The sequence below is a fragment of the Callorhinchus milii genome, unplaced genomic scaffold (genome assembly GCF_018977255.1).
Source record: "Callorhinchus milii isolate IMCB2004 unplaced genomic scaffold, IMCB_Cmil_1.0 Scaffold23, whole genome shotgun sequence".
Classification (NCBI taxonomy): Eukaryota; Metazoa; Chordata; class Chondrichthyes; order Chimaeriformes; family Callorhinchidae; genus Callorhinchus; species Callorhinchus milii.
This window is the reverse complement of record NW_024704764.1, coordinates 10,330,784-10,474,499: the sequence shown is the minus strand read 5'-3', so window position 1 is coordinate 10,474,499 and position 143,716 is coordinate 10,330,784. Positions and strand designations below refer to the sequence as shown.

General features: G+C 42.3%; 7 protein-coding genes and 1 long non-coding RNA gene across 16 annotated transcripts in view; 4 read left to right on the top strand and 4 right to left on the bottom strand.

Annotated features, from left to right (window-relative positions):
* LOC121850648 overlaps window positions 1-5,105 on the top strand; it is a 5,176-nt gene extending 71 nt beyond the window's left edge. Inside the window, exons 2-4 of the long non-coding RNA XR_006085692.1 lie at window positions 1,089-1,178; window positions 2,184-2,286; window positions 4,657-5,105. This is a non-coding gene — a long non-coding RNA (uncharacterized LOC121850648). The remainder of the gene's footprint in view (window positions 1-1,088; window positions 1,179-2,183; window positions 2,287-4,656) is intronic.
* Window positions 3,460-13,082, bottom strand: limd2 (LIM domain containing 2). 2 transcript variants are annotated; one of them, XM_007907333.2, is made up of 4 exons: window positions 13,007-13,082; window positions 5,560-5,649; window positions 4,630-4,766; window positions 3,460-3,843 (listed from the first exon to the last, which is right to left on the bottom strand). In XM_007907333.2, the coding sequence occupies exons 2-4, from the start codon at window positions 5,560-5,562 to the stop codon at window positions 3,690-3,692; spliced, it is 294 nt and encodes a 97-aa protein (XP_007905524.1). In that variant the 5' UTR covers window positions 5,563-5,649; window positions 13,007-13,082; the 3' UTR covers window positions 3,460-3,689. The 2 variants fall into 2 exon arrangements, with proteins under 2 accessions (XP_007905524.1, XP_007905523.1); XM_007907332.2 differs by lacking the exon at window positions 13,007-13,082 and adding an exon at window positions 6,879-6,904.
* A 4,556-nt stretch (window positions 13,083-17,638) lies between these two features.
* ccdc103 (coiled-coil domain containing 103) lies at window positions 17,639-20,530 on the top strand. 2 transcript variants are annotated; one of them, XM_007907339.2, is made up of 4 exons: window positions 17,639-17,817; window positions 18,163-18,295; window positions 19,010-19,086; window positions 19,202-19,338. In XM_007907339.2, exons 1-4 carry the CDS (start codon window positions 17,675-17,677, stop codon window positions 19,278-19,280), a joined length of 432 nt encoding a protein of 143 aa, XP_007905530.1. In that variant the 5' UTR covers window positions 17,639-17,674; the 3' UTR covers window positions 19,281-19,338. The 2 variants fall into 2 exon arrangements, with proteins under 2 accessions (XP_007905530.1, XP_007905529.1); XM_007907338.2 differs by having other exon boundaries at window positions 19,010-20,530.
* A 26,584-nt stretch (window positions 20,531-47,114) lies between these two features.
* On the bottom strand, window positions 47,115-70,541 carry ace (angiotensin I converting enzyme (peptidyl-dipeptidase A) 1). The gene is made up of 25 exons (XM_007907340.2): window positions 70,300-70,541; window positions 67,501-67,668; window positions 65,188-65,287; window positions 64,238-64,381; window positions 63,294-63,485; window positions 62,964-63,061; window positions 62,376-62,548; window positions 61,863-62,086; window positions 61,049-61,193; window positions 60,860-60,958; window positions 60,614-60,736; window positions 60,095-60,306; window positions 59,632-59,768; window positions 59,190-59,348; window positions 58,537-58,624; window positions 55,520-55,663; window positions 54,665-54,856; window positions 53,466-53,563; window positions 52,687-52,856; window positions 52,013-52,236; window positions 51,135-51,279; window positions 50,593-50,691; window positions 49,944-50,066; window positions 49,238-49,419; window positions 47,115-48,460 (listed from the first exon to the last, which is right to left on the bottom strand). The coding sequence occupies exons 1-25, from the start codon at window positions 70,519-70,521 to the stop codon at window positions 48,234-48,236; spliced, it is 3,888 nt and encodes a 1,295-aa protein (XP_007905531.1). The 5' UTR covers window positions 70,522-70,541; the 3' UTR covers window positions 47,115-48,233.
* Window positions 70,542-79,189: 8,648 nt separating this feature from the next.
* LOC103187714 (transmembrane ascorbate-dependent reductase CYB561) lies at window positions 79,190-84,208 on the top strand. Of its 2 annotated transcripts, none has more exons than XM_007907342.2 (6): window positions 79,190-79,400; window positions 81,091-81,319; window positions 82,164-82,262; window positions 82,925-83,028; window positions 83,163-83,320; window positions 83,457-84,208. In XM_007907342.2, the coding sequence occupies exons 2-6, from the start codon at window positions 81,112-81,114 to the stop codon at window positions 83,650-83,652; spliced, it is 765 nt and encodes a 254-aa protein (XP_007905533.1). In that variant the 5' UTR covers window positions 79,190-79,400; window positions 81,091-81,111; the 3' UTR covers window positions 83,653-84,208. The 2 variants fall into 2 exon arrangements, with proteins under 2 accessions (XP_007905533.1, XP_007905534.1); XM_007907343.1 differs by lacking the exon at window positions 79,190-79,400 and adding an exon at window positions 79,633-79,692.
* An 805-nt stretch (window positions 84,209-85,013) lies between these two features.
* Window positions 85,014-89,621, top strand: LOC103187717 (proline-rich protein 29). The gene is made up of 6 exons (XM_007907349.2): window positions 85,014-85,165; window positions 86,163-86,259; window positions 87,586-87,704; window positions 88,378-88,568; window positions 89,250-89,320; window positions 89,538-89,621. Exons 1-6 carry the CDS (start codon window positions 85,076-85,078, stop codon window positions 89,555-89,557), a joined length of 588 nt encoding a protein of 195 aa, XP_007905540.1. The 5' UTR covers window positions 85,014-85,075; the 3' UTR covers window positions 89,558-89,621.
* Window positions 89,622-90,207: 586 nt separating this feature from the next.
* grnb (granulin b) lies at window positions 90,208-105,494 on the bottom strand. Of its 6 annotated transcripts, none has more exons than XM_042343164.1 (19): window positions 105,420-105,494; window positions 104,175-104,278; window positions 102,605-102,748; window positions 101,834-101,971; window positions 101,393-101,477; window positions 100,617-100,726; window positions 100,132-100,279; window positions 99,684-99,781; window positions 98,747-98,980; window positions 97,902-98,135; window positions 97,368-97,607; window positions 96,524-96,757; window positions 95,990-96,229; window positions 95,145-95,378; window positions 94,611-94,850; window positions 93,783-94,016; window positions 92,715-92,939; window positions 92,176-92,409; window positions 90,208-91,862 (listed from the first exon to the last, which is right to left on the bottom strand). In XM_042343164.1, the coding sequence occupies exons 3-19, from the start codon at window positions 102,743-102,745 to the stop codon at window positions 91,725-91,727; spliced, it is 3,207 nt and encodes a 1,068-aa protein (XP_042199098.1). In that variant the 5' UTR covers window positions 102,746-102,748; window positions 104,175-104,278; window positions 105,420-105,494; the 3' UTR covers window positions 90,208-91,724. The 6 variants fall into 6 exon arrangements, with proteins under 6 accessions (XP_042199098.1, XP_042199100.1, XP_042199102.1 ...); XM_042343166.1 differs by lacking the exon at window positions 105,420-105,494 and adding an exon at window positions 104,807-104,966; XM_042343168.1 differs by lacking the exon at window positions 92,176-92,409.
* Window positions 105,495-111,122: 5,628 nt separating this feature from the next.
* LOC103187718 (sodium channel protein type 4 subunit alpha) lies at window positions 111,123-141,779 on the bottom strand. The gene is made up of 27 exons (XM_007907351.2): window positions 141,512-141,779; window positions 137,211-137,515; window positions 136,282-136,400; window positions 135,850-135,939; window positions 135,453-135,581; window positions 133,792-133,883; window positions 132,668-132,922; window positions 132,456-132,519; window positions 131,738-131,879; window positions 131,290-131,490; window positions 130,747-131,004; window positions 130,047-130,173; window positions 128,968-129,206; window positions 127,987-128,160; window positions 126,984-127,340; window positions 124,621-125,040; window positions 123,799-123,840; window positions 122,373-122,496; window positions 121,624-121,778; window positions 120,839-121,012; window positions 120,289-120,411; window positions 119,315-119,593; window positions 118,284-118,337; window positions 116,664-116,801; window positions 116,097-116,201; window positions 115,243-115,513; window positions 111,123-114,524 (listed from the first exon to the last, which is right to left on the bottom strand). Exons 2-27 carry the CDS (start codon window positions 137,469-137,471, stop codon window positions 113,326-113,328), a joined length of 5,592 nt encoding a protein of 1,863 aa, XP_007905542.1. The 5' UTR covers window positions 137,472-137,515; window positions 141,512-141,779; the 3' UTR covers window positions 111,123-113,325.
* Between the last annotated feature and the right edge of the window lie 1,937 nt (window positions 141,780-143,716).

Here is a 143,716-nt window from a genome sequence, read left to right as displayed (position 1 = left end):
GAGGGCCTGAGGGGCCTTTACAATGTTTCTCGGTGACAAAAACTGATACCAAATGCAAGAATTATTATTATCACAAACAGCAGCGTCTGAGGGTCTTTATAGACATTGCATTCGGGGGTCAGGGGTCAGATCCTTGTGGTTTATAATCCAGACATCATGGATTTCTACATCTGGACATGTTTGGCTCCATCATTGCCGTACATTGCGTATAACCTTTTCTTGTGATTCTTCATTGTGTTTCAGAAATGTTTGACGTTGGGGTATGTGGAAGCCATAAATTAATAAATGTAATAGCAGAAACAGACCAATCGGTCCATCAAATCCGCGCTGACTCTCTTTTCCACATCGGACAGCATAATCCTACTCACCGCTCAGTTTCCACACATTTTAATATTTAAATCTCTGCTTCACCCACAGATCCATCTGCTTTCTGAGCTCCCATTTAATTTCACAGGAAATCAAAAGAAAAGGAGATTTCTCTCTGCACCATGAAAAAGCAGAGTTTGCAGAAACGTTACACAATACATATTTTAATTAAATCAAAACTTGGTAACATCTGTAAAGCAGAAATGTAATCATAGATTGAAATGCTGCACTTTTAACAATTGTACTGTAAGAAATACAAACAGTAAAAAAGGTACAAACACACATTATTAGACCTGGGAACACATTCAGAACTAGTAATACAATAACCTAATGGTGTTGGCCTTCTGCAGGAACAGTAGGTGGATAAGTGAGATAATGAATTATTTCACAGCACATTTACTTCTCAAATTCTACCCTGGGATGCTATTCTGTGAAGCATTATAATGTGCAATATAAACGATCTCACACTCAAATGTGCTTAGCACACCATGTCAACACTTTGCATTCCACACTTACAATGGGATTTCCTAATAAGCAAGTTTATGTATATGTTTTGGTTCTGCAAGAGTGTAAATTAAACTCTGAAATGTGCAATGGACAGTATAGTTTCCCTAGTCAACCTTTTTTTTCAACTTCTGTTTCCCTGGCCATGAGTAAAGCAACTATTTAACTGATCTGGAATGGCCTGAAAATTATTTTTCTTTTCTGATCATTTCTTTCAGGACTCATTCATGTGAACAGTCGTGCAGGGCACGATCCTCCAGTAGATCAAATAAGGGACTATTTTTCACGTGAATCTGGAATCAGGGCTGGTAAGGCAGAAGGCTCATAACAATGTTCCATTCTGTTCACACGTGTGCTGTAGCAGAAGTGCCAAATAGTAAATAGGAGCAGGACACAATGACTCATGAAATTCGCAAATACATTCATACTGGTTACAAAAAAGTAAATAGTTCACCATGAAATTCACTGCAATGCGAGAGTGTGGATGTTTAGGATTCAGCGCCTTGGGACATCCTCCCGACTTGAAAGGCATTATAAAAATGTAATTTTGTATTGTATAATTTATACAAATGGCAATACATTCACAATGACCATTCTATTTCTAGCAGTGCTATAATAGACAGCTTTGTAATAGAGATGAGTTATTTACTGTATGCAATAGTTTATTTGTGAGAATAATAGTTACTTCAACATTTTATAGCCAATATATATTCTGTTGCAAACTGCTAATCTGGGAGTTGTACGCCACCTGCATAGGCTCAAATTTCTTGGTAAGGGAAGAACCGTTTGGCACCAAAGATTAAGTAACACAAACAGATTAAACACCAACAACTTGCATTTATATACCAGACTTCACGCTGTATGGCGTCTCGGCATAACGTAAACATAATGTATCCAGTCCTAGAGTACTTAAAATATTTCATTTTGTAAAGATATTAATCTACCACTAAATTTCAGGATCACTAGTCCTGAAATGTGATCTTCCATGTGCAGATTACCATCACTGTACTGTACCATTTTAAAATACCAGTTACCAGTCTGGAGTACCCTTGTCTATGAAAGTATTAAATAACATCAATTTGAAATATCACATTTGTAAAGAAAATATGAGTAATTCATTCAATTGTGTGTGTATGTGTGACCTTTGGATCGCATTTGATTTCTAAGATAAAACTATTTCGAGTTCACTCTGGTATATTTTACTTTATATAATCTTTGCAGTATTTTTCTTAAATTAGTTTCTTACTAAAGAGTAGTATTGTTCCTAATGGGAATCTGTTTATATGTTCAGACTTGGTCTCCTTTCTCCACAGACAAAACTTACACTCACACCCCTCTGGGAGAAAAAAGATCCAGCTTGACGCTTTTTAATCTTAACTGCATGTCCCCTAGTTTGAGCAGGTGTTTTCCTAACAGGTAAGTAAAGTACAAGATGAAGATGCCTGAACTACTTTCCTTAACCTTGTTTATAGAACAATTTCCGCACACAAGTTGGGGTGGGGGGGGGGGGGCAGGGGAGATGAAAAGGCTTCACACTGTAATACGTCCAGCAAGAGATATCTATCAGTTACAGTTACCAATTCAGACCTGTCTCAAGTTTGTTAATGGTTCAGTTTCCGATCAGCAGGATGGAGGGAAAGCGTTTGCTACTATAGTGTAATTTCATATTTCATATTTTATTTTTAAAATGAAAAAAGAAATGTAATTTCACAAAATATTAGAATTGTGAGGTACCGATTCTTAAAATAAAACAACAACCATTTGTTCTGTGAATATGTGCCATATATAAAATGCATAGATACACGTATATTCAAACTACCTAGTACCAAAATATTCTTTTTAATATTCCAACTGTTGGTGAGGCATCATTTCAATTTTTAAAAAATGTTTCTGTTGCTGGTTCAAGGATACGAGGTGCTCACAAAATTCAGCAAGGTTATTATTGGTAACAACAAACACAAGTAAAATCTTGAAGATTGCAGAACACTCAATCAAGCTTTTAAAAAATCCACAAATAATTGCATGAAATGAAAAAGAAAATTAAACAAATTCAAATACTGTATTTTAAATACTCAACCAATAATCGAACAAGATTGGGTATTGTTTATAATGGGGGCCAGAGCTCAGTGCTCTGTATAGGGTGCGGGGGTTAAGTGCTCTCTTTCACAGGGCATAAGCAACAGAAGATTAATTAATTGAGTTCAATTCAATGAAAGTGTCTCCTAATTGGGAGAGTTTCAGGCTCATCCTGCTCCAGATATTGCCATATCATAGGAACAGTAGCTGTTCCTTCAAGGCTCTTCAAGCCTATTTCACCATTCTATAACAACATGGCTGATCAACTCCATTTACCTACCTTTTCTCCGTATTGCTTGGTAACTTTACCGAAAAAAAATCTATCAAATATGCCAGACTCTGGGGATGTCTGTTCAGTAGTGGTGATGCATTGCTGCACCACAACTTCTGTCATATACTCTCAGTCTTTTATGTTTATTCAATAATAAAACGTGTTTAGCCATGCAATCGAATCTCATGGTTAATGAATCTCAATATGCGTTTACACAATGTGGCCACTAGGCGGGGCGGGGGTGGGGGGGGGGGGGGGGGGCGGTCACAGTGGGCACAGAGCTGGGGAAGCCACAGTTGATTGGTGTTCTGGTGCTCTTACAATTACCATTAAGCCCTTAACCTATATTTTAGTAAAAAGTGATCAACAGATGAGAAGAGTTACAGATGTTGTGCTGCTGAGTTGAAAGCGAGACCAGACCCGGTTGTGATGGTCCAAGTTACTCAGCTGCTGCTGTGCCAGTGCCGGCACCTCATTGGGAGCTGCTCTTTGTCTCCTTCTGTTGCCACAGCTCTTTGTGCTGTTTGCGGCCGAAGCCCTCGTCATAGTTCCCTTTGCTTTTAAACAGCTGTTGAAAGTGTGGCTTACAGTAGAACTCTCCGTGCAGAGCTGCGTAGCTTCCCAGGCTGAAGAGAGTGAGAAATTGTTAGAAACTTCACAATACAACTAGTGTCAACCTCAGTTGCAAGCAATCTTGCCTCCGAGTCATTTTATGGATTCAAGCCCCACTTCAAGACTTTAAAATTAGTCTTGGCTGACAACACTCCATTGTCAGAGGTGCTGTCCTTCACATGACACATTATACTGAGATCCAGTCTGCTGGTTCAGGTGGATGTTAAAGATCCCACTGAATTACTCGAAAAGAAAAGGAAGTTTCTCCTGGAGTTCAGGCCAATAATCCCCCATATAACATTGGTCATTCATTACTTGGCTGTTTGTGAGATACAGTAAAACTCACATAAGCCCTATCTATATAAATCATATAATTGCCTAAGTTGTACATGCACTCATCCCATTCAATTTCCTATCAAAACCTTAGATTTCTTTGCACTAGTCATATATTCTAAAACACATCATCTAACTCGTAACATATCTGAATTCTGAGACTTGTTGAAGCTCTACTTCAGCTAATTTCAACGTAAGGTTTTTTTGAATTGGAGCAAGGTATAAGACATATCTTCCAATTACTGGTAAAGGCAGATCCCATTTCAAATTCTTTATCAAGAATCCACTGGGAAATGCCTGCAGAATTTACCCCTTTATTTCTAAGCAACCTTTTCAGTAACTATTCCCATTCTGACAATATAAGCCACAAAGTTTTCAAGATGGGGGCCACAGGCCTATCATCAAGAACATTCAAATCTAATTATTTTTCATGCACAATTTGTTGAGAGTTTGGTTTTGCAGTTTACCTTAATTTAGCATTGCAATGTTTACAGCAAAAACAGGAGGTGTGGAAAATCAGCTTATCAGCCACGAGCCGCTCCATTGGATACACAGTCTTATTGCAGGAGGCACACGACTCTTTCATCTGCGGTGGGAGAAACGACTGGTTGAAAGGAGAGAAACCAAAGTTAGTTAATCTACTTGATGAAAAATAAATTTATCCCTGAGTAAGTGGTGGATGGAGGGTAAAAGCAGCAGGGCTGAGCAAAAAAGATGTGAGAAGCATTAAGGAGGAGAACGCATAAGGAACTGGACAGAAGGCTCTAATGAAACAGGCTGAGAAATCTCAGATGATTGTGAAATTTTTAAGAGGCAAATCCCAGAATATAGGACGTCCAGGCTTACAAAAATGGCTAGAGAAGAGCCATCAAACTACAATTAAGCCTCATGTTGATTATAGTAAAATTAAAATACTTAATAATCTTTGCATTTGGTACAGTGCTTCTATCATGTCAAAATGTCTCAAAGTAACATAATTTTCTTCAAAATGTGGCGTCTGTTAGACTACGGGGTAATCTTCAAAGAATACATCTTGTAACGCAGGATGGACACTCAGAAACTCACTAGAACACGACAGACTATCAGACAACCATTGCAACACTGGATAGATACACTGGGATAATGTTTTGAAATCAAAAAGCTGTAAAATAATTTGCCACATGCAGCTAACAGCAGGGCCCTAATTATATTTGGGAAAACATTGGTGCAGCGGGCCTGAGTTAGATGTGGAACAGGTCTGAGCAGAACAGAGCAGCAAGACACAAGTGGAGGTTGGAGCAAGTGTCGAGGCATTTGAAAGTTAGTTTTTAAACTCAATCTGCTGGAGAGCCAGTAGAGTCTGCTACAGCACAGGACAGATACAGGTAGACGTTCACTGTAACACAGGAAATATATACCATGATTTTGCTACTGTCCTGAAATACAGTTGAGGTAAGAGTTGAAGTGTTGTGAAAAATTCAGTTTTCCTGATAAAGTCGTTTCTGCATCTGTAAGAAATATTAAAATACAAAACGGAACTGATTATATAAAAACAAAAGTAAAATTCTAAATAACTTTGTAGACAGTGGAATAGCTGGTTCTGGGGCCAACAACAGCTGTGAACATTGTACAATTAATTGTCAGCTATTCCAGGATCTCATTTTTTCTTTCATTCTAACTCTGGCCATCTCTAAGCACTCAGTGAGCTTTGCATCTCTGTTTGGTCCCATTGATTGCAGATTGATACGAATGAGCTGGTCTCTTCCTGAACAAGTGTTATTGTTGTAATTTATTTTCGAGCTATAGTATACCACAGCAAAGTAATGCAACTTTTCACCCTCCAACTCTCTAGTTGTTTTTTCTCATCACAGCCTGAGCAGGGATCAGTTTGTCAGCTTTTCATTCTTATTGCAAGATCAGCTCAGTTGCTAATAGGCTGTCCAGACTGTAGAAAAACAGAAACTTTCATGTGGCTTCAGTTACACAGTTTACAGCAGTAATTCCTTCCTTCTTTTGGATTCTGAACTGATGAAATGACTATAGGGAACATCCCTTTTCTGTGTTAATTTTGCAGTAACTCATAAACAGGAGCAGAGATCAAACTTGGAATTAATCAGCACCGACAAGTGATGTACAACCTAACATTTATCGTCTTAAAGTCTGATCTCTTCTCAATGACAAGTAATGATGTTTCTTTCATTCTAACTCTGGCCATCTCTAAGCACTCAGTGAGCCTTGCATCTCTGTTTCTAAGTCATAAAAAAAAACCCGAAGCACTGTTTCAAGGGTTAGGGGTCTCTATGAGACGATGAGAATGTGCATCGATTGCTTCTATGTTTATTCCTCAAGAACATTAGGAGAAAGTTGGGTTTTGAGCTCCCATCAAGACTTTTGTCTTGGCTGACCCTCTATTAGTGGTACAATCCTTCAAATGAGCTATTAAACTGAGGTTCCATCTTCCCATCAGGAGGACATTCCATGACAAATAGATGGAAGTTTCTCTCAGTGATCTGGCCAGTAATTTCCCATTTTGCCAGTAATTCCCCAGATAAAATGATTTTTGACTTCATGGCTGTTATTGGGACACTGCTGTGTACACAGTAGCTGCTACATTCTAAATTGTAAATTGCTACATACATACATACACACACACACACATACATACAGACACACACACACACACAACCACACACATACAGACACACACACACACACACACACATACGTACATACATACCCGGTTGTTAGTCGATTGGTGGATCGCTTTTCCGGATGTAATTATTCCTTAAAAAAAAATAACAGTTTGGTCACTCAATCTACGGCTGTTTGTGGGACGCTGCTGTGTGCTATTGACTGCCGCATTTCGCCCACAAAATATATAGTCAATTCGCTTTACAATATATCCTGTGAAGCGCTTTGAGACGTCTTGAAGACATGATAAGGCATTATATCAAATGCAAGGATTATTATTATTACATTCACTATCCTCTGCAATAAGTCCTGTGAAGCTCTTTGAGATGTTTTGATGATATAAAGGCGCTACATCAAATGCTAGAATTAGAACTGAAAAAAGTGCCAGTAAGGCATGGCAGTACACAGTTGTGGACAGTGACTACATTATATTTGCTTCAAAAATGGCTAAATACATGCTTCTTTACAACAACAAAAGCATAAAATTAAAAACAGAAATGAAATGCAACAATGAGAGAACAGCTGCAAAGAACCAAATAAGGTAATAAAACAGTCACAAAAACAACTTTGCATCAAGCATGAATTTCTCACTCATATCCGGATCTGTTTTTCATTTTGTGACAACCTTTTATCAGATATTAGACCAACTTCCTTTTTGCCATCACGCAATACTGTGGCCAGCAACTGTTTTCAGGTTTTATGCCTTTTGTTCACAATTCATATTAATAATAATCCTCTACATTACACATTGTGGCCACTGTGCCCATCTAGTACTCACCCAACACTAAAAGGCTTGTAACTTTTTACAGCTTATTTCTATAACTGGTTACTACTACAGGATAAATTTTAAAAAACAGTCTTTACAAAAAAGTATTTGACAAATTGTTTTAAGTTGCTTATAAATAGACAATGCAATGGTGCAATGCACCCCTTCCTCTCCGCTCTTTCAATTTGAAAGGTCTTAATGCTAACTGGCCACACCCTTTGGTCCACCATTAGTGACTGAGCTTCTAGCCACCATATTCTTTCCTCAGGAAGTCTTTGCCTAAAGGATTATTTTTACTAACGCTCTTGAAAAACCTTGTTAAAAGCATATCTTCAACCACATTATTTAATGTGAAAAATATTACATAAATGCAAGTGTACATTCATTCTGTGCAGTGTATTGGAATATATGGCAAAGTGATAATCTGAGACACCTACTTGCCCTCTGCCCTGAAGGATGTGCACCTCTGCACTGTGGAACCTCTCTCTCTGCAATCCATCTCTGCAGATTAACTGCAACTCAAAGCTGTTCATTCAAACCGAAGGCAACTATGTTACTCGAGGGTTTGTAATGTTTGTACTTTAACTGCTGCAGTAATTGTACAGTAATTTTCCATAGACAGTGTGATTTAACCAAGTTTACATGGGTATGTTATTTATAAGAAAACAAACTCCCGAAGGATCTCCATTCTCCTTTGAGGCTGGTGGAATAATCTGTACACTCCAGTGAGATTCTCTCAAAGAATAAAACCGTAGCCTGCACCATTACCTGCGGCTGAATTGCAGGATGATAAATCTTTAGCATATTATTATCTCCCAATACAGTAGACTGTGTGCATACTACCAACAGTGCTAACCTGAACCAGAATAATTGAGATCAAAAAGTTTGGAGAAGAAATCCCCCTTATTTAATATATATCGTGAATACCTTAATGAAATATTATAGTGTGTGTGTGTATATATGTTCAGAAAATTGATCCTCATTGTGTTTTTTTTAGAACAAGCAAAGAGCAAGATTCAATGTTGAAGGGAGAATGAATCTCTCTTGGTGTCCTGTCCAGCAATCCCCCAAGTAATTCATTTCATGTCTGTTTGTGGGATAATATTGTGTTCAAAGTGGCTGCTGCATTCGCTACATTTTATACAGTCACTACATATTACATGTAATCCTGTGAAGCACTTTGAGATAATAAGGCGCAATACCAAATGTAAGGAATATCATGATTATTATGACAATATCGAACAGAATCTAACTGAAAAACTCTGCTTAGGTGTCAACCGATAATATCAGTTCACAAAGAATCGCCTTAATATTCTCAAATGCAAAGTCTGGGCTGCGTTTTACAAAGCTTCCTGTTGCTTCAAGTGCTGTTCATTATCGTAAACAGTTGTCGACAGAAGAAAGCAGGAAACCACAAAGCCCCACGCACGATGGCACTTCCTGTGACAGGGAAGCTCAGTGGTTCCGTACAGATATCAGGGCCCAACCAGTTATCTTGCTGCAAGATAGAAAATAGAGTTTTGGAGGAACAGTAGGAGAGAGAATGGAGTGTGTTGATGGCAATGAATTCAGGACATTGTACAAAGTGACTTTTGACTGACTGCAGACCACATTACACTTTGCTTACCATCATACAGACCACATTTTTTGTGGTTTTAATAGTCATAAGGCCTTGTGTACATATCACACCAATTACAGTAAACTCCTGTAACTGCATTTTTGTTGCTTTAAACAACCAGTCAAATTTTCTGACCAAACTTATTTCAATGCAAGAAGTTCCCATGAGAGATCAGTGTGAAGATTGTCAGGGAGACTGGTCACTTTTTAGAAAATGGGTATGTGTTGGAACATCAGGCAAGAACAGAAACAGGCAATGTCGCAAGCCCTGCTAAACCTCTTGTAATATATATCATCTAGAAAGTATATATCCTTTCTTTTTTCTTTTTCCAAAAATATATAACTTCACATTATTCAACACTAACCTGCATTTGCCACCTATCTCCCAACTCTTCCACATCCTCCCACAGTTTGTCACACTCAGTAATAAGTATAAGCAGCAAATGCTCCCCCCTTTGAATTTTGAAACCATGAATATAAATGGAAAACATTTCTAAGAGGTCACAGAACAGATCATTGGGGAATTCTACTAACAACCAGCAAATGTAAGAAACGTCTAGCAATCCTTACTCTTTGACCTCTCGTATTGCCATCCTTCCAATGTACCATTAATGAAAGTAATTTCATTTTCTTAAAGTCTCTTATGTGACATCAAATTCCTTCTGAAAGTATATTTTATATACACACAAGAATATCTATATTCCCTAAAGCATAACCACCAACTTACCTGCTAACTCTTCTAGATCAACCCTGCCTTTCTAAGTGCAGTATTCACAAGTATAAGTGTGCATATCTACATACAGATTATCATGTTTCTGGAAATTGGTACAGTGGGGTATCCAAAATCATTGGGAAAAATAAAATATTCATTTTATTTAAAGAACACACTACCCATGGTTCCCAGTGGGAATGCAAATATAAATATAGTGAGCAATGGAAAAAATCCCCCAATTTGGAAGTTACACTGTCTTTACTGTTTATTTTATATTCTACAACATGTCTTGGTCTCATACATTCTCCATTTGTGTCTATGACTCTTACTTTTCCAAGCCAAAGATTCAAACTCTGATCCCGATGTTGGAAGTCAAGCTTTCAACTGCAGTTCAATGACAAGTAAATTTATTCTGCAGAGACACAACACATGCAAATGAGGCACGTGCAGACACCACACATTTATATAGTGAAATAGTACTAAATTCAGGCAAGAGTTGAAATTGCTCCATTGAACAACAATCCAATTTCCTTTTGTATTCCCTTGAAGCTTTATTTTAGAAACCCTGAGTGTTTTTTAGTTGACAAAAACTTTAGTTGACAGTCCCTTTCTGAAACTATTATAGTTCCTGTTTTACCTTTTGTGCTGGTAGTTTGTTCCATATGTTTATCACCTTATTACCAAAATCAATGTCTCCAGCCACCTCCTTTTATTTTTGTTCTTATTTTGAACATATGATCCCTTGTTCTTAAGCATTCTACATGGAAGAGAAACTGATCTAAACTCTGCATAATTGTAAAATACAGTTTTACATCAATTCCTCACAGTGTTTGTTAAGTGAAAAGTCTCAGGATGGTCAATCTTTCTATGTGGGAGAAGAGGCAGGGGAGGGGAGGGGGAAAGAGGGGAAGGGAAGGTATGGGAGGCGAGGGTAGGGGACGGCAGGGAGGGGAGTGGAGGAGGGGGGGGGAGTAGAGGGGGGAGGGGAGACGAGGGGAGTGTGGAGGTGATAAACACGACTGGTGCAAAGAAATCTAAGTGGTTTTAATAGGAAACTGAATGGAACTTGGGTGGATGTATGATTTAGGCGATTATACGATAGGATTTACTGTATATCCAGTATTCAATTAACCTATCTATATTCCTAGATTAGGCATGAAAATGATTTGGGATTTCTAAATTCTATTCAATAAACCATTCAATTATTCGATATTCAATAAACTGGATTTCACCACCGGATTTCACTGTACCAAATCATTTGTATAAATGTACAAACAACAATGGCTCCAATACCAATATTTGTTAGTTGTATATCACGTGGAACTGTGCCAAATATCTTTCTGAAATAAAAATACTGTTTATAAAATCCACCAACTCACCCATAACCAGCAGCTCTGTAACTTCCTCAAAGAAATCCAATAATGTTTTATGCACAGCCTCCCACATACAATGCCACACCACCCATCTCTCATTAGCTTGTGTCCTTCAAGGTAAACTCTTATACTATACTATTATACTATTTCTAATCATTATTTCAAATCATTGCCGACACTCATTATGGCTTATAGCTCTGTGGTTTGATGGTTAAATAATTTCTTATTTGTAATTTTCCAAACCTCTGGGATTCGCCTGACAAGTGAACTATGAAAAATATCCATGAGATGCCTGGCCATGACCTGAGCCAATGGCTTAAGATTCAAGTGATGGTTATTGCCTGAGGTAGGAACCTTGAACATTCTGCACAACACATAGCCTTGGGATCAGGAATGTTTACGGCACAACTCAATTATTTCTGCCATGTTTGCTTCTTTAGACTAAAAACACACAATCCCGACATCTGACAGCATTGAGACCTTTCAAGACGTGATTGTCGCGTTATGAAACGCGAGGATTCCGATTGTGGTTATTTGATGGTTTGTATTTGAGCAGTTTGTCTAATCCCAGACATCCCGCTCTCTCCCGGTCCCCAGGGGCTGACCCGGTCCCCAGGGGCTGACCCGGTCCCCAGGGGCTGACCCGGTCCCCAGGGGCTGACCCGGTCCCCAGGGGCTGACCCGGTCCCCAGGGGCTGAGGGCTGACCCGGTCCCCAGGGGCTGATGGCTGACCCGGTCCACAGGGGCTGAGGGCTGACCCGGTCCCCAGGGGCTGAGGGCTGACCCGGTCCCCAGGGGCTGAGGGCTGACCCGGTCCCCAGGGGCTGAGGGCTGACCCGGTCCCCAGGGGCTGAGGGCTGACCCGGTCCCCAGGGGCTGAGGGCTGACCCGGTCCCCAGGGGCTGAGGGCTGACCCGGTCCCCAGGGGCTGAGGGCTGACCGGTCCCCAGGGGCTGAGGGCTGACCGGTCCCTAGGGGTTGACTCGCCCCGCACTTCACTCCTAACACTCCTAACACGATTGAAGGCAACTGTGCGACTCTCCCCTCAATTCCTCACAGAGACATTGACTGGGGCTCACAGGCCACAGGGAAGGTACAGCATCGCCTTGGGTCTGTCTCATCATTAATCCGCTGCCAGGAGCCGCTCAGCCAGTGTTCAGGTGGAACTGCTTCCCTGTGTCTCCCCCCCGAGCAGCATTACACGCACATTACAGCGACACACGGGATGTATTAAAGGCTCTCAGACCAGACCAGGGTCAGTGATCACATTGCAATGGAGCTGACAGTCGTTCTGACTGTGAGACAATCTCCATCATTGCCATCTCTGCTCTGCTCACAGCCTCCGATCAGCAGCCGCTGATCAGCAGCTTCACAGCAGCGCAACTCGGATCGTTTTTATTTAAACAAAAGTTTAAGAAAAATCTCCTCGGAGCCGAGGCACATGTGAGTGTGAAAAGCCACTTTGCTGTAAACAATAGCCACACTGAGCCGCTCCTTTGTGAGGCGCCTCGACTCACTGCTCCGTCTGCTCCGAGTTGGCTTTGTGCTCACTGTTAGGATCCCACCTCCTGTTCCCTCGCACCGAATCTCTTCTAAACTGCTCGGGGGGTTTTTTTTTTGTCGCTTTAAATAACGTGTAAAATCTGTTCGTCACGAGAAAGTTTTGTCTTTCAAACAAACAGCAAAAAATCAGACCCTCACTCACCGAGACCTCCTCCCAGTGCCGCCGCCGAAGTCTCTGCTGTTTCCTTTCTCTTGTCACTCGCAGCAGAAACGGGGACGTGGCCGCGGATTGGCTCAGCATTGGCTGCCCCTGACCTGAATCCTCTTATCTCTTTGCTCTTCCAGTCTGTGGGGCTCCACACTCAATGCTCAATCCTCCCGACAACCGTTCGGATTATTTAGTACCGTATTTATTTCAATATAACAATACGCAAATCCCTTTCCTTTGACTGTTAAAAAAAGAACATCATCAACTCTTTCCACTCAAAACGGTTCTTCACTCAATGCCAAGTGAAGCCAAGCGGAGGGTGGGGGTGATGGATAGGGTCACCGAGCCTGGCGCAGGAGAGGACATGAGCTGCACAGTTCTGAATGATCTGCATCTTGTGAAGGGAAGAGTTGGGAAGGCCAACAAACAGGGAGTTAGTGTAGTCAAGCCTGGATGTGTTAATGTGTGGATGAAGGACTCAGCTGGTGAGGGTAGAGGTAGTAATGAACACAGTGGGCTGGATGTCTCCCTTCTGTGCCGTAAATTTCTCTGGATTTTGCTTTTCATGTTATACAGACATCTCCCCGCCCCCCCCCCCCCACACACACACTGCATTACATGAAATATGACTCTACCCCTCTTTAAACAGACACACCTTTCTAAATAATTAACACTAAATTTATATCTTAGTCTGAACTGATTTTACTGTAGATAAGAAATAATTCCAGTGTTGGAATAATTTATTATCTCCAGTTCTTATATGCGTGCTGTCAAATCAAATCAGAGTGTGTACAGTAATCTCCACACAGTTCTTTATAGGAGCTATGTAGACACAAAACTTATATAATCAAGTCTTTTATTTGCTACTACAGTTAACAGTACTGTTGCTATGCCAACCTGTCCCACACATGCTTAAAAATTGTGCGTCATCCCATCATGATGTTTAATGTTGTGTGGAATAGTTGACTGTTTCCAAGACCAATACATCACTTTACCAGTTGGACAGCAAGTTTGCAGAGCTAACAAGTGAGACTCAACTCTTGGCATCTATGTCCTTGTATCTGACATGTCTGATTTGTCACATTTTGTAATGGACTGAATCCTCCTTAAGTGAGTTTGATCCTCTCAAACCAACAAAAGTTGGTAAACACATTGCATCAAAAGAAGAATACATTTATCTGAAACTCTTGATGTGAAACATTCCACAGATGGAAGAGGAACAATGTCTTGTGAACTCTTATAAAATTGAGCAAAGTCACTTCCTTATTCTGAGTAATATAAAGAAGGTATTTCAAAAAATATTTTCTCTGCAATCCACCGTTCTTGTGCAATCTCACTAACATAGATTGAAACATTTTCTGGCCAACATAAAAATACTCACAATTTAGCGCAAAGTGACATTAAATTAGCAATTTCACTCAGTAAGAGGCCAGGTTGGCTGGTAAGGGAAGTAAAAGTGTAAGTACTCTTCTACAGCTGAACTTTTGACAAATTGGGATAATTTTCTGCTTCCTGGTAAACTTCACACTCAACAGACTGAATTTTTATGCGATATAATGTTATAACCTCACACTGCAAAATATTGGTGAATCTATCAATAGGTGAAGAATGATCTAATTGTTGGGGCAACGTTGGAGCCCAGCAAAGATGAACTGTAACAACAAATAATGACAACCAACTGTTTTCTCTTCCTCATTTACTGCAAATGTATTTCTTGAAGAAGTCCAATTACCCAATCAGTGTATTCCAACTGACAAACAACCAAGAGGAAACATCTGAGCAAAACACAATAATGTCCAATTCAGAACTAAATAAATCTATTTATTCTATAACACATAAGCTTTTGTGTTATATTTTACACAATTCAAAAAAAAATCCTGGTAAAAGCTGTGTTCCACTTGTGTTCCGCTAGAGCGACATCAACTAGTGAAATATCATGTGACCCCATGCCAACAAACACCAGGCATCGATCCTCCCTTCATAGAACATCTTTGGGACATTACTCACCCTGAGGAAATGTAACTCAAAATTCCCTCTAGCAAACTACGCAAGCACATTCAATGTGTGTCTCATGTAATCAGACAACTTGGAGTTTATGATACTGTGTTGGGTGCAGCAATGACACTGTGTGCAATCAATCACCCCTTGTGTTGTTGGAAAAATCAGCAGTGTTGCTATCTGGCTTCATCTGCATGTTGCTCCATCTTGGCATATATGTAATTTGGCCAAATATATTTAGTCACATACTGGGAGTCATGGCATTCGGTGCAAGTGTCTGCAATGGACTCATCATCTGCTGCTTTGACATTTTCACATGATTGTCTTAATTTGTTCTCCATTGAAGCTGGAAAGCTACCAGTTGTAAAGAAGTTAAACATAGTAAACATTCATAGCCAGAGTTGTATAAATAATGAATCTTGGCCCTGATCCTGTTTGAAGAATTTTGTGGTTACCTCTCATAGCCTTCTATGGTTCCCATTTCAGCCACTCTGTACTAGAGCCTTTCTCTTCGCTTTCAGCTGCTCTCTGCCAGAATTACTCTTTGCTGTTGACTATCCTATATTAGAGTTTCTCTTCATTTTCAGACTCTCTGGGCCAGAGTTTCTCCCAGCTGTTGCCCCCGTTCCAGAACTATTTTTATTGTTGCAATATTTCTAGAAGTGCTAGTAGTTGTTTGTCTGGTTCTAGAATAATCCTCAGATACCTCGTATGCTCTGGAATTACTCTTTGTTGTCATCCTCCCTGTTCCAGGATTACCATTTGTTGATTGTTTCCCTGCTCCAGAAATATTCTTTGTTGTTGGGCTCTTTGCTCTAGAATCACCCCCAGAGCCCTGCCTTCTTGTTCTAGAATTGACTGTAGTTTACTTTTCCTGCTCTCGAACCACTCTTTGCCGTTAGCCTCTTTGTGCTATTCATTGTTGGCCTTTTTTGGCTAGAATTTCTCCTTGCTGGAGAAATTATGTTGGAGGATCTCCTCATGGCTGCTCTTCCTGTAGTAGAATTTTTCCCCACTGCTGATCTCTCAGTGCTGGAGTGTTTCTTCACTGTTGGACTTGCTGTGCTGGACTTTCTCCTTATTGTAGACTTCTCTCTTCTGTCTTTCAGTGCAGATACACTAGTGTGTCTTCTCTCCCTCAGGTTCTCAACATCAGAATTTCTCCTTGCTGGGTCTCTCTCTTTACTCTTCATGTTTTCCAGAGTTCTGCTCCTCCCTCTGTTTCTTTTTGTGGGAGCAACTCTCCTTCCTCTGTCTGGCTTGACCAGTGAATCTCTCCTGTGTGATGATTTTGTGCCTGTCCGTTTCAAAGAATCTCTTCTTTCTTTCTTCATCTCAGAATGTGTTTTCTTTCCCCCTTTCCTTTCATTTAGCTCAGTCACAGAGTCATTTTCTGTTTGTGGGGTACCTTTTATTTCACTCATACCTTTTCCACTAGTGCTAGCTTCAGCTTTCTCTACACGATATTTATCGACATGATTCTTGCAATCTATACAAAGCTGGCAGGACAATATTCTGTTTATAAGGTCGAGCAATTCCTGGAAAATGCATTGAATAGCAGCAGGGCACCTGTCAAATGTGGGAATCCCTGTATGGATATGGAATTGTTATAGTCACACTGAAGTATCAATGATAGTGACATCATACTGCAAGATATTAAGAAATAATTTGCAGATCATTTCTGGAAAATAGTATATATAGTTAATGTTTACTTTTTTTTAATAAAAGCTCAGTTTACTCTATGTTCTGCACAGCAGTTACAACAATTTCTACTAGTACTACTATTAACAACAACATTACTTATTCTGTACTTTGTTTAGTCATTTTCCTCTCTTTTTATAGCTTTCCCTTAGTTAATTTACTTTCATAATCTGTATTTTCCTTAGTCTTTCCATCTGCATTTTCTGGAGCCGCTTTCCTTTATGAGATCCCTTCCCTTACTCTGCATTTGTTTTCAGTAGTTTTGTGTGCAATTTCCTTGGACTCCTTATTTTAACATTGACTCTTTAACATTGATTTGTATTTGTGTGATTCTTATGCACAAATTTGGCACAAATAACATCCAATTTATCAGTACTAAGCATTGAATAGCATTGAGGCATCTCTGTGTGAATATGGAATTGTTATAGTAATGCTTCAGTATCAATAATTATTAATCATTGCTGCAAGTCATTGAGAAATAATTTACTGTTGATTTGGGGGAAATAGTAGGAAGAAAACATTGCAAAATTATTTTACTATCATAAACAGGGCTTCAAATAATATTTGGTGGATTTACTAATTCCTGCAATTGTAGCGACAGTACAAATGTTCTGTGACTGTATCTGTGCGGCTACGTTACTGTTTATCACGAATGCCTTCCCAGGTCCATGTCCTCTCACTGACGGCTCTGTGGTTCCCCAATGGCTCAGTGTCTGTCCTCCCAATGGGACACGACCCCCCCCCGCGCTGCGCCTCTCGGGCTCCCCCTCCTGGTTGGATTGGGGTGCGCGGTGCAGGCGGGAGCGCATGCGCACAGCTCCTTACCCATGGTTGGCGCCGTCCCCAATGCCGCATATGACGCCATGACGTACGTTTACTTTACGTCACGCTGAGTCTGTTGTCACGGCAACAACGCGCCACCAACCGCCTCCCCGCCCGCGCCCGCGGTGACCGTGACCGGGGATGGCGGGGCGCGAGGCCCCGGGGCCCGAGGCCCTGGAGCGGGAGCTGCGCGCGGCCGTGGCTTTGGATCACAAACACAAACGGGAAAATGAGGCGAAATTCCGCGCCATTGAACAGCGAGTGGGATCTTACCAGGAATTCCGGTAACTCCCCCCCGCGCATCCCCTCTGCCTGGTCCGGGAGCTCTGTCTGGTCCGGGATCTCTCCTGGTCCGGGAGCTCTGTCTGGTCCGGGAGCTCTGTCTGGTCCGGGAGCTCTGTCTGGTCCGGGAGCTCTGTCTGGTCCGGGAGCTCTGTCTGGTCCGGGAGCTCTGTCTGGTCCGGGAGCTCTGTCTGGTCCGGGATCTCTCCTGGTCCGGGATCTCTCCTGGTCCGGGAGCTCTGTCTGGTCCGGGAGCTCTCCTGGTCCGGGATCTCTCCGGAAGTGACTTAATAACTTGAAGACCCAAAGGGCAGACATTTATATAGTCTTTTCCATCTGTTTGATAGTGATATCGTGTTGGCGTCGCACCTGAAGCCTTTGAACAGAAGGGACAAATTTGGAGAAAGAAAGAATGGAGTTTGGAATGTTTGTGCTAAGACATCGAACAAAAGTGACCATATTCCCATAGAAATATCTAAGGTGAGCAAACCTGCTTTTTGACAACTTTCAATGTGTATAAATAAATTGTGCCCTTGTGGGCAAACCAGTGTCACTCACATTGCTGAGACACATTCAGCCATTCACATCCTCAGTGTGACGTAAATCTTAATCTTAATGTGGAAGTTGGCTTTCTGTATCTGTATTTGTGGAGTCCTGTAGCTCAGTGGTTAGAGCACTCGCTTTGCAAGTGAGAGACCTGAGTTCAATTCCAGGCAGAGGGCGAAACCTCGGGCAAGTTTCCTTACTCCACACAGAGCCTAATAATAATCCTCCAAAACCAAAAACAATAATAAATTGGTCATTTTCAATCTACGACACTTTGTGGGACGTTGCTGTGCGCAATTGGCTGCCGCGTTCGCCCACAAATATACAGTCAATTCACTTTACAGTGTGTTCTGTGAAGCGCTTTGGGACGTCCTCCCGACGTGAAAAGCGCTATATCAAATGCAACGATTATTATTATTATCTGTTAAAATAATTGGGTTCCAAGTTTCGGCTGAATTTAAGAATTTTCCATAAATCTTAAATCTTACAGTAAAATGGTTTTACAAGCTAAGAATAGATGGACTCAGGATCATGCCTCTCAATCTTTTTTGAAAAGAAGTTCAAATTTATAAGATGCTCCTTATAACTTTACGCACATATCAATTTAACAATCTACCCCCACTTTAACTGTCTATTCCCAAACCATAGGACTCAACTTCCCAGCTTAAGACTGCAGGTGATTTTAACCGTGATTGGAGGAGATACTACAAGACTGGACCAGAAAAGTATGGATGTCTTTTGAACCTCGGTGGTGAACGTTTGGGGCAAATCTTCTGTACAGAAATTGGATTTGGATTTCTTGGGGAGTTTCTCGTCATCCTTTCTGATCATTTCCAACAGAAAGACCAGCTGGCAATTTACCAGATCCTGCAGAATTTCTCTGAAACCAAACGTTTTAGCCTCAACGTGGAATTTCTGAGCAGTGCAGAGAGAGAGAAATGTATGAAGTTATTTCAATATTTCCAAGAGGAAGATGATTCAGACCTGGGCAGTGTGACAGAGTTGGAGTCTGTTCCGGATCAAGGAGAGAAACCAAAACATCAACAAGCTGTAAAGAAGCCAAACAAACAACATGTAGTGAATGCCATAAATGTAGCTAACCTACAAGAGCTAAGACAAGCATACAAGATATGTTAGTCTAAAAAACAGCCTTTCAATCTGAGAATAAATAACCCAACAGATATAATTTTGTATGTTTGTTAGGCACCTTAGTTGTCTTAGTGAAATGTGTTTGTGGTTAATTACAAGTTGTTTGGGGTTGAGAGTGCTGTCTTGCATTTCTACAGTTAACTTTCTGTCAATTGAAATTATTTATACTGCAGAATGTCATTCGCATGCCAGTTATCACATGTCCCCTTAATCACAATGAAGCTTTGAATAGGTAAAGTTGGACTGCAATGTCTGAAAAGTTTCAACAAGTTTCAAAGGATGCTTGGCTCCATACCAACCACGAGGGCTTTGACTTGCAGAGTTAAGAGGAGCTGAGTGGGAATAATCCATCCCCCAATCTCCTCCTGCAAGTCCTGTTGATGGTTGGGTCTGACATCAGCAGTGACCCTCCTGGCTTAGAGTCTAGGCTACAACATTCTTTTACCATCAAGCACATCACCTTGGAACCAGCTTGTCCCAGAGGATGGTTAAAATTTGGTTATTTGATATCTGCTAAGCAGTGGGGACATCAATAGTGCTGAGCATCCAATAAGTTACTCAGTAAACTGGCCTAACTGAAGATTGAATGGAGTATGAAAGTCTAAAGCCTTTGAAAATGCCTTCACAGAAAATAGTCGCTAGGAATCGTGCAAGAATTTTTCTCCATTTGTGGCAATGGATCACATTGCAAATTGGCTTCTCAGTCTGAGTGAGTGTGGGTGCAAAAGATGTTTTCTGCTGCTCAGAGTATAGTGATTTCAGGCTCCCAGCTCATCAACTGGGTAACACTAACCCTATCTTTTATACCGTAGGATTCAGTCTTTTTACAAATAAAATATACTATTAATTCCTATATATGGAGTGTTTAATTACAACGGATACTGAGAGATTTCTTTCTGCAATCCTAACATTTACAAATGTGGGAAAAACTGGTCAACCCTGAGTGTAGGCTTTACGTAATGATATGGCTCACTGCTAAGTTTCTCTTTGCCAGAATTAAATAAATAAATATTCCTTGCATTTGATATAGTGCCTTTCATGTTGTCAAGGTGTCTCAAAGTGCTTCACAGGATAATAATAATCCTTGCATTTGATATAGGGCTTTTCGCAGCTTCTAGATATCTCAAAGCGCTTCACAGAAATACTGTAAAGTGAATTGACTATATTTTGTGGGCGAAACCCGGCAGCCGATTGTGCACAAACAATCGTGGATTGAGTGACCAAATTATTGTGTTTTTTTTCCTTGAGGGATTATTATCAGGAATGTGGAGTAAGGAAACTTGCCCAAGGTTTTGCCCTGCCGAGAATCGAACCCAGGTCTCACTTGCGAGGCGAGTGCTGTCACCACTGAGCTACAAGACTACAGGATATACTGTAAAGTGTAAAGATTGGGTATTTTGTGGGTGAACCTTGGCAGCCAATTTGTGTACAAACAATGTCCTAGAAACAGCCATGGAGTAAGTAACCAATTTTATTTGGATTGTTGGCCAGAACCCCCGGGAGAAACTCTCTTCTCTTTTCAAATAGTGTCATGGGATCTTTAACGTCTGCCTGAACAGGCAGATGGGACCTTGGTTTACTTGCAATCCGAAGGACAGCATCTCTGACAATGTAACATTCCCCAGCACTGCAATAGAGGGTCACCTTAAACTATGTGATTCTCGACATGGGGCTTGAACCCACAACTTTTGCCACAGAGGCAAGAGTGCTACCTACCATTGCGCCAGGCTGACACACAATTCTGCAATCCCTCCATGTTCCTGCTGGTGGAGGCAGTGACATGTGATTTGGAGAGTTAGTGGAACCATAGCTGCTTGAAGATCATTTTTTTCCTCTTCAGGTTTTCTCCTGTAGCTTGCTATGGCTCACTGCTGTGGCTCACACATAAATAAAGCCCATTCGGGCAGAACGCCAGTGAGCAATAAGCAACAGTGTAGCTCACCAAGAAGCTTGGAGCGAGGTCCTAGTGAGGGCTCAAACCTGTACTTGTTGGTTGTCAAACATTCCACGAGTGACAATCCTTCTTGGGGTGGGAGAGGGAAGATAAGCGGTTCCAAAGGTGATCCGTTTCTCAGAATCAGACCAACCCTCTGTGGTGGTCTTGTTGACCAGTTCCCAAGTCAAGTGGGTCTGCAGAACTCCAGGGCACTGCTAATGACAGCACAGCTTAGTTATTTTTGTTGTTCCATGTGATTTGTAATTTTCTGTATTCTCAAAAAAAGGAACAACGATCAAATATCATACATAGGCATTTGGATAAATTTGGAAGGAAAATAAACATGATAAATATAAACAACATGATACAGGAGAGGGATTTGGTAGTACTGTTGAATTGATTGCTGAACCCGTCATTATAGTTTGCCACATAGTAAAGTGAGCAAACTAAGTCCTGTGTTATTACAGCAAAAGTCTCAGGGAATGATACTTACTGAATTTATACACAGCAGTGATGGGACGCAGAGTTCAGTTTTCCTGTGTACATTCTGGTTGGCATATTACAGAGCATTGAAAAGAATACAGTGAAGGGCGACTACAACAACAACAACAAGATTACATTTGTATAGCGCCTTTCACGTCGGGAGGACGTTCCAAAGCGCTGGACAGAGTACAGCATTTCAGACCCGAGCTGGGGTTGGGGGGGTAAGGGAGGGGAGGGAAAAGGGGGGTGGCTGATGGCATGGTCGAACATAACATAACATAACATGTAGGAGCAGGAGCAGGCCATTCGGCCCTTCGAGCCTGCCCTCCATTCATTCATGGCTGATTTTCTAATCTAACTCCAGCTAATAACCTGACCCTGCCTTATCCCCATATCCCTTAATCCCTTTTGCAATAAGAAATCTATCTATCTCAGTCTTGAATATGAGCGTCAACAGCCCTTTGGGGTAGTGAGTTCCACACATTCACTGCCCTTTGAGTGAAGAAGTTCTTCCTCAACTCAATGCGAAAGGGCTGCCTCTGATTTTAAGGTTGTGACCCCTGGTTTTAGTTTCTCCAACCAGGGGAAATAATCTCCCACTATCTACTCTATCGTGCCCTTTGATGATCTTATAAGTTTCTATAAGATCCCCTCTAATTCTTCTATATTCTAGAGAATATAGGCCCAAATTCGTCAGCCTATCCTCGTAACTCAACCCCTTCATCCCTGGCACTAACCTAGTAAATCTACATTGCACCCCCTCCAAGGCAAGTACATCCTTCCTTAAATGAGGAGACCAAAACTGGACACAGTATTCCAGGTGTGGTCTCACCAGGGACTTATACAGTTGCAGCAAGACTTCCCTACTCTTATACTCTAATCCTTTCATAATGAATGCTAACATACCGTTCGCCTTCCTAATTGCTGCTGCACCTGCAGACTAACTTTCTGTGATTCGTGTACAAGGACACCCAAGTCACTCTGGACCCTAACACATTCCAATCTCTCCCCTTCTAAAAAATAACCCGCTCTACTGTTTTTGCTACCGAGGCGGATGACTTCGCACTTCCCTACATTATACTTCATCTGCCACCTACCTGCCCAATCACCTAACCTATCTATGTCTCACTGCATTTTTTTAATGTCGACCTCTGTGTTGGCACTTCCTCCTAGTTTTGTGTCATCCACGAATTTAGATATATTAACTTCAATGTCTTCATCTAGATCGTTGATGTAGATGGTAAATAGCTGAGGCCCAAGGACTGATCCTTGTGGCACTCCACTAGTCACATCCCGCCAATCCGAAAAGGACCTGTTTATCCCTACTCTTTGTTTCCTACCCATTAACCATTCCCCAATCCACGTTAATATGTTCCCCCCAATTCCATGGGCCCTTATCTTTTGGACTAACCTTTTATGCGGCACCTTATCGAATGCCTTCTGGAAGTCCAAATAGACCACATCCACTGATTCACCCTTATTTAGCTTACTAGAAATATCCTCAAAAAACTCTGAGATTTGTCAAACATGACTTCCCTTTTGTAAAGCCATGTTGACTTGGCCTAATTATATTGTGCCCTAAATACTGCACTACCACATCCTTAATCAATGATTCTAAAATGTTTCCTATCACTGATGTGAGACTAATTGGCCAATAGTTCCCCATTTTTTCCTTTCCACCTTTTTTAAATAGTGGTGTGACATTTGCGATCTTCCAATCCATGGGGACTGTTCCACGGAATTTTGGAAGATCAGACACAAGGCCTCAACTATCTCATAAGCTCCTCTTTTAAAACCCTGGGATGCAAGCCATCCGGACCACGGGATTTGTCACTTTTTAGTGCTAACAGTTTCCCTAGCACCAATTTTCCACTAATGAAAATTTCCCTAAGTTGCTCCCTTTCCTTATCCCTTTGGTGCATCTCTATTGTTGGCAGATTTGTTGTGTCTTCTAGGGTGAAGACAGATGCAAAGTACACAGTTAGGGACTCTGCCATGTCCTTGTCCCCCATTACACGCCTAATAATAATCCCTCCAAAACCAAAAAAAATAATACATTGGTCATTTTCAATCTACGACTGTTTGTGGGACATTGCTGTGCGCAATTGGCTGCTGCATTCGCCCACAAATATACAGTCAATTCACTTTACAGTGTGTTCTGTGAAGCGCTTTGGGATTTCCTCCTGACATGAAACGCTCTATATCAAATGCAAGGATTATTATTATTATTATTTCTCTTATTCCGCAAGGGAATATGCGACCGCTGAGAATTTTGTACTACATCCTTAAATATTTGCCACTGTTGGTCTACAATTTTACCTCTTAATCTTATTCTCGAGTCTATTTTACCTAAATGTTTCCTCATACCTTCAAAATTAGTTCTATTTAAGTTCAGAATACTTGCTTCGGATTTAACTATATCCCTCTCTAACTTAATGCAGAATTCAATCATATTGTGATCACTCTGCCCTAGAGGATTCTTAATACCTACACTGCCAACTAGCCCCGTTTCGTTACACAAAACAAGGTCTAGGATGGCCTGTGCCCTAGTTGGTTCCTCTGCATGCTGCGCCAGAAAGTTAACTCTCATATACTCAATGAACTCGAAGAGGAGGGTCTTGAGGCGGGAGTTGAAGGAGGCTAAGGAGGAGGCGAGGCGGAATGACTGGGGGATGGATTGGGGGCAGAGTGGCTGAAGGCTCTCCTGCCCATGGTGGGGCGGGTGGGTTGGGGACATGGAGCAGGCCAGAGCCAGCTGAGCAGATGGAACCGATGAGTTGGTAGGGGGTTAGGAGGTCGTAGAGGTAGGGTGGGGTGAGGACATGGAGGGCTTTGTATGTGAGGACCAGGATCTTGAACTGGATCCCATGAAGGATAGGGAGCCAGTGGAGTTGGGCGAGAGTGGTGGAGATTGGGTCACGGAGTTTGGTGTGGGAGAGGACATGGGCTGCAGAGTTCTGGATCATGTGCAGCCTGTGGAGGGAGGAGTTGGGAAGGCCGACAAGCAGAGCGTTTGCAGAGTTGAGCCTGGAGGTGATGAAGGTGTGAACAAGAGTTTCAGTGGCCTGAGGGGTGAGGTAGTGGCGGAGTTGGGCGATGTTATGGAGGTGAGGGAAGGCAGAGCGGGTCATGGCTTGAATGTGGGGAAGAAAAGATAGTTGAAGGTCGAACAAAACACCCAGGTTCCTGACTGACTACGGTGGAATCCTGTAGCTCAGTGGTTAGAGCACTCGCTTTGCAAGTGAGAGACCTGAGTTCAATTCCAGGCAGAGGGCGAAATCTCGGGCAAGTTTCCTTACTCCACACAGAGCCTAATAATAATCCCTCCAAAACCAAAAACAATAATAAATTGGTCATTTTCAATCTACGACACTTTGTGGGATGTTGCTGTGCGCAATTGGCTGCCGCGTTCGCCCACAACTATACAGTCAATTCACTTTACAGTGTGTTCTATGAAGCGCTTTGGGACATCCTTCCGACGTGAAAAGCGCTATATCAATTACAAGGATTATTACTATTATTATAAATTAGGCCTTTGACTAACAAGGTGAGGCTGCAGAAGCTGGGAATGTAGACGGTACAACATATTCTGGAATGTTCTCTGTACACCGGGTTCTGGAATCTGATGACAATCCTTCTGGAATTTACCAGCTGTCGACAGCTTTGCTTTACAATCGTACAGCACAGAGGCTCTTATTCCTCTGAATTTCTCCCTTAATGTTAATTACAAAGGTTAACCTGTCTTTTCTGTCCTTTATTTGGACACCCCTGATCTATGGCAGTGAATATATAATCGAACAAAAAGAAGATATCTTTAAGACCGAGGGCTGCCCTGCTTTCTTGATGTTTCAGAATGCTGCATACCTGGCAGGCATGACCTTTGAACTGCCATGTTCCTGCAAACCTGAGGATGTGGCATCTGTTGTCTGGTATTATCAGAAGAAGCTCGGCCGTAGTCAGACAAAGGTCCTGACTGATTTCAACGGCACAAAGATCTTGGATTCCTCACAGCTGCATTCTGGCTTAGGCATTGATGCTCGATTTAGTATCCTGATGTTCAGTTTATTGGTTTTCAGGTCACAGCCACAGGATTCTGGGCACTATATCTGCGGCTCTCAAAATGGAGATTATTTTTATGCGTACGATGTTGATGTACAAGGTTTTCAAAATGTGCACTTGACCTTTGAAGAGAAGCAAGAGAAGCCGCAGCCAGACGTGGAAACCAAAACATACAAGATTTTTACCTCTTTTTGGGATTGGACAGTGTGTGATCGTTGTGGCGTGAGAGGAGAGCAGAAACGTGTAGGTCTGTGTCACTTCCAGAGCCGTTACCTATACTTTAGATACAAAAAGGTCGGGTCTGATATTGTCTCCTGTGGCTCTGCTTCTGTCCCTCGAAGATACCGATACCTCCTGAGGAAAAGGAAGCCAGAGATCATGATCAGGAGCTGTTTTGTCCAGTGTCGGTCTGTAAAACCGCCAAAGGAAGAAGAGAAGTTCACCTACAATGTATTTGGTTTTTCGAATTCCAAAATATCTGGTGCTCGTAATGTCCCCGTGCAAACTTACATACAACCAATAGGTTATCCCTTAACCTTCACGTGTCCAGAGGCCAGACCCGAGCAAGCTGTAGCTTGGGATAAAGAAAATAATCCCCTATACAGGAAGGACTATATGGTTGGGTTAAACAACAGCCGCAGGATATATATTGACCATGGCAACCATCTTGTTTTTACGTTTGTGCAGCTGAATGATAGAGGGACCTATTATTGCTGGAGGCAGGGCCAGTTAGTCGTAGGATTTAGGCTGACAATTGGACTCCAGCCCAAGAGAAGTCGAAGTTTCTATGACCCGGAATCTATCTTTGCCCTGCAGACTATCTTGAGCAGTTACATTATACTGGCAGCAATATTTGTTTTTCTGCAAATTGTAAAGTGTGCTACTTATTATTTCACTTGCAATTGTTAAAATATTAAAAGACAATTTTATTCATGCAATTTATAGTTCTGCAGATGTAATTACTGTTACAATATCTCCAAATTGTCTCAACCCCATAACCCCAATAATCAGAGCTATACCAACATTCCCTCCTGGAAATACCTCACACTTTTATTTGGTAGTGAACACTAGTTGGTGATGTGGACAGTTCCTTTGGTACCAGTGAGAAAGTGCAGAATACAGATACGACTGAATTCTGAACTTTGGGGAAAAAGCAGAATGGGACAGACAGATAGCTCTGTCAGAGATTCACACAGGTTTGGTGAGTTTGCTATAAAAATCTAATCTGAAAGAATTATAATCAACATAATGTTGCCTTGTGTTGACCATGTCTTTCCTCTAGTAACAATCTTCAATACTGCAAAACTTGATCTTCCAGCATGAATTAAATAGTTTCTGATCTTCCATCTATGCTCCCTGTGGTAAATAGAATAAACTTTGAAGTGTATTTCCTAACTCCGAACCAATTTTCTAACCATGACATAATATTGCCTTTAACTGCATGTGCCTTAATTTAAGCTAATAATCTTTTATAAACATTGTAAGAATGGTTAATATCCAAAGAGATGATTTGACATGCACCTGTTACCCATGCCCATGTATGTTTCATGTGAACTATCATTGATGCAAGCCATCTAATTGCTTTCCATTTGTTTAACTGGAAATATAACTCATATTATTTGAAATTCTTAAAGCGAGATGTACCTCTATGCTCCATTAGTGACAGTGGAGAGTGAGGGAGTTAGAAATTCCTGAGTAACAGCCAATAATTATGGGTGAGGTCAGGTTTGTTTCCTGCATGACGTTGAAATCTGGACCTGAAAAATCATTTCTAACTTTTCTGCTGAAAGGAGCACTTGGTACTTGGTGCTAATCTGTGACTATCTGTTTTTTGTGAGTATCTTTGCTGTTTTGTATAGAGTATTTTACTGCAATAACAAACTATATTTTACTATTCAACTCATTGTTAATGGAATCACTGGAAACCGATAACTTTCATATACTGAAAAATAACCTGTCAGTTGGTAATAATTGACATTATTGTATGATGTGGGTGGGAACAACCTATAATTAGGTGGTTTGCACTTGGTGTATTGGATGTAGGGCCATTCAGTTAATATACAAAATTTACCATTTATAAACAGTTGTACAATTACCTGACACCAGACTGATTCTTTTTCTCCAGTCACAGGAAAATTGTCACTGGATTCAGTAGAAGTGGATCTTCACAGGTAGGACTAGGAAACAATGTGTTGCTTTAAAATGAAAACTAACGAGTTCTTAGTTTTACCAAACTAATGTTGTGCAGACAGAAACTCCCGAGTATCTTGTGTCTCTCTTGAAGGATGAGTGGTCTCAGCAAGACCATTTAAAAAAATCTAACTGTTTAAAAAATTATAGTAATACTACACTTTCCTTTTTTGGAACAAGCATCAAGAGAATAATAAGCTGAAAAATCTGTTGCCAACTCCGAGGTTTCAATGATTTTTGCCACTTAAGCTGTGTGTGATTTTTCATTTGATTTACATCAGATCCACTTCAACACAATAGTTCTATTGCTGGGATCCATTGTATAGTCCCTTACTTTACACTACACATAGTATTACCTCACATCTACGTGTATTGAACCCAAACCTGCAATACATCTATTGAGTGCTACCTGTATACTGCATGGACCATATATTACCTGGATGCTTGCGTTTCGGATGAAACATATTTTATATTTTAACGGGAATTTATTAAATGTTTAACTGCATCCAAGCTAGGATGAGGGCGACATAAACTTGTTAATAACCTGCTCTCCCTGACTAGACTGAATTTGTTTCCAGGATGTAATCACTAGCAATCAAATGTATATGAAAAGTGAGGCAGAGGAAATGAAGATTAAGCTTGTGCCAGAATACTGGATTGGATTTAGATGAGAACTTCATAAAGTTGAAGTAAAAGCCACAGTTAGTAAAATGTCACCGCCCTTCAACAATGAAAGACAATTCGCAACTTTAAAATAGTTTGTTTTAAGAAGTATTGAAGGTATTGGCTCCACCTGGACCAGAATAACTAGCTTCTGCTTATGAAGCTATTAGGAAATATCCTTGCACTGTTTTACTGTGACTTTCTGTGCCCGTTCTGGCACCATGGCAATGATCATAACATTGCACCTAGACACTCTCTGTAGCCACAATACCAATGTTAATGTATTTTGGAGTTGAACTAAGTAACCTGGCCATAACTCTTGGTTATAAATCCTAGGGAGGTCGGTCTAGATCTTCAGAACATTTGCTTCCGTTGATCCTATCCAGCTGCTTCACTTAGAAGAGAATTTGAAATTCCATGTCACTATATGTAATTACTGGTAATGTGAGAGCTTCTATATACTGTGTGACCTCTTCTCCCTGAGGCTGAAACATGGCACCAGCATTACAAGCCATCAGAGTGGTATGGGAGAGGGATTAGGATGGCTGAAGGTTCATACGGAATATAAACACTGATAAAGATTGGCCAAATGTCCTGTTTCCATGCTGACACATACCATTTAATTCTATAGTAAACTCAGACGTTTCTTTTAAATGAGATGATGAATTTTTTTGCTGTCGATTTTTGGTGTCATTAAGAAACAATATAGAAGACAATAGTTATGGCTTTTGACTGCTCCTCTTTCCTTTCTTCCCATTTTGTCCCATTGCTCCAGAAATGACCGTATCCGACTATGAAACATTGGATGATTCGTCTCAACAAGACGTCGTCACAGAACCAGGTATTATTGTGTCTGCTTCCTTGACACAAGGTGCAGTCAATAGTTTATCATGTAACATTGCATGCAAAAATGGCTACTGCTCCTGGGATTGTCATTGTGTGGTTTTGTGTGTATTTAGGTGCTCTGGACGCTAATCTGTGTGAGGTTCACTGCATAATTGCAAGTTGTTTTTGATGTGATTATGAGCTGAAACAGGTGACCAGGAGGCTGAGATACAATGCTGGACGAGTTTAAAATAAATAACAATTTGATGCTATAATGGGGAGCAAGTATGGTACAAAGAAAGAGGATACAGTTCAAAATCCTGGTCCTCACATTCAAAGCCCTCCATGGCCTTGCTCCTCCTATCTCTGCGACCTGCTAACCCCTTATCAACCTGTCCACTCCCTCTGCTCAGCAGGCTCTGGCCTGCTCCATGTCCCCCACCCAGCCTGGCCCACCATCAGTCAGGCCTTCAGCCTCTCTGCCCCCATCCTATGGAACTCCATCCCACATTCCCTTCACCTTACTCCCTCCCTTGCCTCCTTCAAGGCACGCCTGAAGACCCTCCTCTTTGACCATGCCTTTGGCCACCTTCCTACTCGCTCTGCCTCCACTCTCCCTGATCCCAATCCTCCCCAGCTCGGGTCCAAAACACTGACTTCCAGCCCCTTGGTCGTCCTCCCAACGTGAAAGACACTGTACAAATGTAATTTTTTTGTTGTTGTAATCTGAAAGCATGAGATCAAGTGGACAGAAGGGCCTTCTATCTCTGAACCTTGATTCTGATTTTGTACCTGCTCCACTCCAGTGTATCTATGTACGTGATTTCATTGAATGGTGCTCTTAAAATCTATTTTACTGCAACAGTTAGACTGTGGATAGTGCAATTTGTAGATAACAGGGTAGTAATAAGATTATCTCTATGAGTCAAGGCTGCACCTGTGCCTGATGGCTGATTAGAGAACAATAATGCAATAGAAATCACAAGGTAAGTGACTCCATAATGGGAATAGCAACATGTGTAACAGAGGCAAGCTGGACTGCTGTCTTTGTGATCTGAGTTCATATAATATGATCTTTTTCACTCAATTGCAAATTAAACAACTAGACCAGCATTTGTCTCCATTAAAGTGTGCAGGATCTGTTCTGTTATCTATTTTTTCCAGGTCCAGACACAACTATTAACATATTTTGGACAGAAAGCTAGAGAATCACCAGTCCATGATGCTTGTTCATCATGTAGCAATGCCACAAGCCCTTGAGCAAAGAAATCAGCCATAGGTAGAACTCCGAGGAGAAATTATAGCGTGTGCCGTTTGTGTACAGTAATATCACACAGCCACAAAGAGAATGAGAAACTCTTCTTTTTCAATTATATCATGGGATATTTAACTTTCACCTGAACAGGTAGACAGGACATGGTTTAATGTCTTATCCGAAGGACAAGCACCTGTAACAATGCAGCACATCCCAGGGATTCCACTGGAATGTCAGCCTCGACTCTGAACTCAAAATCCTGAAGTGGGACTTGAACCCATAGCCTCTGACTGATAGGCAAGAGTGAGCCAGGCTGACACCTGTAATTGCACGTACATATTCCATCTTATTGCCTTCCCTGGGATATGGTGGAGTCCTGTAGCTCAGTGGTTAGAGCACTCGCTTGGCAAGTGAGAGACCTAAGTTCAATTCCAGGCAGAGGGCGAAACCTTGGGCAAGTTTCCTTACTCCACACAGAGCCTAATAATAATAATAATAATCCTTGCATTTGATATAGCGCTTTTCACGTCGGGAGGACGTCCCAAAGCGCTTCACAGAATAGACTGTAAAGTGAATTGACTGTATATTTGTGGGCGAACGCGGCAGCCAATTGCGCAGAGCAATGTCCCACAAACAGTCGTAGATTGAAAATGACCAATTTATTATTGTTTTTGTTTTTTTGGAGGGATTATTATTAGGCTCTGTGTGGAGTAAGGAAACTTGCCCAAGGTTTCGCCCTCTGCCTGGAATTGAACTCAGGTCTCTCACTTGCAAAGCGAGTGCTCTAACCACTGAGCTACAGGACTCCACAATAATAATAATAATAATAATAATAATCCCTCCAAAAACCAAAAACAATAATAAAAAATGGTAATTTTCAATCTATGACTGTTTGTGGGACATTGCTGTGTGCAATTGGCTGCCGCGTTCGCCCACAAATATACAGTCAATTCACTTTACAGTGTGTTCTGTGAAGCGCTTTGGGACGTCCTCCCGACGTGAAAAGCGCTATATCAAATGCAAGGATTATTATTATTATTATTATTCAGTTATTTGGCTCGCGAGCCTAGGCTGCTTCATCTCCATTTGTTGCTATTTTGTGGCTTGTATTATTTTGCTTAATACCTACTTCCCTGTCAACCCAGCTTCTGATTGGCTTTGCTGTCTGGCACCTTATATTTTCTACGTTGATTGCTGTGTTCCATTCAAGGGCTATAAAATTGTTTTACCCGATTACCGGATAAACAAACCTAGAATAGATCAGGAACTTTAAATGTTAAATGGTGGAGCTGCACAATGTGGAGTCACGCCACCCATCAGATGTGCTCACTAACACACTTATCAGTTCTCTATTCGTGTTTCAGATCCGAAGCCAGAATCTGTCAAAGTGAGTGGCCAAGCATGGGGCCGGTTGCTGGTAAGTTTCTAGGTTTCCTATGTACACTTATAGTATTATTGGCTCTCATCCAAGACCTGAATGAGAGACAACTTTCTACAGTTGAACGTCAGCAAGACCGAGGCTCTCCTGATTGGCTCATGCCTGCGCCTCCGCTCCTCAGGCATTGGCAGCATCAACATCCAAGGATGCACACGCTACCTCACCAAGCCAGTCAGGAACCTAGGTGTCTTGTTCGACCCTCAACTGTCCTTTCTCCCCCACATCTATTAACATTACCCACTCTGCCTTCTCCCACCTCCGCAACATTGCCCGACTCCGCCACTGCCTCACCCCTCAGCCAGCTAAAATCTTCTTTAAAACCAGGCTCGACTATGCCAATGTCCTGCTTGTTGGCCTTCCGAACTCTTCCCTCCACAAGCTACAGATCATCCAGAACTCTGCAGCTCGTGAACTCTCCCGCACCAGTCTCTATGACCCCATCAAACCCACCCTCGCCCGGCTCCACTGGCTCCCCATCCCTCAGAGGATCGAGTTCAAAATTCTCGTCCTCACCTTCAAGGCACTCCATGGCCTTGCCTCCTCCTACCTTTCCGACCTGCTATCCCCTCATCAACCTGTCCTCTCCTACTGCTCAGCAGGCTCTGGCTTGCTCTATGTTCCCCGCCCGGCCCACCCCACATCAACAATTGGACCTGCAGCCTCTCTACCCCCACCCTCTGGAACTCCATCTCACTTTCTGTTTACCTCGCTGCCTCTCTTGCCTCCTTTAAGGCATGCCTCAAGACCCTTCTCTTTGACTGTGCCTTTGGCCACCCTCCTACTTTCTCTGCCCTCCACCCTCCCTGATCCCAACTCCCCCCAACTCGGGTCCTAATCCCTGACTGTCTAGCGCCTTGGAATATCCTTCTGACGTGAAAGGAACTTTACAAATGTAATTTTGTATTGTATTATTATTATTACGCTTGTCCAGTGTGTTGGATGTAACTTATTCTGTTATTGCTAAAGTTACCAAGATTTTCACTAGGTCTAAACACAGAAATATAGAAATCTACAATGCAGAAGGAGGTCATTCAGCCTATCAAGCCTGCACCAGCTCATAGAGCAAGATTATTGCTTCAATCCCACTGCCCCACATTATCCCCATACACATTCAAGCAACAACAACAATATTCAACAACAAAATTACATTTGTATAGCGTCTTTCATGTCGAGAGGACATCCCAAAGCACAGAAACTCCTCCCTTTCATATACCTATCTACAATCCAAAGTACTTTTAATGAATAGATAAATTATTTTAGCTTTTAATGTAGTTTAGACACCACTATGTCTGTTCTATCTATAGTCTATTCACAACACTATATTGCTTTGTATTTATTCTTAATTGAAAGGGCCCTACACCCCTATTCAACCCCTAGAGTACTCAAACAGAGCTGCTACTGTCTCTATAACCTTCAATTCTCTTTCTTAAACATATGCTAGAGGCTGTTTTACAATATTCAGAAAATCATGATTTCACTAAATCATTGCATTGTGCAATTGTTACACATGTGAAGGGAATACATCCCTCAAAGCTGTATATAGTGCAAACATAAAAGAAGCAGAGGGTAGGTGAGAAGAAATGTTTTCACGCAGCAAGTTGTTCGAATCTGGAACGCATTGCCTGAAAGCGTGGTCGAGGCCGATTCGATAACAACTTTTAAAAACGTGGTGGACGGGTATTTGAGGAGGACGGGTTTGCAGGGTTATGGGGAAAGGGCTGGGGAGTGGGATTGACATTAATTGCTTATTCAAAGAGCTGCACAGACTCGATGGGCCGAATGGCCACTTTTTGTGCTGTACGATTCTATGATTCTGTGATATAATGTATATAATGCAAATATGTGCTGGTGAGATATGATAATCTGACTGTCTGTGAGACTCACTCATTAATATCTATCTGTGTTGAAGTCTGACTGTATTATACCTGACTGTGTAGGTGTCTGACTCCAGTATAACATCCAACTGGAGTATGGCATGTTGATCATTGCTGTAACACTAAAACCTAAGTTGTGTGTCTTCACTGTTCTCATTTGATTCTGTTTTGAGTTGACAGTCTAATGGTTGTGGCAAGGCCTTATTTAAAGATACATCTCTACTGTTTGTACCTCTGGTTTAGACTTTATCGCTGCATTATTTTCTGTTTCAGAAACTCTTCCATCTGCCACTTCCTGCCATCCTCATTGTAATAACAGAGTTCTTTGAAAAATGGACTTACTTTGGAATCAGAGGTAAATATTAAAGATACAGATGGGGGGCGGGGGGTTGAAGTGACAGGTAAACATCAATCCAAACTAAAATGTATGTTTGTTAATTAATAAAGTACAGTATAAGAAAAAATTTGTGGAAATTTAGAATTACTGATTAAAATAGCAATGCAGCACAACATAATAGTAGTGTGGAAACATGGCTGCAGTCAGATCAGGATTGGCAAAAGGAGTGGAACATTTCAAATTATAATTAAATTAATTTTAAGAATTATTTTGGGTCACCCAAGTGTTGGACACATCAGTGTTGGTGAAACCCATCACCATTATTAAGAGTATCTAAATCACACTAACAGTTCCATATATCTATGCCACTGCACATTGAAATTTCCCGTGTCTGAAATGGAATATGCACTCTATCCCTGGAGAGATCCTAAACCTAACCCTGCTTACCTAATTTGAAAAAGTATTAGGAACAGGTTGGCAAGAGCCAAGACTTGGGGATGTCAGAGTTTGCTTTGGGGGTGCTGCTGGTCTTCAACCAGTTAAAACTGCTTAGTATAGCCATAAAGAGCACCGAGCAAACTTCCCGCTGCTTGTCCTGCTAAGACCATTCCAACTGTTAGAGGTTTGGCTTGTAGAGTAAGCAGGAACTTATCAACCTAAAGGGCAATGGTGAGACTTTCTATAGGCACACAAGTATTAAACAGGTAGGATAGTGAGAAGGGCAGCTATGAGATGAAAGGATGTTTGTAGTGGAGGGTGAGGGAATAATAGAGATACTATACTAAGTTATTTTGCCACAGTTTCTACAGAGGAAGTAGATACAGGGAATGTATAATCACTCGAGGTGAGTGTACAGCAGTTAGTGGATGCCATTATTCAAAGAGGAATAGTACCAAACAAATGACTACATTTAGGAGAGATAATTACCAGATCTTGGTTGTTTACATCTAGTAATTCTGAGGGACCTATTTCTGCAGGATTTTTCTCATGTGTGCAACCTAAATGTAATTTAAATAGAAATTAAGTTTACTGCGAGTCAAACAATGCTATAGAGAAAACTACAGTATAAAATATTTATTTTCCTTAGGCTCACACACTGACTGAGTCCTGCATTTCACATTTCTGCGATAGACCTAACTACAGACAGTTAAACTCTACAGGCTGGTGACTCCAGTCCAGGACTAGCAATCTTTAATTCCATGTGTTCACTCATTAATATCTCTGCTTGTTACAGCGATCCTTGTTCTCTACTTCACTAACGTCCTCGACCTCTCTCAGAGCAGAGCCACATCTCTCTACCATGTCTTTATCTTACTTTCTACACCCATCACCATCCTGGGTGCTGTGCTGTCTGACTTCTGCTGTGGCCGATACAGGTATTAACAGATAACTATGTGATGATTCACTCCAGCTGTTCATCCACCTGTTGAGGGTGCTTCACCACTGCTGTTAAAGTCAGTATAATAATAATAATCCTTGCATTTGATACAGCACCTTATCACATCTTTGAGACATCTCAAAAGCGCTTCACAGAATATACTGTAAAGTGAATAAACTGTATATTTTGTGGGCGAAACACAGCAATTGCTTATGTGTAACACTAATGTGTAAAGTTAACATGTACCATGATTATGAAATTTAAAAGTCTAGCACTATTGTCTATTGTTAACATGTAAATGTATTGTATAATATTTTAATAATCCTATAATAATCATTGAATTTATTAGTACCTTTCAAGGCTGATGCCCTCTAATGCTGAGACTTCACAAATGATCTAGATCCTGAGCTCAGGTTTGGCCACTGCAGACCTACTAATTTGGATAAAAATATATGGAAGAACAATAATATTGAAGCAATTGTGAGCAGTGGAAAAGGATTGGCATCGGAACAGCAGGGGCATTAAGGAGATAACCAAAGTATATAAAATGTTTAATGGAATAGTTAAAGTGAAAGTGAGTTATATAATTATAATATAATAATGCTTGCATTTGATAAAAACTCCTATCAGTAACAGGAAAAACAGTAACATGGACATCAATGGAAAGTGACTGCATTCCTTTTTTTTCCAATGTTTAATTACAGGACCATACTCATCATGTCTGTAATCTATCTGATTGGTGCCATTGTTCTTTCACTGAGTGCCATTCCTGGTCACAGGGGTTGGGAGGCGTGAGTACAGACCAATTCATTTGTGGGTCTGGTGATGGTAGACTGGACTGAAAAGCAACTCCTGCAGAAAATCCATTGCTTTAAGTTCCAATTGAGGTTTCCTCTGGCAAGCTGTATCTCAACCATCCATAGGGTAAAGGGAATCTATTCACATTGGGATGAGGCACATCACCAAGCTTGTGTTGGTGGCTCCCCGATTCAGGACAATACAGCTGCCGCATCTCCCTAAGCAGCGAGGGGTTTATAGCTGGGCAATGAGAAGGATGTGGTTGGGAAGAATGAAGGACAAATGGTCTATCCCTATGGTTTTATGTCAAACATTCAAAAGCATGAAGTGGGATTCTGAAGGAACAGGTAGACTGATAGCTTACTTCAAGTTACTGTCTCCCCATTCAACTGTTTTCAGTCATTGAAAATAGCAGCTGGAGCAGGGATGCCCTGAACTTGCAGATATTCCAGTGGAAAAGCGGTTGACCTCACAGTTTTCCTCATGTCCGAGATCAGGACTTGTTATCTGGGGAAATTTAGGCATGAATCTCTGTTTCTGCTACATTAGCCAGTGTCTGAACTACAACTGAAGTAACTCTCTCTATTCTTGTACCAGTGCGGATTCCTACATTGGATTGTTCCTAATTTCTGTGGGATCTGGTGGGATCCGATCCAGTATGTCACCTTTCGGTGCTGATCAAATTGATGAGAAGGGGGTGAGCATAGATTTCATAATTCCGCTGTGTGAAAATGTTAGTGAACAGCAGTGGTGGCCAACCTTTTTGGCCAGCAAAATAAATGTTTCTTAATTGAATATTTCTTGATTTGTCGCACAAATCTATGCTATTTTATTATTTCTATGATTTTTTAATTTTGTTTTGTCACCCACCACTGGTGTAGAGGGAGTTTTATTCTATAATAACGTTGAACTTAAAGCATTTTACAGAGTTTTTTTGTAAATCATAATAACTGTATTTGGAGGTAAATGCAGCAGTCAATTTGTGCACAGCAAAATCCCACACAACAATGAAGTGAATGACCAATTTTTATCTGGAGGATCGGTGGCAGAGCACCAGGAGACATTTCCTTTTCAAATTGCGCAATGGGATTCTTAACATTCACCTGAAGGCAGACAGTGCTTGATTTAATGCCTCATCCAAAGAACCGTCCAGCGCCTTGGGATGTCCTCCCGACATGAAAGGCGCTATACAAATGTAATCTTGTTGTTGTTGTTGTGGCCATACCGCTGACAATGCTGTACTCCCCACCACTACACTGGGGGCTGAGACTATGAGCTCAAAGTCGTGATGTGGGGCATGAACCCACAAACTTCTGATCCTCAAGAAAGAACGCTATCAACTAAATTCTGAATCTAAGCCCTACAACAAGTAACCTAAGAGTGTTGGATGGAACAAAGCAGAGGGAGCTCTATTCTGTATGTAAACCAGGCTGGATACTGAGGCTGCCGGAGGTAGACTGATAACTTACTTCAAGTTACTGTCATTTCTTATCTGAATAGATAATTCTCCTTATTTGAATAACATAAAAGTGTTGATAGTAACTCTGAAAGATGGAAGTGTAAGGATCAGTAGCAGTGAGAAAGCAACAGAACAGACTATGTGTTGTTTATTAATGAAAGTCTATTTGTGTCTCACAGGATAAACGATTCCGTGTGTACTTCGTCTTTTTCTATTTTGCCATGAACTTGGCAGCTTTAATTGCTGGCATCATTACTCCGATTCTTAGAGGTAAGAAGCTGAATATTCTGAAAGTGCTGGGAGCATGAATGACATTGTATAATCTCATCTGCTGTGTATACAAATGTAATCTTGTTGTTGTTGTATGTGTATGTGACTTCTTAGTACAAAGACGCAATAGGACACTGTATCAAATCCAAGGATTATTATTGTTAATACGCTGTGTGTACACGGCCTCTTATGCTGGGTGGACACATCTGGAAAGTGGTTGTTTTTTAAGATGACGCTGAGTAAGTAAACTCCTTGTTTTCTCTATGCACAGAGGATATTCAGTGTTTTGGGTCAGGCTGCTACTCCCTGGCATTTGGAATCCCTTCAGCCATGCTTTTACTGGGATTAGGTAAATTTCACTTGTATTCAACAAAGTTGTTCAGTTAATTATTTTATTATTATGTTTCTATGAGTTTTAATTCTGCCTGTCTTTCTCTGGTCACTGTTATATTGCAGATGCCTGTTTCTATGACCTGAGATAATCTGTTATATTTTTTAGTGATCTTCGTATTGGGAACTTCCAGATACAAAATCTACCCCCCCACTGGGAGCCTTTTCAGCAAAGTGTTTCTTGCAACAGGAGTAAGTGTTCGACCACTAGGAGAAGCTGAGAGTAATATACAGCTTTTGGATGTCAAAGGTTTTACATCGACTTAAACAAATTCAATCATTTCTAATTTTTTTCTAAAAGTATTTCTGACTGTTCCTTCATGGACTTCACCCATCATTAGATAATGGATTTAACAGGTTTGATCTCAGACATAATATAGGGACCATATAACTTGTTGTTGCACTCTATGACACTGAATGGTGATGCTAATCTCCTGTTTATATTGCACAGAGTGCAATCAAAAACAAGGCCAAGTGGTGTTTGAGTAAAGAGAAGGAAGGAACTAAACAGCACTGGCTTGACTGGGCTGACCAGCAATACCAGGTGAGTACAGATCAACATTCTTTCTGAGACACCACAACGTTTCCTTCATAAAATATTAGTTCCAAACTAAACCTGCGATATGACGATACCCGATTCTCCGAGTTTGAGGCTTACTGTTTGGACATTACGCATCGCACTTTTGTACTATAACTGTGAGTGCCACCTCTGTTGTAGGCCACTGAACCTCAACTCTGCTGCACCTGCAGAGCTATAATATGGTAGAGGAGAAAGGGACAGAATAGAAGAAGCTGGATAGATGCTCCCCGCTAGCACTAATGTTACTTTGCTTTTTTTTTGCTTCCTCTGTTGCAGCATGAGATTATTGGTGAGATCAAGCAGTTGTACAGGGTCCTGGCTTTGTATCCCCTGCTGCCCATGTATTGGGCACTGTACGAGCAGCAAGGATCTCGGTGGACTCTCCAGGCCCAGGCGATGGACAGAAATGTGGGGATAATGAGAATAAAACCAGACCAGATGCAGGTACCAGCCCGACTTCCCATCAGTACAGATAAAATACTAAATATGACGCTAATTTGGTTTAATATTTGTGGATTTTTAGTTTTTTTCTATGTCGTATTCCGTATCACTTTATATGTGGTGGCGTTCCCTACAATCTGATGGAGTGATGGCTGGAACTCTCCACAAACTAATGGTTCTGTTGGTACCGACTGAGTGGAGGCTAGGTACCAACCTGCATAAATAGGTGTTGGACTAAGTCCCTAACCTTTGCTCCTTTTCTTCTGGCCCTTTAATCACCTTGCACACAGACACCACTGAGAGACAGCTCAGATAGTCGTCTTAATTTATTTTCTTTAATGATATTATTCCGAACTGTTGCAGAGCCTGAACTTCATGCTTGTGCTGTTGTTGCTGCCTCTCTTTGAAGGAGTCATTTATCCTTTCTTTGAGAAAAAGAAACTACTGATTGGGTAAGAACTGTGTTGGGGTACTGCTGGAGTCTAACCACCAAAAAATGATAACTTGCCTTTGAGAGCACTACCTTGCAAGCTGTCTTGCTGCTGTCTACTGTCCAGTGCCTTGGGACATCCTCCCGACGTGAAAGGCGCTATACAAATGTAATCTTGTTGTTGTTGTTCAGCTAGGCCCACCGTTTCCGTTGGGGCTTTAGCTTGCAGAGTTAATGGGAGCTGGGTGAGAAGAGTCCCTGCCTCCAGTAATTGGTCTGCCTTTCCAAGTCCTGCCAATGAGCCAGCCTGGAGTATTGCGGATCCACTTGGCTCAGGAACTGGACTTGAGACCATCACAGAAGGTTGGCTCAATTCCGACATTCCAATGCCAAATACATCACATTGAAGCCAGTTCAGCTCTAAGGAGACCCCGTTTACCTCTCAAAGGATAGTCATTAAAGGGTACATAATCTTGGCGTATTGTGTGCGTGGGTTTGATTTCCTGTTCTTCTTCCTAGGCCAATTCCTCGGATGGCTATCGGGATGGTAGGATTAGTCATTTCATTCATAGTCGCTGGGATTGTTCAGATTCAGATTCAGGTGCAAAACTCCTTCAATGTTTATATTCATTTTTCATTTTGCTTGTCTCCAAACTGAAAGTGATTAATTGTGTTTGCACCTGATCTATAGCTGAGGAGTGGACGCTGCCTAAGAGCATGATTTTGGTGTTCTATAAAAATGTTCCATTAAGAGAAAATGATTCACATTCAAAATGATTCACAGAATAGAGCAGTGGCTCCCTCTCTCCTTTGTTAGCAGGAACAGGGGACAGCAAACACTCTGCCAACGCACTAAGACCTTGTAATTAACTGTATTATAAAATCATCTAATTGTTGCTGGGTTTCTGATGTTGGCATCTCTTCTCAGCAGCGACAGATGCCACAGCTGTCCAGTGACATGACAGAACTCACTGTATTTAATGGTGTTTCCTGCCAACTTATGGTCATCAGCCCCAAAAGGAACATTTTAATCAATCCAGAGACAGTAAGTACCAAGCTTGAGCAGGTGGAACTCGGGTGAGATTGGAGGGGATGGAGTAGAGAGGGTGGGATTGGAGGGGAGTGGGTGGGGTTAGGATGAGATGGAGGGGAGAGGGTGGCATTAGGAGGGTGGATGGAGGGGAAAGGGTGCGATTAGATGTGGCTGGAGAGGGCAAATGGGTTTCAGGCAAGGTCAGTGGGGAGGAGGGACAGAAACAAAGTGAAAATTCCATTTCCAGATCAATCACCCTCGTTGACATAAAAAGTCCAAAGATGCCCTAAGTCTCACATGTCCTAAGTAACTCTTTGATTCAAGTTTTCCTCCAGACCTTTTGTTGATCGGGTGCCCTTCACAATAGAAGTGATTCCAATGAACTGTTCAGTGTTGTTACCTTTGAACCTTACCATTGATACAACAACCACAGGATCCTATCAGACTCTCTTTGTGGTCCAAGATTTCAAAACAAAACAGCTTGCTGTCAAACAGGTGAGGAGATACTGTTCTCCCCCGGCTCTGCGTCCTGCTCCATCCACCACTGTTAAATGCTCTGCGACACTACCCTGCATGAGAGCGCTATATGAATGCAAGTTGTTGTTTACATTGCATCCAAGACAGCAACAACCAGTTTAACATGACCATACGTGTAACCTCACTCAGGGCTGGTGATTCTCGTCAGCTTGCCCAAATACTTGCCGTGAGTCAAGCTCCCAATGTGGGATGTGAACCCAGGAGTCAATAGGTCCTGTGGCCTATGTCCCCCATTGGGACATTGACTCAGTGTCTATAACTGCACTTTACCGTAAATTCTGCAAAATGTGTTGTGTTTTAATAACATTATACTGAGCTACATCAAATGTAAGGATTATTATTTTTATTATTGTTCTAAAATTAGCTCTAAACCCAAAAGATCTTGGGTGAAAGATTGAAAGATTTATTAGTTCATGTTAATTCCCAGGGCAATATCTGGGAATTCATAAATATACTGTATTTTATCAGTAGAAAACAGACAGACTGTCTCTTTTACATGTGCTTTACATCTGAGAGATCAAAGAGAATTTATGGGCATTTACCTTTTAATCTTAACAAAAATGAAAAAAACAGGCTGGCAAAATGCGAATTGAAACTGAGGATTTATAATTGTAATGTGATATTTTATTTCAGATTTCTGACAACATAGTCTCATTGTTGGATAATACAGCCCTTGTAAGGTATGTTCTTCTGTTATAAACTATAAACTTTATTGAACCTAAGTGTTGCCCTGAATATTTTGTTTTTGAAAGTGGAAAATTGTGCTCAGTGGTTAGAGCACTCGCTTTGCAAGCGAGAGACCTGAGTTCAATTCCTGGCAGGGCAAAACCTTGGGCAAGTTTCCTTACTCCACACACCTAATAATAACCCCTCCAAAACCAAAAACAATAATAAATTGGTCATTTTCAATCCACGACTGTTTGTGGGACATTGCTGTGCGCAATTGGCTGCCGTTCGCCCACAAATATACAGTCAATTCACTTTATAGTGTGTTCTGTGAAGCGCTTTGGAACGTCCTCCCGACGTAAAAAGCGCTATATCAAATGCAAGGATTATTATTATTATAATGTCAAAACATTTGCATTTGACTGTGTTACTCACAAGATTTCAGCTCACCTTCCTTAGAGTTGTCTCAGCTCTGGAGCAGCTCCACCCCAACTGGAGTGTGGAGCTGGAGCAGCAGCTGTTTCTCCTCTGCATCCCAATCAAGATGGGTGCCTGTCTGTCTATGAACCTAGATTCCAGGTAATGCCTTCAGCAGCTGTTGTTCCAAGCCTCAGATTTCTCATTAGCTATTCTACAAACAAGTGCCTTCAACATGGTGACAGGACCTTTACAAGAGAGATTGTGATGTGTTAGTAATCTTGATGCTCTCGAAGTCCAATTCCCAGTATCAGGCTTACTCAACACCTACTGCTTAATCTAGGTCCTCATTTTACGGGCTTTGGCAAATAGATATGCCTGCCAAAGAGCCGACTTACCCTCCAGGGTGCTCAGTAACAGCTCAGTGTTAGCCACAGTCTTCCTCCCTGCTTGGAGGCAATAGGTGGAAAGCCTAAGGGAAATTAATGAAAACAATATAGGTGACTTTTCCGAGCTTTATGACATACTATGATTTCATATAAAGCCACAATCTGACCCAAAAACACTTCTTACAAAAATGGAATCCAGGCTACAAGGGAGCACACATACATGAGAATACTCGCATTCACAGAAGCACTTAAATACAATATACCAGAAAACATTCTTAATCTCTGAGAATCAGAAATAGAAAGTGCAGTTTCAACAGTCGAGAATGGTGGACCTGTCAGTATGAGTAGTTCACTGACTTGACTTCCCCGAGCTCTCTATGGACATCTGAGAGTGAGAGCTGAGTAACATCACACCTAAGGCAGCAAGATCACACCAGACTCCTTCCTGAAGCATTGCTCTGATTACCCTGGTGAGAATTGTGAGATAGCAATAGCTAAATGCAGAATGTATTTGAAATACTGCTGATGCGTTCACTTTCTGCAGCATCTTCCCTGCCCTGCAGGACGCAACTCTAAACAGCACCTTCATCCTGCAACTAAGAACGGAGTCTGAAGCTGTTCAGCCCTTACTTCTAAAGCCCTTGACCCCATCGACCTACACACCATTGGTAACTGGCAGGTGAGGGCATGTTGCATAGACCTGATATGTGAGAAAAAAACCTTAATAAATGACAGCTGTCATGAATTGAGAACTTGGATCAGGAATGGTCTAGCAAGGCCCCCGCAGAGCATTGACTTGATTCCAGTATTCTATCATCCCTGCATATCTTCCCCCACCGAAGACTCTTTCCCTCTTAAATATTACCTCTTTAGCTGTATATCACACTTGTTCATTTTGTTAACTAATGGAAAGATTGTTATATGAAAACAAGAATTGATAACCTTGTACAGATTATATATTTATACTTCCCTTTCTTCTGTTAGATCTCATAAATTTATATTTCTATGTGTTGAGCTTCTTTTTATTAATATCATTTGGAGTTCCAAACTATTTTTTCCTACGAGCTAGAATTATGAAAGCAGCTTCATTGTTACCTTTGGTGTTTGGTCGCTTCTTTCTCTTAGATACTCAGTGGAACTGTCAGGAGCTGGACTTGGTTCGTTCAATGTTACAGGAGAGATTGATCTGAAGGATGGTGGGGTTTATACAATTATATTCTATCAAGCTGACCATACAGGGAATGTAAGTCTTCCAAAAGAATACATAGTGCAGTCCTTAGGGTATTGCTTGCTAATATTTTCCACTGGACTCACGAAAAGTCTCTAGTACTGCTGGGATATTGATCAGCCATTGTTTGCTGGTGTCAAATAATTATACAAAGTGGCCGAGAATCTGAGTTTGTGTTGCTAAGCCACAAAGACTCAAAGGGTCATACGTAGGTTGTGGAGTCCTGTAGCATATTGGTTAGAGCACTCGCCTAGCAAGTGAGAGGCCATGCGTTTAATTCCCGGACCAGAGTGAAACCTTAGACAAGTAAAAACCTGGTTGTTAGTCAATTGGCAGATCGCTTTCCAGAGGTAATAATCCTTTTTTTAAAATTCATGACTATTTGTAGGACATAGCTGTGCACAATTACTGCCCTGTTTTGCCCACAAAATATACAGTCAATTCACTTTACTGTGAAGTGCTTTGCAACGTCTCAACTTGATAAGGCACTATATCAAATTCTACGATTATTATAAACTCTGATTAGCCAGTCTGTCCTAAGTGACAGCAGCTTGTCCTCTTGAAACGAATCAGTGAAGACTGATTTTTGTTGAGAACCTTAAAATGTCTTTAAGGATCGAAATATAGTTTCTCAAATATTTTTACATTTTGTTTTGCAGGTTTCGATGCATATAAACACTGATGTCCATCCAAGGACAGTTTCAGTCCTTTGGCAGATTCCACAGTACTTGCTAATCTCAATGTCTGAGATCCTGTTTGCAGTACCCGGCCTGCATTTGGCCTACACACAGGTAATGTCTTGAATGGGTGCATTTCATTGTATAGACATTACAAGACTTTGGGAAGCCTCAGTTAGCTGGGGTAGTTGGGGGGGTACAGAATGCTCATTACTAAGCATCTACAAATGATCTCTCACCACTTTGTGGTGTCTTGCATTGGGGTGTGGCCAATACGTGCAGTGTTTATTGAATAAGAATATTCTCAATGATGATCAAGACAATTTTCTATCAGTTTGTTACGGTTCATTGATTATTATTTATTATTACAGGCTCCCTCTTCTATGAGATCTGTTGTGATGGCAGCCTGGATACTCACTAATGGATTAGGCAATCTCATTGTAGTTCTTGTGGCTGAGTTAACACCAATAAATAATCAGGTATGTAATCTAGACCAGTCTGCCCCTGTGCTACAAGCATTCTGAGATGAGGCAGAGCTGAGATTTGATTCAGAGTAAAGCTCCTTCCTTCTATTCTGTCACAATATTCTCCTATCCTGTGATGCGTGTTTTTCCACAGCAAGTGAGTTTGACATTTCATGTAGAGAAATGTCAGCTCTGTTTTGCTGCATTTTGCAGGGCAGAACTATATGGTGGTAGGACTGTGATTAGTTGTGTGGTGCTGAAGGGAGCAGGGTTGTATCAGTCATTTGAACAGAAGAAAGCCATTCAGCTCATTGAGCCAGTTCTGCTATTTATTAGAATTTGGCAGATCTTTTCTCGATATCCTTTAATCTTGTAATTTATCCTTTGACCTCTTTCCTTCCCATCTATGTAATCTATCTAGCATCACAGTGTGAGGTACCCAGTGTTGAAGGCATTGTCTGTGAGCCTGGCCCACAGTATAAGGAGTATTTGTGCATGTTCAGGTAGCTTTGTGTTGAGGGCTGACATTCTGTTCCAATTGCTTCATTATTTGATCTTTCCCCCATTTCTGGTGACAGGCAGTAGAGTTTTTTCTGTTTGCTGCACTTTTGGGACTATTTACATTCATCTTCAGTGCAACTGGAACATTTTATAAATACCAGCCCGTAGATGCTGCTCCTCTCACCAGCAACAGGAAAGAAAGTGAAGCTGATGGACTGAAATCAGGGATGAAAATGTCTCCGTCCTACACAAGTGAAGACCAGATAAACCAACGAGTAGATCAATAACCTCAGCAGACCGTCCATCTCCTGATTCCCCCCAACTAATTATTATTATTATTACACTATTTATGTGGACAATAAAAAAATCATCTAAACTTCTTAATGTCTTATTCTCTTCAGCTGAGAAACCACTTTCATCAGAAGCAAATGATGTGTCGTTTCTCTGCTGAAGAGGAGCTGCCACAGACACCACCATCACATTCCATCCCCCCACCTGCCCCATCACCATCACACCCCACTCCCCCATCACCATCACCCCACTCACCCCCCACCCATCCCATCACCATCACCCCACCCAACCCCCATCCCATCACCATCACCCCAGCCACCCCCCAGCCATCCCATCACCATCACTTCAACCACCCCACCACCCGCCCCATCGCCCACCACAACAACCTGCACCATCACCATCACCACCAGCATCACTAGTGGTTCCGGCTTCAGGAATATTGTGCAGTTCTCCGCAGAATTTCACAACTACACACACCTGATGCTCTGTCAGTAATTTTATCCCAATCAAAACCTGATGAAAGAGAAACAATGATATTCACATTTTAGCCACATCACATGACAAACTGGTGAATAAAGTCTCCAGACACAGAGCATCTATATGTTGTGCATGCATTTTATTCCACCTTCATAGCCATATGCTCATTTAACAGATTGATCTCTTGAACATTTCCTATGTGAATCGTCAGATAACATGGAGTGTGTCTATAACAAGATATGCAGTGGTTCTGCAGCAAACTCTTGTGTTTTTCTTTATCAAGGATGTGGAATGGATATTGTATAAACATATGACCAAAACAATGTGATCTGATCTAGATTTCTGTAGTTTGAAGTAGCATTCTGTTCAGAACTATTTTTAATTTGGTGTGATGATTACTGAAATAACATATTTAAAATTTTCTCATAAAAATACAATAAGATTCTAGAAAACAAATGCAGAGGCTTAGCAGAGATCATCTTACAGTCTGGCAAGTGCTTTAAAGCACTGAAGGTTTACCTGTTTTATGCAAAAGAATAGTTTCCTATTTGTTTTTTGAGGTACAGTGAATGTGATCTGTAAGAGCTTGGGAGACAATTGTTTCCAGATATGATAGCAGCAGCAGCAGGAAATGCGCCATTAAAGTTCTTTAGGAACCAGGAATTCTACACTTTTACATTTTCTGTGCCAAAGTAGTGTCACCAATGCACTGATGGCAACACATCATCGTCAGTGCAGACCGAGGAATGTAGTGTCCATTTATGAGGTAACCACACTTGCTGAGATGTATCTCTCACACTGTAGCTGACAAGTTAACTAAAGGATCCCAGTGGCTCAGAAACCATTGCGTCCATGGAGTATTTGTTCATCTCAGTCTGCACCTATCCCTTTATCTTCCATACCTGTACTCAAGCAGATATTTTCCAGTTTTTTGGAAAGGACTTAATCAATGCACATAAACACACAGACCATAAGCATTATTCTATACAGCAACTTATTCTCATGGAGTCTCAGTAACATAATGATCACATGTTCATATTTAACAATTGCATTATGTCTTTAAGACAAGCTGTTTGTAAAAGTTTTCAATATTCTATACCAGATACATTTTATGAAATTTTTGTAATAAAGCATATATCCACCCAAATTACTAATTAAACATTTTAAATCATATGTACAACATAGATGGTGCTGTTATTTTTGCATAGTCAATGAGTTTGAACCTGATATTAAAATGTTATTTTAGTTCGAGTTCAGATGTTGACTTTTTTGGGCTTCTTTTGTTTGAAAGAAATTTCATTACCACAAACAAAACTAAAAAGACTAGGGCAATACCGACTGAAAGCAGAATCCACTGTCCTGCTTTTGCCTGCTGGGGATCCAATGTTAATCCCAGAAAATCCACCTTATCTTTCGCCTCTTCTGGTGTTGAAGTTGGAATTGGCAGATTGTCTGAGCCTAGAGCTGGAAAGAAATGTGTAAAAGTCAATCTTCTAATGACAAGGAAAATGAGAATGGAAAATACTAAGCGACTCATCAAGTCCTCTTTCCTCTACAAGCCATACAAAGCTGCGTAAACCTGGCCATCATACTATCACCCCATGCACTCATCTCCTTGGGAATAATGCACAGCACTAAAAGAATAATCAAGGTGGAGATTCTAAGAGATGATGGTGCCAAACGTGTAAACAGAGAGTGCAAGTATTTTGTTTCAGTTTTCACACAAGATGTGAATATTTGGGATGGATACCTCTTATATCTTCCAATAGATACCTTCAGGTTCCTTCTTGAGCCATGCAAAGATCAGTTATTTTTATTTGTTGATAAATTACTAAAGTATAATAGAAGATGACATTTTTATGAATATGGAAAAATATGAGCTAATCAGGTTTAGTCAGCACCAATCAACTTGCTGAGTTAGCAACACTCTCATCCCTGGGTCAGAAGGTTGTGGGTTCAAGCCAACAGTCCTTCAGGTAAATTAATTTGTTGTGGCTGTTTGTTGGCCCTTGTCGTGTGAAAAATGAACTATATATAATAATCCTTGCAATGGACAGAAAATGACTTTCCTGCTTTTTTTTACATTTATTAATACAATCCACAAATCCTGGGATTTTTTTTATATATCCCGGGATTTTGGGAGCACCATTATCATACGGCATCCCGGGATCGGGATTTCCGGGATTGCAACACCTAGTTATAACCACGTTGCCCAGTAACAGCTTGAACACTTTTGCAAACCTGGAGTCCAATTGTATTCAGGCCATCCCAGGGTCTCTCCATTCTTGATGTTCTTCTCAATAAGCCAGTCTGTCAGTGGCTTGAAGTACTTCAGTAGAGGCTCAGCAGACATATCTGGCTTCCCTGTTATTAACTTCATGGCTTCAGACCAGGGCTTGCTGCTACCAAGCTTCATGACATCCCTGAGAAAAAAATAAAAATAATCTTTGCGTTTGATAATAATACTTTTTGTGTACGCATACGCAGTGTGGATTGAATTCAGATTTTTTTTCATACTTTACATAAGTCATATTAAATGTTATGGCTACCATTGATCTGACTCATGTAGGTATTGCTGTGTTCACTGAAAGGTAAGGGAGTTGCCTGGCTCCAGAAGAAATGCAGAGAGTAGAACAGAAAGGGTGTGACCTATAAAGAATGAATGCCTGGATGTTTGTCGGATGTTGTTTGATAATAATTACTTGAGAAACACTTGATGTTTTGATGTGACAAGGTATTAAAAGATACATGTTCTTCTACATACCAAGGCATTATTGATTGAAGATGATCTCAAATACTGTTTATATTTGCACCTATTTTTAATTGAGAATGAATGGTCAAATTGAAGATTTGTATTGTAATGCCCTGGACACTAAATCTAGATATTTCTCTTGAAGGTATTGGGTTAAGGTCTTCCTAAATATGAAGGACTGAAACTTGTACTCACGCAATTAATTTTCCAGCTTCCTTGGACTTATAGATGTCACACTTAAACAGGGAACCTGTTTGGTTTGCTACTTCACAAAGGCGTTCATGGAACTGGAACTGGATGATGAAGCTCACAAAATACCTTAGAAAGAATAAGACACAGAATCAAGGCCCAATAATACTGACCCAAAATCACATCATATGATCTTTCAAATATCCCAAATCAGTGGGAGAATGTGGTCTCTCTTAAGCCAAATTTACTGAGGTGCTTGTCTGAAAATGTTGGCAACCACAACAACATAAAATGATATGCCACAGAAACGAGTTGTTTGGCTCAACTCTTCCTTACTGGTGTTTATATTATCCTACGATTTATAGTGATCATAAAGGAGTTTGATTTTGATCTGGAGTTTGGGAAACACCAGTGCTACCACTATTACTGGACCAGGCCATATGCTTCACTTTGTCTGTAAACATTTTGTAAAATTTGAGCCAACATCTATTTTGTTTGCAATATGCTTTAGATGAAATATTATTTACATTTTAACAGAGAAACATATTAGCAGTCATTGTTGGGTTAAAGTATAACTCTCAAAATAAGTATATTTCCAGAATGCACTGGTTCACATGCAAACAAAGCAGACTAAAAATATGCGCAAAACACATACCTGACATAGGGAACGTTTGAAGGAATATGGAATTTTGCCCCGGGATCGAAATCTTGCTCTGAACGAGGAACAGGAGGACACAATCCCTGATAATTTAACCTGTGGAAGGGAAGCGTACAGGGTTAGCAAACTTTGCAAACTGTCTTCTGTCTCCTTTCTGCATTAATCTGCCATATGCATGACATTTCAATGTGTAGTATTGTATTAAACTCTACGAGGCATTGGGAACATAGAGACAGCATTGCCATTACCTTGTGGCAAGTGTGATACTTCCCTCTCTTACATGCATAGAAGCACACACACTATATAACTTACATATGCTGATTGTATAAGTCAGTAAATAATGTTGAAGGATAGAAACTCATCAGCAGAATTAACTTATTTCCCTCATGTTTTTGCCCTTGACAAGTGCCATACGATAGTACAGGTGCCTCCTTCTATAACTTCTGATAGCCCATACTATGCATTTAGCTATATTCAACATTATTTACTAGTGATCAGCTCATCTCCTCGCTGGGATTACTTCAGTCCCTGCCTCTTACCTGAGGTTCCACCACTCTCGGTTGTAGTCATTTTCACTAATCTGTCCATCAAAAACCTTCCATCGCCACTTATCCATCAGATATCCAAATGGAATGAAAGCAATTTTTTCCAGAGCAATGCTCAACAGGTAGTTGATATCCATTTCTAAATATGAGAAATGTTCAGATTAATTATTGGAATCTAGTTGGTAGAAATTGCGATAATCCTAAATATATCCCATTTTTAAAATTATTGCCAGCAATCACAACAATTGAGGAAAAGTACAGAAAATGCACAGAGCTGGTGACAAGCCTTGCTTAGGCTGGATTCATTGATCTCAAAGAAAGCAAGTTACATAATTCACTCACAAACTCAACTCACATCTCCAGCTCGGGTGCCCATACACCATTGTTAAGAGCTTTGGGACATCCTCACCACATAAAAGACAATATATAAATGTAAATTGTATTCTATTTATTCTGCCAATATACCATCTGCCACAATGTAAATATATATTTCAGGTTTACACATCTATAGGTGGCAATTACCAACATAAGATTTTGCTACGCGAAAGAAAACTAAAGTCCATCTAGTTCACCTTCCACCATCCTGGCAGTCGCTTGACATGTCGTGTCCCAAACTATACACTATCCTGAGATATTATTTTCTAGCAGAAATCTATCTCATTTGTTCTTGAAACGAATGACATTTTCTGCTTCCACTGTCTCCCTAGATTACTACTCTCTCACGGAAGTAGTGTTTCCGCAGATTTGTTCTGAATTTACTCCCCTTCAGTTGCAGGCCTTGTTCATAACAACAACTACAACAAAATTACATTTGTACAGCACCTTTCATGTCGGGAGGACATGTTTGTATCCAAAGAAATCCTTGCACTTACCGATATTGTCCTCTACTTCACTGAGTAGGCCGATGGTGTGCAGATGTTTTGGAGTGGAAACGGAAAGAGCCATAACATCGCCAATTGCCTCGTGGAATCCTGGGTTTGCTCCATCTCGGAATGAGACCGGCTGATCTTTGTACTGAAGGAAGTACTGAACGTGGCCCATTTCATGGTGGACAGTGACCAGATCTTCCATGTTGACCACAGTACATTGCTTAATCCTGAGATTGGTTATAAATAGTTAAACAGTCTGCAAATCTGTTTTATCTCAGTCTGAATCCTATACATGTGTTTTGAATGGACGATTTACAATGGAATGGATTCAGACCAGCCTCACATGCGCTCTTTATGCTTATCTAAAAATTACTTTCTGAAGTGTATTTAATAGATGATATTTTTAACTGTGATTGAGATTAGTTAAATTGGCATATTTCTGTTATACTAATGAGGACACGGGTTATCAGATTAATCTACAGCAGACAAACAGACATTAATCTGACAGCTGTGCAGGTGTTGACATGTTGTGGTATCATGTGGTGGCAATAAATGTCCAGAATGTGATCATGTTACAAAACAGCTTTCCAAGATCAGATGTAAAAATTGAACAATGCAAATCTGACGAGTTTGACCAGCTTTTTCTGTAGGTAAACAAGACAACTCCAAACCCTTACCTAAAATCTTTCCTGTTATAAAAGTCCCAGGCAGAAGCATGACAGACAACCTCCCTGCCTTCAGGTTTCATCAACATCGACTTATCCCAGAATTCCTTCGGCATTTGGATAAGCCCGAGAGATGTAAAAAACTTATCTGATTCTTCAAACATCTTTTTGGGAGTCCAACCCTGAGTGAAATAGCAAGTTAGGATATTAGTACTGACGTACTAGAGTAACCTACAATCTACTGTTTCCCTTTCCAGAGACCACCATATCTGTGTGTGTATTTGTGTCTGTTGATAAACACTTCAAATATTGCTTTAGTAATAATAATACTTACATTTGGCCAGACTGACACAAAGTCTCCCTGTCTCACACCAACTGACCCAGGCTGACATACAGTTTTCCAGTACATCCACCAGGAGGCATGTGGACGAAGGGCTGAGTGTTGTCGTTAGGGACTGACGATATGCAGGAAGGCTTTGCTGCATTGTCATTTTACCCTCTGCTCCCCTTCCCCCACCATGAGTTTCTCCACTCACAACTGCCATGTATTTACATTAGAAATGACATATCCACCAGGCTTTCTGATAAGACTCTCATGGCTTTCAATTTCCAATTTCCTTTTTCTGCTTCTATCTCTCCATTGCTGATTACTGGCTGATACTACAACTACCTCCTGTTTCTCCCTTGAAGCTAAATCTTTTCAATATTTGAAAATGTAAATTATTGTAATGTTACTTTAATTCCTTGCACTCGCCTTTCTGCTGCTGAATTATCTTCCCAAAAAGACTAACCTGAGCAATCATTGCTGGAGTAGCATCGACATGAGAGACGTTAGGATAAGGTGTTAACAGATCATAGATATTATTCCACGACTGGGCCCACATGTTTCCTGTCAATGTAGAAGGTGAAATTTACTGTAGTTGCTGGAGACCAGACGAAAAAACGAAAATCTCAGCACTAAGATAATGAAAGCTGTCACACCATCAGCTGATGGAAAGGCACTAAGTAGTTTACGAAGCATTTCCAGGTTAGATACATCACTGGGATGGATAGAATAAAGCTTTTTTTATATTGTCACATAGAACACTCCCAGGTCAAGTTTCATAGTTGTGTATATTCCTAAACCTGATTTACTTATGTATTTGATTCAGTCTCTACACCTTGTTCTGAGTCTCATTTGGATCATCAATTGTAGTGTTTTATTAATTTTGTCCAGGACAAGGTACTGAACCCAATTTAGATTATGATGTTCAGTGAGACTCGGGAACAGAGGGAGTCAGAGGCAAAACAAACCAAGTTTTAATCTTTATTACTTCTATATACATTTCTTAAGCGTGCATGCACATTAACTGTTAGCTTCTTTGCAAAACTTCTTAAATATACAACATATTACGACCTGTCTCTTCTCTTCCTGGGACAGTGGTGGGATGGCGGGCCACAGTTTAACTGATTAGCACCAAAGGAGGGACAGTGGGTTGGGCCTGATCATCTGGCACTCAGTTGCCTTTTTCTTGCTTACTTTTTCTATCTGTACTGTTTGCTGCCAGAATGTCCTTGGGTTTATAACTCAATACTTCAGTCGATAATCTTTAACACACACAAAAAGGCTGAGCATAAGCTATTCTATTCTTAGTATCGAAAGTTACTGTTTTGCTGCCTGGTATGACTTCAAGGTTTCATTATTGTCACATGGTTTTGACTCCGCACTTCATTAGACCAAAATTTATTTTACACACAACACTAAATTCAACAATAGCATTTGCAATTCTCATAACAACTGAAAGTCTCATCCTCACCTTTGTTACTCTCCACTTGATATCACAAATGCATTCCTCTCTAGTCTCTCCAGTTCTTCCTGTAATGAGGTGCCCAAGATTGCACATCATGCTCCCAAGTGCAGCCTCATCAGTGTCCTGTGCGACCTTAACAGTACTTTGCTTATACACTGTATACCTCAAGGTATGAGGTATAGCTAGGAGCTGAAACATACCTAATAAGTGAGCTGGTATTGGGCCCTTAAGGTTGATGTATTTATCTCCGTACTTCTGATACAATCCACGTCGGACATAAGCATGCAGATTCAAGTATAGAGGCTGGAGCTGGTTGTAAATCCTCTCCAAATCTGCCTCAAATGTTTCAGAATCATACAGCGACCTCCAGAAAGCTCCAGCATCTGCGTGATCTGTACCAAGAGAAATAGTCCAGTTAGTGACTTTAGGTGGAGAACCATCTTTCTTGCATTAGAAGTTAAGGGACACCGTGGATCTGCCGTATTAACTAAAAATGGAACCTGGAGAATCAGTTTGATAATTCCAATGGATATAAATAATCCAATGACATTATTCAGAGATTGTTCTCCTGTTTCGTGCTAATATTTTTTCCATTGTTTATATTCAACAAAAACATATTAAATTTTGTTATTAATCTCCGTGCTGTGTATGGGATGCCTCGGCATAAGATAGCTGCCACATTGGCCTATGCAGCAGTCACTACATTTCAAAGTAACTCATTTTATATACTGCTTTGAAATATTTGAAGAATGATAAAGCACTGGATCAAATGCAAGTACTGATGTAACACAATTCAGAACTTTTTGATTTTACTGCCTTGCTGATGTCAGGCATTATTTTTTGATCTGCACCAATTAGAAATACAGTATATAGCTCCAGAGGCGTGTTTACTCACAGTTGGAAACAAAAACAAGCCATCAATGCATCCATGGTCACTTTGCTAATTAATGCAGAGGAGAAGCCATAGACTGAGGGACAGCAGTGGGCTCTTGTAGGGGCCATGGATGTTGGAATCATGGAGAAAGAGACATATCGACCTACACACATGTACCTACTATTTAATCGTGCCGCCTTGTTGCTGAGTTCCACGTATCTCTTGAAGTTGTTCCTCATTTTCTTCCCAGAAACATTTCTCCACCCATTCCAGGCAAACAGCAGTTCACTGTAGTTAGATGAGGATGCCATTATTTCCGTCAGATCTGTGATTGATTGACAGTTCAGAAAATGACTCAAAACAGCAATCTGTGATTACCAGAATGTCTTCTTCCCTTGGGCTCAAAACTTCATTGATTTGTTATAATTTTTTCTCAATTGGTAGCATTATAGCGAATGTACACTGCATGTTTTGAATTGCTTTATAGCTTTTCCACATTGAAAGACCAAAACTGTGGAAAATACTAGAACTGTATCCTATCTAAGACTTGAAAAGTTCAACATTATCTCCTTTTAGTATTCTGTACTTCTACATATAAAACCTAAGAATTCATTTGCCATTTTTATGGCTTTATCTATCTGTGTTGCTACATTTAAAGACTATATCTGAAAGCAAAGGTACTATGTTCTTTGATTTCATTTAAAATCTTTTTAAGGCACCTTTCCTTTCTCTAACCTTACTTCTAAAAATGTGCTACTTCATTCATAGACTTCTATATTGAACTGCATAAGTCACCTAACTACCAATCCTATCTGCTTGCCTATCTTTGACCTGAGGTGAACGTGTACTTACACAAGGTAATATGCTTTCTGCAAGAGTTTGTGACTGCAGTCGATGATGGCTTAGATTACATTGTACCAAGAGAGGGATGAACTCAGTAATTTTGTTGAGAAATGGATGGTTTTAGGCACACTGTGCAGAAAGAAGGATGGCTCCAGCAACACTGTAACTAGAGGAATGATCTGAGGAATGGTCTTCAACAACAACAACTTGGATTTATATAGAGCCCTCCACGCCGGACGGCGTCTCAGAGCACTTTACAGTAACGGATCCCGGGGCCGAGCGAGGGGGGGAAGGTGACCAAAGGCGCGGTCGAAAAGAAAGGTCTTCAGCAGAGACCTGAAAATGGGAAGAGAGGGAGCGAGATGAAGGGAGTGATGAATGCAGTTCCAGAGCCTCGGGACATAGTGACTGAAGGCACGGCCGCCGAGGGTGGAGTGGAGGACTCGGGGGACGAGGACAAGGCCAGACCCGGAGGAATGAAGGCAATGGTACTGTTTTGAGGAGAGAGGAGGTCAGAGAGGTCGGGGGGTGCAGAGGAGTGGAGGGATTTGAATACAAGGGTGAGGATCTTGAAATCGATCTTCTCTGGGATAGGCAATCAGTGCAGTCTGGCCAGGACTGGGGAGATCGAGGAGTGGAGTTTCGTGCGGGTGAGAATGCGGGCGGCAGAGTTCTGAATGAGTTGGATTTTATGGATGGTAGTGGATGGGAGACCGGCGAGGAGGGCATTGGAGTAGTCCAGCCGAGAGGTCACAAAGGCATGAACCAGGCTTTCAGCAGCTTTTGGGGAGAGGTATTGGTGGAGACGGGCGATGCGTTGGAGGTGGAAGAAAGCGGTGCTGGTGAGGGACCAGATATGTGGAAGGAAGGATAATTGGGGGTCGAACCTGGGGGTTGAGTACGGGTTCAGAGAGTTTTAGGGGGAAGTCGGATACGTGGAGGAGGTGAGAGCTGTGAGATTTTAGATGTTGACGAGAGCCAAAGAGTATGGCTTCCGTCTTGTCAATGTTCAGCTGAAGGAAATTTGCGCTCATCCAGTCCCTGAGGTCTGACAGGCAGCTGACAGAACATCAGGGGACTGGGGGTCGCAAAGAGAGGTGGAAAAATAGAGATGGGTGCCGTCTGCATACATGTGGAAGTGTACCCCATGTCTGCGGATGACATCCCCAAGAGGGAGCATGTAGATCAGAAAGAGGAGGGGGCCAAGGATGGAACCTTGGGGTACCCGCAGGTGACCGGGTGAGAGCAGGAGGAGAAGCCGTTTGTGCAGATGTACTGCTGGCAGTTTGTGCGGTAGGATTCAAACCAGGCGAGTGTGGTCCCATTGAGGTGGATGACGGAGGAAAGGCGGTGGAGGAGGAAGGCGTGATCGACTGTGTTGAACCGGCGGAGAGGTCCAGGAGGACAAGGAGGCAGAGGGAGCCCTGGTCACAGATAGAGAGGATGTTGGTTGTGACTTTCACAAGCGCAGTCTCTGCACTGTGGGCGGAAACCGGACTGGAGGGGCTCGAAGAGGGAGTGGGAGGAGAGGTGTGCGCAGAGTTGGTTTGCAACAACACGTTCTAGAACTTTTGAGAGGAAGGGCAGGTTAGAAAAAGGGCGGTAATGGCTGGGGTTTGAGGGATCTAGAGAGGGTTTTTTCAGGAGGGGGGTGATCACAGCAGTTTTGAGGGAGGCAGGACTGCTCCGGAGGAGAGGGACTGGTTGATGACGTCAGCCAGTAGTGGGCAGCGGAGGGGGAGCTGGGTGACCAGTAAGTTGGTGGGGAGGGGGTCGAGGCAGCAGATGGTGGGTTTCATGGAGGTGATGGTGGGTGAGGGAGGAGGGAAGGATGGGGAGGAAGGAATGTAGAATGGGGGTGGTGGTAGGAGCAGATGATGAGGAAGGTGAGGGGGACGGAGAGGGCGTGGTGGTGGGTGACAAAGGGTAGGGGTAGGTGGATGAGGCTGCCTGGCGAATGTTAAGTATTTTAGATGAAAAGAAGTCCATGACCTCCTAGCACTTGGCATTTGATACGAAGATTGAGGAGGCCTGAGGGGGGGCACGGAGGAGGTAGTGGGTGGTGGAAAAAAGGATTTTAGAGATGAGTTTAGCCTCCAAGATGATGTTGGAGTAGAAGCTGTTTTTGCGTGTGTCAAAGAACGACGATAGCTGTGGAGATGCTCGAGCCACAGTTGGCGGTGAACTGTCAGGCCAGTTTTCCGCCATCTGCGCTCGAGCAGATGGGTTTGGGTTTTTTGACGGCGGAGAAGGTTGTTGTACCAGGGGTATCAGGTGGGTTTGGAGATGGTCCTCGATTTTAAGGGCACTGATGACAAAGAGACAGATGGTTATCAGATGCTGTGCTGTGCTTACCAGGGTCCAGAGGGTGACATGTCCCATTGGCTCGACACACTTTGGCAACACTGTAGGTGGTTTCCATGTCAGATAGAATATTGTTATACTGGAAATGGAAAGCAAATCTGTTAAAAAAATTTAAACCTAACTTCAGATTGTACTTAATACCACTAAAACAGTGTCACACACAAAGCTATTTCAACTGTAATGATTATTATTATAATCATAATCTTCACAGAGTTTAGTTATAACAGGCACCGCTGGGGCAGGGGAAGGTAATTGTTTGAAAAGAGAAGAGAATTTCTCCCAGCGGCCAATAATCCCCATATAAAATTGGTCATTCTCCATGGCTGTTTGTGGGACATTGCTGTGTGCAAAATTGGCTGCCACGTTCGCCCATACAAAACAGTCACTCCACTTTATAGTATAACCCATGAAGTGCTTTGGAACATCGTGACGTGAAAGGCGCTATACCAAACGCAAGGAATTTTATTATTATTAATTGTTCTAATTCTTATTTCCTGCTCTTTTTCCCTCTACACTTTTATATTGTACTTCTTCAAATGATTATCTATTTGAATGTTAAGGCCTGTGTGATATCCTCTGATCTCCCAGAGTAGCGTCTGACCTCCCACTTCCTCGGTGTACAGTGTGATGGACGAGCCTATTACCTCTATCAATTCTGGTTCTGGAAGAGCTGCCTGCTGAATGTCGCTCAGCTTGTTCAGGATCCGTTTAGTTGCTTCATTCTGGAAATTTGTGGAGTCAAACTGGCGAGCTTGCAGGCCGTACTCCACTGAGTGATTAGCCATTTTCAGATTTTTGTCCATCTTACAACAGAACAGTTTGATTAGAGACCCTGCATAGGGTGAGCGGCAACATGCAGTCACACTGCCAAGCCTCTTTCACGCAAATTGCTTACGAGAATCTTATACACAATGTGTGTGTGTGTGTGTATATTAGTTGGGGCTTCTTTCACACTTTTGGGAATGAATCTCAATGTGTGTGTGGGGGAGGGGATCCCACATATAAACACACTGCTAGAGAGAATCTCTCTTCTGCACACACTCGCGGGGGTATTAGTAAAGAATTGTACACATGTTACGTACATACCATGACCTGTTTGTTGTGCTCAGTGATGTTGGTGTTGTAGGCCCACGATGCCACTGTATAATCGTTCCACACCTTCTCCGCCGTCATGTTGTATTTCTTTATAAAATCTTCTGCCTCAGTTTCATCCGTGTTCTTCTCTGGAAGAAAATACCACTACACGACAATGCGGGACAATAGCCATTTATCTCCTGTTGCTCAGATCCTTTACAATGAATTAGTACAGCTTTTGACTGTGAATCCAACTGCTAGTAATTATTTTGGATTGGCTGCTCATAACAAGTTGGCAGTTTAGTTTGGTTGGTGATACTTTTGCCCCTGGGTCAGAAGTTTGTGGGTTCAAACACAATGTCAGGTATTGTAAGTGCAACCTGGGACTTTTCTGGAAATGAGGGGTATCGTCCCCTGTTTTTCATTACAATTCCAATACCAGAACCCCCCCCTTCCCCATTTATTTGGAACTTACCAATGCCATTTGGATACCCATCAGGGACTTGTGGGCGCCAATCGAAATCAGGCCACCCAAGCACGTCATTATTTAACACATTCTGTTTTTCAAGCCATGTAGTGACTGGCTGAAAATATTCAAGTAGAGCAGAGGCATCCATCTTCCCATCACCTGTCACTTCCTTAAGAATCTCCTCCCAAGATCTGGAAGAGCCAGCCCTCAGTGCTTGTCTGAAAAAAAGCCAGTGTTGAGATCTTAAATTGCGGAGACTGTACAGTACATATAGGACCCTTGAGACTGCTTTATCCATGTCTTCTATTAGTATTCTGAGACAGTACCTGGGTTCTCCAAGCAGAACCCATTTCTGAGCACAAATCTGCCCTCATAGTAATCAGAAAACCATAAAATTTACAGCACAGAAGGAGACCATTTGGCTCATTGAGTCTGCACTGGCAATAATATTCAGTGACAGAATGCTTGGGTTATCATGTGATGCACTGCATCCCTTCGGTGCCTGTTACTAGAGCCAGACCCTACCTGAGCTTCTCACCAGCGACCGTGGATTTATAGATATCACATGTATGTAGAGCTCCAGTATGGTTTGAAGCATTGCACAGAGCTTTATGAAACTGGAATTGCAGAATACAACTCACAAAATATCTGAAAAAGAAAGGACAGAAATTTGAGAGTTTACGAAAGAGATTCTGGAAATAACTAGCTCTGTACAAGAGACATCTGAGTGTTCAACTATTCTCAATTCCTCTGAAGGTCTTTTTCTTCTACCTGATGTAAGGTGTGTTTCCTGGGACGTGATACTTGGCACCAGCATCAAAATGTGTTTCATTCCTAGAAATTGGTGGGCATATTCCTTGGTATTTTGTCCTAAAAAATAATCAACAATGATACATTAGAACATACCCTATCACATCTGGCTACCATTACACAATTTCTGCTATCCTGTTTTAGCTTTACCTCAGGTACCACCATTCGTAGTTGTAATGCAATGGAGAGATGCGTCCACTGAACACTCCCCACCTCCACTGGTCTATCAAATAGCCAAAGGGAAGGAAGGCAATTTTTTCTAGAGCCATCTTCAGAAGATAATTGATTTCAGCCTCTGTCAGAAAACACATTGATTTTTTTGATACAAACGAAAGCTGAGAGTTTCCCTTCTAACATCTGTGTTTCTAATATCATTACCGCTGAAAATGATAATTAAAGACTTTCAAAACTCTGATACCACCCTCAAAGATCTCTAATAAATTATCAGAAGCATTGTTCGCAATTTGTGTCCACAACCCTCACACAGCTTAAGTATATCTAAGATTCCAAGCCCATGTGAGACAGTGAGTTAACAGACTAGGCTGATATTACAATATAGTGCTTGGGAAGCAGCAATTTAACATTTTAAACCAAAGTACTGTTGGCTGCTCAAGTGTAGCATGACTGGAGGCTTGAAAGTCCAGCCTCTCAGTTGGTTACAACAACAAGAAATTACATTTGTAAAGCGCCTTTCATGTCTGGAGGACATCCCAAGTCGCTGGACAGTCAGGGATTTAGCTTCAGGACAATGCTAGGAGGTGTTTTGTTGCCAGAGGTGCCGTCCTTTGGATGAGACTCGGATATTAAAGACCCCACAACATTATTCAAAAAGCGGTGTTGCTGGTTAACACTCCTGCAGAAGAATTGCAGAATAACTTGTACTGGGGTAGTACTGCAGCATTTCATACAACATTTCGAAAACAGCCCAAAATGTAATTTAAATGTGTTTGTTTCAAGATCTTACCGTGTCCGTCTGAGACTGTTTGCAGCAGCCCAATCTTCTCCAGGTGCTTTGGTGTTGACACTGAGAGTGACATTACATCCCCAATTGCTTCATGGAAACCTGGATTGGCTCCAGCTCTAAATGTGACGGGCTGGTCTTTGTACTGCAGATAGTACTGGATGTGACCCATCTCGTGATGAACGGTGAAGAGTTGCTCCATTGTGACTGTTGTACATTGTTTGATTCTGAAAAGAGAATAAAACAGTTGAGCAACTCATTTTATTAGTTTCTCAGCTTAACCTTCGTGTCTCACAACCCACTCTGTGGTCGGTCCCAGCAGAAACCAGTGAATGCTAACAAATATTTGTGACCAATGGTCTGGATTTCTGAGTACAGTAGCATTACACAATGTCACAGCAATCTAAGTTTGTTTGAGGCCTGCCCTATAGTAATGCCCTTGAAGGACCTCTTACATTGCACACTATAAAAACTGTGGAATTAGGTTGTTCTTCAAATTGAGGCAAGTGCACTGACCTGAAAGCCTTGCGGTTCAGAAAATCCCAGGCTGAAGCGTGGCACACCACCTCGCGGCCATCATTTGGCTTTTCCAGCATTGATTCATCCCAGAACTCCTTGGGCATCTCAGTAAGATTCAATGATTTGAAGAAATCCTCAGCAACTCTGAACATACGGGTGGCGTTCCAATTCTGCAAGTAATTTCGGGCGAATTTAGATATACATATACAGCTGGGCATAATGATTATTAGAGAGAAAAAGCCTCTCCAGTAACCTGGCTAACAACTGACAAACCGTGTACAGACCAGTTTATAACCAAGTAAGAATTGAGGCCACTTTAACAGACAGGTAACCTGGAAGATACTATCTTATCAAATTATATATTTTAAAAGTCAAGCAGATGTGGTCATGATTGATCATCTCAACAGAAGGGTGACTAGTCCAATGGCTCTGCACTGGTGAGGCAACCTAGACTACTTCACTCACATCTGTCTCACTCACTGGTGAAAATGCTGCCAACAGTGCAAACTGCCTCCTGAATAACACTGCTATTGGCTGTGCAGGAGCATCGCTTGTGTATGAAACCAACCAAGACAAACCACTTACTTGCTGAACCATTGCATCAGTAACATCAATGTTGTCTTTGTCTGGGAATGGGATCATCATTTCATAGATATTATTCCACTGCTGTGCCCACATATTACCTGAATATGGGACAGATCAGTTTGCAGTTTATTGACAACAGTAAGAAGATAACACACTTCTAAACACAATCCACTACAGATCAATAAATTAATTGGAACTCCAGGTTATAAACTAATTATATTTAACTGGCAGACACTGCTCATATCTGTAGCCTATGTACCAACTAATGTTCATTATTTCACCTGAAAAGGATCAGTCTTCAGATTACAGTAATATATTGTCAATCTTTACCCAGGAGATGTGCAGGAATAGGTCCTCTCAGATTGATATATTTGGCTCCATATCTTTGATATAACTTTCTTCTCACATAAGCATGGAGGTTGAGGTAGAGAGGTTTCAACTGGTGGTAGATGAATTCAAGATCTTCCTCAAATGTTGGCGATTCATACCATGATCTCCAGTACTCTCCAGTATCCTCAAACCCTGTCAACAAATAAGATTTACTATGTAATAATAATAATCCTTGCATTTGATATAGCGCTTTTCACGTCTTCTCGACGTCCCAAAGCGCTTCACGGAATATACTGTAAAGTAAATTGACTGTATATTTGTGGGCGAATGCAGCAGCCAATTGCGCACAGCAATGTCCCACAAACAGTCATAGATTGAAAATGACCAATTTATTATTGTTTTTTTTGGAGGGATTATTATGTACTATTTGGTTGAAATATTTTGGTAAATCTGTAAACTCTTGACACAAAGTAATTTGAAGAACCATAAATATAGAATTTGGCAAGTAGCCAAATGTGTCCCGTGCAGATTCTGTTAAAGCTGTTTTGGTGGCAATACTGAGGGCAGACCCTGAATCTGTAATCTGTTATGAAAAGATAGTTCCACCCGATAGATTGGACAGGGAGCTGACAAATTGCTTCAGGCCTGATTCTCTCATACAATACAAAATTACATTTGTATAGCTCCTTTCACGTCGGGAGAACATCCCAAGGTGCTGCCCATTATGAAATATTTCAGATTGCGTAGAAGGAAGTGATAAGTCTTGGAACTATATTAGCTGAAAAAGATTGCTCTTTACAGTAAATGTTTACTTTACAGTAATTGATCCTATTGCTCTACAACTTTCAAGGTTCATTTTCGACATCGGCCAAATTCTAGGCACGAATCAGACTAGGTTGTTCACCTCCTCCCTTTATGCATTTTGATATTGATAACGTCCTTACCATCCAAACGAGTGGCTTCATTGCTCATGTCAACAAACTCTGTGTACTTCTCTCTCTGAGGTATTCCTGCGGAGTTGTGCCAGCCTTCCCAGGCATACAGCAGCTTCTGGTAGCTTTTGGATTTTGCCAAAAGTTGCACGAGATCTGAAACCATAAAGAGGCCATCAGGTGTCTGCTCAAGGCCATTCCTTGTACTTATTCAGTTTGTGGTTGTGTGCTGTGGTGGGTTCAGTCAGGCTTAGATGAGAGAGAAGGGAATGGAGGGGCATGGGCAGAGTTTAGAAATGGTGGGGGTATTAGGATGAATGGAGGTGCATCTGGAGTATAAATTGAATTGCAGCACAGACTAGTTTTGGTTCTGTAGGTCCTATGTATGTGTAGTGATAACATGTGTTTCTATATGCAATGTAATGGAGTCATGTTGTGGCAAGTTCAGTGTGGAGTAGGGTGCTGTCGTAGCTTAGAGTCAGCTTCTTGCTAACAAACACAACAACAACAACTTGTATTTATATACGCAAGGTAACGTCCCAGAGCCATGTCAACAATCATCAATACTAAAGCATCTAGATTGAAACCTCCACACAATTTGGGGATTTGTCGTTTGCTGATTACTAAAATTAGAGATAATTTTCTATGTTTTTATAATGGATACTTTAGTAATCAGTGTAACATAGGGTGGAGAACGGGGGGGATGTGGGGTGATCGAAAGCATGATCAAAGAGAAGGGTCTTGAGACGGGTCTTGAAGGAGGCGAGGGAGTGGGCGAGGAGGAGGGACTGCGGGATGGAATTCCAGAGGGTGGGTCAGAATGGCAGAAGACCTGCCTACCAATGGTGGGGCGAGCGAAGTGGGGGACATGAAGCAGACCGGAGCCCGCTGAGCGGAGGGAGCGAGCAGGATGGTAGGGGGTTAGGAGTAAACATGTATTAGCATATTTAACAGCAACATACCCGGTTCAAGCGACCAGCACTTAGTGATATTCTCTTGGCTTGGGGGACACACCTTCGCTGTGGAATAGATATTATCCATTTCAGTCAGGATGGTGTTGTACTGAAATGGACAATAGGTTAGTGGCGTTCTTCACATATCTGATAGGAAGATTCTGTCAGTAACTTTGGATTCCTCTATCAAAGGGATGTCATCCATTAACTAGTTTGTCAATTCTCTTCTCAATTCTATTTTATAACAATATCTCAGTCAGACAACCTTTTATGCAAGGATTATTATTATTTTAAAATTCTCAGCTCTAAGGAGTATAACTGAAATCTATCCGAACTCTGATACAGAACAAGCCCTTATTGGCAGGAAGCTAACTATGAGAACCAGGCTTTATGGCAGCACAAATTGTGGATGTCATATGAGGAACCAGGACACGGCTGTCGTAGGTGTGTGCAGTGGAGAGGCCATGCTGTAGGCTGTAGGCATAGCACTGTACTGCTGTCTTAAGATGGATAGTGCTATAGGTGGGGACGTACCATAGGAGGAATAATAATAATAATCCTTGAATTTGATGTAGCCCCTTTCACATCACTGAGATATATCTCAGAGCTTCACAATGTAAAGAGGTGCTACTGTATGATGGAGCCAGACCGACACCAGTAGGAGCAGGAGGGACTGTGTGGTCGGAGGGACTTTGCAATAAGACTCATGTTAGAAATGTAATTTCTGTCAACCCTATTCTAATAAACCTGTTGCAAATAATAGTTTTAAACTGAACTCGCTTTCACTTTCATAGAATCATAGAATCGTACAGCACAAAAAGAGGCCATTCGACCCATCGAGTTTGTGCCGACTCTTTGAAAAGAGCAATATAATGTCAATCCCACTCCCCAGTCCTTTCCCCATAACCCGCAAACTCATCCTCCTCAAATACCCATCCATCGTGTTTTTGAAAGTTGTTATCAAATCAGCCTCGACCACTCTTTCACAATGCATTCCAGATTCGAACAACTCACTGCATGAAAAACTTTCTTCTCACCTCCCCTCTGCTTCTTTTAGATACTATTTTGAATCTGTGGCTTCGAGTCACCGACACACCCACCAGTGGAAACAGTTTTTCCCTTTCTAACTATCAAATCCCCTCAAGATTTTGAAGACCTCTATCAGGTCTCCTCGAAACCTTCTCTGCTCCAATGAGAATAATCCCGGCCTCTCCAGCCTTTCCTCATCATCACGGTCCCTCATTCCTGGTACCATTCTTGTAAATCTCCTCTGCACCCTTTCCAATGCCTTAACATCCTTCCTATAGTGTGGTGCCCAGAACTGGGCACAGTATTCTAACTGAGGCCTAACCAGTGTTTTATATAGGTCAATCATAACCTCCTGACTCTTATACTCTATGGCCCTATTATAAAGCCCAGTATCCCATATGCCCTTTTTACAGCCTTATCTACCTGTCCTGACACCTTCAAGGATTCATGTACCTGAACCCCCAGGTCTCTCTGTTCTTTCACCCCCCTTAAGATTGTATTACCGCCTATATTGCCTCCCCTCATTCTTTCTACCAAAATCCATTACCTTGCATTTCTCCACATTGAAACTCATCTGCTATGTGTCGCCCATTTTACCATCTGTCTATGTCTTCCTGCAATTGGCTCCTATCCTTCTCACTGTTTACCCCCTCCCTAACTTTGTGTCGTCCGCCAACTTGGAAATGGTGCTTACTGTACCCAAGTTCAGATCATTTATGTATATTAAGAAGAGCAGTGGTCCTATTACCGATCCCTGGGGGACACCACTGTACACTTCCCTCCAGTCAGAAAAGCAGCCATTCACCACAACTCTCTGCTTTCTGTCTCCCGAACCGTTCTGGATCCACTGCCACTGTCCCTTTTATACCATGGGCTTCTATCTTTCTTACAAGTCTTTCATGTGGCACTTTGTCAAATGCCTTTTGAAAGTCCATATAAACAACATCAACTGCACTACCTTTATGCACCCTCTACGTTACCGAAAAATTCTATTTAATTTAATTGGAACATTTCCCATCCTTTGTTGCCATCTGTTCCTTCCTAGTTCTATTTCCCTGAAATTTTGCTTCAAACGTAAATACAATGTAATAACTGATGATTAAGCTCCCAGTATCCTTATCTATTTACTGTGCCAGTCTGGTGCAGTAGTACGGCTCTCGCCTCTGAATCAGAAAGTTTTGGATTCAAGCCCCACGTTGGGTCTTGGAATCAGAGACCAAGATGACACTCCAATGCAGTGCTGAGGAAGTGTTGAAACCAGGAGCAGTTTGCAGTGCTGGTAAAAGGATGTACCTTCTCTCTCTTTTGTGGGTCAAGATTTGCAGGGCCTAGGATTCGAATCTCTCTCAGTATTTTCTTCAGCTCTGTATCATTGAAGTTCTTACTTATGTCGTCAAACAATTCCTTGGCTTTCTTGGCCCAGGCTTCCGTAAACTCTTGCTCAACTAGCGAGGCATTGATCTAGGAGTAAGAAAACAAAAGATGAGTCTCTGCTGACGATTGGCTTTGTCTACTTCACTCTACTCAATCATCAACTCCAATCTAATTTGCTATATTACAATTACATATCTGAAAACATTCATCTGCTGTAGTTAGACAAAGGAACGTACTGTGTGATGAATGAAATGTTGAGTACTCAAAGGCCTATGTGTGTTTTTTCAATATAATATATCCAGGATGTACAGTTCGCTGTGATATGTACATGGTGATTTGATCGCAGGCATCTGATGTTCATCAATTCAACCATGTTGTCTGCTTGTTCAAATCTGACCCGAAGCTGCCTTAACCAGGAGAGGGTGCATTTAAAAGTGTTACTGCTCTCGTCAAGAATCATAGAGGTTTCTTAATAGTTTCAACCGTTGATTCACTCACTGTTTAATTAAGTGCATGAATGCTGACTGGAGCCATTTGAAAGGAATGAGCATTCGCATACAAATCAGCTCAACCTTCATGGACCTGCCCTTGCCTGGTTCAAATCCTAGCTTTCCCACCATCTCCACTTTGTCTCAACTAATGGCTTTTCCTCCAGCCCCTGCACCGCCATGTGTGGCGTCCCTCAGGGCTCTGTCCTTGTTCCCCTCCTTTTCAACATTTACATGCTCCCTCTTGGTGACACGATCCATAGACATGGGATCAATTTCCACATGTATGTAGATGATACACAGCTCTACCTCACCATTTCCAATCTCGATTCCAGGACCACTTTGAGGACAGACTGCCTGTCAGACATCAAGTCCTGGATGAGAACAAACTTCCTCCAGTTGAATGTCAACAAGACCGAGGCCCTCCTGCTTGTCTCCTATGTGTGCCTCCATACCTCGGGCACTGACAGCATCACCCTTCATGGATGCACTCTACACCTCACGGAGACAATACAGAACCTCGGGGTCCTGTTTGACCTTCAACTATCCTTCATTCCCTACATCCGTGCCATGACCCGCTCCACCTTTCCCTACCTCCACAATATTGCCCGGTTCTGCTACTGTTTCTCATTCCAGGCTGCCAAGATTCAAATCAATGCATTCATCACATCTAGGCTTGACTATACAAACTCTCTGCTTGTCGGCCTCCCCAACTTCTCCCTCCACAGACTGCAGATCATCCAGAACTCTGCAGCTTGTGTCATCTCTCGCACCAGGCTCTGCAACCCTATCACTCCCAACCTCACCCGCCTCTACTCAGGATACAATTCAAGATCCTGGTCAAGATCCAAAGCCCTCCTCTGTGAACTCCTACCCCCCCCAACCTGTCCGCTCCCTCTGCTAAGCAGGCTCTGGCCTGCTTCATGTCCCCACCTTACCTGCCCCACCATTGGTGGGTGGGCCTTCAGCCATCCCACAGTCCCTCCGCCTCGTGCCCTCTCTTGACTCCTTCAAGACCCAGCTCAAGACCGTGCCTTCAGTCATCCTTCTAACCTTACCCTCCCCACCCTCCAACCCTGCTGATCCCAACCACCAGCTCAGGTGTTGATCCCTGACTGTGATGTGAAAGGTGCTGTGTAAATACAATTTGTTGCAGTTGATCAGATGTCATAGCAGCTTCTCATCTCAACAGTTTATGTTTGTAATATCCCTCGTCTCCGGGTTTTTAACAAATGGTGTCGAGACAAAGAGAGAGTTTACAATTAGCTTCATGTAAGTGATATATACACTCTAGCTAAATTTGCAGCAGAATCTAGGAAGTTATATTTGTAGCTAGCATTTCTGAACAACCAACTGAATAGCCTGTGCTGTGGATAAGGCAATGACAGAGCCAGGAGCTGAGAATACATCTCCATCTCACTTGTCCTGAGCTGCAGAGGACGCAAAGCATCTCACACAAAACCTTACACAAAAGTACCAGCTTGCAGAGAGCTCTGAATTATATTAATAATATCATATATAACAATGCTTGTACTTGATATAGCACCTTATTACGTCATCGAGGTGTAAGTGGTTTGATTGTACATTTTGTGGATCTTGCCAGAGAAGTCCTTCTGAACAGATTAATCAGTTGTGTGGCTCAATAGCAGTTCAGGACAGAGCTGAGACGTGGTACAGGTGTTTCAAATACCGACCGGCACCTGATCTTAAATCGGTCAGAGTGATGACATGTCTCAGCAGTGGCTTTTGTTCATACTATAATGGTGCTTCACCCTAATAACATTCGCAGATAAACCTGGTCCTGAGCTTTGAAAGTTAATACTCGAGTGACTGGTAATGAAGTAGTTAAATGAATTGTGCACCAGTAACATTGTGCATGAGCCAAACCAAGGGAGTGCTGTCCTGGCTTCCATTGTGCCAGTGAACTGCATGAAGCAGTCTAGATATTGTTCGAAAGCACTGAGTGTTCAGCTTCACTGTTCGCAACTTAACATTTATGTGTAACATCTTAAGTAGATTTCCATCTCTTTGCTTGAGTCTGTTTGTACATATTTGATTCGGCCATTGTAAGGTAATGAGTTACAGCAGTGACCTGACCAATATGACCCTGTGTGTAAATATGCTGGCGTGTTTCAGGAGCACCTGTGTGCTACTGACTAACACTGCTGTCAGATTGCCTGAGTGTGGATCCGCAACCTCAACGTGCAAATACAAAAGAGAAAGCAGGTACCTGTTTCTGCTGGTTATATTTGGTCAGATTGGTGTTGTAATTCCAGCTGGCTGAAACACTCTTGAAATAAATGCTCTCTGCTGTTGTGTTGTAATCAGCCACAAATAACAAAGCACCCGCTTCATCCTTGGTGTAGTTGCCAGGTTTGTATTTGTCCTCCAGGGCACATGCGTTCCCTACAATAAGCAGCAGTGGCAGAAACCAAGGCATTTTGACTTGCATGTTCTGATGTCAGCTCTCTTCTCTGTGTGCGCTCCAGCACCAGCCTCTTTAAATACACTTCTACCTAGACCCAGCCCACATTTACAAGCCTTTCCAGCAGGGCTCTGTTGATAACACATAATCTTCTCGTGCTGACTGCCGATAGGACTGTGCTGAATAATGAAAACTATGCTCGCTGCAAGCTTTATTACATCCCAACATAAAAGCAGTTCCTTTTGCCATCATCTGTGCCATGGAAGCCCATCCCTTTATATTGTCAGGCATTGTTTGCCTGATTCCTCCTTTGCTCCAGGAGAAGTAGCTAAGTCTCACTCTCAGCTCAAACATCACTGCCTCTGGATGTTAGTGCAGTAGTTGTTGGGATTGAATTCTCTCATACTCGCTTGCATCTTGGGGCAAAGTCTCTGAAGCTCTCCCTTTGAACTACCTCCGGCTGTTTGTTACACACCACCAGCGAGCAGCTTATTGTACTCACTAAATAATAACAACAATAATAAAATTACGTGGGTATAGCGCTTTTCACGTCGGGAGGACATCCCAAGGCGCTGGACAGTCAGAGTTTTGGATCCGAGCTGGGGGTCGGGATTGGGGAGGGTGGAGGGCAGGGTGGGAGAGTGGAGGGGCAGGTGGGGGGTGAAGCGGGGTGATCGAAAGCACAGTTGAAGAGGAGGGTCTTGAGATGGGTCTTGAAGGAGGCAAGGGAGTGGGTGAGGCAGAGAGACTGTGGGATAGAGTTCCAAAGGATGGGGGCAGAAGGCCTGCCCGCCAATGGTGGGGCGGGGGAGACTGGGGATGTGAAGAGCTGATAAGGCACTATATTAACTGCAAGGATTATTATTAAGACACAGGATGGGAGGAGGAATTTACCAGCTATTTACTTTGTATGGAACCCGTCCTGTTCCTGACCTGGGAGCACCAGAGTCTGCCGCATGGTGTTTGTTTTGCCATTTTCAAACAATATCTTATTTCTTATGACATTTCACCCAATTTTTCCCCTAAAACAGAATACAAATGGAAACAAAGTAAAAGAAAGGATTTATAAAAGTATCAATGGAAAAATAAAGGAAACAATTTTTGGAATAAAATGAGGAAGTCACATAAAAAAATAGCTCAAGACATACTGAGATATGAATAGAGGATAAAATACAAGCAGATGGAACTAAGAGACAATGAAAGAAAATAAGGATGAAAAGGAGAAAACACACAGGATCCCGACCCCCCAGTTCGGGTCCAAATCCCTGACTGTCCAGCGCATTGGGTTGTCCTCACAATGTAACGATGCTATAAAAAAATTATTTTGTATTACTGGCTCAGCTGTGAAGCTTGGAATAACCTAAAGAGACTGAAGTCCCCGGAAACTGTTGGCAGAGTTGCCAAGGGAGTGATTAGTTTTCGTGATTGACTCACATGAGGTTCCTTTAAGTGATAAAACTATCAACCTTATCGGTTGTTAGCATGATGCTTTCAATAAATTGCTTTCTTATGTCAGCAAAACTCAGCAGTTGCTTGTAAACCTAATTTTAGAAAAGGTTTGGGTTTCAGAATCAATTCAAGGGATTGAAGACGAGAATGAACAGTAGGTAGCAAACATATTAAATAACTACTTCTTAGAACCTCTCTTTTTACACAGGAGAATCTTAAAAACCTGGCCTCCAAATTGCAGCAAACAATGAGCTTCAGGATTTTAACATAAAGTGAGGCTGCAATTCTGGATAGGCTCAAGGGACGTAAGCCCAACAAATCCACTGGTACAGATTAACTTCCCCAATATATTCAGGGAACCAAGACAACAACAAATTACACTTGTAATAGCGCCCTTCACGTCGGAAAGATAGGGGATGTGGGCAGCACTGACAGACATTATGAGGGAATCAATCAGGACTTGGGAGGTTTCAACAAACTGGAAGCAAAGCAGATGTTCCCTTATTCAAGGTAATGTGATGGAATGTAGTCTGCCCTCAATAATTGGAAAAATAATGGAGCCAATCGTGAGAAAAGAAGTAGAAGTGGGAGATTGCCAAGAAGGGTGACTGGTTTGGATGTTGTGGTTGTGTCAGTTCCAGTGCCAAGCTTCAGGATGTCTGACATGTCACACAAGCAAAAGCAAGTGTTATTATTGGAAAGAAACCTGTTAGAAAATAACCTGCTTAAATATGGCAAAACACAACAGACAGCTAAGGGCCATGTGACCCTTTGTCAAGGAAGTTTAAACACAAGAGCAAAGTGCAGTGAAATCAATTCGCTTTATCAGTAATTGAACTTGCATTAATTTCAGTTGCTCTAAAATTTATACCATTTATTTCAAGGAAAAATAAGAAACATAACCTAATGCAGCACATTGAATGGGACATTTTCCAGTGTTGTTTACTGCAAATTTTCTCCCAGAATATGTGAACAACTGGGTATCTCATAGGGGAAGAATAAGGATATTTAGAAGGTACAGATTTCTCTCATTCACTGGTGTAGTGAGGAAAAATTACACAATAATTCTCCTTTGCGCCAAAATCAAATATATTTGTAAAATATCTTTTTCAGAGGATCTTGGAAATAACACCCCACTTTCCCACCTTCACAAAATGTACCACGTTGTGAAGATACATGCAGCTCAGAGCTGTCAGGAGGCTTAAATAATACATCGCCAGGGTATGATACGAATTATGTTGGTGATTCCAAAGCCGAACTAAGTGGACTGAATGCCTAAAATATATCTAGGATTGGATGCCTGTATCAATGTCTGATATTGCTATTGCTTCATGGATGTTTCTAAAGTTGTTTTCATGCTTTAGGCAATACATTAATCAGATACTTTTCATGAAGTTCAAGGTTTCCAGTTAAATATCAGTTACACAACCTGAACAGTCAGCACATTAACTGGGAAATCAAATGTTAATGAAACTACACCATAAAGACCGACAGATAGATTTTATTGCTGCATTTGTTCACTCTCTGGTGGTGTCTGCATCCTCAGTATATTCCAGAGCTACAGATAATTAAACTCCTCATAAGCAATTCTCAATACTATAATGGAATATGCTGTCAGACACAACTGACTGATGATTTTGTGCTACATCTTTATCATGTTGGTAATTTGTTGGATGTTGAGTTCAAAGAACAATGAAGTAGAGACTGTGTGAACTCAATTCTTTGAGGTTTCATGGGATTTACTTTGATACCCACCTCCAGGGATTTTACATTGTCAGTAAACTAATCTTTCCAATTGATACAATACTTTATCATATAGAAGAATTGCAAAGAGTTTTCTGTAAAGTGTAGAGACTGTGTATTTTCAGCCTTAACACAGCAGTCAATTTGCACATAACAATTTCCCACAAACACCCACAAAGTGAATAACCTTTTTTTTAATCTGGAGGATGTTTGGTCAGGATATCAGGAGAAATTTCCTTTTCTTTTTGGATAGTGTGGTGTCCACCTGAACAGGCAGATGGGACCTTGGTTTAACATCTCATCTGAAGGATAGCACCACTGACAATGTTGTTTGCCCTGCTTTGGAGTGCCAGCTGACACTGAGGTCAATTTCTTGATGTGGAGCTTGAAACTCCAACCTGTTGACTCAGTGGTGAGTATCAGTCAGGCTTTAATTGCTTGTTGGAGGAAAATATAATTTTGATTTGGTCAGTTGGGTAATTGAGACATGCAGAAACCCAATTTAACTAACATGCCATTGAAGCACTGTCTGGCAAGCTTTCTCACAGCTTGTCCAGGTAAGGCCATCCCCTCTGCCCCAGGAGAGTAATACAACACAATTTACATTCATGTAGCGCCTTTCATGTCAGGACTATGTTTCAAACACTAATGGGATCCAAACCTGGGTGTGATTTAATACTAGATGTGTCCACCTCTGTGAAAACTGAGATAAAATATTTATTTAGTATCTCTGTCATTCCTTGCTCACCTGGTGGTTGTGAATATGTTTTGGGATGAAAGACCTGATATAAATGTAAATTTTATTCCCTCAAGTAACTTTCCATTCCCTTTCAAAAGTTTCCCTAATCAGTGCCCGAACATCCTTCATCCGCTTCATCTGCAAGAAGGAACTCTGGCCCTACACGGACATTTTGCCACATCTCTAATCGATAACCTAACTGATAGATAGATACCAGTTGTAAATTGTTTAGGGTGTGTTGTAATACAGAGCAGAAACCAAATGTTCAGCACATTCCAATGAATCTGACTTGTGGAACCTGAATCGGTTCCACTGATCTCCTACTCCATGGGATTATCCCCTAATGCTATCTTTGCTTTGGACTTGATCATATGATCTGCACTTCAGTCCAGGTTGATAGTGGAGAATGACACAGAATGAAAGAATGAATATCAGAATCACCAACAATCTTAGGATAATGAGGATGATGAGCAATAATCGCCTGGGAGAAAATAAATGTGAATATAGTTCAGACAACTCAGTTATATGGATGTCTATACATTTGCACGTGTGTATGTGTATGCATTGTGCATGTTCATGTCCACTCAATGTGTGATTGCTATAAGTCCAAATTCCAATGTGAATTGCATTGGAGAACTGCAGGAGCACATTGAGTCTCTCAATGATCCCTTATTGTTGACCTTAGAATCACACCGAAAGGGTTCAAAGTCCTGTAGCTCAGTGGTTAGAGCACACGCCTTGCAAGCGAGACACCTGGGTTCAATTCCAGGCAGGGCAAAACCTTGGGCAAGTTTCCTTACGCCACACGCCTAATAATAATCCCTCCAAAACAAAACAATAATAAATTGGTCATTTTCAATCCACGACTGTTTGTGGGGACGCTGCTGTGCGCAATTGGCTGTCGCGTTTTACCCACAAATATATGGTCAATTCGCTTTACAATCTATTCTGTGAAGCGCTTTGAGACGTCGAGAGTACATGAAAAGCGCTATATCAAATGCAAGGATTATTATTACAAAGATCTTTTTTAATTCATAAAATTGTACACAAAATAAAACAGAGTTCAATCCCCTGAAAGACAACAGCGTAATCTTTAACTTGGATGGGCTCTGTTAGCTCTGGCTCAGCACATTATTTGTTTCACAAACTATGGATCTACAGCACCACTGCTCAGGTCAGAACATCATGTTCACAAATTAACACAATTAAGTTGGCAGGAACAGAAAGATCTAAGATTTCAATTACTTTGAGAAAATCTTTGAGTTGGTCATTTTATGAACATGAACGTGCTCAGACTTTGACTTTTGGCTATTTACTACAATCGTTACAATCATGTATTTATGCTCACAGCTAAATATTTATTTCACATTCATACAAGATGATAGGGGAGTCCTGTAGCTCAGTGGTTAGAGCACTCGCTTTGCAAGCGAGAGACCTGAGTTCAATTCCAGGCAGAGGGCGAAACCTTGGGCAAGTTTCCTTACTCCACACAGAGCCTAATAATAATCCCTCCAAAAAAAACAAAGCAATAATAAAATTGGTCCTTTTCAATCTACGACTGTTTGTGGGACATTGCTGTGCGCAATTGGCTGCCGCTTTTCGCCCACAAATATACAGTCAATTCACTTTACAGTATGTTCTGTGAAGCGCTTTGGGACGTCCTCCCGACGTGAAAAGCGCTATATCAAATGCAAGGATTATTAGTATTATTATATTAGCAGGTGCTCAGTGTATTGTGAATAAATGGCTTCTAGATTCCAAATTGTCACTGCGTGCTCCAGGAGATCTTGTGTCAGGAACAGGAAGTATATACGTCTTCTCTTGTTCTTTCTTGAAGACACTGATTCATGTTTGTGCTGTTCTTAGGCATCTCTGGTACTTTCCTTTCCCAACCTAAGGAAATCACTCCCCCACCTCCCACTGAATGTCTCCTTGCGAGTAACACTGTCACATAGGAGAGTCTAAGAGTATGTTGGTGGTGGAGCCATGGAGCAAATTAATGGAAAAGTCTAGTTATAGGATCTGGGAGCAAGCTGCTGATTTGAGGCAGCATGATATAGTTATCAAGACTTGTTTTGTTGAACTGATAGAATCTGAATGTTGTTCAGCAGAAAAACTGAGTTTGACATGTATCACTGGGGCTGCTGCAAATCTCAAGGTTCTTGTTGCCCTCTTGTGGTAGATAAAATGCTGCCATAGCTTCCTCGCTCTGAGGGTGTGGTGAGTGTTTGGTTGCAATGGAGATAGTTCACAAGAGGTTTTAATGAAGCAACCCCTTTAGCCCATCTGATTTCCCTTCCTTACAGAACACCCACCCTATTGACTTCACAGCATCAAGGGCCCTGGTCTCAACTAGCCTTCCTGGTAACCTGTTCCAGTCTTTATTTGCCCTCTGGGTAAAGAAATATTTTCTGATATCGGTCTTAAAATTGCAGTTTGCCACCCTTGATCTGTGTCCTCTTATTCTGCTATGTTGGTGCATTTCAAAGTATTGTTCTGGGTTTACTTTTCATCAACCTATTTTGGCATTACAGCAGAACCCTATTCTGTCCTTAATCAATTGTCCACTCAGATACGTAAGTACATATTCTTTCCAGCAGTAAAAATTAGATAGTAATCGTTGGTAACCAAATCCTATTCAGTTTTCACCCTCCTCACCCCATGGCACTTTTAAAAAAAGAAAAGAGGTTTCTTCTGGTATCTGGCCAACAATTCCCTAAATAAAATGTTACACAATTCATGGCTTATGAAACATTGTTGGATGCAAAGTGACTGGTTTGTTTGCATATACAGAGTCATTACTTTTCATAGTAAAATCCTGTGAAACGTCAATTCATCTTGATGATGTGATAAGGCACTATAACAAATATCTTCCCTAATCCATATGGCCTGTAAGATCCAACAGTGTAGTTACTGAGCCATACAGATCAGTGCTATCTAACCCAATAAAGAGTTGCAGAGCACGAAGCTTTAAAGAGAATGTTTATGTTACAGAGATCTGGGGTCAACAAACAGAAATCTTTAAAGGTGGGAAGGCAGGTGGATAAAGTTGTGAAGATAAGTAGGTTTTATAAACACAGGCATAGAATAAAAACCTAAGGGGTGAAGATTGACCTCTGTATAACATTGTTCACCCACATTAAGGATGGCAGGGCCGAGGCTGCAGAGGACATTTACCAGGGGATACTTTTTCAATCCCATTTAAAATTGTAAACACCTCTATGAGGTCGTCTTCTCCCAAGACTGAAGAGTCCTAGCTCGTCTCTGGTTACAGCAACCTGACAACCCAGAAATAGCCCATTTTTTTACAGTTGGCTTATATTGAGGCCACCAAGATATTAATAATAATCCTTGCATTTGATATTATGGACTAATAGGGTTGCCTTGTAGTTTCTTGTTCCATCATCTGTGCTGGTAGTTTGTTCCACATACTATCATTCTTTCACTAAAATAAATTGTCTAGCACATCCCATTCTTCTTCAAATCTAGCGTTATCACCAGCAAACAGGCACATGCTGCATATCCTCAGAACTAGGGAATGGTGAAGGTGCAAAGGTCAACACCACAGTGTCATTTGGCCCAATTGATCTGCTTCTATGTGGGTGCCAGGTTTGAATATTAGTTATTACTATGTTATATTATGGTGCTTTCATCGTGTATGTTATGTGATGATGGATTCAAACACATTTCAGTTAAACGTAGCACAGGCAGGTGGGGTATCTTTTCAATTGGTCAGCCGGGTGTCTGACACATGAGGAAACCCATCACCATACTTAAAAGTATCCAAACCAGACAGAATTCTACATATGTATGTCACTTACACATGGAAATTTCTGTATCTAGAAACGAATACACATTCTCCAACAACAACTTACATTTATATCATGCCCTTCATGTGGGGTAATGTGCTGGAGAGCTTGGCAAGTTTCAAGAAATTGTATTCTATTCTAGCTATGGCACTGGCTGTCAAGCTTCACTCTGCTTCTCCCAATGAGGACCATTTGTTAGTGCTTCAGTTTGCAGAGGAGTGGGCAGAATTCCTGTCCCCAGTGACTGGTCTGTCCCTTCAAGTCTTGATGAGCCAGGCTGGCTGGTCTGTCATAAGCAGTGCCGTGAGGTACTGTAGACCTGTCTGCCTCAGCATTTGGATGGCCAAGATTACCACAACGGGATGACTTGATTCTGATTTTCTGTTACTGAATAATAATAATAATAATCCTTGCATTTAAAAAACGGCTTTTCTCGTCTTCAAGATGTCTCAAAGCCTTCACAGAATATACTGTAAAGTGAATTGACTGTATATTTTGTAGCTAAAAATGCAGCAGCCAATTGCACACAGCAGTATCCCACAAACAGTCGTGGATTGAGTGACCAAATTATTATTGGTTTTTTTTGAGGGATTATTCTCAGACGTGTGGAGTAAGGAAACTTGCCCAAGGTTTTGCCCTGCCAGGAATTGAACCCAGGTCTCTCGCTTGCGAGGCAAGTGCTCTAGTCACTGAGCTACAGGACTTCACTGTCCTGTATTGAATACATCAATACATCACACAGTTTCTCCTTGGAGCTAAGATGACTGAGTTAGTTACTGCACCCGTTCTCAGAACCGGTGAAGGTGAATAATTTGCCTCTGAATTGCAAATGTGACTCAGGAGTGGCCGCATCTGACTCCCTTTTATTTGCAAAGCATCAAAACCAAATAGCATTAGCAGTCAGCTACTTGCATCACCATAGTAACAAGATAAACCCGGTGGCTGTGTCTGGTCGGCTCATTTGGTTCCTTATACGTCAGTCAGAACAAGTTAACAGCTGTTCTTCCTGTTTGGAAAAGGTGCGAGTATTTTGGTCACAAAGCCATTCACAGTCAGACTAAGTTCCTGGCCCTCACAGCAGCAGGAATTCATGGGCAGATTTGGTGACAAAGGAAAGGTGCGCACCTGTAGGAGCAGGCCTTTGTGAAATCTGATCTCTAAATTAGGTAAGTCTTTTTTGAAGTGTTAGCACTGTCCTTTGTTATAATTTGAAAACAGATTTGTATGTTGCTGTCAGATTCGTGCTTTCCTCAGAATTGGATTCTTGCTTGTGTGAGTGGGAGGCGTAAGACAACAAGTTTTTCTTTAAAGCTGAACTAAATATGTTTGAGGAGGTGTTTATCGGTGTGGCCCTGTCAGGCAGACACTCCGTCAGTGGTTGTCACACACTAGGAATGTTTAACAAGGCCTTTCTGGAACAGATGATCTGGAGGCATAAAGGAACCTGGCTGTGGTGTTGTATGTATTGTCTTTTATCTCTAATATTTTATTATGTTGCTGAAATTCAAATCTTTACAGAATACCTGCACTTCCACCTTCTCATGCTAGAGAATATCTATATTATATAAGACTGACATTTACAAAATTTCATAATAGATTCAATATGACCACATTTACCCCAATAACATAATGCCTTCAGATCGTACCTGAAAATCTTGTTTTTACTGTGTCCATTGTCAGTTCCACACTCTCTCCGTCTCAGCGTCAAGCTCCTCCACTGTTAAGCACTCCGAGACATCACCCTGCCTGAATGGCTCTATGTAATTGCAAGTTGCTGTATATATTTGATAAAACAATCAGGCTCAGTTTAATACTCCAGCATACTTTATAACATGTTATTTCCCCATGAATGTCATATATGCTTGGCTGAGTTACAAGTGGTTTATTTACTGCATAACCTTTTCCTGTTGCCTGTTCTGTATAATGTTAGCAAACACTCTGTCAGTGCCTGCCTTGCAGGGATACTCTGCTTATTGTGAGTGTAGTGAAACTGAACAAAACCAGAACAGCAGATATCGGATATGTCTCGGGGAGTTGTAGATCAGTGGGATGTTGCGCAGTTCAGTGCATCACTTCCCAAAGATGCACTGCAGGGCCTGAGTTTCTTATTTCTACATTTTAATATTACTTACAAAATACAATTTGATCATTACAGTAAATCTTGTTATATTGCGTTTTGAAACATCCTCCTGACAAAGGCATACAGCAATGATAAGGATTATTCTTATATTCAAAACAGCAAATTTGGGTTCAAGCCCTGCATTGGAACATTAAACTCCCAGTGAGGGCTGAATGGGAGTAGAGATCCAGTGGGGAGTCAGCACCAGTACAGACAATGGGGAAAGAGGAGGGCAATATAATTAATAGATGGCTCCTTTGGTGGTGCTAGCATCAGCACAGGCATGATGGGGATGTGTAATTAGGATTAGAGTGGATACCAGCAGATTACTAGAATTCCCACTTAACCAATGAGGAAACAGTGGAGAGCTCTATTGGAGTATTAGTGCTGTATATGCTTGATGGGCTGAGTGGCCTTTTTGTGTGCTGAAATTGCCATGTGAAGCAGCCCATGATTTCCAAAAAGTAGAGAAAACATTAGCTTTTAGTAAAAAAAAGGCTTGAAATTCTATATGGTTTTGGCTTAAAACTATTGCCTTTCAAAACCTTCAATGTTGCTTTAATTTTAAAAGGATCATGGTCTTAAGACTAAGACTATGGGAACTTTCAGGCCTTTGATGCCAAGAGCAAATGGTTTTATAGAAGATTCTGGTCAAGTGTGAGTGAAGAAGTAAAATACTAAGCAACTCTCGGTCCACACTGGGCTCACTGCAAATTCCTGATCTGTAATGTTTGCAGGAACGGTGATCCCAGCTCACAATGGAGAACGGCCTAATGGATCAACCCAGTCGTGCCCAGCTGCCGTGGTTTATTGCCCTCTCCCAGGTCATTGGCCTGTCTGTCGTCGTCATCACTGGTGTGTGGATGGGTCACTATCGGGGGGGCTTTGCCTGGGATGGAAGTTCTCTGGAGTTTAATGTGCATCCACTCTGCATGGTGATTGGAATAGTCTTTCTCTATGGAGATGGTGAGTAGTGACTTTGTTCAGGCTGCGTGGTCATGTGACCTGTTTTGTGTTTACATCAATAATTCCTATAGACCGTTCTCTCCTAACACGACCCAAGTTTATTTCTCTCACCATGTTCCCAATCACATTCTTTAAAAGATGAACGTGTGGCTGACAAATCTATATAAATGGATTAAAGTCAATTTGTTAGTAAAACAGTCTTGTTTTATCTACAAACTGAATCCATTGGCTGATATCTGCTATAAGGTAAGGTACCGCTGGCGAGATGACAGATGGTTTGATGAAACGGATGGCATGTCTGAGACCGGAGGCTCATGACTGGATCAGACACAGGAAGGAAATAATTCATTGGCACAGATCTGCCCCAGGGCTGGTCCTGTGCAATGAGATTTACAGAGCAATTGTGGATACGATGTCCTGGATATATATGCGTCTCAGTCAGTCAGGAAATCCAGATGCTGAGATCGCTGATTGCGATTTGTGGCCTCAGGCTTTACCAGGCGATATTGTTCTGTGATTGAATTTTAAACTGAGCATTGCAAGAGATAATTCAGCAAATTGCATTTCTCATTTATACCCTGAGAACAGAATATTAGCTTAGATTTCATCAGGAAACCGTTCACCGTGACACCGCTTTCTGCCAAAAGGGATGGAAATCTGCCTTCCTCAGAACTAAAAAGCTCAATATTACATCTTTTCATCCGAGATTTGCTCTTAGAACATCCAAATCTGTTCTGGGAAATGGCCCTGGAGCAGATGGCTGTCACCAGCACCAACGATGTTATTGTGGAACAGAGTGATCAATGCTCCTGCCACAAATGAGCTGTTTTTATTTCTTTTTCAGCTATTATGGTCTTCAGAATCTTCCAGAATGAGAGTAAAGCTGCCGTAAAGATTCTGCATGGAATCATTCAACTAATTGGACTAATAGCAACAATAATAGGTAAGGTTGTTCCTGGTGGGGGGAGAGTGACTGATCTCTGTGTACACATGCTGTGTAATTGTTTCGCTGTGCAAAGGTAACAAGAAACGATAAAGAAGGTCATCAGTCCATTTGATCTAATTCTTTCAGCAAACCCACCTCCCATTCCAGCATTGAGCTGAAGGGACCCCAGCAACATCTCTCAAAAACTGGCCTTGCCTTCATTTCTCACTCTGCACTTTATAAACCCATCTTGTTATTATTGTCACTCTCCGGCTTTTCAAATCCCATAATTGACATTATGGCCTCACATTTGCACATGCTCGCATGTACACAGAACCAGGCAGACATAAGTGCAAGCAAGTAACTCCTTGCTTCTTGGTGTTACCGAGCCATTGGTACCATCTAGTGAGATCTGAAAGTATTCCTGTTTACTATAAGAATTACATCATATAAAGGCAGTTGTGCTTCTTGCAGGGGACAGGACAAGACTCATTGCATGTAATAGCACTCCCGACTCTCAGCTCCTAACTCTCATAGTCTGTCTTATGTTGCTTTGTAATGTAATCACAGAGAATGTCCTGGCTCTTACAGCGCACATGACAGAGAGGAAACTTCTGATGGCAGAGCAAAGGCAAGGAGTGGGATGATGATAACTGGGTGTTTCTGGCTTCTCTACCCAGGCTTGGTTGCAGTGTTTGAATTCCACATGGAACAAAAGAACCCAGACATGTACAGTCTTCACTCCTGGTGTGGACTCATCACTGTAATCCTTTTCGGTTTACAGGTTAGTGCCCTCAGCCCTTGCTTACTGCCCCAAACCCCCTACTACCTTGTCCACCATCCCACGAGATTTCCCACCAACCTTAATCTCCCTGTTTGATGCTCTGCTGGTAACTCAGTTTCCTTGGTTGTTTCCAGTGGCTGATGGGATTAGTCTTCTTCCTATTCCCCGGTGCCAGCAATTGGCTACGAGCCAAATACAAGCCACTCCACGTGTTCTTCGGGCTGACTCTCTTCCTTCTTGCCATCGCAACCGCATTGCTGGGAATCACTGAGAAACTGCTCTTCTCCATCAGGTGAGGAATTGAGGTTGTTCTGAGGGATGGGGCTGAGGGTTTATCAATCTGAGATGAGGGGGATGGTGATCTCTTTCCTGTACTAGGGTTGGGGCTTCGAACTGTGATGATGCTGACTTGTTCCTATGCTTTGCAGCGACGGCTACTCGAAGCAGGTGCCTGAGGGTATCCTCGCTAACGTGCTTGGGTTGCTGCTGGTGGGATTTGGACTCACGGTTGGTTATGTAGTGACCCGGAGTGAATGGAAACGCCCACCCAATCCCGAAGATGAGCCCCTCTCCATGCATTTCAAGACCCTGACAGAATGCGATAGCCCCGACTCTCAACAATGAAACACAAGCCAGAGGCCATCTGCATGCGTCAAGTGAACATCAATAATTTAGCAGATTCAGTATGTATGTAGGGAAGTATGTAGGGAGTGTCTGGGGAACATTGAGGTCATGTTCAGCAACACAGTTATCAGACTTGTTAAGGCTTGCCTTCTCCCTCATGCTATCATATGCAAGTGATAAGTAGGAAGTTCCCAGCCACTCGCTGTTTTATGCATTTGTGTCACGGCTGCCAGATTTACGCATGTTCACTTGACTCTGATCAGTTTAATTTAAGACGTCATAGAAATAAATGTTCATTGTTTTTACTGCTACGCCAAACCTGACTGCTTAGCGACGGGGCTGAGTTGGTTTATTGGCCAGTGTCTTACTCCAGCTTCATTCTTTCTCAGATAATTAACAGGGGCAGAAATGATTTAAGTCACCAGGTGATCACTAATTACTTGACCTACGGTGGCTGTTAAGTTACTTGGGAAAGATCAGAGCTGGGAATCTCCTTACCACACCTGTGTCTTTGTTTAGTGACACATTATGTTATTTAATAAATGTTGCAGCAAAATACAGTGTATTCTGTTTCATTCAACTGCCTGCCACAGAAGCAGAATATTTATATAAAAATCAGAAGACAGATTTAATATCAAATTAGAATTAGTTGTTTGAATGATAGCAGCTGTTGAGGAGGGGGACAGAGGAGGGAAGGAGGGAGATTGAGGGGTTTGCAGGTGAGGTGAGACTCCAAGCATCAATGTCAGAACTTAAAATTGCTACATTGAACAGTTTTTTTTCTTCTGAATAATTTGCAGTAAATTCGCTGAGACCCGGTGGGTTTATTAGCTGCCCAACTGGGTTTGGGACTTTGGTACTTGGTTCTGGAGTGGGAGTTGTCTAATGTAAATGTGCCTTGTTGCAGCTCTAGTTCCAATTTAAGCCGGGTTTCTTCGGAGCTGAACTGGTTCCAAGGCGAAATGCCTGGCAACAGATTGCCGGAATCGAGCCAGCCCTGGGTGGTGGTCTCTAGTCCGGTTCCTGAGCCAGGTGTGTCTGTAGTATTCCAGGGCACTGCATGACAGCCCAGCTTGGTTCATCTACAGATACTGTTAAGCAGGGTGATGGGTTTCCGCATGTGTCAGACACCTGGCTGGCCAAAAAAAAGTCCTCCTGTGTTTCTTGTGGGAGTTTGATCTTCACTTTCAGGACATTGATCAGTGTTTTCCAATCTGGTTTTACTTATGTGTTAACAAGGGAATTAACTTGTCTCTATAGCAATACTAAAGGCAGGATCAGTGGCTGATTATTTACTGTCTGACATCCACTCCTATCAGCAATGCCAGTGTGTATCACTGGTGCCTATAGCAACTCATTGTTTGCCTGAATTTAATTTACCAAGAGCTGCATTAGTACATAATCTGGTCTGTCCGCACACAGCATGTACTTTGGAGGGGCTGGTAGGAATGGCGTTTATTCTACTCAGTTATGGAACCCTGAGGCTCCAAGAGTGGAAATTATTCAACAACAGGTAAGCAATTTGTATATGTGCACATACCCACAGCTTGGACGGTTGATGAAGTACGAAAGAATGTGAAAAATGGGAAGATACTGGTTCTCACCTTTAAATCCCTCCCAAGGTCTTGCCCCACCCGACCCCTGCTACCGTCTCAAACCCGATCAACATGGCCGCTCTCTTCAGCAGGTGAGCAGTGGCCTGACCACCCCACCATCCGCAGGCAGCCTTTCTGCCCACACTTTCTGGCACTCCATCCTGGAGTCCCTCGGACTTGCTCCCTCCCTTACAATGCCGGTCTCATCTTTCCCACCCCCTTCAGCTCCCACACCCAGCCCAGATATCCAGACAGTCCTGTTAGGCACTTTGTGACATCCTCATGACATGAAAAAGTTATATAAATGTAAATTTTGTATTGTATAAAATGTATTACCTTCAGATACTTAAAAGATACAGGCTTGCAGAAAGTTCTCTTTAAGATGAAGTATTGCCAGAGACCTGTTGATAAACATTACATACAAATTTGATATAATTTCATCTCAACACACTCACATGAAGAATGGCCACTTGAGCAAAAGCACCAGACTGGCAGCATTGCAACCCATCTCAGAGAAGAGCTTTAAATCAAAGCTGGTTTGGTCCTTTATCTCTACGCATCTCATCCTTCTTGTCCCGCATACCCACTGCACACAATATTCCAACTCCCCATTCCACCTTATTCTGGTTGAGTGTTACTACTACTTTATCTTAAAAACTTCCAATTAAGCCATTTCAAATTCTCTTCCAATGAGAACTGTCCAAACTGTTCACCTCAGCCTTTCCTCGTTAAGATTCCTGAGAGCCTGACCCCACCTCCCAGGTGGAATCTCACAGTTGACCCAGTGATCTTATTTGCTTTAATTTCTACTCAATCTCTACTAATGATGCCCAGCTTTTTCTCACTGCAGCCAAATACTCAGTTTATGATTTCATTATTTTCCTGAATAATGATCATCTCCCTTGTTTCATAAAGGTCCCCCAACAGGCGAGCATTATAATTCAGGAGCTCTCTGGGCTGCAGGCGCCAGTATCACACTTTGCTACAGTCAGGAATGGACATGTGAAGGAAGGTAAAATGTTTGGGTTATTTAGTTTGGGGTCATGGTTGTTCAGTGGTCTCACTCTAGATCATACTGTATTTTCAAACCAGCTGGAACTAGGAGATGAATGTCTCTCCTCCCTGCTAGTTGTAAGGGTTCATGTTGAGATGATTTTTTTTAACATAATCAAATTGTGGGGTAGGGGAGGATGGCCTCAATATTAATATAGTGGAGTACTCTCACTCTATGAATACGGATGGCTGACAAAGAAATATCAGCCTGGATATCAGAAGGTGCTTTCGGACACCAGTTAAGTACACATTATTTCTCCATAAATTCATTTTCCGTTTGATTGTTAATGGTGATACCAACCTTCTTTCTCCCTAACACCATTTACGTGCATCTCACCACATCATCCCTCCAAAAATAATACTAATAATTTGGTCACCGCTGCTTACGGAACACTGCTGTGTGCAATTTGGATGCCACGTTTCGCCCACAATACTTTATAGTGTAACTAAACATTGGAAATTAAGGCATTGAAAAGGGTGCAGAGGAGATTTACGAGGTTGGTATCAGGAATGAGGGGCCTTGATTATGAGGAAAGGCTAGAGAGGCGATTATTCTCATTGGAGCAGAGAAGGTTACGAGGAGACCTAATAGAGGTCTTCAAAATCATGCGGGGATTTGATAGTTGGAAAGGGAAAAACTGTTTCCACTGGTGGGTGTGTCGGTGATTCGAGGTCACAAATTCAAAATAGTCTCTAAAAGAAGCCGAGGGGAAGTGAGAAGAAATGTTTTCACGCAGCGAGTTGTTCTAATCTGGAACGTATTGTCTGAAAGGGCGGTCGAAGCCGATTCGATAACTACTTTTAAAAATGTGGTGGATGGAAATTTGAGGAGGACGGGTTTGCAGGGTTATGGGGAAAGGGCTGGGGACATTCATTGCTCTATTCAAAGAGCCGGCACAATCTCGATGGGCCGAATGGCCTCTTTTTGTGCTGTACGATTCTATGATTAAACATTCTGACCCAGTCTATCAGCTACAGCTTCAGCCACTAGGACCTGAATGTTGGGTCTAAATATTGCAAACAATGGCTGTTAGCACAACTTGATGATGATCTCTGTAGATATTCATAAAATGTTTTACCACTGCCACACACACAGCCACACATACATTGTCACACACACAGACATTGCCACACACACAGCCACAGGTGCTCACACACAGATACTGCCACACACACAGCCACAGGCGCTCACACACACACTGCCACACGGATTATTGTATCTGATGGAGGTACACAGAGGTAACGTCAGTGACACGGTGCTGATGCAGCCTCTCTTCCTTTACAGATCTGGTGGAGCTGATGATGATACAAAACGCACAGATGCACCAAGTAATTATGAACAACATCACCATGACAGCGCTCAGCAGCTTTGGTCACAGTCCACAGTCACAGCCGGCCACTCAGGTCAGAGGTTTGATGACATTTCATGTTTGTGTAGCAGCCTCGTCGACATTTTACTGCATCGTGTACAATCGCAAATTACTGTGGCACTATCGCGCAAAGGACACAAAAGCCAGATATTAATTTAAGTTGTAGCCTCAAGACTCAAAGCTCATAATCTAACTGACGCGTCAATGCAGAATGATTTGAATCCGTTGGTTGAAGCATAAAACCATTTGTCTGATCTAAAGCTTCAGGTGGATGTTATCAAGAGATCTTGGGAGATAGTTTTAAAAAAACAAATTACATTTGTATAGTGCATTTCATGTCGGAAGGATGTCCCAAAGCTTGAAAGAGCAGAGAGTTCTCTGCTAAATTATATTTCTGCTCAGCAAGGCTGGACAGCTGTGAAAAGTGATCTGGCTCTTAACTTCCAAAGCGCAAAAGGACAGTGATTATCAGTAATAACCATTTATAATTTTAATGAAAATAATTTTCAGTTAGTTGCACACGCTAGCACCCCTTTACAGTTAGAGGCAGATGGTATGTTTTAGCACAACCACATTCCGATTAATCCCATGTCAGTGATGCTCAGTGAAACCAAAGTACTAGATCACATTACTGACTAGTGCCACATAGTTTGCGGATGTAATGTTTCTAGCAACAAGGCTGAGCATGGGATCTTCATTGTGTTTAGAACATAGGACCATTAAGAGAGGAAGTGAATGAGCCCGATACTATTTATCATCACCATTACGAAGCCTGGCCTTTCCCAGCATTTCCCTCCTGGCCCAGACTGTCTGCTCAGCCAGAGACCCAGCAACCAGGAATACGACACATCACCTCAGACCCATCGCCAAACGCACAGAAAGACATTCAGGCACCGTTGTGAGTTCTCAATTTATACATAAACTTTGCTCTGGGGAAAGGACAGGTAAATGGGTCTGGAAGCCTGCGCTGAAAAATGCCAACACAGGCATGATGGGCCAAATGGCCTTCTGTGCTATACATTTCTAAACTTCTATGAAACACATTCGGGTAACTGCTCCACTGCATGAAATTAATGTGTCACTGTATGGAGAGACAAAAAAAAGCTACAAATAAGGTATATTTGAGAGAAAACTCTCCATTGGTATAGGATTGAAGCATAACATATGAAATGCTAAGATTCTGAACTTCTCCAAGAACATAGGAACAGGAGGCTATTCAACCCCTCGAGCCTGTTCTATTAGACCACAGCTGACCTGTACCTCAACTCCCAATTGTCTGCCCTTGCTCCATATCCCTTGATACGCTGACCTAACAGAAATCTATCCACCAGATTCTTAAAAATTTGATCGGATCCATCATTCACTGCTTTTTGGGGCAAGAGATCCAGATTTCCACAACCCTACGTGAGAAAAAAAAATGTCTCATTCCACAATGCCTGAGCTGTAATTGTCAAGAGTGTGGAAGGATTTGCTAGATGTGGCTGTTTAAGATGAAGCATAATTTTAACTTGAAAACAAACGAGTTACTTTTTGTTCCTCAATCTTTTTATATAACCGATCGCAATTTGTTTTACTGCAGCAGAGCTGTGCCTCCACCACCCCCACCGAGTGCAACAGGGACTGTGGGGGCTGATGTTCCTCCAGCCTCAGGTACGTAGCACAGACAGCGGAGCATGTAACAAACATGAGCAAAGTGGAGGACGATTTGCCTTGAGAATTGTTTATCTAAAACGATCAGAGTAATTGAGTCCCTATACCTTATGGGCAGGAGAATGCCATGCAGTGGGACAGAGCTATAGGTGAGTGTGACCTGCTTTCCAGTCGATAAACGTCATTGCCTTAATAACGTGTTTTTTTCTTTCTGCAGAATATTACGATGTGGCTTGATGGCTAGCTGAGAAAATTAGCCTTTGTGTAAATGGAAGACGTTTCACTCGAACCTCAAACACTGAAATGTCGTGGTAAACATTCCAAATAAATAAAGCAGACCAACTCCCATCTTGCCCACACCCACCCATGCCTCCTGCTAACCGCATACCCTATCTTTCCTTGTCAGAACAGGAAAAGATCCCTGAATGTTTTGGCAACTATTTGCAGATTTGATGAAATGATATCTGGTTACCTCACTTTTTGAACTTTAAAATCCAAATGCTATAAATCTTTGTTCAGAGCGGTTTCCTGAAAAGAAAATGTCACAAAACACAAATAAAAAAAATATAAATCCAGCCAATTCTCAATTCTTTCCAACATGACATGGACTAAATATTACCAATATTTTACAGCAAAAACATTCAAGTTATAATTAATATAATCCAAACAGGTGAAGTGTTCAACACAAGGACTAAACATTGCTATGTGCAAATTAGCTGCCACATTTTGCCTAAAAAAAACACATAATTATCTGTGAATATCCTGTGAATTGCTTTATGACAGACATTCTCTAGACATGAAATGCTATACAACATGTAAGGATTATTACCTAGCTGGGTAGTATATATTCTAGTTAACTAACTTTTTAAAAAAAACCACAGTGGAACTATTTTATTAGGTTCTTTAATAGATCAAGCTTTCAACACACACAAAGTAGAACTGAGCAGTTGTGATAGGATTTGTTTACATAATAATCCTTGCATTTGATATAGCGCTTCTCGACGTCTCAAGGCGCTTCACAGAATAGACTGTAAAGTGAATTGACTGTATATTTGTGGGTGAAACGCGGCAGCCAATTGCACACAGCAATGTCCCACAAATAGTCGTGGATTGAAAATGACCAATTTATTATTATTTTGTTTTGGAGGAATTACTATCAGGTGTGTGGCGTAAGGAAACTTGCCCAAGGTTTCGCCCGGCCTGGAATTGAACTCGGGTCTCTCACTTGCAAACCGAGTGCTCTAACCACTGAGCTACAGGTCTCCAGATCCATATCCACTATTGCTGAAGCAGGAATAGATGGAATAAGATTATTTTTATAGGAATTTTATACAAAGTGGTGTAGCCAACCTTTAGGAATATGAGACTTCCATTATTTGGAGCGAAAGACCAAAGGTTTTCAGTGCAGTGACAGTTCTCAAATCAATATGTTTTCACTCACAAAATACAGTCAATCTACTGTATATCCCGTGAAGAACTTTTGAGTTGTCTCGATCACTTGAAAGGCCAGAGCTGCCGGGGTCAGGTTGTTGGGAAACCAGAGCTGCCGGGGTCAGGCTGTTGGGAAACCAGAGCTGCTCGGGACAGGCTGTTGGGAGACCAGAGCTGCTGGGGTCAGGCTGTTGGGAGACCAGAGCTGCTGGGGTCAGGCTGTTGTAAGGAATTATGCCATACGCTTAGACACAATGCACCAATTTTACATTTATTGAGTAACTTTCATGTCGGGAGGACGTCTCAAAGCACTTCAGTCAACTGAGGTCTGAGCTGGGGAATGGGAACATTTTTTTAGAGACAGGTTGTAATAGGGTTAAGATCAATTCACAAGGAAGCCCAGTGCATTGCTGGGCTGTGCAAAAACTTTGAGAAAGTAATTAGCTACACATGGGGAAATGTTAACAGTAAATTTGAATGATTCGTAAAAGAGGAGATGGTAAATTATCTAAAACATTGAGTATTTAAATTGAAATGTAATAATTATTGATTCACTAGAGAGAGATTTGGCTTGTTTACATTTTTAGACCCTAAAATAGCAACACCGAGAAGAATTAATAATCCTTCCTCTTGCAGATTTACATTAGACATCCCTGGGAGACAGTTTGCAGTGCAAGTTTCTTATATATTCTACACCCGTGTACTGTGCAGAGACAGAAGTCAGTACAGTAACAGAGGAAAGATATTTATAAACTCAGAAGATTAAAGACGAGTGGTTAAATGGTGTGGTGTGCAGGAGAGCTTTCTCAGCTTTACCTACCACAATGCCACACTTGACCAAGAGCTTCATTATTAAAAGTTATAATCAAATCTATTAGAAAAAAAATCAAGAAGCAATTATGAGTTCAAAAGGCTCCAGAAGAACAAGTGCATTTCATTGGCTGCATAACATGGGAGAGAAGGTACCCGAGCATCACAGAGTACCAAAGGTCTTTTTATGTTTGGAAATTAACAAATTCCAATTCAGGCGAGGTTTCTTCACACATTCTCTCAGTGCCCCATCACAGACATAACCCTGTGGGCAGCAGAACCTGTCCCCACAGCACACAGCCTGGAAAAGAATGGCAAATAGTATTGATTTCAGAACTCCAGGAATTCATTGCCATCGCTAACAATAAGAGGGCATTCCATTATGTAGATGCTTAATGCAGCACACAGCAACATCACACTCTTGCAATTAGTACATTAGAGGCAGGCTGTACCAAATTGGTTTACATTAGCTTGTGACTATGGTTTAGCCCCATCTCACAACCTTTTATTGTGCCAAATGTCTTAGGATTCACAATAACAGATTGTACAACATGCTGCATTTACTCACTGAGCCATTAATGGAATGGGGAGCAAGCTCTAAATTCATTACTTACTTGTTCGTAGGGGCAGCAAGCCCAGCCTGACGCAGACCGACAGCAAGTGGCAGGAGAAGAGCAATGGTGGGTGTCATCACACATCACTATAGGGAGATTGCGGTCACTGGCAGAGAGAGACGCTCTCTGGACTTCCCAGAGTAGAGAGAGGCTTTGCTTCTCACAGGTACCAGCACCAACATTACAAGTGTAACCCTTCGGACAACAATGCTCACGATCCTCACAACACACAGCCTAGTGACACAGACAGAGATACAGGACAAGGCAACCATTAATAACAAAGCTCGTGAAGCAATTCAAGAATTTCTGGGTCATTAAATGTGATTGTTGGTTAATGAGAAACCTATAAAAACAACTTGCATAGTGCTCTTCACGTGGGGTAGTGTCCCAGAGCGCTTGACAGTGGTGGAGTCTGACCCTAAGATGGGGGAGAGGGGCAACTATAAACTTGAAGAAAGGCTAGACTTTGATATTCCTAATTCATGGGAATACTAGACATTTCCCATTAGGTTAACTTTAAATTGGTCTGAAATACTTACTTGAGGCAAAGGACAGCAGCTCCACTCTGCTGAGCTCTGTTTGCAGCAGGTATTCTCTGGTGGACATATTGTCTTCTCATCACATTTGATACCTGGAGCAGAAAGTTTCTCTGTGGCTGGTATCTTAGTAAGCCAAGGAAGTGTTTCTCCATTACCTTCACACTTCATATCACTGCACGTTAACCCTCGAGGACAGCAGTGCACATGGTCCACACAACAGACTGCCTGAAAGCAGGAAATCTATGTCAGGCACAGACTACTTGCTCAGACACAATTTTCCTTTTGTCAGCCGGGTGTTTGGCACATGCAGAAACCCATCACGGGGCTGAAGAGAATCCAAACCAGAGTTTCATGCATCCCACCTACACAAGGAAATTCCATAGGAATATTTATTGGAATGGAATGTACTCTCTCTGCTGAACGGATGAATCCTTGTTACCTAATTCCAAAGAGTATTACAAGAGTACAGATTGGGAAGAGCCAAGACTTGGGGATCCCAGGATGTGCATTGGGGGTCCTGCTGGAGTCTGAATGGATACAACCATATAGCTTGCCATTGAAAGCAGTCTTGGGCAAGCTTTCTCGCTGCTTGTCATAAAACAGAAGTATTGAACCTAATTGATGAACAGGTTAGTAGCCCCTGGCTGGATGGCTTCCGGTAGTCACACTGTCTGGGCATCTGTCTTTGCAGCAGGAACCAGGTTCTGTTCACTGTCAAGAGATTTCAGCACACAGGACAGGGCCTGGTGGTAACCCAGGAGAAAGTTTCTGTTGCCAAGTCCTCAATCACATGTGTCCTGGGCAGCCACATCCATCATATGAGGAGCAGCAGTTAGGCCAAATGAGTAAATGCCGCATTGTTGGAGAGCATTGGGCTCCGCCAATTTTAAGTGCTCCGAGACGCTGTGTGGCGTGAAGGGTGTTATATAAAATCCAAGTTATTGTTGTTTCAGTAGAAACACTGAATTGAACTACAATCAACACCAACAACATTTAGAGCTGAAATTAAGTATTTTTAAATAAAAAAAAATTATTTGAAGCTTATTATCAAGTGTAATAATTACTTACCTCAGGCACAGGGCAGCAGCCCCAATACCCCGAGGGCTTTCTGCAGCAGGTGGTCCCTGAAGGACAACTAGCGGTTTTATCACACATGACATTTAATGCCTTGTTGTCTTTCAGAGTCGCTGGATTCTTGGTGAACCAGGGGATGGGAAAACCGGGCACATCACAGGTTCCTTTCTTAAGATTACAGGTATGGCCAGTAGGACAACAGTGTAAATGATCCTCACAGCAAACTGCCTGCAGGGAGAGATTTCAGGTTTCAGGGCTGGTTTTCAAATACATCTGCTCATTAGATGGGTCAAGTCAACACAATGAAAGGATCAAACCACGTGGTATAACTAATGGTTTTTCCTCCCATTGTGGTCCATGTCAGGCCCTCAGCACAGTGAGCTGGTAATGCGAGCTGGGCCCAGGAATGTTAATGCAGGATTCCCTCACAAGATGGGAGTGTTTTCCCCCACATGTAATTTTTGTTACATTTCTGTCATGTACGTGTTTACACATCAACGGGAATTTGAATGCGCAGATGTGCAAGGCCTGGTAGAGGCGATGAACGTGTCCCATCCCATGTGCTGGTTTTACTCTGCAATGTTCTGAACCAGTAAGTGTCAGGAGAAGGAGCAGGCCTTGTATTTCAGTAATAGTGCAGGCATTAGTGTAAAGCATAGGAGGTAATAAATAAGATTGTTCTTTTGCAGTCACAAGATCACAAGTCCCTTTAATCACTGACTGGTCCTCCCGACGTGAAAGGCGCTATACAAATGTAATCTTGTTGTTGTTACCCAGCAGTGACCATGACAGCAAGACATTTACTGCAAATGTTACACTGACCTGAGGCAGAGGGCAACAGCTCCAACCTCCAGAACTGGCCCTGCAGCAGGTGGCACCCGTGGGACAGGACACAGTGCCATCACACTGCACATCAGCCATCTCGTCTTCAATCCTTCGCACGGTTGCTGGGAACTTTGACACCCAGGGGATAGGAGGGATTTGCTGCTGACAGGTTTCTGTCCGAGTTTCACACGTGTAGCCATTAGGACAGCAGTGAATGTGGTCCTCACAGCAAACCGCCTGGAGGACGAGATCTCAGATTAAAGCAAATTCTCCAAATACATCTGCTTATTGAACAGCAGCAGGTCAGGAAAGGAAGGGTCAACCGAGCCAGTGCAGCACAGGAATTACTCCTCCACTGTTAAAACCAACGATTATCGGTCAGCCCCAGCCTGCTTTTGCGCAAATCAGATTAAATGTTGTGGTCCGAATGATACGACTTATGCGAGTTTTGCTGTACAACCGGAGTCGGTCAGAGCAGCACGGATTTGTAGTAGAAGAACACTGGATCATATCCAGCCGTGCTGTACTAACCTCAGGCATAGGGCAGCAGCCCCAATATCCCGAGGGTTTTCTGCAGCAGGTGGTCCCTGAAGGACAACTAGCGGTTTCATCACACATGACTCTTAACGCCTCGTTGTCTTTCACAGTCGCTGGATTCTTGGTGAACCAGGGGATGGGAAAACCGGGCACATCACAGGTTCCTTTCGTAAGGTTACACGTATGGCCAGTAGGACAACAGTGTATATGATCCTCACAGCAAACTGCCTGTAGGGAGAGATTTCAGGTTTCAGGGCTGGTTTTCAATATGCATCTGCTCATTAGATGGGTCAAGTCAACGCAATGAAAGGATCAAACCACGTGGTATAACTAATGGTTTTTCCTCCCATTGTAACAAAGCGAGTGGTGGTCCATGTCAGGCCCTCAGCACAGTGAGCTGGTAATGCGAGCTGGGCCCAGGAATGTTAATGCAGGATTCCCTCACAAGGTGGGAGTGTTTTCCCCCCCATGTAACTTTTGTTACATTTCTGTCATGTACGTGTTTTACACATTAACGGGAATTTGAATGCGCAGATGTGCAAGGCCTGGTAGAGGCGATGAACGTGTCCCATCCCATGTGCTGGTTTTACTCTGCAATGTTCTGAACCAGTAAGTGTCAGGAGAAGGAGCAGGCCTTGTATTTCAGTAATAGTGCAGGCATTAGTGTAAAGCATAGGAGGTAATAAATAAGATTGTTCTTTTGCAGTCACAAGATCACAAGTCCCTTTAATCACTGACTGGTCCTCCCGACGTGAAAGGCGCTATACAAATGTAATCTTGTTGTTGTTACCCAGCAGTGACCATGACAGCAAGACATTTACTGCAAATGTTACACTGACCTGAGGCAGAGGGCAACAGCTCCAACCTCCAGAACTGGCCCTGCAGCAGGTGGCACCCGTGGGACAGGACACAGTGCCATCACACTGCACATCAGCCATCTCGTCTTCAATCCTTCGCACGGTTGCTGGGAACTTTGACACCCAGGGGATAGGAGGGATTTGCTGCTGACAGGTTTCTGTCCGAGTTTCACACGTGTAGCCATTAGGACAGCAGTGAATGTGGTCCTCACAGCAAACCGCCTGGAGGACGAGATCTCAGATTAAAGCAAATTCTCCAAATACATCTGCTTATTGAACAGCAGCAGGTCAGGAAAGGAAGGGTCAACCGAGCCAGTGCAGCACAGGAATTACTCCTCCACTGTTAAAACCAACGATTATCGGTCAGCCCCAGCCTGCTTTTGCGCAAATCAGATTAAATGTTGTGGTCCGAATGATACGACTTATGCGAGTTTTGCTGTACAACCGGAGTCGGTCAGAGCAGCACGGATTTGTAGTAGAAGAACACTGGATCATATCCAGCCGTGCTGTACTAACCTCAGGCATAGGGCAGCAGCCCCAATATCCCGAGGGTTTTCTGCAGCAGGTGGTCCCTGAAGGACAACTAGCGGTTTCATCACACATGACTCTTAACGCCTCGTTGTCTTTCACAGTCGCTGGATTCTTGGTGAACCAGGGGATGGGAAAACCGGGCACATCACAGGTTCCTTTCGTAAGGTTACACGTATGGCCAGTAGGACAACAGTGTATATGATCCTCACAGCAAACTGCCTGTAGGGAGAGATTTCAGGTTTCAGGGCTGGTTTTCAATATGCATCTGCTCATTAGATGGGTCAAGTCAACGCAATGAAAGGATCAAACCACGTGGTATAACTAATGGTTTTTCCTCCCATTGTAACAAAGCGAGTGGTGGTCCATGTCAGGCCCTCAGCACAGTGAGCTGGTAATGCGAGCTGGGCCCAGGAATGTTAATGCAGGATTCCCTCACAAGGTGGGAGTGTTTTCCCCCCATGTAACTTTTGTTACATTTCTGTCATGTACGTGTTTTACACATTAACGGGAATTTGAATGCGCAGATGTGCAAGGCCTGGTAGAGGCGATGAACGTGTCCCATCCCATGTGCTGGTTTTACTCTGCAATGTTCTGAACCAGTAAGTGTCAGGAGAAGGAGCAGGCCTTGTATTTCAGTAATAGTGCAGGCATTAGTGTAAAGCATAGGAGGTAATAAATAAGATTGTTCTTTTGCAGTCACAAGATCACAAGTCCCTTTAATCACTGACTGGTCCTCCCGACGTGAAAGGCGCTATACAAATGTAATCTTGTTGTTGTTACCCAGCAGTGACCATGACAGCAAGACATTTACTGCAAATGTTACACTGACCTGAGGCAGAGGGCAACAGCTCCAACCTCCAGAACTGGCCCTGCAGCAGGTGGCACCCGTGGGACAGGACACAGTGCCATCACACTGCACATCAGCCATCTCGTCTTCAATCCTTCGCACGGTTGCTGGGAACTTTGACACCCAGGGGATAGGAGGGATTTGCTGCTGACAGGTTTCTGTCCGAGTTTCACACGTGTAGCCATTAGGACAGCAGTGAATGTGGTCCTCACAGCAAACCGCCTGGAGGACGAGATCTCAGATTAAAGCAAATTCTCCAAATACATCTGCTTATTGAACAGCAGCAGGTCAGGAAAGGAAGGGTCAACCGAGCCAGTGCAGCACAGGAATTACTCCTCCACTGTTAAAACCAACGATTATCGGTCAGCCCCAGCCTGCTTTTGCGCAAATCAGATTAAATGTTGTGGTCCGAATGATACGACTTATGCGAGTTTTGCTGTACAACCGGAGTCGGTCAGAGCAGCACGGATTTGTAGTAGAAGAACACTGGATCATATCCAGCCGTGCTGTACTAACCTCAGGCATAGGGCAGCAGCCCCAATATCCCGAGGGTTTTCTGCAACAGGTGGTCCCTGAAGGACAACTAGCGATTTCATCACACATGACGCTTAACGCCTCGTTGTCTTTCACAGTCGCTGGATTCTTGGTGAACCAGGGGATGGGAAAACCGGGCACATCACAGGTTCCTTTCGTAAGGTTACACGTATGGCCAGTAGGACAACAGTGTATATGATCCTCACAGCAAACTGCCTGTAGGGAGAGATTTCAGGTTTCAGGGCTGGTTTTCAATATGCATCTGCTCATTAGATGGGTCAAGTCAACGCAATGAAAGGATCAAACCACGTGGTATAACTAATGGTTTTTCCTCCCATTGTAACAAAGCGAGTGGTGGTCCATGTCAGGCCCTCAGCACAGTGAGCTGGTAATGCGAGCTGGGCCCAGGAATGTTAATGCAGGATTCCCTCACAAGGTGGGAGTGTTTTCCCCCCCATGTAACTTTTGTTACATTTCTGTCATGTACGTGTTTTACACATTAACGGGAATTTGAATGCGCAGATGTGCAAGGCCTGGTAGAGGCGATGAACGTGTCCCATCCCATGTGCTGGTTTTACTCTGCAATGTTCTGAACCAGTAAGTGTCAGGAGAAGGAGCAGGCCTTGTATTTCAGTAATAGTGCAGGCATTAGTGTAAAGCATAGGAGGTAATAAATAAGATTGTTCTTTTGCAGTCACAAGATCACAAGTCCCTTTAATCACTGACTGGTCCTCCCGACGTGAAAGGCGCTATACAAATGTAATCTTGTTGTTGTTACCCAGCAGTGACCATGACAGCAAGACATTTACTGCAAATGTTACACTGACCTGAGGCAGAGGGCAACAGCTCCAACCTCCAGAACTGGCCCTGCAGCAGGTGGCACCCGTGGGACAGGACACAGTGCCATCACACTGGACATCTAACTCCACATTGCCTCTCACAGTGGCCTGGACCTTGGTGAGCCATGGGATGGAAGAACCTTTCATCTGACAGGTTTCTGCCTGAGTGTCACATGTGGAGCCAGTGGGACAGCAATGTCTGTGGTCAGCACAGCAAACTGCCTGGTGAAGAAATAAATTGAAATCATGATAAGGTTTTCCAAAAAATTATGGAAAATAGCATATGCATGTTCTGGACCCATCTTGTGGTGTGTAAAATAATAATAATCCTCACGTTTGATTCACTTGTTTGAGAAGTTAAAACACTTCAGCCTTAAAAAGAGCTCAGCTCCTGACAGCTTAGCTGGGGTACACCTTGCCCAGGGTGAAATACTTTCTGGGAAAGTCACTCTGTTTTGGAGCTGCTCTTTGCTGAATTCGCAGGCGCAGTCCTGACTGATACGACTTATGTGAGTCTAAGTCTACCACAAATGCTGGGGTCAGTAAGAGCAGCACAGAATTTGTAGTAAAATAATAGTTAATCACATCCAGCTGTGTTGTACTTATGGTTGCTGTGCATCATTAATTAGATCCTCTATTGTACTTCCCCGAAGAAAAAGCACTAAAAAGATCAAATTTGCCTGTGTAACTAGACCCAAAATGAGTTCGTGCTTTTGGAAAAGGGCGAACACTGGAGGCATAAATAAATATGAATATTTAGAAGATACCAGGTACTTCTACAGTATTTGTCTAAGAACAGCAATCACCAGTTACGAAGACCACTCACTACTGCTGGCATTTACTTTGATACGTTGTTAAGATTACTACTGAAGCTCTTTGATAAGCAACTTTAAAAAGCTGAAGTTAGCTATGACTGGTTTCTCACTTCTGGTGAGGGACAGCACCCGAACCGGCCCGAGGGGAGCTGGCAGCAGGTGTGGCCAGCAGAGCAACTCGCTGTGGAGCTGCACCGCACATCCTGATCTGCAAAGGAAAAGGCAGAATAATTAATGATCGGCATCGGAGCAGACGATGCTGTAGAGCATCGTAATGTAATTAATAAAGATGGCCTCACACATACCAATAGGTGACCCAGTGTTCAGGATGGTGAGTGCAGCACCAGCAGCACCCATGGCCTGGCCCCTCCCCTCCCCTGGCCCGGCCCCTCCCCTCCCCTGGCCCGGCCCCTCCCCTCCCCTGGCCCGGCCCGGCCCCTCCCCTGGCCGGCCCCTCCCCTGGCCGGCCCCTCCCCTGGCCGGTCCCTCCACTGGGACCTTTCATTACCCGAGTCAACTATTCAGTATGGACTAAAACACAGATGAGAGTCACTATACCTCCAACATTTGTTAAAGAAAATCTCCTGCGAGCTGGAACTTTTTCCCACATGTCCACCAGACCGTACGGAAACAAACACTTGGACATTTTCAAATCGCATTTTGTTTGAAAAGGACAACAGTGCAGTCGGTCATTACAACACACGGCCTACAAAAGGAGGACAAGGTTAAGGTCTGAAACAGCTACTAGAGTTCATTCCATCAGAATACAAGCGACACAGGATTGCTACCGGTGAATGAATAGCCCTTCTCCATTTGTACATCAATTCTATGGCTAAAGCCATGTGGGGTTCACTGAAGCACATTACAGAGAGGACAGATCTCCAACTGCTTATACCAGTTACGTCAAGCAATTGAATCCAGTAGCAGATGGAAACAAATAACATTTTACGGAATAAATATTCCAATCCCTTACCGTTAAATACAACACAAGTGGCATGATACTTATGGACTACACAGCTAAACGCCCACAGACCCAGCCATACCTTTTCCAATGGACAACAACCCCATTGATCATTTGGCAACAAACAGCACGTTGAGCCGTCCGGGCATTCAGATGCCCCGTCTGGGCAAATCACTGCTTTTTCATTTTCACCTGCAAACAAACTACATCTTAGTTCTTTCAACGGTCTTTTATGCCTCAGGTGTCAGACTGGCTCAGCTGATCGCACTCTCGTCTCTGAGACACGAGGTTGTGGGTTCATGGTCCATGTTGAAACTTTGAACTCAGGCAGTCTAGGCTGACAGGGTGGCCTGCATTACTGAAGAACAATGCCGTCCTTCAGCTGGGACGTTTTAATTAGGTCCCATTTGCCTATTCAGGTGGACATTAAAAATCCCATGGCACTATTTGAAAAGAGAAGCACATTTCTCCTGGTCAACTATCCCCAAAATAAAACTGGTCAGTCATTTCATATAATGTAGAAATTAGCTGGCACCATTTGCCCACAAAACATAATTACTACACTTCACTTTTATTTATGTATTGTGAATATTTGGTCACTCAATCCACGACTGTTTGTGGGACGCTGCTGTGCACAATTGACTGCTACATTTTGCCTACAAAATACAGTCAATTCATTTTACAGTGTACAGTGTCTGAATGGCCTAATAAGGTGCTATATCAAATGCACCAATTATTATTATAACAATTAAGATTGTTGATATGTCCTTATGTTTATAATAGTTTGAAAAGGAAAAAAGAGAATTGCTGACCTAGATGATAATGAAACGTTAGACAAGTAAACATGCCTGGGCTTACCACTGATTTTAATGCAGGAATTCCCCCCAGTTTCACACCTGAAGCCTTCAGGACAGCAGTGCTGCTCATCACCACAGCAAACAGCCTGAGAAATAAGGGAACTAACGCTCAGGTCATTTTTCAACAAGTTTGGAAGCAACCATTGTACACAGCTTTGTTGGAACTTGTAAAAGTTGTGAAACTCAGTTCATCAATAACAAATATGTTTCTAACCTCTTTTTAATTAAGTTGGGAATGATCTTAAATTTCTGGCTCATCGACCAGTGTGATCAAACCATTACTATTTACGCGACTGTAACCTTCATAATCTTCAAAATCTCTGTATGGCCACAGATTAAACTTCTCAGTTCCAGTTAAATGCCCTAAAACTTTGCAGTAAGATTCTACAATTGGAGCACGAAAATTTAGAAGCTTGAATAGTTTTAACTGAATCTGAATTACCTTGGTAGTTGCTGGATAGTTTGCTGGCATTTTCTTTACCCAAGACACAAGATTGAAACCTTGAATGCAGGCTGAATGGACCAGATCACAGGTGGTATTAGCGGGGCAACAATGCAATTCATCTGAGCAGCACACCGCCTGGTACAAAATGACATATGATTAAGAAGCGAAAAAATATGCAACAATTATGGCTTAAATAGAAGTGTTCTTAAGTTACAGAAGTCCATCAGGCCTCAACATACCAGAAAGCCTCACTGAAGATAATTCTTGCACTGGAAAAGAATACCTCTATTGGTCTGAGTAATGCAAAAAAAGGTATCAGGAGCACCACATGCAGCATCTTTCCCAGAGACTACAGTTAGTTCACTCATTATCCAATACTTCACTCATTATCCAATACTGTCAATAATATCAATTTAAGAGAATAGAACAGAGAATCTCTGACCAGGACTCTTCCGTATTTAGCTGAAAAAACTAATCAAAGCACAATGTAACTTTCAATCAAATTATAGCTTTCCATTAGATTTTGTAATTCTCTGCAAGATGCATAGACTTTTTATAATTTGAGGTCTAATTTTATGGATTCAACACATCATATTTTACCATGATCAGCCTGAATTTAACAGAAACCTCATGGTCTGACCATCAGGACAAACCACCAAAGAGAATAATCTCTTTAAAAGGCTGATAAACCACCACATATTAACCCACCAATTACAAGAAGCTAATGATCTGCCCAGCGTGCTTGGACACAATTGGGTACAAACTTACATCTGGCATAGGACAGCAAGCATATGTCTCAACACCGGACTTGCAGCAGGTTTCTTCATCCAAGCACTCGGAGCCATCAGGACATGGATGAGCTGCAGCCCAACCAGTGGCCAACCACAAGATCACAACAGCTTGGAACATGCCCTGAAATCAAATAAGTAATGTGCACTGATCTGGATTATGGAATGTGATTCATAAATAATGTTGTAACCAATCAATAATATTGATGAACAAACCACATCTTCTCCATCTCCAAGGCTCTCAGCTTTAACCATCGCATAAGAGTGAATGAGCCACAGAATCCACAGGCCAGGCCCTATTGTGATCTACTTTTACAGATTATTAGTAATTTTATATTTATATGACCCTTTCAATGAAATACATATATTTTATGCTGCCTTATTTTAAAAAATATATGCTTTTCCAGTAACAGTACCAGACAGCAGGTGGGTGGGATAATAATTAAAGTACATTTTTGGTAATTATTTCAATAGCTAATATTTAATAAGAGGCACCTCAAACACGAAAAGAGAAGCTTGAGTGATGCTTCAAGATTTAAAACAGGAATTGACACTTGAAGGCAGAACAAAACTAACAACTTCCCCATTACTTACCTTATGGTTAGGCCACAATCCCCTCCTGACAAATGGTTAAGACAATGCACAATAACACACATTCAATGTAACATAGAACATCAACTACTGAGTGGAAAACCCCGTACTGTTTTGAGTATTGCTTTGAATACCTCAGTCACACGCCAACCAACTTTACTTTGAGAATTCACAAATGAATTCACCGATGCACCCAAAGCTACTGTTTTAAAGAGGCAAGAGACTAATAGCTTCTTTTTATATCTATCTTCACAGTAATACAACATTTGCTTGCCTGGAAACCTGCTCCTGACGGTTATTAACTCCACTTCCTTCCTGCTTGGCATCCTTAAGAGCTGAGAGGAGATTACTCCAAAGTTCCATAACGGCCATTAAAAAGGAGCACCTGAGGTGATCATCATTCTCAAAACAAAATGACTACTTACTGCTTCTCCGAATGGAGTAATCTCAATTGCAGAAGGATGCAGTTCAGCAACTCTCTGAACAAATTCAACACTGCTGTCTCTGAGGCACAGCTCCTAAATGCAGTGGGAGTGATCACAAACCAGTCTTTGGCTCCTCCCTTACTCTAATTTCTGTGAACTCAAAAATACATCTTCTTCCTGTCTCAGTGACGATATTCAAACAGTACTTCTACCTAATTCCAGAGCTCATTGAAAAAACTTTCCATTTGGATTAAATTCCCTACCCTTCCTCCAAACCTCTTTATCAATCAATTAAATTAACTTTAAATTAATTAAAGTCCAATTTCCTTTCAAAAACTATTATGGATTTGCTACAACAACCATAGGAGGCCATTCAGGATTCTAATAACCCTCAGTGAAAAGTGCAAACAATTGTAGTGAGTAGCCAAGCAGCTCCTCAGCAGGTTCCTGGCTTCACTTTAGCAAAGTGATCTGTACTCACTCATTCTGTACAAAGATTACAGTTTGGGGCAGACAAAAAATTTAAATACTTACCACACAACCTCTTCCCCAGAGTGAACCGAAAACACCAACCTCAGCCGTAAAGCAGCAGTTTTTTCTAAAGAGAAAGCTCTCATCTATCCAATCAGATCATGTGCCTGAAATGACATGAGTGAATACTGTAATTGCAGTTGCAACACAAAGAGGAACAGTTTGCCAAATGCTTCTAAAGATTTATGGGTGCAAACCATTAATAGTCCCTGAGAGTTCAAAGGTAGATAAATAAATTCTTACATTTATATGGCGCCAAACATCAAAATATCTCCACACAACTGGTGAAGGTGTATGTGTAGACAAATGCATCAGCCATTTTGCACACAGCACAACCAACCATGAAATGAATGACCAATTAACCCGGATTAGAGACCAAGACAACACACTCTCTCTTTTGCAATAGTGTTGTGGGATTTTTAGCATTCGCTCGAGCGGGCAGCCAAGACCTGCAGTCCAATACCTTTACAGTTCTACGCTGAGTTACGCGGATAAGTAAATGCGTGTATTTGATATGGTGTTTAACATCAAATGCGTCGATGCACTTCGGAGAGGAAGCGAAAGTGAACGGTTTGAGCACGTTCCGGTGGTGGGAAATACAGATTATTCTGTACGCAAAAAATATTAGTTCTCACTTCTCTCTTTCTCTCTCCCACCTCCACAAATTGGATCCTTCGGCAGCAGGTGGGGGGGATCCACCGCCTTTCAGGGCCGATGAACCGGGGAAAGTCTGGGCACGAAACTGGCGGATCAGCATAGAAACAACAACAACAACGACAACAAGATTTCATTTATGGAGCGCCTTTCACGTCGGGTGGTCATCCCGAGGCACTGTCAACTCACAACAACAACAATAATAACTGGGGGGGGGTGGGGGGGGGGTTGGGGGTGGGGTGGGGGGGTGGAGGCGGGGGTGGGGGGTGTGGGGGGGTTGAGGGGGTGGGGGGGGTGGAGGCGGGGGTGGGGGGTGTGGGGGTGGTGGGGGTGAGGGGGTGGGCGGTTGGTGCGGGTGGGGGGGTGTTGGGGGGGGTGGGGGTGGGGGGGTGGGGGGTGGGGGGTTGGGGGTGGGGGGGTGTTGGGGTGGGGGGGGGTGGAGGGGTTGAGGGGGTGGGGGGGGTGTGGGAGTGGGGTGGGGGGGTGGAGGGGTTGAGGGGGTGGGGGGGTGTTGGGAGTGGGGTGGGGGGGGTGGAGGGGTTGAGGGGGTGGGGAGGGCTCGGCCGCTTGTGTAGGTTTCTCTCGGTCACTTACATCAGAGACCGGAAACCCGCCATTAGCAAAGGCCGCGCCATCAACACAGCTCCGCCCCCCGACACAGCCCCGCCCCCGGGCAGAGCCCCGCCCTCCGACACAGCCCCGCCCCCGGGCAGAGCCCCGCCCTCGAGCAGAGCCCCGCCCCCGGGCAGAGCCCCGCCCCCCGACAGAGACCCGCCCCCGGGCAGAGCCCCGCCCTCCAACAGAGACCCGCCCCCGGGCAGAGCCCCGCCCCCGAGCAGAGCCCCGCCCCCGAGCAGAGCCCCGCCCTCCGACAGAGACCCGCCCCCGGCAGAGCCCCGCCCTCCGACAGAGACCCGCCCCCGGGCAGAGCCCCGCCCCCGAGCAGAGCCCCGCCCTCCGACAGAGCCCCGCCCCGGACAGAGCCCCGCCCCACAGAGCCCCGCCCCGGCAGAGCCCCGCCCCCGAGCAGAGCCCCGCCCTCCGACAGAGACCCGCCCCCGGCAGAGCCCCGCCCCCGAGCAGAGCCCCGCCCTCCGACAGAGCCCCGCCCCCGGGCAGAGCCCGCCCCCCACAGCCCCGCCCCCGGGCAGAGCCCCGCCCTCCGACAGAGACCCGCCCCCGGCAGAGCCCCGCCCCCGAGCAGAGCCCCGCCCTCCGACAGAGCCCCGCCCCCGGGCAGAGCCCCGCCCCCAACACAGCCCCACCCCCGAGCAGAGCCCCGCCCTTCGGTCCCGACCCGACCGCACTCCGGGTTAGAATCTGATTGGTCAACACGGCCGTCAATCAACCGCCCGCCCCACCCCCAGCCCGTCAGTCACGTGATCCTGTGCGGGCGCACTCCTGTGCATTGTTCAACAGCAGACAGACACCCACACAGACACCCACACAGACACCCACAGACACCCACACAGACACCCACAGACACCCAGACAGACACCCACACAGACACCCAGACAGACACCCACACAGACACCCACACAGACAGACACCCACACAGACAGACACCCAGACAGACACCCACACAGACAGACACCCACACAGACACACACACAGACACACACAGACACCCAGAGAGACAGTCACCACACAGAGAGACACTCACCACACAGACACCCAGACAGACACCCACACAGACAGACACCCACACAGACACCCACACAGACAGACACCCACACAGACACCCACACAGACACCCACACAGACAGACACCCACACAGACACCCAGACAGACACTCACACAGACACCCAGACAGACACCCAGACAGACACCCACACAGACACCCAGACAGACACCCACACAGACACCCAGACAGACACCCACACAGACACCCAGACAGACACCCACACAGACACCCACACAGACACCCAGACAGACACCCACACAGACACCCAGACAGACACCCAGACAGACACCCACACAGACACCCAGACAGACACCCACACAGACACCCAGACAGACACCCACAGACACCCAGACAGACACCCACACAGACACCCAGACAGACACCCACACACACAGACAGACACCCACACACACCAGACTGACACCCACACACACCAGACAGACACCCACACAGACACCCAGACAGACACCCACACAAACACCCACACAAACACCCAGACAGACACCCACACAAACACCCACACAGACACCCACACAGACACCCACACAGACACCCAGACAGACACCCACACAGACACCCAGACAGACACCCACACAGACACCCACACAGACACCCACACAAACACCCACACAGACACCCAGACACACGACAGCAGCAAAAGATACCAAACTGCATTATTTACTGAGATGACTGTACTGTTATGAACGCTGATACCTGCGGAGACCGCGTCAGGCGTTGGGATCCTGTGATCCGAGTGCAAATATACCTCCCAACCGCGAGGAGAGAGGGAACGGTGTGAGCGAGCGGTGAGGAGGGGATCAGGGAATCCTCCCCCTCAGCTCCTGTTAACCCTGCAGCCAAAACCGTAACGGGAGGGTGGTCCGGGCTGGACAAGTAGCGGGAACGCTTGGCTTTGGTTGGACTCCAGCAGTTACCCCAACACACACTCTGGGCTCCCCCAAAGCCTTGGCGCTCGCCAACCTGAGCCTAATACTCTCCGGAATTAAGTAAAGCAGGATGCCTCCCTCCAGGGAGAGAGCGAGAGCGCATTCCATTCCAACGACCTATCTCCGGGATTTCCGCGTGTAGGCGAGAGGCCTGGAATTCTCAGATTGGTTTGGATGCTCTCAAGGACGGGATGTGTCAGGCACCCGGCCGGGCAAGAAAGGTTCACAGCTACAAATAGTGCGAGTGTAACAACGGGGGTTGTAACTGCTGAACATTAGATGGCAGCAAAATTCCACATCCCGAAAGAGCAGCAAATAGACATCTGAGATCACTGATAACATCTCAGTATATGGTGTTAGTAACAAACAGTACAACTGATGCATGGAATGCCTCCTCTGAAGTGCCAGCGGATCGTGGCATTGTGCAAGTCAGCAATAACATCGTTTTCCACAGGATTGGGTTGGATGAGGACAGCCAATTGAGCACGGCAGTGTTTCACAAACAGTCGTGAATTGTGTGACCAAATTTTTTATTTTGAAGGGATTATTTAAAATATGGATTACTTTTTTATTATTCACTGAATGTATCGAGCCAATGTGAAACTTGTATTAACAATAATTTTATAACATAACAATAATATTGAAGATATCTCAAGGATCTTTGACTGTATATTTGAGGTTGCTATTTCCATATGGTGCACACAGCCATTGATGTGAAATTTGTTATGATATTAGAGAGATTTGGGGAGTAAAAATATGGCAGGGCAGTGGGATAAATGGAGATTTTAGCACATATCCTGTGGATGGTCGATGGCAGAATAATTCCAGCTCTCAGGTAACAGTCTCATATTTATTTAGCTGCTAAAATATTCCCCAGAGCCTTACCCATTTCCTTTCCCATTGCCTTGGGGATGCTGTGGTTCCAGAACTCTCCTAATGTTCTGTGCACATTAGACTTCCGGAACTAAAATAACCAGATTGAGAAACTGTTTATTATCTTCATTTAAGATCTTAAAACCCTTTTGTGTTTTTTTGTTCAGTTTCCTAGATGGACTTCCCCAGAAATAATTTGGTTCAATGAGCCATTTGCTCATTTAAAGACTTCTACAAAGTTAGAGTTACTTTTGACCTTGGCCATAATTATTATATAAGTGGATTTTACACAATGATCACTAGAACAGTTGTGTTCACCCATTTTCAGTTTAATAGCTAGTTCTGGTGGGCTGCTACCATTTAATTTTAATATAACATCTTCCCTGTGTCACAATAGTCACTGTTCTTTTTAACACATTCCCCATATGCTCTTCCCAGGATTATCACATTATATTTCCTGTAGCCTCTGACGGGGCTAAATGGCTCTATCTGTTTAATCTGGGTGACAGCAATTGTCAATTACCACTTTGTTGTTCTTACTGTTACTAAGTTATACTCGTGTTACTTCCACTCTGATATCCAGCCTTCCTGACTGTTCCGTTGCATGACATCTCAGACCTTTGCATATCAAATGCAAGGATAATTATTATATATCTCCTGCCTTAATAACCCTGTCATTTCCTCATTTATCTTCTTAGCACCCCCCCCCACCATCATGTTGATTCACGGGGGCAGTTGCTCTTGGTATAAAAGCTCCAAATATCTGGGGAAATTACAAGTATTGTCGGTACCGCAAATATCCAAGTCATTGGGGAAGGCTCCAGCATCTGTTGCCCAGGGACACCACACGACTACACACTTTGTAATAAATAACGTCTCCACCAACACCACGTGGCAGCCAGAATAATGTCCCGAATCTGTAAACAAACTCTGATTTGCCTTTTAGCAACACAAGGGGGCTCCTTGGTCTGTCTGATCCACACTGGTGTTAACACGGTACTATCCTGCTTGTAATCGAATACCTTTCGGCTTCTGCTGTTACAGATAAAACTTTCTGTAAGCACTTAACAATTTAATGCTCCGATATTAAAAGGCAGGATCTAAAGGGAAAAGTGATAGAAGAAACAAAGCGAGGATGGAGTTTGTGATTACATGATCAGATGACGCCAAGTGTCGGGTTCAGTCTCCATGTCAGGATTGAGAATTATATATCAGAGACGTACCGCTATCCGGATCTACAAATAGATATGATGAATGCTCCCACTCTGTAGCATGACAGTTTCTAGGAGTTAGCCCATAGAATATGTAATACAAATTTGGAACAGTTCCATCCTCGTGTCTCCATTACTCCAGGTCCCTGTAGCTGTGGATGCACCATTCTCATTGTTGCCCCAGAGTCCTATTCCTCCATTTTTCCTGTTGCACCAGTCTCCGTGTTGCTCAAGCCATTGTACAGTAAAGCGGGATTATGGTTCTCAATATGCATTTGAGACAGTAATAGTATTTAAGCAGGTCTGAAATATATTAAGACACTAAACAACAAATTGCATTTGTATGACTCCTCAGTTACCAGCATTGTAAACATTGAGATCGCCTGAAAGTGTTGACATGAGTGGGCACCTTCTGGTACCACATGTAGTAACCATTCTTCATACATGAGCCTCCTTGGTCAGTGAGTGCATCAAGCTATCTGACCTCCAGGGGAAAGTCATGGCAGAGCCAGATGCCTGCACACACACATACACACACAGACATACACATGAAGTAAGTTAATAAAGTTTCCCTCGCCCCCCCCCCCACCCCCCCACTCTAACCAGGACACTGATGTCAATTGTAGCCCCAACTGCTGTCCCATCTGAGATCAGCTAATTCTGCACAAACTGGGGATAAAAACTGATTTTGCAGCTCTGTATAGCTCAGTAACACTGTGCAGTTCAGTAACAAGTATGTAGAATGTGTGACCACTGGAAGCTTCCAGCAGTTGACACTGAACCGGAAGTCTCAATTGAGGGTAGATCCACAAGGCATATATAAAACATGACACGTTTACTTCCTTTCAGGATCTCTTGGATTACCAACTTCTAAATTTATAATGAAATTTTAAGAAACCGGAAAGCAATTTGTACAGAAATACTCTTGCAATGTGAGTATCCTCTACCCCCAGATCAGTTTTCTGAATATACTAACGTGTCTGGACACTCAGAACATTTAAATAAAAGCATTCAATCCACCATTCAGCCTCGCCCAACACAGCACAGAGCAAAAGGTCTAAAGGGAGCTTTTAAGAATTATGGAAAAACTCTTCCAAATTAAGACTATATAAAGAATTGTAACAAGCTTCCAATGTCAAATTTTAAGAGAAGGGAGTTAAAATCATGAGGAATTTCATGCCTCAGGTCTACCAATGCCTGTTACTAAGTAAAACATCAGTAACTGAAATACTTCGGATAGAAGGAATGCTTATTCTTGAGTGCTATCAGGAGAGGGTGGCTTAATTACAAGTGCAGTTGGAATCACCGAGCCTGACACTGTAGGCATTCTGAATTAAGTGCAGCATATACAATTGTGCCAACTGATTGATAATATCATGCTGTAAAAATTACCGTACTAGTACACATGGGTACAATTCAGATTTTTTTTTAAAAAAGGCACTGCTGAAATGTTACAGGTTACTAAATATATATGTACTGGAGTTCTTTAGTTCCCTCGTACTTTCATGCTCAGTGATTGCTCCAAGCAAATTCTTCCAATGATCTCATCAATATAATTTTTTTAAAAAATGAAGAACGTTATGATAATTACGATGGTTTTAATTTCATAAAGGGAGCACTGCTAGTAACACTCGCTTTCAAATTCTGTTAAGTTATTTTCTGGCAAATTTAAATAGGTAAAAGGGCCCGAGCACAATATTCTCGCAGTCCAAACCACTCAATTCGCTTGCCCCCTGTTATATATTCATTGCATCAATAAATGGTTGTCAGGTCTGCCATTCCACAGTTCAGATGCATTTCACTGCCCTGAAATGGGTGGCACACAAATTTCAGAAAAATACAAAGGAAGGCAGATTACAAAATAATTATACGGAACTTGGATATCTCTGCATAGTCTGTCATACAGTCCCCACCCCACTGTGCTGTGTCAGCCTCAATGTATGACCTTTAATAGTTACTTGCGATTTGACTTAACAAATTTACACCAATTGTTGTGCTAAGGCAATGAATGAAAATTACGTCCTCTTGCCTTTGTTCCATCAGCAAACAAGGATTTAACAATACTTACAAACCAAACATTGCTCAACAAAATTATAAAAGGCATGAGTCCCTCAATGGGAATACCTTACGATTGAAAGAAAAGTAAACAATGTTTTACCAGTTACCCGGAAATATCCTGATGTCTGCTAACCTGCAGAATAAGACTAAGAGCTTTTATTAAAATGCTTATCTTACCAAGACATTTCAATAAGATTATAAATTAATAAATAAATGGAAAAAGCATTTAAACTAAAATGATTTCTCATTGAACTGATTGAGCAGTTGCCATTTCTCCTGTTCACCTGTTCTTGATTTCCATTCAGACTTTAATGACTGTAAAATATGTATTATCATTTGTTAAGTTATTGTATTTATTCATTAATTCATAATGGACTTCGTGGCATAATTTGGGAAAACAACAATAGATATTTATTGATTGATTTCATTCTGTACCTATTAGTTGAGAATTTGTGAGTTGTTAGGGTGCCAGCAGTGAGAGGAAGGGGACAGCCCACATTGGAGTATGGATAATAGCACAGCAGCATTGAGTACGTCTTTCCAACACTCAGACTTAGACTTTTTGAAAAGTCAATGGAAGTTGGTGTAAAAACAATCCAATTAGAATGAGAATTCTTAATTAAGGGAGGCCTCTTTACAGGGTCTTCCCGACGTGAAAGACGCTACACAAATGTAATTTTGTATTGTACAGGACAATAATAAACAAGAGAAAGTAGTAATCACAGAGAAGTGTGGCATTTGGTTACTTATCTCTGCATGAGCAAGAGGTAGCTCTGCTTAATCTGGATTTATAAACCAAAACAAGGGTTATTTAAGAGATGAAAGGACTCAAGGTTTGATAAATATTTGGCTGGGAACAATATTAGAGGTTACAAGAAAAGCTACAGACTGCAGAAAGTTAGTTGGGATGAATAGGGAGTTTTTTCTTGGTTATGATCAGAAACAGCTTTCCCCTAAAAAGCAGACATGGAGCAGAGCCTCCAGTTGGGTGTATTTGATGTGGCCCATGGAATGATGGGTTTGGTGCATTGAATGGTCATTTTTCATTCTTATATTTTGTTCTTAGGATTTATCAACTTATCCAAGATGAAGGTGAAATCTGTTACGGGAGACAAGTGACTAGAAACATTAACAATGATGGGCCTCACTCAGTGTCCAGGTTTGTATGTTGCCTTGACGTGCTTAATATCATTATAGTTCTCTTTTTTGATGTTAGTAATCAATAGCAATATTTGGCCTGACCTGGGGCTTGTCTAGTCCTGGACATTTCTATGAATTTCAATTTTGAAAGGGGGATGTGGCAATTAAGCAAGTGAAGTACGTTTTCACTTTGAAGAATTTCTGAATATTAATGAATGCAATATTTCTGATGTAAACATCACTGCTGAGTAGTGAGCTAAACCAATTTTTCTGCTAAAAAAACTTCAAAAAATTCTGCTAACAGAAAGCAAGACTTAATGTTAATGGAAAAAGATTAGGTCATTGCAGAGATTGCCCCAGAATTGATTACAGTCAAAAATGTACTGCATGACTTTCTGGGTGTTTAACGTAATTGTTTATAGTATCTGTTTAGCCCAGTCCAATCCTCCCAGGTTATACTGCAAACACCAGTGACAACGCACCATTTGCCACCTGGAAACTTTTTTTGTGGTAGAAATCTAGAAACAAAGAAATATTATTGAAGGGATTCAGTGCTTTGCACCACACCATCTCAAGCAAGAACCAGTTATACAATGGATTCTCTGATGTCCATTTCATCATAACTCCAATCTTTTGGCTCCACGGGAGTATCCGCTGTTTGGGGCTCGAGGGCCCTGGGGGCTTCTGGGGCTGCAGTTACCTCTTTGTCATCACAATTTTTGCCATAGTTTTTGTTCAGTTGAGTAGCGATTAATCCTTCTGTTTCTGGAGCATCTTCATCAGGGAGGATTGTGTCTGTCACACTGTGGCGGTACAAGTACGATGCATGTTTCACAGATCGTTTCAACAAGTGCCGACGGAAAGCACGCTGGATTTTTGTGGCACAAACATCCTCCTGCTTTCGTCGGAGAGTGGTTGTGATAGGTTCGTAGGAAACCTTGGAAGGATTGGCAGCCATGAATTTCTCCTCCATTGACTCCTTCAGTGCATCCATCTCACCAGAGTCACCCAGCACCTCCTTAGTTAAAGCAAACAGGATATCCAGGCAATGGATTTTATCACCGATCACCATTGGCATGTCCATGGTAATAAGTTTTATTTTATTTGGTTTGGCAATTCGGAGTGGCTCCTGCAGTGTGTCCACAAAGTCAGACATTCGCGAATATTCAACAAACTGTGTGGCTTCTGGGTCAAACTTCTCCCAAACTTCATAGAACATTTCAAAGTCGTCCTCACAGAGAGGCTCAGCACTTTCCTCTGAGGCCACGTTGAAGTTTTCTAAGATGATGGCGATGTACATATTGACCACAATTAGAAATGAAATAATGATATAGCTAACAAAAAAGATAATCCCCACAGCGGGATTCCCACAATCACCTTTCACAGAGCTGCCCGGGTTCTCTGCCATGGGGTCACAGTCTGGAGGACTGCTGTTCATAATGGGGGCGAGGAGGCCGTCCCAGCCTGCAGACGTGGTGATCTGGAACAGGCAGATGATGCTGTTTCCAAATGTTTCAAAGTTGAAGATATCATCGATCCCAGCTTCTTTTTTCACATATGCAAAGTTCGACATTCCAAAAATCGAATAGATAAACATGACCAGAAAAAGCAAGAGACCGATGTTGAACAGAGCAGGGAGTGACATCATTAAGGCAAACAGCAGGGTCCGAATTCCTTTGGCTCCTCTGATAAGTCGAAGAACACGACCAATTCTTGCCAACCTGATTACTCTGAAAAGGGTTGGTGATACAAAGTACTTCTCAATTATATCTGCCAGCATGATGCCTGAAACAAAGAACAAGCATTAAAATCTGAAATTAAAAAAAACACAGCTTTTAATTGTTCCCAAATAAACTCATGTACTTGTTCATGGGGTTTGTCTAACCTGAACACAAAAAATAGCCATCGTCATTATGACCTTATATTGGGAATTCACATGTTTTCTAAGTCTTGTTGATGTTGGGCATTTACAACAGGGGAATAGCAGCTTTATCATTGCAAGTTGTTTTTCTGCCTTGGGCGATTGTTTTCCTGCAAATTGTTGGTTGAGTAAGATATTAATTGAATCTGCAGTAAGTGTGCACAAGTTTGCGGATTCTCTTTTAGAATGGTTGATTATTTCAGTGTGGACATGCACATCCTACACAGACAAGTAGTTGATCACCTTCTCTTCTAAATCCAGACTCTTGCTTGGAAACACTAGATACAATCACACTTGATATCTCACCCAAGTCGCCGTTCTTCACAGATGAACGCAAGTCATATATGGGGGTGAATTGTACTGAGCAATACAGGCCTAGAAACTCTCCAGGTTTAGTCCTGATCTGTGCTGGGTTGCCAGAGTAGGTAAGTTAAATGAGAATGTATTTTAAAATGGGCTAACATCTACTTTAAACAGTTTTGACTAATGCTTCATTGGGAAAATGGAAGAATTTGCCCTGATTTACCACATGCTGATTACTAAACCTCAGTTCTGTATGCTTAATAGGGTTTCAGGGCTTACCTACAACGGAAAGGATCACCACAACAAAATCAAAAATGTTCCATCCAATGGTGAAGTAGTAGTATCGAAGGGCAATGATCTTGAGCAAACACTCGCCAGTGAAAACAACAATGAAGACCAGGTTGACGTAGTATAGGATGTGGTCTTTCTCCTCACTTTGATCATCTGTCTCTACCATCATGGTCACCATGTTCAGGCAAATGAGAATCATAATGAAGATATCAAAGGCTTGTTTGGTGACAAAGTCAAAGAAGACGCCTTGACATTTGTTCTGGAGGAAAAGAAAAAAAATGCCAGTCACTGTGAAATCCACAGTTGTCTGATTTCTGACCAGCCTCAAGTGAAGTCTAACACATACTGTTTCCAATACTTTTATTCCACACTTTTAGCATTGCAGGAGAGGCTTGGATTAAGAACATGCTTTAATTAATTTGCCCTCATCTATCTAGCATACCCAAACTATGGTCTTCATCACTACATAACTGCGGTGCAAAATGTGTGCTCGGTTTATTGAGTATTTATTTATGTGTGCTATTCTGAGGTGAACTACCCTTCAATAGAGTGATTGTTGGTATTTCCTCCATTGGCAGCATCACAGGTCCTTGCCACCCAAAGCCTGGAGTTGGTGCATTCCTGGACCCATCAATGCTGCATTGGTGCAGCTGACAAAAGTGAAGAGGAACTGCAAGAGCACATGAGGGAATGAATGCAAGAGGGAAAAAGAACTATGTCACACCTCTCCCTTGGCAGTATTATGAGAAAAAAGTATGAATTAAAACCGAATCCACGTTTTCTTTTGACAACTTAGCATGTTTGTGGTCCTGTTAATTTGTGTTGCTGATACCTGAACTTACAGTTGGTCTTGGGATGGGTTTCTGTGGCTTCTTTGAGCCCAGTTTCTTCATAGCATTGTAGTATTTCTTCTGCTCTTCTGTCATGAAGATGTCCTTTCCTCCAAAGTAAAGAGGAAGACATATAAATATTTTACATTGATCTTCTATAGTGCTCTGGAGTGTATTATAGAGTGAGCATGGGTATGGGAATCAGGATATGGTTAGGAGTCAGGGTTTCTGACGCCAAACTGTATGGAGTGGAGAAGTGGTTGTGAGTGTGCACATGGTTAGTGAGCACGCGGATATCTGTTAAACAGAACTGGTTTGATCCCCAAAGGTAAACAAACTGTTATTATCAGAATATTCATCCATCCCCATTTCACATGCACTGAGCGTTTGCCCTTCATTCAGGTTTCCTAATATGATAAATATACATCCACAAATGTACTGTAATCAGTGCCCCAGGTAATACATTAAAAGCCAAAGAAATGGGTTTGAATTGTAAGATCCTCACATACATGTACATGTTAGTCAGATATTTGTTGGCTTTGTGCCTGAAGCAGAGTAGTTTGTGCCTTTGATACTTATCTTTTTCTTTTGCTGGTTAAAATTGTCAATAATTACACCAATGAAGAGGTTCAGGGTGAAGAAAGCCCCAAAGATGATGAAGATGACAAAGTATATGTACATGAAGATATTAATTTCATACGACGGCTGTTCTGTAACCTGTGAGAAAAATAAATCATCCTTTGTTTATAAGTCAGATAACTTGTGTCAAAGTTGATTCAAAGGATTAAACTTTTTGCACGTTTTAACGCATTTCCTATGTTATTCCACGGAGCAAAGTAACCCCCAACTTTCAAAGTGCTTTATCCTGCATTCTTTAAGATTTTTGGTAAAGGGTGATTGTTCTAATGTCCTAATGCTATATGAATTTCACATGTTCAAACAGTTTGCTGATCTCAGCAGGGCTGTATTTGGGGCTACAATTAACCTACTAGTGAGGGGAATATCAGACAGGGTTCCACCTCATGAATACCGCAAATCATTGACAAGGATCACACATGAAGAATGGTCACTATGAGGTACATGAGGGCAACAGGAACTTTGAGGGAACATATTCTGAATTATCACCTCAAGAAAAAAGAACACTGCTGAAGAAGAGGAACAAGAAAACGAAAAACGAGGATTAAGGTCAGTCTGAATCTTAATCTCTGGATTACAGGTCAAATTACTTTGATTCACTCACATTTCATGCAGACGTGTTTTCAATGACAGTTTAACTGCAGGATCATATTCTGTGTGGAATGGGTTCATCTCATGGACACAAGCTCACTATATTCTGAAATAGTTTTACCATTCACATCCCTGACACCATTTTGCACTTCTGCAACAGTTTTATTGACACAGGGGAATCTCGTTATGATGCTTGACAGTAGAAAACAGCCTCACTTGTAGGGCAAATCTCTTGGACCTGCACTAACCAGACATTATGCTAAAATAATATTGCAAAGCAATTAATAAAGGTGTTTACTGAAGCTCATTCAAAGAGATTATTTTCCAGGCAGAGGAAAGTTAAATAGCAAAGTGGTTTTGGAAGAGAATTCCAGAGGATGGGGTTGTAAAAGTTTGGCACTGATGAAAGAGCAAAAGGACTGGAGTAGGAGCAAGAGATCAGAGCTGGAAGAATGGAGTGTTCAAGCTGAGAATGATTGCATTTGAAGAGGAATCTGAAACCAGGACAACAATCTTAAACTTGAGTCTCTGAGATTGATTTTCTTGATTTGGCTACAAAATCACAGCCCTCATTCCTTTACAGTTTATCCTGTGAGGCACTTTGACTTCTCCTGACGTGAAAGGTGCTTTATTAATTGTAAGGATTATTATTAGTGAATGGAGTTTGGAGAAGGTGGGGATAATGTATAATGGAGTTACTGTTGGAGCCTATTTAGCAGAGAAATTGGGATCTATGGGATATCAGGATACAATCTAATGGAAAGTCAAGTTACCTAGTACAAAAGTGAAGATGCAGTAGCAATAAGATACGAACTGAGGCAATCTAGATAAAAAGTCTAACCATTGGCATTTTCCATAGTTATATAGGTTCTAAAGCTTTAATACCGTGTCAACAAAAATACCAAAATAATCCATTTAATGTTCACTGGCATTGAATAAATGAATTTTTTTAGGTTAAGACAGATTACTTACATCTCGAGAATCGACTGCGGCATACATTATATCCATCCAACCCTTGAAGGTAGCCTGTTAGGAACAAGAGCATAAAAGCTATGCACTGTGCCTGAGACTGATAGTTTCACCCAGATAGTTCATAATAATAACACAAATTCTGAGGATAATAGACCACATGTTTAACCATATTTTATTATTGGTTATATCTGCCACTCTTGATAAGATATTCCTTTTGGTGCTCAGTGTAGCCATTCTGCTAATATGGGAACTTTGTGCCAAAGTTTATGATATTTGTTATTGGTTATCTATATACGTTGATTATTTTAGCACAAATTTGAAAACATATGGAAATCTATTTCTATAAAGTCACAGGACGGGTCGTGTGGAAATTAGAAGTGGAGCTAATGGTTTCCTGCCCTCCACACTGCCATCTTCTCTATATATCTTCTCTGATGGTCTTTGTTCTCCACTGCCCCAAGGCATTGCTATGGTCCAATAAAAGACAGAATCATAATAATAATAATAATCCTTGCATTTGATATAGCGCTGTTCACGTCGGGAGGACGTCCCAAAGCGCTTCACAGAACACACTGTAAAGTGAATTGACTGTATATTTGTGGGCGAACGCGGCAGCCAATTGCGCACAGCAACGTCCCACAAACAGTCATAGATTGAAAATGACCAACTTATTATTGTTTTTGGTTTTGGAGGAGTATTATTAGGCTCTGTATGGAGTAAGGAAACTTGCCCAAGGTTTTGCCCTGACCTGCCAGGGATTGAACTCAGGTCTCTCGCTTGCAAAGCGAGTGCTCTAACCACTGAGCTACAGGACTCCAGAATAAAACTGAGCTCCATAAGGCGGCAGATTTGGACCAGTTCCATCTCTAGTTTCTGGTGACTTAGATGATCTCAGCTGGGGTAGCAGTTGGGGCCTCAACTGACTACAGTGCCTTTGTGTTAAAAGACAAAATCAGCCAGTTTCCTGATCACTAGTTTGTAATCTAGTGGAAAGCACTATCTATCTCAGTCTGCAGCAAGCCAGAACTTACCACCTGCAGTAAGGATAGGTATCCCAGACCAACATTGTCAAAGTTGACCTTCAGATTGACCCATCGTGCTTCTCCCATTGCTTCCAGGTAAGAACAATCCGTTTGGTTATTTACTATATGTAAGGGAAACATTGAAGAATCTGTGGTGTTGATGCACTTGTAGAACTTCCCAGCAAACAAGTTGACTCCCATTATGCTGAAAATCAGCCAGAAGATGAGGCAAACAAGCAGCACATTCATAATGGATGGGATGGCACCAACCAAGGCATTGACCACAATCTGCAAGGAGGAGCACAAAGTATCAGCTACAAATATCAGAGCCAGCAGACCTGCCCCACACACAAAATTATTCTGACTTTAAGGAGAGCTGCTTTCTCTTTCAATGCTTTGCAAAGCCTACATCCCGCTCTCAGACTAAATATTTTCACAACCTATCACATGTAGTAACATATAACTAAGAGATGTAATGCCCTCTTCATGCTCCTGTAACAAAAGTGACATGACTTCAAACTGCAGTTTGTTTCAGACTTCCCCATTCATGCTGTAAAAACCTAACCGTTGATACCATGTTAGGCTGCCAAACTCTAGCCAACTTTACCTCCTCGGGTAATCTCAGTTGATGGCCCAATTAGGGCCAATTTATTCTACATGCCAATGGCAAAAATGGCATTGTAAAAACACATTACTCACTAGAATCCTACTGATAATTACATTATTTTCTATTCTGAAAAGTGTTGGAATAACATGCACTTTATGTAGTGTGATAGCAATGGCTCACATTTAGATATCATGACATCAATGTATGAATATAGAGAGTAAGATAGTTCAACCGTGCGGATCGTAATGTGTACTGCAGATGTCTGAACTAGCATGACAAAGACACGCTTTTCTAGTTAACCAAAACTTTGCATTGTAATTATTTTGCAGACAAATGGGTTGCAATCGATCATGCTGCTAAAAGATGTTTGAATTACCCGCATTCCTTCAAACCGTGACAAAGCTCGTAGTGGTCTTAATGCCCTCAGTGTCCGGAGTGATTTGATGGGTCCGAGATCATCAAAGCCAAGGAGATTTGCTGTGAAGCTCACCAAAGACACCTTCAAACATATGTTAGAAAGGTTTAGTACAGGACAGTTTCTTGGGCATGTCTCTAGCGCGGTTCTGTTCTGTAGCTATTTTGGTAATTCAATAACATACAACCAGTAATTTAGCAGATACTCTTTACTCTTCTGACTTTGGTTTGCTTCACCAACAGCATCCAGACCTTCAACTACCATCTCCTGATCCTCTGGAACTCTCTTACAAACACTCTTCACAGCACTCTTTATCTGTAACCCTAGTGTTATGTGGACTTACACAAACTGGACATCACTAATATAGGCCATTCAGCACATCTACTTCATTACTGTCATCGAGAGCAAGAACCCAGTCAATTATCTCTTCCGTATCTCATAGGCCCTGAAGCCACAACAAGAAACACAGGGTTTGGGTTTAATATTGTCTTCACTCTCAGGAATTACTTACATCAACAATGAGAAAGTCCAGCCAGCACCAGGCATTGGTGAAGTAGACCTTGAAGCCATAAGCGACCCATTTTAGCAGCATTTCCACCACAAAGATGTATGTAAAGATTTTGTCCGCATATTCGAGTATTGTTTTAATCACCTGCCTTTGTTCAATGTAAATATCTTCAAAAGCCTACAAAGAAGAGAAATGAGGCTGCTTGGCCTGGTTGCTTCTGAAAATGAAGTACTATTTATTGATAACCATTCATTTCACTTTTTTTGAGGTGGGGGGTGAATAATGTGCTCAACAAATCAATGGGAAATATATCAAATGGCACAGATAGCTACCACACAGTTAGACAGTGCACATGCCCCTTCTTCACTAGTTATACATGTTCAATTCCTAGTTCCTCACACAAGCTCTCAGGGCCTCTCGGAGAGAAATTGCCAATTTGGGACATTTCCAAGTTGCAAGGACTATACTGTTTCAGCACGAGGCAAGGATTTGCTGAAAATTACCTTAAAGTGGGCCCAGGAGTAAAATTGCAAGGTTATTGACTTTCAGATCAGCCTGGCAATTTAAGTTTGACTGTACCTTTGCAATGACTGCCCTGGAAATATATCTTGTGACTCAGAGGTGAGAGTACTAACTGAGCACTAACTGAGCACTAACTAAGGTGAGAGCACTAACTGTACTAACTACTCACACAAAGGTTAGATACGAGAATGTTACTAGCTGTTAAGTAAATACTTGGGTATTATTATTATCATTGCTTGTTAATTTACAAAAAGAGTGAGCCTTACCAAAGCACCACTGCTCAGTAGGATCATAAAGATGATGAACGATTCAAACCAGTTGTGTTCCACAATCGTGAAGCAGGTCTTACGCAGAGTCCACCACATCTTGCCACGACCTTCTCGCACATCAAAATTCAGAGAGGGGCACGTGCGAAAACACCCTATACAATGGGCAAAAGGTCAGATGTTCTCCTGCACTCTGATCCACACCATCTCAGATGGTAGGATTAACCTCAACAAAGGTGCTGCTATCGCAACAACTGCTCTAATTGCACTTGGAATAATTCGTCTGGACCAATGGCTATTTTCCCCATTTCTATGGCTTATGATGTTGCAATATTAGTTATCAAAACATTCCATGAATTTTGAAGCATCAGTAAATCTCAAAGCTCAAACTGTATATTTTTTGTATTCTTGGTATTTATTGCTAAGTTTTCATACAGCATTCCCCCTCTCTTTTCCTCCTGTCCCTCAGATTGTTTCCCAGGGAACAGAGCCGGCAGCCACACTGGTGTGCGAAGCATCCAGCCTTCTACAAAGGCACAGCCAGGAAAGGGATGAAAAGGCATGGCAATGAACAACAACCACCACAACAACTTGCATTTATATAGCGCCCCTCACGCTGGGAGGAACTGCAAGTCCCCAGTGGAATTCGTGGCTGCATACTACCTTCACTCAGGATGTTGCAGGTCCAAATATCACCTACTGTACTGCTTGCATTAACCCTGCTACTCCTCCATATCTCAGTGTTTTACCTTCAGTTAAACACTCCTCTGGGCCAGTGTTCTCAGCACTTTCTTCTTGAACCTCTTCTACTTCTTCCTCATGAACTTTCAGATCCACAGTACTGCACAGGGAAGAACCAAGTTTCTCCATTTTCTACAATCAAGAAAAAAACATTGCAGAGAATTATATACAGAATAAAATGTTAGAATAAAAGTTTTGTAAAACAATAAATAGTGCTTGCATGCCATCAAAAAGTTCAAGATTACAATAATATTTTCATTTGACATAGTGCCTTTCGGGTTAGGAGGAAGTCTCAAATAGCTTCGCAGGATTTACTGAAAAGTATAGTTACTGTGTATTTTGTAGGCAAACGTTTCAGCCAATTTGTCCCACAAACAGCCATGAAGTGAATGACCAATTGTATCTGGGGGATTATTAGCTAGGACAGGAGGAGAAACTCCCTTCCTCTTTTTGAAATAGTGCCTCGGGATCTGTAGAGACCATCTGAAAAGGCAGCAGGACCTTGGTTTAACCTTCATCAAATGGTGGCACCTCTAAGCACTAGATTTAAGTGTCAATACAGACTCTACATAAGTTCAAATTCCCAATGTAGAACTTGAAACCATAACTGACTCAGAGGTGAGAGTGCTACCAACTGATCCAGGCTAATATTACAGAACAATTAGAATAAGTGGAACCCAGACTTTTTCTGCAGCCACCCAGTTTATCTTACGTATTCAGTACATTGAAATCGTTGGCTGGTCAATGTACTTAGATTGTTGGCGTGCGCTTCTGACCCCTTGCACATGGATATGGTGTTACAATCATATGACGGAATGAACACTCCAGGCAAACACTGTGACAAAGGTACTGATTAACAGGAGGTGAAGTAAATTGCATAATAATTTCAGACAATTAAAGCAAGTATTACAGCTGTTGACACATTGAGGTTTGCCCCATTAAACTCTAAGCCAAGGACATATTCTGTGCAACACTATGAAACCTAGCATTATCAGCGATGCCTTGTATCCTGTCACTACATAATGAATAATGAATAAACAGGCTGGTGCTTCATATGTGCACCACTGTTGAATGAATGTCAATTTCATGCTTCACTGTCATTAAGCTCAAACTTCGAATCAAATTCTTCCAGACTAGATTTGGATTCCCAGTCACTATTACCTGCTATTACTTTCTGTTTTGTTTAGAACTTCTGTTTATTCCCATTTAATGGAAAGGTTACGTGATTCAATTTGCAGTTTGATTAACATGCATTGTACACCACATTTCCGTCTTAGACAGATTTCAGTTTAAGCAATTCAAAAGCCATCATTGGATTAATCTCCAAAGCACCAGAATATTGTGTGACTTCTTGAGTGGCTGTGTACACATGAAACAAGCAGCATCTGTACACATCAGATGAGTTGATAAAAATCAAAGCTCAAATAAACTTACTAGTTTGGAATCTTCATCCTTTCTTGGTAACAGATCCTGATCCTGAAGGAAAACAAAAACACATTTTGCCGGTGACTAAACCAAAAGCCGCCACCTCACTGCAGTCTCTTCTCTTTGCTACTTCACACGGATTCAAATATCAGGTACAATTCACAGCTCTGGCCAATTGCTTGATCATTTTTTTTCAAAGATATTCTTGTTTCCCTCCTTCCTCTTAGTTCTCCAGACCAGAGAGGAGACTAGAGACCTATCGCTGGACTGTGTGGCTCTCCGTCCCTGAGTCTCACCACCGTGCACCTTCCTCCTCACCTTTAAAACTCATCTTAAGTATGACAATTTCAAATCTCACTTTTATATTATTTCCCAAGAATTTAACTAATTCTCTTTCAAATAATAAAGACTCAGCTTCAGCAGCCATCTCTGGCAAGACATTTCACACTCTATTGTGTAAAAACTATTCCCTCTAACTTCACATCTTAATTCCACACACAGAATATTATTAGTTAATGGTAACATAATCACCTCACACACTGGATGAAAAACTTATTGTCCAAACAATTCTTTCTCACTTACACTCCTCACACAATAGTTCAGCTATATATAAATAATATATAGTATATAAAATATTCCATTTAAGTTATCTATAACAGACTATTTGATTAATTTTGGTTATTAAGTATTCTGGTCAATAGTACAAATTCCACAGAACTGTGGAATATACCCCCAGCACCTTCAATGTTCAGCAAACAATTGTAAATGTATTTCAGCAAGAGAACATCAAATGCATTTTAAACTATAACCATCTCAGACCCACATTATTACCATGGGAACATTGTGAAGATCCATCTCAGAGCTCCGTTCCTCCTCACAGTCAGATTCAGGCTCAGCAATTGGAACATGAACAGTTAAATTAGTGTTGGCCAGGAAGGCTAAATGATCCTTGTCTGACAGGTTGCCAAGTCCATCTGCATTAAGATATGCTTCTTTTCCCAAGTTCAGCTCAGTATGATTAAAGTCAAAACTGTCTGTTTTCAGGGGAGGAAGTTCATCCAGCTGTTTGTCTTCTTCAACATTCTTCTTCCTCCGAAAAATATTGAAAACAAGACTTTTCACAAACTCGATCCCCCTGGTGATCCTGTTGAGAGCAATCTGTAGATTGTTCATTTCCCCATCATCATCAGACGCTGACAAGTTATCTGCACTGAATGAGCTCAGCAGCAAAGCAAGGAAGAGATTCAATACCTGGAAAGAGATGTCCAGCTTTGAGGCACACAGTTGCTGCTTTATAATAATAATAATTTATCCACCTCACTTCACACGTGGAGTGTAAGAGGAAAGCCGGTGTGATGTTTAACACACCCACCCAGATTAGGCATTTTACTTGGTTTAAATCCTTCCCCAAAGCAATGATTTTTCTTTCCCCCCAAAGTTCTCTCCCTCTGAACAATACATAACGGGATGGACAAGTGACAAGTTCTCTATGAATTTAGCAAATGCAGTTTGCTGGTGTGTAGTTTATCTTGGGAAATATACCATTTCCACTCAGGTGTGACTGACTTGGTAAAATACTGACGTCTATATTAAATGGAAATATCCTCATATTTTCTCATTTTCTATGTAATGAACATCCTAGATTCCAATGCCTAGTAAACATGGACAGGTGGCTGCAGCTGAATGCTAACACATCATGGGTGGTTTATGTCTCTCCTACACAGCCATGTTAATCGTCCTGTACCAATGAACTGCCTGATTGAGGAGACTACACCCCACAGAGGACCAGCTCCTGAACCTGCCGAGCAGATGGCATTCCGAGCCTGTGATTAAATTCCTGCTGACTCCTATGGAATCCAACTGGAACCAGAGACGTAGCTTGTGCCTTTCCTTCAGCTTCACATCAGTAATCCACTGCACACAATTTACTGCTCAAGAGAAAACTTCTGCAAACATGCAGCATCTGGTTGTAGCAGTGTTTATTGCAGATGTATTTCAGCAAATGCATTATTTTTTGGAGTCTGAAGCATAGGTGAAATAGAGAAAGTAATTAATACTTTCCCCAAGGGCAAAGTGCTCTTTCGTGGGCTCATATTATGTGACTCAGATAGAAGCCTTAAATAAATCACTTGCATCATATCCGTAACATTCATGCCTAGTCTCAGTGCCAGGACAGCTACACTGAAAGATTTCAGATCTTTCATGTAGAATCACAATGTTCAGCTGTCCCAAACCCCTGATTTCCTATGTTAAGTGAGGAATTAATCAACAGAACTATTCAATCACATCACTTCAAGCAATCTTACTGCAGATGATTTCCCAAACTAGTGGTGCACAGGCAACTGTTACAGATACATTTATCAGGGCTGAATACAAACTGCCTCCCATTTCTTTAGTGAATCTGCCCAGTGTATGCTGGACAAACAAAAAACACTATGATAATAATATAAATAATCCTTGCATTTGATATAGTGCTTTTTCACGTCTTCTAGACGTCTCAAAGCGCTTCACAGAATATACTGTAAAGTGAATTGACCGTATATTTGTGGGCGAAACGCGGCAGCCAATTGCGCACAGCAATGTCCCACAAACAGCCGTGGATTGAAAATAACCAATTTATTATTGTTTTTGTTTTTGGAGGGATTATTATTAGGTGTGTGGAGTAAGGAAACTTGCCCAAGGTTTCTCCCTGCCTGGAATTGAACCCAGGTGTCTCGCTTGCAAAGCGAGTGCTCTAACCACTGAGCTACAGGACTCCACTATGAAGAGAATTTGGATCGTCTTCCCAAAGTGAATGCAGGAACAACAGAAAACAATGGAACACTCACCTATCTATCAGGTTTCATGTTAAGGTGGAGTTGGAGAGTGACTTGTAATGAGTCAAACTAAACTAGGGTTCAATTGTCTTCAGGTGACTTCAATTAAACAAATCAAAGCTTCGGACTGATTTTATTTTGCTCTGTTACTTTGGGGAAAGTAATAAATTCATTCAATGATACCTTTTAATATTACAATTTATTACTTCAATTTTTGAAGCTTCTTTCTGTGCTTATAAAGATAAAGGGATCTCTGCAGCAGGAAAGGGAACATTCGCTAATTCTGTTTTGCAGATATCGGACTATCAGGAGTAAATACTTTGAAATACTCCACATGATTCAAACACAACTGAAGATTAAGAAGGGAGAATAACGTACCACGAGATTGCCAATCACCATAACCATCATGAAGACAATGAGACACATGGACTGACCAGCCACCTCCATGCAGTCCCACATCGTCTCAATCCACTCCCCACAAAGGATGCGGAAGACAATCAGGAAGGAATGAAAAAAATCATTCATGTGCCAGCGAGGCAGACTGCAATCCAAGGAAATCTTGCAAACACATTGTTTGTACATCTTGCCAAATAGCTGCATTCCCACCACCGCAAATATAAAGACGATGATGGCAAGGACCAGGGTCAGGTTGCCAAGAGCACCAATTGAATTACCAATGATCTTAATCAGCATGTTCAGGGTTGGCCAGGATTTTGCAAGTTTAAAAACTCGCAGCTATGGAAATAGGAGAGAAAAACTGTGATATTCTCACAATAACATTACAAATTACGAGATACAGCAATGCATCTTATAGGAATTAACTATGGATTTGTAAAGAAAAATACAGAATTGAAAGAAAAGCCTTAATTAGCAAAACCTTTGCTAAGTTCTTTTCTTTCCCCTCTTTCTCATCTGGAGTTTACACTTGAAAAGCAGGCCAATGCTTCTTAATTTACACCTTTAGCAACAGTTGCTAGGAGTGTTGTGTGTTTCGATTGATGGAGAGCTTTGTTGAGATTGTCTAATTGCCTTATGCTTAAAGGCTTTAAATAGCAATCAGAAAAAGGAGGCTTTCATCTTCTCTGGACTGGAATCTAAACACAATCCCTGAGGTTAAAGCACATTCTTCAACATTCAGTGCCAATGGGTTGGGACGTCCTCCTGACGTGAAAGGCGCTTTATAAATGGAATCTTGTTGTTGTTGTTGTTGTTATTCTCTTTACGCAGAGAGAAAGGGCATTCACCAACTTGTCCCCCAAAATGCTGATAATGGTACTTCATTTAAACATGCTACTTTGTCCTAATTTCTTAACATATCTGTCTAATTAGATGGTTAGAGTAATGATTTGGTTGTTACAGAATAACACACTGTAGTACTCACCAATCGGAAGGAGCGCAGCACTGACAAACCTTGTACATTGGCCAGTCCCAACTCTACCAAGCTCAATGTCACAATGATACTGTCAAATATGTTCCAGCCGACTTGGAAGTAGTAATAAGGATCCAAAGCAATAAGCTTAAAGACCATCTCAGCTGTGAAAATCCCTGTGAAGACCTGCCAGTAAATAGTACACATCAGTCTCTGTCACTGCAGAGACATACAGCTCAAACACTCAAGCACTGTTCCTGCCTATGTATCAGAAGCTAGTTACTGCACACAGCATATGTCATGTAGATTTCTACATAAAAAAGGGCATATAGATATCCATGTTATTTTGTAGCACCAGATGGACATTTCAGGGACAGCATTTATTGCCCATCTGTGGTTGCCATCAGAAGGTGGTAGTAGATCTTATCATGAAATCCTTGTGCTGTTGGTGTTCCCATGGTGGTGTTGGGAACATGTTCAATTTTAGTTCTACCCACACAAGCAGCACACACTGTCCATCACAACCACAATCTCTAACTACTTTCCCTGCCCTAGAAATACACACCCACCTTTACCTAATATAACAGATGCATCACAGGCCACAGTTACTGGTATTGATTTCACAGCTGGTAGTCAGAATGTGCTTTCTCTGAACCTTCTGTCAACTCAACTTCCAATGATTGCAGATTCCCAACACATTCCTGCCCAAAACATGGCATATTTCGGCCTATAAACCAGCAGATTCACTCAAATGGCAGCTAAATAGGACAACTCACACTGGTATAGAAGGGGTGATCTTCTGAGACTGAGATTAAGGCATATTGTTGGAGAAGAGGGAAGAAAGCCTTACGGCTTCTGGAAAGCCCAACTTGTTTAATAGCGATACTGACATCCAAATGAGAGCCGTTCCATTCTCCAATACTGGCACTCTACTTGGATCAACTACAAAACAAAGAATTTTGACAAGAAATACAAGAAGCACATTTCACATACCAGGTTTCCCACTAAGAGCATGTTCTCAAACTCTGGACTCATAGGGTAGTGTTCCATCGCCATGAAGAGAGTGTTCAGCACAATGCAAATGGTGATGCCCAGGTCCACAAAAGGGTCCATGACCACAAACTTAACGATCTCCTTAAATTTCACCCAGCGTAAGGAGCAATCCCAGATTAGGAATATGTTGGAACACTTGTACCACCAGGGAGGACATTTCTGGTAAACCTCTTCCAATTCTGTGGATAACAAGGAATTGTTTAGTCTCATTGTGAATAAAAATATAGATTTAATAATAATATTTGCACAAGGATTAACTTCACTATTAACTTTAACAGAAGATACATGATTAAACAGTGCATTTGTTCCTCAGACAAATTAGTTGCCTATCCAAACCCCTATTCCTTTTGACAATGTACAATCAGTGTTGACTTTATGGCCCCTTTAATGTCTTGGATCTCCTCAGAACTAAATTGTGATGGGATGGAACTCGTCAGACTTATGTCCTTAAAAACCACCAACAACAACAACTTGCATTTATATAGACCCCTTCACATGGTGCAGGGATTCGGAGTGTGGACAGGACAGTCTCGGTGCTGAGACCCTGAGACAGAGAACATTAAGTTTAGAAGGATTGGAGTTCTCCTGAAACCCTGAGATTCACATCAATCAAGTGTAAATGTACGTATTACATATCTTGGTCACAGATAATGGACAGCTCCATATGTAAACATCTCAAACTAACGTCGAATTGTTGCACTTCAGGAATATAGAGGGAAGAACTCCCTGAGAAATCAGGGGTATTTTTTCATTCTTATGATTTTTCTTACAGTGATTTGTGTTTTCAACTCATTTGTTTTATTATACGTTCAACCTGAATTGCCTCTCCACGTCTCTCTTGCTGGCCCCAATGCAGTCACATGTCTGCTGTAGCTCCGTCTAGTGGCTTATCTGAGAACTGGTGAAACTAATTCAGTGAAGAATTTCTCAAGTGTCCTCAATGCCCTAAAAGCTCACTAAGTCATCAGTTGTATCCATTCTAAACCTGGCGCAGCACTGGGGGAGTCAGGAACGTTCACCTTCCATCGTGTGGGTCAACACAGTGACTGTGCTCCCAGATCTCTTTCGGGGTCCAGATTCCTCTAGGAAGTTCATAGAAGTTCGTTTAGATCCAGGCATCCCACATTCAGTGTCCGCATTGTCTGCCTGCAACAACCACATCAGTTAGACAATCAAAGACTAAATACATCTTCCTGTGACAATGAGTTCACTGGTCAGAAAGTGAAACTGAATAATCCTGGTTCGGTATAAAATCCTCAACAGTTTTACACACAATAGGAATTGAGAGCTTAAGTGTATGTGAAATGCTTGTCATTCTGAGTAATATCTGTGATTATAAGTAAAGGGATTTTTCTAATTTTACATATTAGGTTCTTTCTGGGGGTTGGGGGGGAAGAGGTAAAGGGGTCGTTGGGACAGCAATTGGGGCATCAAATTTTCTGAAACCGGAAACTTGAAATATTTCCTGAGGCTGCAGTTGGGACAGGAGGGGATGTGGGGAGAGCTGTGGTGGGACAGAGCGGGAATGTTGTACAGAGAAGTTTAGGGCTTGTTGCAGTGATCAGTCGGGAGCGGTGGAGTCACAAGCTCTTTGGGTTCATTGCAATATTTGACATCCTTGAATCTCTTACAAGCCCCAATGCCACATATTCTTGATTTATCAATTATCAAACAGAGTGGAGAATGACAGGTTCCTGGTCATTTGAATGGAAAGCTTACATCTCCATCGCTGGTTAGTCTGTCGATGACAACAGTCGGTACAACTTTGCCATTGGCTTCTGTACCACTCTCTCCATTCTGGGATGCCAGACCATTGCAGTCAGGTGATTTGCTGTGTGACCCTCTGTGGCTCTCCCCGTCCTCTGCCCCCCCAGCCTTGCCATCCAGAGCCTCATGCTCACAGCTGACTGTTTCCCTCAGCACCTGGTTACTGGCCAGTGAGGAAACACTGTGTTGGTGCTGTTGTGCAGAGCGTAACTGAGGAACAAAACAGATACCATGAATTAGCTTTCATTCCGTGTTAATTCAGTAAAGGGGTTCAAATGAAAACACACACACCAGCCTGTGAGCATTGCTGAAGTTAGGGATTTTATGTCAAGTTATAGGCAGGTTTGTGCACGTGTGCTTTCAAGTCATCTAATGTACAGTTCAGAGGACATGACAGCACATGGAAGCTTTGCTATGGTGGGGCTGTGTCTGGCAAACTTTCTGGGAATGTTGCATGGGAATGTTGCAGTGACGAGGTGGGAAAAGGTAATGTACCTGTGCTTCCTGATGCTTCATGTTTTCCAAAAGCTCCTGAAACTCCTTCTCTTTCTCCTCAGCCTCCAGCATGGTGGCCTGGTTCTGTTCTGCGTAAGCCATAGCCACCACTGCCAGGATCAGGTTAATCAGATAAAAGGATCCGAGGAAGATAACAACCACAAAGAAGATCATGTAGGTTTTTCCAGCAGCTCGAAGAGTCTGTATAGGCGACAATAATATTACACGTCATCTGTGTAACTAAACCAGTACATGTATAGGTCATGTACAGATCACTTCTCATTGTGTCTTGCACTCACATTCAAGGTAAATCTCTCTTAAAAGCACAATATAAACCGGGAATTAAGTTTATCTCACTCACAATAAACCCGATAAATTCCTTCTGGGAGTGACAATGTCGTTAGGAATAATTATAAGAAGTGAAAAGATTTAAAAAGTCATCACTTACCAGCTGAAAGAGATTTTCCCAGAAGTCTTGTGTCATGAGGCGAAAGAGAGACAGAAAAGCCCAGTTAAAACTGTCGTAACTGGTGTAGCCATAATTTGGGTTCCTCCCAGCTTTCATACATAAGTAACCCTCAGGACATTTCCTGGGAAAGTGAGTAATGATAGAATTAATAGAGAGTCAATTACATCATCTATAGCGCAGGCAAAAATTCTGAATGATTGGTTTCTGGTCACACAGCCTGATAGGTCCATTCATACCTTTTCTGCAGCCCAGCTCTTTCCATTCCAGTACAATACAATACAATCCCACTGTAAGTTTAACTTGTCTGTGGATATCAATCTGGTGTCTAGATCATATGGAAATGGTTGTGACATTGTGAAGAGTAGAACCAGTGACTATATTGCCCCCATGGCAGTTTGAGGTGCTGGGACCTTATGAATGTCTTGGAGCTAAGACATAGGACTGAAAATTGTTTTTAGAATTATACCCAGACTAATTCACTTCCCAATGACTTCCATGAACCTCCAGAGGAAACCAGCCTTATACAATCTGGCTCCCAGGAGAAAAGGGCAGATGGTATTAGATTCAGGTATTTGATAAGACATGGATGGATTTTACAAGACATCAGTCACACTCATTCCCCTCGTCACTGCAGGAGTGTGATTGAGAAGAAACCTCACGTACAAGAGCACTAGTTGCAATGAAAGCCTCAACGTACCCAGCATCAGAACTGTTCCCACACAGCAGGGCATCAGGGGATCCCTCCAGGAAGTAAAAATTATCTTATAAAAACAAACAAATTGTTTAGCAGCTTAAGTCACATGGATTAAAAGTGAGACATTTCTTTATTATGACATCTTCAAAGGAAGTATGAATTTTAGTCTGTATTTGAAAGAGAATCAGATGGCTGGAAGAGGAAATGAGCCCTACCTTCATTATTGATATATTCTTTCCAGTCGAATTGTGTGTAGTTACTGGCCATACTGCTATTTTCCATCCCATCATCTAGAAACGTGCTATTGTCCGAGAACTTTGGGGGCCACATCACACACTTTTGCCTCAAGTTTCCCATAAATAGCTGGAGACCAATAAGTGCAAAGACACTTAAGCAGAACACAGTGAGGATCATGACATCGGCTAGTTTCTTTACTGACTGGATCAGAGCCCCAACAATGGTCTTCAATCCTGGTGAACACAATAGTAGATTTGTTAGTTGTGCAGCAAATAAGAGATTGCTTACTTAATCAATTAATTGTTCGATTATTTATTCCGGAGGTTGTTTCCCAATTCAGTCTCCATACAATTGGCAATAAAATAGAGGAAGTTTCAGCAGGTCACTTATTCTGCTCATGTCAGGAGTAAGAGAGTAGCTTCAGAAACACATCATTTATTTTATTTGTAAATGATGGTGATAGCAATCACTTTCCAGTGTCATGGAGTTTGGCTGTTTTCATGCTGCCTATTGTATGAATTTACACTTATTTCAACATTCATATGACCAACTATTCAATGACATCCTCAGTGTTGAAAAAAATTCAGACTCAAAGTCTACGATAATTTAGAGGGATAATTAAACACAAAACCTAGGATTGGTTTTAAGATTTTATTTCCACTGTTTTTATTTGCTGAAACTTTATTTCATGTTGCAAAAAACAAGTTGTTGTGTTTTTACTCAACTAATTCAAGTAAAGTGGTTATAACCTCCTAAAAAAACAATAACTGACCTGGTCTTGCGCATTGAGTTCAGGTTACTTCACTGGTATATGGCTGGGGGTGTGAGATAATGTATGTATGAATGTAATTCCTAGCCATACCTGTAGCTCCAGACGCACATGGCAATGTAAATGTTTCTTGCCCAACTGTTAGGTATCTCCAACTCTGGAGAATGGAATTTCTTAAGGTCTTAACCTTAAAACTTTAATTCAAAATTGTGTAAAATTTGTACAATTTACATGACTACAAAGAAGATTATTTTGCTCATCAAATCACTCCTCCAACAGAGCATCTGTAACACCCCTTCATCCATCTTTATCCCCAGCAATTAATGCACCCACCTGGAATAACAGTGATAGTTTTCAATGCCCGAAGGACTCGGAATGTTCTCAGAGCAGAGACGTTCCCCAAGTCCACAAATTCAGTGACGTATCTGACAAACAAGAATTATGAAGAGATGACTGGATTTATTCAGCTCGTAGTTCTAGGAATCAAACAGTAACACATGCCGCATAGATTTTCAGTGAATAGGTTTTCTCTCCATCCTCTCCTATTGCATCACAGCCACATTGTGAACAAGACAACAGAACACATGTCCTACAGCTTTGGTATTTGGCTATTTATTTAGATTCTGTGAATCATTCACTGAAACCATTTACTCTGTTAACAATCTGATAATTGTCCAAAGCTCATCTCCAACTTCCATGCAATCCATTGTACAAGCTCAAAGTCTCACAATGACCTCTCCCCCTCCCCTCCTTTGACCTATCACTCATACCATTCCTCAATAAACCATTCCCAGAGAATTTTTCAGAAGCATAGAGTGGTGATAAATCCCAAGATGCTTCCTCTTTCCAAATGTAGATCACAACTACTTATTGTCCAATATAGAGATGCTAGGAATGGAAACGTTTAAGGAACTATAGCTCAGTGTCTCAGGACTCGCTTGGCGCCACTGTCCCCTGGCACTAGGCAGTTGTCCATTATTGAATGCAGCTAAACTAAGCCAGAGATATCTGTGAGATTGGCATTGATGCCACTATCATATGAGGAGCAATAACTTTGTGGCATTACATTACAACAGCAAGGTTACCTCATAGGGGCTTGCAGACTATTAATGACACATATAGGAATAGACGTTAAAGAGAAGTTTATGTCAGTACATGATCTTCCGTCCTATAATCAGATTTGATTGTACTTCCTGATGCCAATCTGTCTCTTTTTCTTCCTAGATTTTATGCTTTATACAGATCAGAATCCATCGACTCCAATCACTGGATCACAACTTCTTGGCTATTACTCAAAAGCAAATTAACTATATTGTGAGTGTTTAGCATGAAGATAAAAGAGGACTAAGGAATGGTCACAAACAACTAGCTGAGCACAGGCTTGGCATTGATCACAGAGCCCTCTTGTATCTGTGTTGGACAGACCATACAAGACAGTGGATTTATTTACTAAGCCAGAAGTATTTTTCTCTTTTTTTGAACAAAACATTTCTATTTAAACTAACGTCCAATTAAAATGTACCCACTGTGGCTACATAATGTTCCCATGGTTACTTTAATTCTTCAGTCTGTGATGTACAATAAGGCTTTTTCTCAGAGGAAAGGACAACTGTGCCAACTGTGCTAATAAAATGGTCTTTGTGAATTAGGTTGTTTATTACTGCTATTCCTTTTGTGAATTGTGTGAGTTACAGATTCTTCCAATGGATATACAAAAGCACGGTGTTTCATGTCATATGTGCAGAATTCTGGAAAATATTTGCTCACTGAGGGAGCCTTCTGTAATGGAATTCCAAGCACTCTGCGTGAGGGGCGTAATGTAAATGAAAGTTGTTATTGGAATGAGAAAAACAACTTTTTCCATCAAGTTTCTTGCCCGTCAGCACAAACTCTCTCTCACTTCACACAATCACACACTTCTCCAGGGAAAGCCTTTTAGCCCATTGTCCATTGTCTTTCTACAATGTGAAGGTTCCTCTCTGCTTCATACTTACGCCATTACAATGACACAAAAATCAAGCCAGTTCCACGGGTCACGAAGGAAGGTGAAATTGTCTATGACAAATCCTCGGGCAAACATCTTTATCAATGACTCAAAGGTGTAGATGCCTGTGAAGGTATACCTGCAGACAGAGAGTTTCATACACATGCAAGTTAGAGGCCACCTGGTTATTGCAATCCCCAGAACACACCATATCATAGCATTTCAAACTCCTGAAACATTGTAATAAAACACATTTACAGAATAAAAGAGAGTTACTAGAATATAAAGCAAAACAATTGTGCGGGAATATCTCTTACACCATCAGAACATTCAAACTACTTGCCCGCTCAGTAATGAGCAGACTGTCTATCCCCACAGACTTCAGAAACATCAGAGCAAATACTTACTCCACGTTTTTAGTCCAGGGTTCAGGGTTACTCATTGTCATAAAGATGCAGTTTGTTAGAATGGTTATCATGATGAAAAAGCTAAATAAATTGGAAACAGTTAAGGGAAAGACTATAAAACATGGAAAAAACAACTAATAGTTGGAGGTGTCACTCAGCCCAGGTATCATCATCCTCTCATTCCTCCCCCAGCCCCGTTGCCCACAGCCTTAAAGGCAAAATGTCTGAAATTCCAACTTGTCGTAGCCTGCTAATCATAATCATATGTTTGAGTTAACTTGGTAATGTGACATCTACTTTTGCATGTTTAATGGCAGTACAAATCTATCATTGTGGAGAGAGAGGCTCTGCCAATGTTATCATTTTGTAAGTGTTAAACTTAACATTTGGTCTACAGACATTTTTTGATTCTCGTTCCATCAGAAAGGATATGAATGGATTAGGACTTTGATGGCTCCTCGTCTGAGGGGATGGAAAGGGCTCAGCAAGTAGAGAGCAGGGGTGGCACTGAATCGGAATATTGCCGCCCCCTTGTTTACAACAATAAACGTCTGGGGAAAAAGAAGAAATTATTTAGAACATAAAAACATAAGAAATGCTGGACAAAAGAAAACCAAGGTCCATCTAATTAGTGCAACAGTTTCAATGACTACACTGGTACCAACCAAACCATCCAAAAAAGCTTGGACAAACTTTCATTTCATTATTATTAAAGATCACTATTGCTCCTGCAGGGCATTTAATTTACTGTGTCAGTGCTGCCTGTCGTATCACCCTTCATGATTAATCCCACTTTACAGTTCTTTTATTAATAATTATAATTGTATGAAAATTATTTTTTAATTAATTGGAAGAGAATGTTTACAAGATAAAGGTTTGCAGCTACACCATGGAGAAAGGAGAGGATTATCTCAGTTTTCTCAGAGTACAGTGGATTGTCAAACCAGTCTCTCTTGTGCTTTTTTTAATCCTATTATTTCACGTTGGCTTTTTAACCAGATCAGTCTCAATAATGCTCTCAAGTTCATTGAGAAAATTTTCAGGATACAATTTATTTCCCACTCATAACATTGAACACCATCAACCTTTGTACTCTTCAGTATCAAGTGGTCCAAGCAGCCCCTCCTGGGATACCAATCAAACTTCATTCTTACCAAAGTTTCTGAGTCTTTTGCAAACCAGGAACCAGTTTCTTCTGAACACCATTAGCAAATGAGCCTGTCAGATCACTCTAAACAGAGCTCTGATATGCACTGTCCATGAGGTTATAGCAGACCCACAACAGTTCATGCACTGCTCGTTGAGAACATTACTTCATCCTATTCATTCCAGGCTCGATCTAGCTGTGGACATAGACTTACTTTCTTGTCACTGTAGAAAGGATCCAGGTCTTCCAAGGGTTCTGCAATGAGATTTGGAGGAATGTCTCCATAAATAAAAGGCAGGTTTTTTCCAGCCTCCAGGTCACTTTTTGGTTTCAAATCCACTGTCTCGATTTCCAGACCTTGTTTTCTCGCCTTTTCTTCTTCTTGCTGAGCAATTCTTTTCTCAATCTGAGCCAGAGACTCTCTGGTGAATGGGCGCAAGCTGGCAGGCCCCGGGTGGCTAAGTAGAGCTGCCATCTTCTCATTATGGAGCCCTCCCGGTTCGGTCGGTCAGCAAATTGCTACGAGTCACAAACAGAAACATCTTCAAACTGTATTGTATAATGATAATCCTTGCATTTCATACAGCGCCTTATCAATCATCAAGGCGCCTCAAAGTGCTTCACAGAATATACAGTAAAGTGAATTAAGTATTTTCTGAGATATAATACAAGGTCCCGTGCATGGTTGCAGCACCGCAGTCTGGGATCGGTTGGTGTATTAGGTTCTGTACTACAGGAAGCCATCCCAACTGTGAAGATGGTGCAGTAAATTAGCAAGTTAACTGAGACACCGTCCGGCATGGAGGGCACTTCTTGTTGTTGTTGTATGTGAATGTGAGTGTGTGTCAGTGCGTGTATGTATCCGTGTATACTAATGTGTGTGTACTAATGTGTAGCAGTTTGTGAGTGTGTATCGGCAGGCAGCCATTGCGATGCCAGAAACAGCACCAATTAGAAACACAAAAGCCATTCCCTCTTTACAGCCTAATTTTTATTTCCCCTTGACCTTGCTTAATGGAGACTGGCCACAATGTCATTCAGATCCATGAGGACTCCAAGGTACTGTTGAAGATTGATCTTAGCCTATTAATGACATTGGAGGGGAGACATGCCATTGAGGATTCTTTCCACTCAGCTTCCGATAATCCTGGGTGGACAAGTCGTGGCCAATAAATATATAGTGAGATATAACCAACTGTGCTCCTGCCTCTAGATCAGAAAGTTGTGGATTTCTTTCCCTCCCCCCACGTTAGGGACTTTGCTCTCACAGTTCAGACTGACAGTGTAATGTGCAGCACAGGTTGAATTACAAAGGCTATTTGTTTAGCCACAATTAAAAACAATTTTTTATAAATATGGATCAGAGCTTCATTTAAAAAATCCCCTTTTAAGTTTATATTGAGTGAAATATAAAGTACTTTAAGAGATGCGTTTTGTGGAGTTGGGATATTATTCAATGTGAATATGCAGCTCCAGTGATCACATGGACATCAGTGCACCTGTTGAAGATATTTCACCATCTAAGATCATCCGTGTTTCTCCTTCTATTTGTTTATTAAACTTCACCTTGTCAGTCAGTCAGTGTCAGTCAGTCAGTCAGTCAGTGTCAGTCAGTCAGTCAGTCAGTGTCAGTCAGTCAGTGTCAGTCAGTCAGTCAGTCAGTCAGTCATTCCCGATGTGCAGGGACTTTGAGAAATGCAATACGAAGCTTTCATTCCAAAAAAAAATGATTTGCAGACTTCCCATTTGCAACATTTCGTAAAAGTGCTTCTTGCATTTACGGTATTAATGTATGGGAGAGGTTACCTCAGAACTTCCTCTATTCCACCTGCCCCACCCACAACTCAACACCACCTCATTCCGCTAACAACAACAATTTGCTTTTGAACTCTGGAAGGCTCTGGAACTCCATCCCCCAGTGCCTTCGCCTTGCTTCCTCCCTTTCCTCCTTCAAGGCCGGTCTCCAGACCTTTCTCTTTAACCATGCCTTCAGCTCTCCTCTCGACTCTCTACCCCCTGCTCGCTCCCTCCCTTCCCTCCCCTCCCCTCACCCTGACCAGTTCCCCCCTGCTCGAGTCCCAACCCAACTGTCCAGCGCCTTGGGACGTCCTCCCGACGTGAAAGATTTTCTATAAATGAAATCTAGTTGATGTTGTTGTTGTTTTGTACAGCAGCCCTCACATAGAGTAGCGTCCCAGAGCGCTCACCTGATCCCCCACCCTGCCCTGGCTAACGATGCAGCTGTGGGATGTAAAAAGACAATTAAGGTTCCTGGGCCTCAGAGCCTGACAGGCAAGAGACTAAATCCTTGTCTCTAAACAGAAATAAATAAATAGCTTTATAGCAGAGAACACACACACACACAATAGGAAACAACTGATCTTTCAAAAAAAGAAAAGGAGTTGGACTGGAATCTAGAGTGGATTGAATGCCAGGCCAATCCTTTCCCAGTCCATTCCCAGTGCCTTCAAATCTCCTGCCTCAAACCCAGACCAATGTGTGTAGATGGAACACCTGGTGTGGGTGGAGAGAACACCAATCGATCACAAACCCACTCACATAATATTGATAATCCTTGCATTTAATACAGCGCCTTATCATATCTTCGAGACGTCTCGAAGCGCTTCAGAGAATACACTCTAAAGTGAATCAATTGTATATTTTGTGGGCGAAATGCGACAGCCAATTGCACATAGCAGTGTCCCCACAAACAGTCGTAGATTGAAGTGACCAAATTATCATTATCAGTAGTTTTTGGGGGCCTGTGGCTGTTCGTGTCTGGGAGCCACAGGTAAACATGGATTTGTACCCACCTGGCGCCACCTCTTTGCCAACTCCGCAAATATTCCCAACCCTGTAACCGCTCAGTTGGTGTAATTACAGCGCATTTCACTGCAGCTAATTAGCCACAGACTGGTGGCAATGATCTCAGGGCGCCGTCAGCCGCCACATATGTTTTTATGCTTAACTCTGACACACATGTAAACATGATCCGCTGGTTGTGGAGGCGCATTAGGGAGACTTTGCATATCTCACAACAAGTAAACGCGCACTTTTCTATTCACGCTTTTCCCCCTGGCCTGGGGGGGGGGGGGGGGGGGGGAGTAAAGTATTTTTTGTACGTGGAATCAGAGGATTAAAGTGACTTTGAGTCCGTTTTGACTCTCTCCCCCGCGCCTCTCCTCTCCTCTCCTCCTCCCCAGCGCGTATTCTAACCTTCCTCACTGATCTGATGAGATGTGAAATAAAGGACTGATAAACAGCTCAAGTAACCAACTTCCCTCCTCCCTCCCTCCCTCCTCCAGACACTGCGATATCCCTGAACATAGATGGAAAATTACCATTGAATCCATACTCTACTCTACATTCCCTTTCTCGCACGGGTCAGTTCCCCTAAAACCTGTGTCCCAAATAAACAGGTTATATCCAGCAGCAATATGCAAACTTTGTCAAATGGATCTAAATTACAACAACGCCCCCCCCCCCCCCTCTATCCACCAACTTTCTGTCTCTCTCGCTCTCTCACACACACAGCCCAGGCTTAAACATCTCAGCTTTAAGAGTCTATTTAACTTTCACATTACACAGAAATATTGAGACATGAGTTTCTTTTGAAGTGCTGTGTCAGATTTGGAATAAGTTGGTACTGATATTCGCACGCAGCGAATCTCACCAGACATCACCACAATTAAAAGAGCTTCCTTCATGTAACGAGTAGAATCCCTAATCTTATTATTATTATTCCAACCGCATTGACAGCCCCTGAGCGCAAAGACATAGTCTGGAAATCAGAGCAGATTTTGAGTTTGGAGGTTTCTGTGTGTCTGTGTGTGTCTCTCTCGCTGTCTGTCCCTGTGTCTGACTGCATCTCTGTCCCTGTGTGTGACTGGGTCTCTGTCCCTGTGTGTGTGTGTCTCTGTCCCTGTGTGTGTGTGTGTGTGTCTGTCCCTGTGTGTGTGGCAGTGTAAGTCAGGCTCAGTCCCTGTGTGTGACTGTGTCCCTGTCCCTGTGTGTGTGTCTCCCTCTGTCCCTGTGTGTGACTGTGTCCCTGTCCCTGTGTGTGTGTCTCTGTCCCTGTGTGTGTGGCAGTGTAAGTCAGGCTCAGTCCCTGTGTGTGACTGTGTCCCTATCCCTGTGTGTGTGTCTCTGTCCCTGTGTGTGTGGCAGTGTAAGTCAGGCTCAGTCCCTGTGTGTGACTGTGTCCCTGTCCCTGTGTGTGTGTCTCTGTCCCTGTGTGTGTGGCAGTGTAAGTCAGGCTCAGTCCCTGTGTGTGACTGTGTCCCTATCCCTGTGTGTGTGTCTCTGTCCCTGTGTGTGTGGCAGTGTAAGTCAGGCTCAGTCCCTGTGTGTGACTGTGTCCCTGTCCCTGTGTGTGTGTCTCTGTCCCTGTGTGTGTGGCAGTGTAAGTCAGGCTCAGTCCCTGTCTGTAAGGAAATCAGCGACAGCCCATGTTAAGCGGCTCCTCAGAGGTGACACAGAGACACAGACCAGTGATGAGCGCAGTGAGTTGGTTACCTGCTGTCAATCCGCCGATTCACTTTTCCTCGTAAGAAACTCGATAAAAAGTTCCTCCGTTTTGTTTAAACCCGAACGTGGGTACCCTGAGATCTGGAGGGAGGGAGAGGGAGGGAGAGGGCAGTGACATATGCCCAGAAAGCGCAGCTCGCAGTTTAGCGAAGTGCCGGAGTGAGGGTAACACAGTGACAGCTGCTGCTGACGCCGGAGACTGAGTGACTGTCTGAAACCCGATCAGTTTATTGCAGGTAAGAACTTGGCATTCACTTTACGCACTGAGATGTACAGCGAGAGAGAGAGGGGAGGGGCGGGGGGGCGGGGAAGAGAGGACAGAGGGAGTGGGGGCAGAGAGAGGGGGAGAAGAGAGGGAGGGAGAGGAGAGAGGGAGGGGGGGAGGGGGGAGGAGAGAGGGAGGGAGAGGACAGAGGGAGGGGGGGGGAGGAGAGAGGGAGGGAGGGAGGGAGAGAGAGGGGGGGGGGCAGAGAGAGGGAGGGGGGGGGGGGGGGGAGGGAGAGGTGGAGAGGAAGGGGATGGAGCGGGAGGGGGAGAGGCTCAGACTCCTCCTGTTTGTGCCACTGAGCAATTCTCACCATTAAGAACCAGTAACAAGTGTCGGAGTTGATTGACGGGAAAATATGGTTTTGATGGTAATATTTACAGACAGAAAAATATTGGATTTAACGTCAGACCTCCAGTCTGTGCCACCCACCACCTACAGGGTGGCCAGTTTTGCCCACAAAATACACAGTCATGGATTATTATTATTATTACTATTTCCAGGTCTCAAAGCCAGTGTGGCATGTGTGTAAATGAACACTTGTACCTGGGCCTTGTGCAAAGCACTTTAACGCTTAACTACCTTGAGACGCCCTCCTGACGTGAACGGTGCTGCACAAATGTAATTTGTTGTTGTTGTTACTCGTCAGGTCTCCCCAACCTCCCCTCCTCCCGCCCCCCCGTCTCTCCCTCCGCTTCCCAATGACAGCGCCCGTCTCAGCGTTTGCTGCAGAACTTTTACTTTTCAGTGATTTTATATTTAGAAAGCTGAATGTTTGATGCCAGCTGTCCCGCTGTACAGGGCTGTGAGGTATCATCGAGTATCTCTTACACATCGTGGATCAGCTGCCTTTAGCCACATGCCCTGAAAATCTGGCTTCCTGTGTCCGTCCATCCAGTCCAGTCCGTCCGTCTGTCTCTCTGACTCAGGCTCACACAGATTCAGTTTTCTCGCAAAGCCCCACAATCCGAGTAGTAGAGCAGGTTCCCGCCTGGTCCCCGCCTGGTCCCCGTAGGTTGACCTTTATCCTGATCTTGTTCAATCAATCGTCAGATATCAAATAAAAGTTCTATTCAGAAATTGCCTTTTGAACAGGGAACTTTTTCACCTCATTAAAAATGAAACACTTTTTTTGATCGGCTTGTGTCTTCTCCCACACCAAACTCCATGAGCCGATCACCCCCATCCTTGCCTGTCTCTAATCGCTCCCCATCCCCATGGAGGATAGAGTTAATGATCCTCATTGTCACTTTCAAAACCCTCCACGATCTTGCTCCTCTCTACCTCTGCAACCTATTAAACACCACACCAACCAATCTGCTCTGCGGGCACTGGGCTGCTTCATGTCCAGTGACGTTGGGCCTTTCTGCAGCCACCCTCTAGAACTCCATCTCGGAGTCCCTCTGTCTTGTCTCCTCCCTTGCCTCCTTCAGGGCCTGTCTCAGGACCTTCCTCTTCCATCGTGCCTTCAGCCCCCCACTCCCCCCCTTCGTGCCTCCCTACCATTCACCCCTTTTGACCCCAACCCTTAATTGTCCAGCGACTTGGGACTTCCTTCTGACATGAAGGACACTATGTAAATGTAATTAAAATTTGGCCAAAGTTGAGACAAAAAGAAAAGGATGATCATAACTTCTGCCAAATTGGGTGGAGGGGGTGTCCAGCCCACTCATTGCAGCACTTGGCCCTGGCTCTGCTAAGGGCATGGACATGGATGGGGGGGGGGTCTCAGATTGCCTGGTGGTGTGGCGTGATCATAGATAATCGCGTGTAATCACAGGCACGAGATCAGGCACTAAACACAATGTGGTCTCATTGCTCTGCCCGTTGTATATTCTCCCAAGGGATGTCACACCAGGTTCTGGATAATCCACTTGCTGCCTCCTGTCAGTTTGTGATGGGTCCAGACTCCAGGTGTGTGTGTGTGT

Coding starts and splice junctions, on each gene's coding strand:
- LOC103187714 (XM_007907342.2), top strand. CDS start 81,112: ATGGAGAACGGCCTAATGGATCAACCCAGTCGTGCCCAGCTGCCGTGG. Junction 81,320..82,163: donor AGTCTTTCTCTATGGAGATG/GTGAGTAGTGAC, acceptor TTTCTTTTTCAG/CTATTATGGTCTTCAGAATC. Junction 82,263..82,924: donor ACTAATAGCAACAATAATAG/GTAAGGTTGTTC, acceptor TTCTCTACCCAG/GCTTGGTTGCAGTGTTTGAA.
- limd2 (XM_007907333.2), bottom strand. Junction 3,844..4,629: donor CATTGCAATGCTAAATTAAG/GTAAACTGCAAA, acceptor CACTCTCTTCAG/CCTGGGAAGCTACGCAGCTC.
- LOC103187718 (XM_007907351.2), bottom strand. CDS start 137,471: ATGGCAGCTCTACTTAGCCACCCGGGGCCTGCCAGCTTGCGCCCATTC. Junction 132,520..132,667: donor AGAATATATCAATAATGAAG/GTAGGGCTCATT, acceptor TGTTTTTATAAG/ATAATTTTTACTTCCTGGAG. Junction 115,514..116,096: donor AACCCATCCCAAGACCAACT/GTAAGTTCAGGT, acceptor CTTTTCCTCCAG/AACAAATGTCAAGGCGTCTT.
- LOC103187717 (XM_007907349.2), top strand. CDS start 85,076: ATGTACTTTGGAGGGGCTGGTAGGAATGGCGTTTATTCTACTCAGTTA. Junction 85,166..86,162: donor TGGAAATTATTCAACAACAG/GTAAGCAATTTG, acceptor TGTTTCATAAAG/GTCCCCCAACAGGCGAGCAT. Junction 86,260..87,585: donor GAATGGACATGTGAAGGAAG/GTAAAATGTTTG, acceptor CTTCCTTTACAG/ATCTGGTGGAGCTGATGATG.
- ccdc103 (XM_007907338.2), top strand. CDS start 17,675: ATGGCGGGGCGCGAGGCCCCGGGGCCCGAGGCCCTGGAGCGGGAGCTG. Junction 17,818..18,162: donor GGATCTTACCAGGAATTCCG/GTAACTCCCCCC, acceptor TCTGTTTGATAG/TGATATCGTGTTGGCGTCGC. Junction 18,296..19,009: donor TTCCCATAGAAATATCTAAG/GTGAGCAAACCT, acceptor CCCAAACCATAG/GACTCAACTTCCCAGCTTAA.
- grnb (XM_042343164.1), bottom strand. CDS start 102,745: ATGTTCCAAGCTGTTGTGATCTTGTGGTTGGCCACTGGTTGGGCTGCA. Junction 97,608..97,901: donor GCTGCTGCCCTATGCCTGAG/GTTAGTACAGCA, acceptor CTCGTCCTCCAG/GCGGTTTGCTGTGAGGACCA. Junction 95,379..95,989: donor GCTGTTGCCCTCTGCCTCAG/GTCAGTGTAACA, acceptor CTCTCCCTACAG/GCAGTTTGCTGTGAGGATCA.
- ace (XM_007907340.2), bottom strand. CDS start 70,521: ATGCAAGTCAAAATGCCTTGGTTTCTGCCACTGCTGCTTATTGTAGGG. Junction 64,382..65,187: donor GTGCTGGTCGCTTGAACCGG/GTATGTTGCTGT, acceptor TTATGGTTTCAG/ATCTCGTGCAACTTTTGGCA. Junction 50,067..50,592: donor TCAAACGTTCCCTATGTCAG/GTATGTGTTTTG, acceptor ATTCTTTCTAAG/GTATTTTGTGAGCTTCATCA.